The following is a 107794-nucleotide window of genomic DNA, read 5'->3' as shown; positions in this document are numbered from 1 at the left end:
ATGTGTTTCGTTTTTATTAGTTCGTTCATCTCTTTTCTTTGTCCTCTGATCATTCTTCATATTTCTTTTTGTGTTCCGTAGAAATCGTGTTCCATCTGTTTTGAAAATCTCTGCCAGTGTTCCCTTTTTATTTGTCTAACTAAAGTATTCATTTCATTTCTGATTCGTTTATAGTGGTTGTATGCCTGTTGTGATTGTTGTGTTCTATATTGTAAAAGGGCTTTCTTATTTTCTTTACATTTTGTCTTTACTTCCTCTCTAAACCATGGTGTTTTCTTTTTTGAAAAATAAGAATAATCCTGAAATAATTCCCACCCAAGAGAGCGGGGCCAACACAAACAAAAATCAAAGTCGAAGGACTCAATACGGAATCCACGGAATACTTATACAGGAAAAGAATATCAGAGAAGATCGCTGGGAATAAAATATTAGATTTCATCGAGGAAAGCTGGGAAAAACTCAAAAATAACATAATTAACGCAGCAACAGATGCACTTGGAGAGAGGAAAGTAACGAAGACTAACATATCAAAAAAGAAAATAATATTATTTATGTAGATTATAATTAACCACAAATATCTGGTTTTTTAACCTTCTCCATTCAATTGAAATCATCTCATTCCTAGTTATTATGACCTAAACACTTGAATATAGCATTTTTATGAAAAAAAGTATCATTGTATCAACTTCCTAATCGCGTAATTTTTAATAATCGACGATTACTCCCGTAATACCATTGATTTTCATGTAACGGTCTACCGCCCTGCCTACCGCTTCTTCTTAATCTTGGTATAAAATAATTCTTCGCGTTTTCTAAACGAAACAACACCGTACGACGTGTTGCTGTAAACATGTTTAAGAACAATTATTTGTTTATACGATGCATTATTTTTCTGTGGGCGACGGTGTGTGTAGTGGTTGCTGAACATCAGAAAAGGGACGTCCACAGAATCATACTCCAGGAAAGGGTGCCTAGAAGCCACAAGGTAAGAAAAACGAGATATTTTACACGTAATTTGAATCTGCTTACTTTTTTTTATTTCTGTTTATTTTTTAAAACTTATTTCGCCAATTTGATCATGTTATTATACATTTAATAGTAGTAAACTTAAAATTGTATTATCAGTATTTTTGAGATATGTCTTGTGACTTTATTTGAGTATACGTCATTTGATTTCATTATATTATTTTATATATACTGGGTGAGTTTTTAGTGCGACATCTTATAGTATTGGGTTTTGCATTACTATACAGAGTATTTAACAAGTTATGACCATTTTTACTTCGAAATTCCTATGAAATCAACACCATGTATATAAAGAAATAATCTATAAACAATTTATTTATTTTATATCATAAAGTAAACAATATATTGTAGTTTTTCAATTAAGTTTAATTGAAATCATTAACTAAAATTTGTGTACAGGGGAACTACAAAACGAAATTACTATTTTATCAATTTTCTTAAATGAATAACCCTGTATTTTATTTATTTTTTAATACATATTATATTTATGATACTCTTTCATTTTTATATAGCATTTCCATTTTTATATATACATAAACTCATTATTTTCCGGGATATTTTTATTTTTCCTCAAATTTCGGCAATACATTCAATTTTTAAGTAGAAATAAGTAGTAGAAATAAGTGATAATATAACAAAATTATTTTTATTCAATAAGTAACTAACAAAAAATAGAAACCATAATAATATGTAATGAATGTAACAATTATTGTGATTTTAAAGAAATAAGTCTAAAGTGAATGTTCACAATGTCCACCTTCAATCTAGGTGTACAAGTTTGTAACCGATATTTAAATGACCGAGCCACATTTGTAAGTCAATTTTATTAAAAGCTTCTCTTATTCTATTTTTTATATCATCTAGCGTTGTTGGAGGCTTCTAGTATACAATGTCTTTTATATAGCCCCACACGAAAAAATTAATTTTGGAGAATTCCGGTGATCGCGGTGGCCAAACAGTTGGTCCTCTTCTGCCTATCTTTTTTTTTTATTTCGTCTTTATATAGGGGGGGTCTGGAATCTTCAAAAGACATCTCAGTCCAGGACGCCGCCTGACTAACTTTAGTGCAGGATTCGTTCTTCGTACTCCCGGCGATAGTTCCCGAGGTACTTTAAAATGCCCTCTCGTCGCCGAGTCTACACCGAACGCCTACCTGCTAAACCAGACCCTCCTCAGTCATCCAGTCATCCAGCGATCCGGAAGCGGAATGGCCGCTGTAAGGCCGGCATCACTTCCGAATCACTACCTTTATTCATTCATTCTCCATTCATACACATCCACACTCTATTCATCAGCAAGGAGGTTCCCTGTCTCATTCCAGGTAGCGCGTAGAAGACACTCATCGCTCCTAGTTCGGCATTATTTCCAGATGGGCATTTGCTCCATCCCCACAGTCTGACTCACGCATTCCAACTTATACAGTGTGCCCACTTTTCTAGCTTCACCTTTCAGCATAATTCACTCTTACCTTTAGCGTTGGTTTAGCAGTCTTTCTTCCTCTTCCTTTTTCTTGATCACTGCACGGATATAGCTGTGTATGTTAGTCCAAACTAATTTATTTTCAATCATTCTCTCAATCATTTCTCTCACTGTAACAAAATTCACACCTGTCTCTCTCTCCATTCTGTTCCTTTCCACTATCCATCTGCTGCAATCTAACATCGTATGTGTCACAGTGTCCGAGTATCCACAGTATAGGCATTCATCTACCTCTCAGGAAAGTTATTATGTAGTTGATTGTGAATAGAAGCAGAGTGGTGAACTGGAACACCGTTGTGTGAAAACCACCTTCGTTGTCGAATATTAAACGGTACATTTTGCAGTACTATTGGCAAATGATTATTTAGAAAATGCAGATATATGCCATCACACGACCGTCAAAAAAATTGGGCCAATCACAGAATCGCCAACAATACCACTCCAAACAGACCACCTAGTTTGACTATGAGTGTTAACTAAATAGGGATTCCTTAATGCATAGTAATGAAAATTATGCCGATTCACCGTTCCATTTTTGTGAAATGTAGCCTCATCTCCAAAAAGCACATAATCGAAAAAAAATCGGTCTCTTTGCACTTGCTACTGAGACCATTGACAAAAAGCTAATCTGCGTTGATAATCATCGACTGTCAATTTTTTATGTAACTGTATGTGGTAAGGAAGCAGTTTATGTTTACGAAGGATTTTTGCCGCCAAAGTTTGACTAATATCATGTTGACATGAAATTTCACGAGTGCTGATGTGGGGATCTTCAGTAGTAGCTATCAGTACATCATATTTCTTTTCTTCACTTGGAACAGTTTTGGTTCTATCATTTTTTTCATATACAATTGATCCAGTGCGAACAAAACGATCCATTAATTTTTCAAAAGCTCTTGCGTTTTTCTCGCAATTTCTCGCACTATCTCCTAATACCCAGATCATATCTGTTAACTCTTCTACAGAAAAATTCATTTTTAACAATAAAGACAAGCCACACAGACCGATTAAAAAGGTAATAATATGAAAACTGTCATTTTCAAAGTCTACCGTTTACGGTTTTATAATTATGAAAATTGTCATTTTTTCAAAGCCTACTATTTTATTTTGTAACTGACGCAAATGGCCTTTTACTTATTAATACAATCACATTTATTGATACATTCATTGCATATTGTTATGGTTTATATTTTTTGTTAGTTACTTATTGAATAAAAATATTTTAGTTATAGTATCACTCAATACTCAATACTTATTTCTACTTTAAAAAATTGAATGTATTTTCGAAATTTGAGGAAAACTAAAAAAAAATCTCGAAAAGTAATAATTTTAGGTATAGGGAATGCTATATAAAAATGAAAGAGTATCATAAACGCAATATTTTTAAAAAATAAAATATAGGGAGATCTATTTAAAAAAATTGAGAAAATTGTAATTTTGTTTTGTAGTTCACCCTGTATACAAATTTTTGTCAACGATTTCAATTAAACTTAAATTAAAAACTACAATATATTGTTTACTTTATTGTATAAAATAAATAATTGTTTATGCATCACTTCTTTATATACATGGTGTTGATTTCATAGGGATTTCAAAATAAAAATGGTCATAACTTGTTAAATACTCTGTGTAGTAATGCAAAATCAATACTAAAAGAACAAGAATTATGAGAGGAATACAAATTTGAAAAAATATACAGTGTGTCCCATTTAAAAAATTGTATGTTTGCTATACTACTTAGTTATTAATCACAATGTAAAATTCCACATATTTTCCAAGTATGGTATTTTCCTACATTTTCTCTAAATAAGTTTTTTGCATATTCTATACCATAATGGTCATATTACCCTATGTCATATATATTATATTACCATATACCGTAATATATATATATATATATATATATATATATATATATATATATATATATATATAGAGAGAGAGAGAGAGAGAGAGAGAGAGAGGGGGGGGGGAGGAAGACTGGCTTAGATCGACATTGATACCTATACCCAAGAAAAATAAAGCAAATAGATGCTCACAGTTCAGTAGCCTGATGAGCGATTTTCTGAAAATTTTACTCAAAATTGGGCATCAACGTGTACCTATACAGAGAATGCGAAAGAAATCTGAGCGACAATCAATTTGGATTTCGCATGGAGCTTGGTACTAGGGAGGCATTATTTGGCCTCCAGATATTACTACAAAAATGCCTTCATCAACGAAAAGACGTGTTTCTCTGTTTTATCGACTATGAAAAAGCGTTTGATCAAGTAAAACACATAGAAACCCTAACACAACATGGTATAGACCATAATATGGTGGCCCTTATTAAAAACCTATATTGGGATCAAATGGCGTAGATTAAAATAAACAATCGTATGACAGCAGAAATGTCAATAAAAAGAGGAGTTTGCCAGAGCTGTGTACTTTCTCCACTATTGTTTAATATATATTCCGAAAAGATCTTCCAAAATGCCCTCGAAAATATTGAAAAAGGAATAAAAATCAACGGAGAATATGTAAACAACTTAAGATACGCAGACGACACCGTCATTGCTGGATAACAAACGATCTCGACTACGAAGTTGAAATACGTGTTCGTATAGAGTGTGCTAGGTCCGCTTTTCAAAGAATGAAAAAATTCCTAATAAACTCTACCTTATCGTTGGATATCCGATACCAATTTGTAAAAAGATTAATTTATTTCATATTGCTATACGGAGTGGAAACATGGACTCTCGGAATCACAAGTATGAGACGTGTAGAAGCCTTTGAGATGTGGATTTTTCGAAACATGCTGAAGATCTCTTGGACAGAGCACGTGACCAAAAACGAGGTGCTGAGAAGAAGGAGACTGAGAGGGAACTCCTAAATATTGTAAAACCCAGAAAAAAGAGTTATCTAGGACATATTTACAGAGGAGAAAAATAAACTTCCTACGACTGATAATGAAAGGGAAAGTGGAAGGAAGAAGAGGTCCAGAAAGAAGAAAATGCTCCTGGTTGAAAAATGTAAGAGACTGGACAGGCATGGACACACATTCGATACTAAGAACAGCTCAAGATAGAGAGCAATTTGCTGTAGTTATAGCCAACCTTCAGTAATGGAGAGGACACCTTAAAATGTAGAAGAAGATATATAATATCATTAATCTCTATAATTCGAACATTCCGCTTTATCTCCTTTTTTATAAGCAGGACATAGTACTGCTTTCTTCCATTCTATTGGTAGTTTTTTTTCCAATGTGTTTTGTAGTAGTTTGTGTATTTTATCCGTCAGCTGCACTCATCTATATTTTAACATTTCCGCTGTTATAAAATCATTTCTAGGACATTTGTTGTTTTTTAGATTCTTAATAATGATTTCAAATTCATTTATGGAAGGCACTAGATCTTTTGTACAGTAATTTTTTCATTGACATCTCCAAAAACTATTTTGAAATCATAATTGGAGATGCTTGCCAAGATTTTTCATTCCAAAATTCCAAGTAATAATTCAAACTACCTATCTCGCTTTCTATAAACTCGTTTTCTTTTTCTGGTCTCTCTGTTAGTTTGAAATTGTAAATATTATCTTCGTTAATACACCATCAAGAAAACAGAACCTACTAAAATTAAAAGCTATGACACTTTTTAAGGGTCACAGTCATCAAAATCACAGCCGAGGAAAGAGGAAAGGTCAAGGTCATCACAAAAAAGGAAAGAGGAATAGCGATGAATCATATTCCCTTAGCGTTGAAGATAATCAAAGTTTTGAAGACATTTTCAAAAGTCATAAGGTAAGTTTAATTTTAAATTCCTGTATTTTAGTTGGCTGTATAATATGTATCACAAAAATTTTATTTAAAAAATTCCTTTATAAAAGGTATATAATACTGTTATATAATAAGGCTCTATTATGTAAATAATACTGCTAATGTAAGAGTTAATAATGTGGTTTCGAAAAACTTCAAATTAAAATTTGGAGTTCGACAGGAATCCACTATCCTATTCAATATATATAGTGAACATATTATGTGTCAAATTTTTGAGGAATGGCAAGGTAGAGCAACGATAGGAGGAAGACAAATCAAAAACCTACGTTATGGTGATGACACTGTTATATTGGCGTCATCACCAGAAGAACTGGAACAAATTATAAATAGGCTAGACACGGTGAGTACGGAATATAGTTTGAAAATAAATATGAAGAAAACCAAAGTGATGATCATCGATAGAATCAGAAACAACCAGGCAGAGATAAGAATCATGGCAGGTCCAGACAATTTAATTACTTAGGCTCGGTTATTACTAACAGTGGAGGATACGAAGACGAGATCCATCGACGCATCACAATGGCCAGATTTGCAACAGCCAAACTCACAAATATTTGGAAGAACACTGACATCACAAAAAACACAACATTACGTCTTGTCCGAGCATTGTTATTTCCTATCGCCACCTATGCTTCAGAAACTTGGACAATAAAAATAGCCGATTCAAAGCGTATAATGGCATTTGAAATGTGGGTCTACCGTAGAATGTTGCGCATACCATGGACCGCCCATCGCACAAATAACTTAATTCTAGCAAAACTTAACATAAAAACTAGACTCATCACAACTATCAACCAAAATATACTGAGATATTTTGGACATATAACTAGAAGAAGAGAAATCATGGAGCGAATGATAGTTGAAGGTAACGTATAGGGTAAAAGATCCAGAGGAAGATCTCCAGTACGATGGTCGGACCAAATAAAGGAGATGACTGGTTACTCATTCTCAGAAGCAAAACAACACTCACAGGAGAGAGATAATTGGACAGAAATAGTAAAAACAATTTAGATGACGCCACTACATCCTTACCAAGGAGAAAAGATTGAGGAGGAGGATAAAAGGTATAATAATAAAAACCCTATCGGGCTATATCACAGAACGTTTTCTAAAATTATATACTATGACGTTAAAGTTACAACAAGAATTGATTAGATAGCAACGTAAAACTCCACTGGACGTTGCTAGTCCTTAGACGAAGTGCCTGTTAGAATTTGTTGGTAGCAACTGTCAGTATTATTACATTTTTAATCGGTCTGTGTGGCTTATCTTTATTGTTAAAAATGATTTTTTCTGTAGAAGAGTTAACAGTCATGATCTGGGGATTAAGAGAAAGTTCGAGAAATTGCTTACTTACATCCAGAATATATCACGAGCGATATCCTGAACGGAGGTAGCCAAACGCAAGAGCTTTTGAAATATTAATGGATCGTTTTGTTCGCACTGGGTCAGTTGTATATGAGAAAAATCAGAGAACCAAAATTGTTATAAGTGAAGAAATGGAATATGATGTTAAACGGCATACTTTTGGTAACACTCATGGTCAAACTGGTGGTCTGTTTGGAGTGGTATTGTTGGCGATTATGTGATTGGCCCACATTTTTTTTTTTTGACGGTCGTGTGAATGGTGCCATATATCTGGATTTTCTATATAATCATTTGCCAATACTACTGCAAAATATACTGCTTAATAGTCGACAACGAATGTGGTTTCTACACGACGGTGCTTCAGTTCACCACACTGCTCCTGTTCGGCCACCGCGATCACCGGAATTCTCCAAAATTGATTTTTTGCCTTGTATACCAGAAGCCTCCAACAACGCCAGATGATATAAAAAATAGAATAAGAAAAGCTTTTAATAAAATTGACTTACAAATATTAAGAAATGTGACTCGGTCATTTGAATATCGGTTACAAACTTATATACCTAGACGTTGAAGGTAGACATTTTAAACATTTACTTTAGACTTATTTCCTTAATATCACATTAATTGTTACATTAATTACATATTATTATGGTTTATATATTTTTTAGTTACTTATTGAATAAAAATAATTTTGTTATATTATCACTCAATACTCGATACTTATTTCTACTTACAAAAATTGAATATATTCCCGAAATTTAAACAAAAGTAAAAATATCTCAGAAAATAATGAGTTTAGGTATAGGGAATGATATATAAAAAAACGGGTGTGGCAGTCCAGTGGGACTGCCGGTGGAAGTTACACTTCTATACACGCATTCGCCGTTACAAATTTATTTGGGAGTCAATCTGCACAATCATTACATATGTAATTCTATAGGTAAGACATAGCAGAAAGAGAAACAGAATTAATAACAACTTACTAACAATGAAGGATTTAATCAATATTTTGATGAAAATGTATATTTTAATTTTCATATATGTATGAAAGGAGTTGAATGCAAAATTTTTTTACACATACTCTGCAGTAAAATTCATTGTTTATTTTGTTATTAATGTAATAATACAATATAAATTAAACTGCAATATTCATAAGTATTTAAAAATGACAATAATATACATAAAAAAAATACACTACAATACATTGCAACATAATTCCATATATAATAATACAATACAAATTAAAATGCAATATCCATAAGTATTTAAAACTGACAATAATGTAATAATATTAATAAAAAAGTCCTCCCCGACTGGGAATTGAACCCCGGTCTCCCGCGTGACAGGCGGGGATACTGACTACTACACTACCGAGGACATGCCACAAATGTATTTCAAAATTGACAGTTCTGGATCATACAGTGATTTATTGAGATTATTATTTTGAAATACATGAGAATAATATAATTATGAACATTTAATAAATAATACAAAACATATCACATAAATAATAATATTAATAAATATTTTATTATATGTATAATATTATGTGTATATATATCTTTATATAATACAGTAGACTCCCTCTATAACGAGAACTGAAATGACAGACTAATTACCTCGTTATAAGCCGATCTCGTTATATCAGACAATAATAATACTGTGCATACATATGAATCTGTAGTTTTCTAAACCATTAACTTCCTATAGTGAAGTCATTCGGAGCAATATAAGATGCTAATAAATATTGTTTGAATGGCGTTTTTGAAAAAAAAGTTATTTACTTTTATTGTCAATGAAATATATTAAAACATAAAAGAGTTGTTTACTTTTATTATCAATGATATACGTTAAGACAAAAAATCTGTACTTATATTTTTTTCCAACTACATAATGTATAAACCGTATTTTCAAGGATAACAAACTATTGCTTCTGCAATTTTAAGAACTCTGTCATTTTTAACTGCTTTAAATGGTCCAGTATCATTCTATCATATTTTCTAAAGATGTGAAACAGTTGTATTTATTCATTGTAAAGAAGTTTATTACGGGCTGCAGTTAAGTTTATTGAGGGTCTGTTTGAAAAGGTATTTATTTATAGCCACGACCCGACCAAAAACGTAAAAAACAGGTTTTTGGATCTTATTTTCTCTCGTTATAACCAAATTTGCCTCGCTATAGACGGTTATAGTTCAATAGAAATTTCACGGGACATCTAATGTATCTCGTTATAAGCGAAACCTCGTAATAACCGTGTTCGTTATAGAGGGAGTATACTGTATATATAATATTAAATTATATATACAAAAGGAACATTTTTATATTCGAGAGAGGAAGAGAGAGAAAATATATCTTCTGTCTCTCTCTTACTCATTATCTTACATATGTAATGATTTCACAGATTCACTCCCATACAAATTTCCAACGTGGAGGCGCGTATAGAAGTATAACTTCAAAAATGAAAAAGCATCATAAATACAATATTTCTAAAAAATAAAATACAGGGTGATTCATGTTAAAAAATTGAGAAAATCGTAATTTTGTTTTGTATTTCACCCTGTATACAAATCTTTGTCAAGGATTTCAATTAAACTTAATTTAAAAACTACAATATATTGTTTACTTTATTATATAAAATAAATAATTGTTAATGGATTACTTCTTTATATATATGCTGTTGATTTCTTAGGGATTTCGAAATAAAAATGGTCATAACTTGTTAAATACTCTGTATAGTAATGCAAAACCCAATACTATAAGAGCAATAATTATGAGAAGAATCGAAATTTTAAAGAATATATAGGGTGTCCCATTTAACAAATTGTATTGTATATACATAGCTCATCCAAAACCATAAAATGTAAAAGTACCGAACAATATCGCTGATAAGTCAAGCTGCAAAGATGTCTCAGCGAATAACTTTTAATCAAATTAACAGATATGAATAATATCTAAGGCTCAGTACGGTTTCAGAAAAGGCAATCTTAAGAGGCAATTTCAGGATTAATTCTAATGGCAGTAAGATGTCTAGAGAGATCCAAGGTCAAATATGAGAAGAAAAATAAGGAGTTCGTCAGGAATGCATTTTGTCTTCCATACTATATAAAGTTGTGTCGAACAAAGTTATATTTTCTCCTACATAATACATTATTACTTTGTTTTTTGGAAATTATCTAATGCTGCTTTTTAACCAAAATTATATTTTTTAGAATCACCACCAACACCACAAGGATTCATTATTTAATAATCCCCAGTTCGGATCAAACTTGGATCTCCAAGAATCCAGGCATCATCCTTTCAAAGAACTCCAACCTTTCTACGGCAGCGATTGGATTCCCGTTAACTTTGATAACCACCATTCCAATGCACATTCCCATGAGTCCCACCACAGAGAAAAAGACAGAAGAACTAAGAGAAGGCCTAAGAAACCTAACTATAAAAATTCTCACAACCATTATGGCAGCTATGCTAATTCCCCTAGTAAAGTATTAGGTAAACCATTTATAGAGTTGGGAAATTCCGAAAATTTGGGACCAATTCATCACGCAGGTCCTTCTAGCAATCTTCCACCGACATTTCCATCGTCAGTCGAATCGTCCACTTTATACCCTCCCATAGATGTTTTGTCGACGTTTTCGGCATTAAATAAACAACTGCTTGAAACTAACCCTCCTATGCTAGCTGAGAATGAAGATAGTGAGCCTAAAGAAGACCCCGATCGATTAAAAAACCATAAAAGCAGCTACGACGTTCAAGAAAGCGAGGCTTCTGATCTCGGAACGATAATTTATATGCCAGATAGTACACCTGCAGAGTTCAGCCCTTCCGAGTTCCCCCAACGGGCAAAATTTGAAGCTAGGCCCAATATGAGACACAGAGGAAGTAAAAAATTTAACAGTAAATTCTCATAGGTTTGCAAATAATTAGTAATTTATAATTGTACAATACTTATAGGAGAAATCAACGAGATCTATTGCGTCCATTTTCCTCTTCTAATGAATGTTTTGTGATTATAATACCATGTGTAGCTCTACTTATTTCAGAAAGTATAAGATATTGAGTTGGATTTTATAAAGGCTTTATCATCAATTATAAGCTTTGTATACTTTCAGGGGCAACCTTTAAGAGTATGTTCAGTAGTTTCAAACTAGACAACTATCCAACCCTTTAAAATAGATAAAATATCAGAAGAAAAGAGTAACTAAGATGTAGACTTAAATCTATGAAAATTAGACAATTATTAAATGGACCAAGACCTGTGTGAAACCCACAGATTAAAGTTTTGGTGAATCTTTTCCTCATTATATGTTCAAGACACCAGTTTTTGTTCTTTTTCGTTGTAATCAAACATTTTTAAACAATTTTTATAACATAAGTGATATTGGAGAAAAATCATGATTTTAATAACATTCGGAATAGTTACTGACATGTGTACCTACCTATAATCTTGTGTAAGTTTAGTTCGAGGTCATTAAAAGGAGGCTTAGTTGTACAGAAAGATATTTATTGTTTTCATATTTATGTAATTGTTGAATGTTATCTTTGTTATATATTTTTTGGTAATAAAAATGATCAAAAAATCTTTTATTTTAATTTTTCGTTATCAAAAGTAAATAAAATACATTTTAAATGACCTCTGTCTTCCAGAAAGAATTTCTGTAACTCAACTTATAGAAAGTAACATATCATGGACCAGAAGACATGAATACCTGTCTCTTTCCTTAAAATATTTTTAGTGTTGGAAAATTCTCGAGAATGAAAAATCGGAGAATATTCTCGATATGGAGAATTTTCTGAGAATGAACCATATGACGAGCTTAGGGCAGCGCCGGTTTAACCAGGGGTCTTTTTGTGGCTGTAGCACCGGGCGGTTGAAGGTTCCCGGGCTGTATAGGGTTATGGTAAAATAAAATTTGCATACAAATCAACATGATATAATAATAATAAAATGTTTTGTGTTTTATCATTAACTTTGAAACTTAACAATTTAGAGATAAATTATTATTATTAACCTATATGGTTTATGCACGGTGTTGAGTTTAGTGTTGCCCAAAATCGGTCTTGGTCTTGCAGTCTTGGTCTTGTTCTTGCGTTTTCGCAAGACCAAGACCAAGACCGTCTAATTTTAGTAAGACCAAGACCAAGACCGTCTAATTTTAGTAAGACCAAGACCAAGACCGTCTAATTTTAGTAAGACCAAGACCAAGACTGACCGTGCAAGATTTACGCAAGAACAAGACTAAGCCTGCGAGACTCTTGCGTCTTGCAGTTAGGACGGAGTGTCGTTTTAGCGAGTATTGTAGTTCGGGTATATGCTTAAATACTCTATGAGACGCAAAAAAATATGTAATAAAAATTTAAAAAACTGGACTTATGCGCATTACGAACAATACCATAAACATACATCAAAATCATCAATCAAAATATTCATTAAAAACAACACATTTGACACGTGCTCAGAGATTATAATTACAATGTAAAAATAAAATATTTTGTACATTCTTTTCCAGCATACGACTTCTTCGCTCTGAAATTAATTGTCCAGATTTATAGAGATTGCAGGCTGCAGGGTACGCGCCAACAAGGGATGAACTTTGCCGAATGGCTTTCAACCTACAAATGGGCCGAGTTTCCTACGGCCATTTCAATGTAGAGAAACGCAAAGCAGGAAGGGGATGGCTTTACGCATTTCTCAAACGGAAGCCATCATTGGCAATTCGAAAGGCCCAAGGAGTGTCTATGGTCTATGTCTAAAGGAAGAAGTGAATGATTATTTCAATTTGTTAAAAAAGACGTTAGAATCGTTAAACCCCTTGAACAAACCCGGAAATATTTACAATGTAGATGAGTTAGGTTTGCAAATGAACAACCCTCCGCAAGAAGTTATAGCGGCCAAAGGCAGCAAGGCAGTTCAAGTGCGGCAATCAAAAGAACAAGGAGAGACAGTGACAGTTGTTGCCTATTGTAATGCAGAGGGAAGTTTTTTACCTCCCTACGTAGTGTTCAAAGGTGTATACGAACAACAAGTGTGGCTCGATACTATGCCTAACGGTTCTGAAGTGGTAATGGGTGGAAAATCAGCCTACATAAATGAAGACCTCTTTAAAAATTGGCTGGAAAACCACTTTATTCGAGGGAAGTCAGCTGTTACATGTCTATTACTGCTCGACCGACACAGATCTCACACTAACTCGATGTACATATTAGAGATAGCGCTGGAAAATGATGTCCACTTTCTTTGCCTTCCCAGCCACACGACTCATTACTTACAGCCTCTCGACCGATCGTTTTTCAAACCGTTGAAGGTCTATTACCGAAGTGCAGCTATCTAATGGGGAAATACAAATCCTAGAAAGAAGATAGAACGCAGGCACTTCGGCCAACTGCTACAGAAAGCATGCTCACAAACTGCAACAATGTCTACGGGTTCAGCAGGCTTCCGGGCCTGCGGGGTGTTTCCATTCGCGCCCTCCTCTATTCCTGATTACGCTTACCTACAAAAAACCTTGGAGTCCAACCCTATGGACAAGGACGACGAAAGTGTTAGCTCAGCCTTGGATCCTCAACACAGCACATCTGGTTCATCATCATCATCATCAGTGGCGTTACAGCTCTTTATGAGCCAAAGCCTTCTTCAGAACAATCCTCCATTCGCCCCTGTCTCTGGCAACTCTTCTCCATGCTCTAATTCCGATAGACTTCAAATCATTTTCTAGGTTGTCTTGGTACCTTAGTCTCGGTCTTCCTCTTCTTCGTTGTCCGATCGGCCCTCTTCGATCAAAAACTTTTCTGACTATGGCATCTTCCTCTCGTCTGATTACATGACCTATCCATCTAAGGCGTGCTACCTTAATGAATTTTACAACGTCAGGTTCTCCAAATCTTCTATACAACTCAAAATTGTAACACCTGCGCCACAAACCTTGTTCTTTTATGCCTCCATATATTCGTCTTAGTATTTTTCGCTCAAAATGTTTGAGCAATTCTTGGTCATTCTGTGTTAGTGTCCAAGTTTCTGAACCATAATATGTTAGCACTGGTCTTATTAGTGTTTTGTATACAGTCAGTTTAATTTTTCTAGGCATTTTTGAGGCCATCTGTCTTCTTAAGCCATAGTAACACTTATTGGCGAGCACTATTCTTATTTTGATTTCTTCACTGACGTTATCTTTGGTTAGCAGCGACCCTAAGTATATGAAGGTGTCAACACCTTCCAGTTCTAGGTCACTCTCACTGAATACTCCAAAGAAGAAGCCTACTGACCCACATTTTCATAAAACCACAAAAGCAACTCCTACGAAACTTCTACAAATTGTGTCACCAGTACCAAAACGTGATGCTTCTGCCGTAGCGAAAAAGAAACAGCATCCTCAACTTTTGACAACGCTTGAAAATATAGAAGCTAAGAAGGCCAAACGAGCAATCAGAATTGCAAAGCAGGAGAAGACATTCAAGCTGGTAGAATTAAACTGATATTTGTTCAACAAATTAGGATGGCGATATTGCTACCATTTAGAGTGTACTAAGTCTTGTAATTACTTCCAATTCGAAGGTGCACCCACTGGCGTGGGAAATAAGAACACAAGCAGTTCAAACAATACGTAATTTAATAATTGAATGTTACTACAACTAAGTTAATATCTAGCCAAAGTTTTAGCGCAAGTTCTTTATTGAAATAGCCCCGATCACTGTCTATACACTGGTCCACGACACACTACAAACACAAGCACTGATACAGATTAAATATTACTACTAACTATCACTTCAACTAAGGACGTTTTCTTATATAGGAATAAACTTGATAACTAATGAGCGTTCAGCTTTTAACTCTAAGCTATGTAACGATAACTACAATGCGCGAGATAAAACTCTAAAAACAAGAAGCGATCAGCTCAGCTGGGATACAATTTGATACTGATTACGCGATAGTCTAAAAACTCTTAAAACAAAAAATGCGTCGAATTATATCGAATTCGAAACTAAAAACTAACTAATATGCGAGCGACCAGCTAAGCTGAGCTACAATATTATACTGACTTAAAATTCCGATTTTAAATACCTGACTATTGCAAGGGATTTTCGAGCGGCGGGGGACAACTTCGATAGTTCTATACAGAGGTAGGTAAAAACCGACCTTTTGAATTCTTGTCTAACAGAGAAATTTTTGGAATTGGTCGAAGAAAGTTAATCTACGGGTAAACATATCTTTTAAATACATTTTCGACTATCATGAGAATTTACCTAGGTAGAAGTTAAGAATTGTAAGTTAATTGCTACCAGTGGCGTAGCAACACTTGGATACATTTCTTACAGAAATTTATCCACAAGCTTCGAAAGCCAGCAAAAAAGAAGATCTTACTAGAAGAAGAATTGCCATCATCATCTGGAGGCGAGTGGGACGAAAAATCATCCGATGATGAAATTGTAGATGAAGAAGATTTCCTCCAATGTGTAGAAAGTGTTAACGTCAACGACTACATATTGGTTGAGTTTCCAGGAAAGAGCAAGCCATTATATTATGTGGGCGTAGTCATTAGAACCAATAATGATGTCGCCTAATAATGGATTGATCTACGTTTAACAATTTTTAATTGTGAGCAATAAAATTTACCTTACCAGCCCGTTCAGCAGTAAGCCGGTTTCTTTTAGAGGAGTGGATAACACCATAAGTACTGAAACTTTTAGTCAAGGACCCTAGAAAGGAAAACAATTCCAGCACATATTGAGCACAATTTGATATTTTTGTTGTATTTAAAGAAACATTTTAACAAACAACAAAATAAATAGTTTAATTACCAAACATTCGTGAGTCTTGTAAAAAAATATTTGTATAGGTTAAGGATATAAATAAAACACTTTTCAACTTAATCTTAAGAAATAAAATTTATTTAGGTAATTTGTAATAACCATTTGAGTAAATTAAAAAATGCTCCCGACATTTTCGATCTAAAAAAGCTTTAAGTTCTTGCATGGTACACTCTATAGTCGGTCCTTGGAAGGCGAACATCTTCAACATTTGATGGATTCGTTCTATAGGTAGAGTATCAAGGTTCATTAACATGCCCACGATGTAAGACCAGAACGTCTGTAAAAATAGTTATATTATAATTAAGAATCGCTATTGGAATTTCATGTAAAATTTGTTATAGTAATTGTTAATGCCCAGTAATCCATAAAATAATTAGTTCATATACTGCCACAGTCTTCAACGCTTATACTCATAAATATATAACTGAAAAATGTCTTCCATCTTTCCCTCTTTGCTTCTCTCTCTTTTTTTTTTAAGAAAAGACAGTTAAGATTTGATTTCATGTATGGTGCCTCTGTCTATGAGAAGCGTTATTTGCTTTTAATGTGTTAGCTCAAAGATGAAAAAGCATGGATATGAATGTTGATGTGAATGTTTGTTACGTTGATTTTGAAAAAGCATTTGACAAAGTAAGACATGAAAAATTAGTCCAAATTTTAAAGACAAAAAACATAGACCATAGGGACTTACGAATAATAACAAACCTCTACTGGAATCAAAGAGCACAAATCGTAATAGATAACGAACCCAGTCCAGAAATTGAAATCAGGAGAGGAGTTAGGCAGGGATGTATTATGTCCCCATTACTATTTAATGTATATAGTGAAGCCATTTTTGAAGAAGCATTACTATCTCAAAGTGAAGGAATAATAATTAACGGAAGATCTATTAACAACATAAGATATGCAGATGACACCGTGATTATGGCAAGCTCTGCTAAAAAACTCCAATTACTGCTAAACAAAACAAACAGTTTCTGTGAAAAATATGGACTAAAAATGAATATAAAAAAGACCAAATACATGATAATAACAAATAAAACAAATATACCAACAAACATACGGGAAAATGTACCGATAGAAAGGGTTGATAAATACAAATACCTAGGAACATGGATTTCAGACAATAATGATCAAATAACCGAAATAAGAGCTAGGATAGAAATAGCAAGAAATGGGTTTGTAAAAATGAAAACAATTCTCTGCAACAAAGACCTTAAATTAGAACTGAGAGTAAGAGCACTGAGATGCTACGTGTTTTCGATACTGCAATATGGACTTGAAAGCTGGAGATTAAAGCAAAAACACATAAATAAGTTACAGACCTTTGAAATGTGGTGTTACAGGAGGATGCTTAGAATAGCATGGACACAGAAGAAAACTAACACGGAAGTATTGCGAGAAATGGGCAAGGAATGCGAAATAATAAACACAATAAAATAAGAAAGTTACAATATCTGGGACACGTAATGAGGGGACAGCGATATGAACTGTTAAGGCTGATAATACAGGGAAAGATAAGAGAAGGAAGGAGTATACGAAGAAGGAGAGTGTCATGGTTGAAGAATTTAAGGGACTGGTTTAAATGCAGTTCTATAGAACTCTTCAGAGCAGCAGTAGATAGAGTAACGATAGTGATGATGATATCCAACCTCCGATCGGGAGACGGCACTTAAAGAAGAAGAAGCCTCTGTCTATGCACTTATACGTATTTCATCCTACCACGATTCATCAGCGCGACTGGTACAGAAGCTCTAAAAGTGAAAGCAAATATTTTCCGTCAAAATAAGTTATAATAAAACAACTTCAATAAAGACGCTATAGCGACATCTGAGAAGAAACCAGAAAGTAGAAATCCAAGAAGATTTCTTTGTTGGCGAAACTAAACTTCAGATTTTTGCTAAATATGTGCCTTCTATAAATTACAACAAGGCAAAACAGGCGATTAAAGGACCAACATGGGGTATCTAAAATTGCATTCCACAACATATATATTCATCTAAGCAAAAACCTTTGGTGAACTAGTTTCTTGTACTCAAAAGTTTCGTTTCGACAAATAAGACAAATCTTGGGATTTCTACTTTCTGGTCTTTTTTTTTGAGCGTTGAGATATAGAATTCTATCAGTGTCCTCCATTCGAGCCAATAATTTCTACATAAATGTTACTGTCTTTTTAAAATCGTCACGGTGCCACTTAGTTGCCTCGTGATCTTTTCAATTTGCGATCCAGCCATTCCTATTTTCTCGTTCGAACTGTCATTCTCGAGGCAGTGTATCCAGTCCACTTCCAATTCAATATAACCACTGTGAGGATTACCTTCTTCTTGACTTCTCCAGATTTATTTAGTGAATTTCTTTCCATGTCTAATCTGGGTGTGTAATGTCAAAGAGAATACAAGAATTGAATAATTCGATTCGGAGTGTTAAGTCTTATACGTATGTATAAAAAGTTCTGGGAAGATTGATCATCCTGTTTGAAATCTTCCACTTACTTCTATAGTCTGCTTTCTCGTTTAGCTTATAAAATAAATACAAAATTTTAGAAGGTAACTAAGATGGCAGATGACACTATAGTTTTTGCCGATAATCTGAATGACTTACAGATATTAACAAATCGCATAACAGAAGTCAGCAACAGATACGGACTAGCTCTTAACATAAAGAAAACCAAATTTATGACAATTAGTAAAAAACCAATACTAAACGCTCAACTTACAATCAACCAACAGAATATCGAAAGAGTCGAGCAATATACATATCTAGGCACCAATTTAAATAGCCAATGGGACCACTCAACAGAAATTAAACAGCGAATAATAAAAGCAAAAGCAGCATTCGTTAGAATGAGAACCATTTTCAACAGTCGAGACGTATCATTAAAAACAAAATGCCGTCTATTGAACTGCTACATATTCACAGTTCTGCTCTACGGAATAGAAGCGTGGACACTGACTGTTGCATCTATGAATCGGCTCGAAGCTTTCGAAATGTGGTGTTATAGGCGCATCTTACGTATATATTGGGTTGACAGAGTTACTAATGTGGAGGTCCTGCGTAGAATGGGGAAAGAATGTGAAATTCTCATGACCGTCAAAACTAAAAAGTTGGAATATCTAGGACATGTAATGAGAAATCAAGAACGTTACGGCCTTCTCCAGCTGATTCTCCAAGGGAAGGTAAATGGTAAGAGAGGACCGGGAAGAAGACGCATTTCCTGGCTTCAAAATTTACGAAAGTGGTATAACACGACTACCACTGAACTGTTCCGCGCTGCAGTAAACAAAGTAAAGATAGCCGTGATGATCGCCAACATCCGGAACGGATAGGCACTTTAAGAAGAAGAAGAACTAAAGAGTGTATTTTTTAGATGTATAGAAATGAAAGTTGGTAACACTTTGTTAATGTTAAGTTGGGTTTGGCATTTCAGCATAAATAGTGGTTTCAAAATTTATTTTGAAAATTGTGGTTTGGAACATGGAATGTTTTTGCGCCACGTTTACTCTACTGATAATATGGATCCACAGGCACGTCATACAGTGCGTACAGAAGAACTTGTTGCTGCTGTAGAGAGTAGCATACAGAAAGACGCGAATTTTCATAAGCGAATTTTGTTTAGCGATGAAGCTCGCTTTTGGTTGAATGGCTACGTCAACAAACAAAACTGCCCTATTTGGAGTTAAGATAATCCTCAAATGTATGTTGAGAAACCATTACATCGAGAAAAACTGACTGTTTGGTGTACTTTATGGTCTGGTGAAATCATTGGACCGTACTTCTTCAAAAACGATGCTGGCCAGAATGTTAGTCAATGGTGGCCGCTATAGAGTCATGATTACTGCTTTTTTCGTTCCCCAATGGCAGCTATGTACGCCGTCGCTCCCACTTGGCGGCGCTAGTGTAGTTGAAGGTCAACGTCATATAATATTATTTATCTATGGTCAACGTTATGACAGTTCGTGAAGTTTGTATATGGTGTTTTTGTTTACGATTTAATAAATAATAAATTATGGCAGAAAAATACGGATCTTGGACTGTTTGTGCGTTAAAAAACGAATTAAGGGGAAGGAATGCCAAAGTTACTGGAAAAAAGGAAGCCCTTATCGAAAGTTAAACTATATTAATCATCTTCTTAATGTTTTATTTCTATAGCTCAGACCAAAATAAAAATATTTATGTTCATCTGAGTTTTATAGTGAAGTATTTGTATTTGGGTTTGAGCTAATACAGTCATGTAACGTAACAGTGGTGACTTCTTTTGTATGTTAGTATATTAAATTATTTTAATATAAAAACATACAACAGAAGTCTTTACTTCATTTTAATGTGTTATACCTATGGCATACAGCCAACTACAGGGTTTTCCCTGTTAAATTCTTAGTAAATATGGCTGCAACTAAATATTCCAGAAAAACAAATACGTGCATTTATTGTCGGCACATATTTATCCCTTCTTATTGCTAGAATCCACTTTTTTCTCATCAGAATATCTTTGGGAAACCCGTGCCCTGATGTTCTCGATGAGCACAAAGGCACAACACAACATTGAGGCATTTTATTTTCTCAAATTAAATTCACACAGCCAAATAAACGCAATATTTACTTACAAGTAAATTGATTTGAAGAGTTGGCGTGACCTCCAACTACATAAGCGCCACCTACGTTGAGCTTTTCAGATTAGCTGCCATTGAACAACCATGGTGTGCAGGAGCTGTCGTTTCAATAAGACGGTGCAACATCAGTCACACAGCTCGTTCCACAATTGATTTATTGAAGGAAACGTTTGGTAACTGCATAGTTTCACGTTTCGGACCGTGAATTGGCCTCCAATATCGTGCGATTTAGCACTGCTAGACTATTTTGTGTGGGGATATGTGAGGGTGCTAGTCTAAGCCGATAAGCATGAAAAGATTGACTACTTGGAGGACAACATTCGCCACGTTATTGCGGATATACGGCGACAAATATTGGAAAAAGTGATCGAAAATTGGATCTCCAGATTAGACTACGTCAGAGCTACGTCATATGACGGTCATATGAAAAAAATAATGTTTAAATTATAACGCCAAAAGATTATATTTCGAATAAAGTTAATTTCATCTCAATTTAAAAAATCGTCTTTGTTTTATTCCATTTCAAAATTCCATACCTCTAAAAAAACACCCTTGATAAATACCTACCTATTTATGACTGATTAATCTTTATCACTAGAGTACGGTCAAGTTAAAACAGTTAAAATTAACTTGCGAAAGGATATACATGGTTATTTTTCACCTTCTGATTACAAATTATGTTCTGTTCCCTTTAATATTAATCAATTAATGTTACATAAACAAAGAAATACCTGTAGCTCTTCTTCTCTCTGATCTTGTGCGCTTGCCATAGCTGATTCAGTCTCGTAGTCTTCGACGAACAGATCTTCTTGCACGCTAGCTGGTTTTTGGTCTAGTTCGTCCTGTATAGAAAAGACGTCTTGGGTCGTTTCGGCGATAATCCCGTGACATTGCCAAAAGCTAATTTTTCGTCGCAAAAAAGTTGCAGGACATTGCATCACTTTGCTTAGTTCTTCTAACTCCCAACTTCCTGAAACGATAATTTACGTTTGAAAAGCGATATTTAACGCTAACGATTAAGTAGAAGAAATATCGGAAAATCAGTTTGGTTATATGCAGGGAAGATCATTTCAAGGCAAGGATCAGGGCAAGGATATTTAATGCAACTTTCATTATGAGGCAATTAATAGATTATGGGAAGGTAAGTTATAGTAACATTGCAAAATGTTTTTATTGTAAAAAAAAAACCTTAATTGGGGCGAAGTCTTCGACGAACATCCCTGAAAGTAAACATCATCAATGTCGAGGATTGATTAAAGAAATAGGTGGATTTCTGTACCGATCACAGGTTGGACAACGATTGTCGGAACGAGATAGGCGTCGCAAGGTGGATAATGGGCACGCTTTTTGGCCATGATGAACGAGGATTCAGATTCAGACCCACTAAATTATTTGTGAGTAAGAATTTGGTGTAGTGTCACAAAAAGTGTACTAGGACTGTATTTTATTGAAAATGATTATGGTACACCTCTTACGATTACCCAGAAACGTTATGGGAACATTGTGGTCCATTTATTCAGGATCTAAGAAGGTTTTGTTGTGTCAGAAACGTTCTAATAGATAGATAGTGGGTCCAACCAGACCAACGACACCGCAAGACAGTCTGTGACTATGCTGCAAGAAACCTTTTCAGAACAAATCAATTCCCGTGGGACTGATTTCACCTATTGTCATCTAGGGAATGTCAAAGGAAAATATTTTCAGTTGTCCATATCCAGCCAAAAGTGCCTGAATTACGCCAAACAATCGTCTCGTTTTGCAGGACTCTGAAGCCCCATATCGTCCAGAAATTGTTACAAAATATACGTGATCTGTATGAACACCGTCTATGGCACAATGGAGCACATTTTGGACATTTACATTGTCATCGCACACTTTCCTGTACTGTATATTCTGGCGCATACTATAATAACAAATAGGAATAGCCAACTTGTGTTTATATGTACTACATTTGTTGGTAGTCTTGTAGCATAAAAATTATAACTATCGAATATTTAATGTATAAAAAATTATTTGATACGCCCCTGGCTGGTACATAATAATACTCTGAAGTTTTGTTTACCCCGGTATTTGGGCGAGACATCTAAGAAATATTAACTGCGTAGATAATATTTGCGTTTTAATTAAATAAATTCCTACAATTTTGAAAGCTCAGCACTCTTAAGGTCCATTATCGAATCAAAAGCGTAATTAAAAAGAGTACCGATTGGCTGGTAGTTTGAAGCTGGCCGAGGAGACAGAGAGAGAGCTAGAGCGAAAGATCGAAAGAATCAAGAAGCAGATTGACTTCAGAACGGTAGAGTTGGTTCTCGGCAGATGGTTTCAAGACAAATCGGCAATATTTTTGTTTAATTTCATGAGTTAGGAGGTGAATTTGCACTGGAATCATATGTCCACTGCACAAAAAGGGAGATTTGTTGGAATGTAAAAATTATAGGGGTATAACTCTTCTGAATACAATGTACAAAATATTCTCCAACACCCTGTGCAGCCGTTTAAGTACGTACGTGGAAGAAATAATTGGTGAGTATCAAAGCGGTTTTAGGCCAGGTAGGTCAACAATTGACCAGATTTTTGTGCTACGTCAAATCTTAGAAAAAACCAATGAATTTAATATTGACACGTTCCATCTCTTTGTGGACTTTAAGTCAGCGTATGATAGCGTCCTAAGAGGTAAATTATACGAAGCCATGAATGAACTTAACATTCCCCATAAATTAATAAGGCTCGTAAAAACAACTATGAGTAAAGTGAACTGCAGAGTGCAAATACAAGGCGATATGTCACAAGCGTTTGAAACATATGCAGGGTTAAGGCAGGGAGACGCGCTGGCGTGCCTTCTCTTTAATATAGCGTTAGAAAAGACTATAAGAGATGCCGAGTTACACAATAGGGGAACAATCTTTAATAAATCAACGCAGATTATGGCTTACGCTGACGATCTGGATTTGATCGCACGTACTACACGAGGACTTAAAGAGATGACTTCCACCTTCTTGACAGCCGCACAAAATATGGGCCTTAAAATAAACGAGGAAAAAACCAAAATGTTAGCATCTATTCCAAATAACAGAGATAGAGCTAGAAACGCCGAAGAAAACTTCAGTATAGACCAATATAATTTTGAGGTAGTAAATAAGTTTACATATTTGTTTTCTCTCATAACAAACGATAATGACACATCTGAAAAAGTAAAACGGAGGGTACTGCTAGCAAACAAATGTTATTTTGGACTAAGCAAGCAGCTAAAAAACAGAAATTTAAGCCAGAAAACCAAACTAATAATATATAGAACACTCATCCTACCAGTGCTGACATATGGGTCAGAAACATGGACCATCTCCAAAACAGACGCAAATCTTCTGCTCGTCTTCGAAAGGAAGATACTAAGAAGAATAATGGGCGCATTCTGTGAGAATGGTATTTGGAGAAGGCGATATAATTTCGAATTGTACGAGAAGTATAAAAAAATAGTAAATGGTAGAGATGTAATATCCTTCATAAAAATAGGTAGGCTTAGATGGGCTGGACATGTGTCAAGAGCAAATGAAAATTACCCACCCAGACGAACTCTATTATCGGTCCCAGTGGGAAATAGGAGTAGAGGCAGACCACGACTGAGATGGAGGGACGGTGTGGACGAGGACGCAAGGAAAATCGGCGCGGCAAATTGGCAACGGTTGGCGATGAACAGAAACGACTGGCGAAATAGACTGGGGAAGGTCAAGGCTCAACTAGAGCTGTAGCACCACTGATGATGATGATGAGGAGGTGAATTTAATCTCAAAATGCTATTTGGCAATCTTTGTAAAGAGAGATAATCACCGGTCTGTTGCTGTGTTACGTGCCACGGGGTTTGAAAAACAGCGTTTCCAAGGAGTGAGTTTAGAATACATTTTGTTATCATCAGGATATCCTAAAGTCCAATTCAATGTTTGACCTCCCCAAGATTTGCCCATTTTGTGTCTCCATGGGTCAATCCAGATCATTTGAAGTTTGTGTGGGACAGTGTCTTTGATGTGTATCCAATTCCAAGGAAGGAAAAGCCTTTCTTTCTAACCAACAAGAGGATTTTGTTAAACGGCGTCCAATTTAAATAGTTTAGAAATCTTCTTGTGTATTGTTACCCAGGAAATCTCTGTAAGTATTTTTTTATTTCTTTTTTTTTTTGTAGTTAGCCCTCCCAGTCCCTCAAATAAAGAAACCTTTATCCACAACCCAGCTCTCCAACCAAAACACGAGTAGCCGTTCGCAAACGTTTCAGTTTATTTGCTTACTCTATCTCCAGCCGAGTACTTGTTCAGTTCCCTCTTTCAACCCCCTATAACCAATTATATATTGTTACAAGTGACACCCAACGTGGTAGGCAAATTAAATTGCTTCAGTCTACAAATTTTCCCGATCTCCTGACGCGTCTGCAGTCAAAATTCTTCCTTCATCGCCGATTCAGCGCCTATTTGATACAGGTACAGCAGGTTCCATACATCCAGTTCATCCAATATGGGGATGGATACTACCCCAATTGTCCAATTGAATTTCCAGTTTTTATCTTGCACTGTATATTTTCTTTTCGAATCAGAAGAATCTCATTCGAGAGGAGGTGTTGAGGTAGGTGGCGGCGTGAGACCTAAAATAACGACTGATCCGCAAATTGAATCTGAATTCTACTTTGATTGAAAATAGAACGCTTTTAAATACGAGTCTAAAAGATCCGTTTCCACTAAAAATAGCACGAATTAAACACAAATAAGTTTGGAAATTATTATAATATCACGTTCTTGGTATTGACCTATTTTCAAGGGTTTGTTTCCCCTATGCTATAATCACCTTGATACAGAGTCATCAAATCTAGTAGAAATGTGTAATTAATCAAAAATCGTTCAATTACCTTTATCTTGAAAATGCATCAGAATTGTAGCGTGCACGGGAGAAACTGCCAAATTAAGAGTCCTGTCTGCCAATTCAACTTCTATATCCACGAAACCCAAATGGGTCTTCCAACACAAAGTTCTACTACCCTTTAGAGTTTCAAACGCAGCTATGAACTTGGCTATTTGGTTTTGAACCTTCGGATGCAGATCGAGCTTTTCCTCTTTGAAAGCGGGCCAAAACTGGGCGGAAACGATCATCGCCGATACAGGTATTTCTTCTTCTACGTAATCGCCTTCTTGCTTGATGTGTTGGGTTATCCTTTTTGAGTCGGCTACGTCCTTCAACATTACCTAAAATAAATAAGATTGAATTCGAGTCTAATTAGTGGTCACCTCTCTGTGGTTTGAAGGACTTGTATTTATCGTGTAGCTAAAAACATTGTTAATTTGCAATATGGAATTATTACATTAGAATCATAGTTACTTCTGAGACTAAAAAATTATGAAAACTAGTGGGAGGAGCTTACAATGTTATTGAGATACTAAATTTTCCCATGCTCAAGTGCCCGATACTCTGCTACATATAAAGAAGATTTGAAAGACTAAAAAAAGATTTGATGGCTCCGGAAAGGAAGAAGAATTGAAGACGACGACTAGCGGATAATAGTTGAACTATGAATAACAGTCAGTAATGTAGATTTCTTCGACGTAATCAGTGACGTCAGAGTGGGAGGAGCTTACAATGCTATTGAGATACAAAATTTTCCCATGCGCAAGTGCCCCATACTCTGCTGTAAAGTAAAGTTGGTACGAAATACTGCATTAAAAACTAAAGATAGTCTTGCCCGTCTGTCTTATCTTTAAAAAAATAGGTTCCAATTATTTTAATTTTTTACAATTTCAGTCCATCCGTGAACTTTTTGAACGTAGTCTGTATGATGGTCACGCATACATTTGGGTTACTCACGCAAATCTAACGGTTACCTCACCATGTAAACTAAATGTGGCTTCATTGGAGCAAATAATATAATTATAATAAGAGTGTGGGTTTCGGTGGCAGTCATTCATTGTTGTTTCATAAAGTTCTTTTCTTATCAAGGAAAAGACAGTTAAGATTTTATTTCACGTATAGGGAGCTTGCGCATCCGTTTATACGTATTTCAGCCCAATAGGCATCATCAGAACGGCTTTCGCAAGCGCTCTGAACGTGAAATAAATCTTTTCTGCCTTAGGAAGCAACTATAACATGGCTTCGTATAGACGCAATGTAGCGACATCTGATAATAAAATCGTAGACTAATTTTCGAAACCAAATTCAAGAATTCCGCTTTTATCTGTGCCTTCTAAGAATTGCAAGGCAAAAACAGACGTTGATAAAGGTGTTAAGAGAGACATGGGGAATCTAAAAATTGCATTCCATAACATATCTCCTCAACTAAGCAAAATTCTTAGCGAATTGGTTTCTAGTACTCGTACAGAGTATATCGAAATAACAAGGAAAAGACAGTTAAGATTTTATTTCACGTATAGGGAGCTTGCGCATCCGTTTATACGTATTTCAGCCCAATAGGCATCATCAGAACGGCTTTCGCAAGCGCTCTGAACGTGAAATAAATCTTTTCTGCCTTAGGAAGCAACTATAACATGGCTTCGTATAGACGCAATGTAGCGACATCTGATAATAAAATCGTAGACTAATTTTCGAAACCAAATTCAAGAATTCCGCTTTTATCTGTGCCTTCTAAGAATTGCAAGGCAAAAACAGACGTTGATAAAGGTGTTGAGAGAGACATGGGGAATCTAAAAATTGCATTCCACAACATATCTCCTCAACTAAGCAAAATTCTTAGCGAATTGGTTTCTAGTACTCGTACAGAGTATATCGAAATAACAAGGAAAAGACAGTTAAGATTTTATTTCACGTATAGGGAGCTTGCGCATCCGTTTATACTTATTTCAGCCCAATAGGCATCATCAGAACGGCTTTCGCAAGCGCTCTGAACGTGAAATAAATCTTTTCTGCCTTAGGAAGCAACTATAACATGGCTTCGTATAGACGCAATGTAGCGACATCTGATAATAAAATCGTAGACTAATTTTCGAAACCAAATTCAAGAATTCCTCTTTTATCTGTGCCTTCTAAGAATTGCAAGGCAAAAACAGACGTTGATAAAGGTGTTAAGAGAGACATGGGAATCTAAAAATTGCATTCCACAACATATCTCCTCAACTAAGCAAAATTCTTAGCGAATTGGTTTCTAGTACTCGTACAGAGTATATCGAAATAACAAGGAAAAGACAGTTAAGATTTTATTTCACGTATAGGGAGCTTGCGCATCCGTTTATACGTATTTCAGCCCAATAGGCATCATCAGAACGGCTTTCGCAAGCGCTCTGAACGTGAAATAAATCTTTTCTGCCTTAGGAAGCAACTATAACATGGCTTCGTATAGACGCAATGTAGCGACATTTGATAATAAAATCGTAGACTAATTTTCGAAACCAAATTCAAGAATTCCGCTTTTATCTGTGCCTTCTAAGAATTGCAAGGCAAAAACAGATGTTGATAAAGGTGTTAAGAGAGACATGGGGAATCTAAAAATTGCATTCTACAACATATCTCCTCAACTAAGCAAAATTCTTAGCGAATTGGTTTCTAGTACTCGTACAGAGTATATCGAAATAACAAGGAAAAGACAGTTAAGATTTTATTTCACGTATAGGGAGCTTGCGCATCCGTTTATACGTATTTCAGCCCAATAGGCATCATCAGAACGGCTTTCGCAAGCGCTCTGAACGTGAAATAAATCTTTTCTGCCTTAGGAAGCAACTATAACATGGCTTCGTATAGACGCAATGTAGCGACATCTGATAATAAAATCGTAGACTAATTTTCGAAACCAAATTCAAGAATTCCGCTTTTATCTGTGCCTTCTAAGAATTGCAAGGCAAAAACAGACGTTGATAAAGGTGTTAAGAGAGACATGGGGAATCTAAAAATTGCATTCCACAACATATCTCCTCAACTAAGCAAAATTCTTAGCGAATTGGTTTCTAGTACTCGTACAGAGTATATCGAAATAACAAGGAAAAGACAGTTAAGATTTTATTTCACGTATAGGGAGCTTGCGCATCCGTTTATACGTATTTCAGCCCAATAGGCATCATCAGAACGGCTTTCGCAAGCGCTCTGAACGTGAAATAAATCTTTTCTGCCTTAGGAAGCAACTATAACATGGCTTCGTATAGACGCAATGTAGCGACATCTGATAATAAAATCGTAGACTAATTTTCGAAACCAAATTCAAGAATTCCGCTTTTATCTGTGCCTTCTAAGAATTGCAAGGCAAAAACAGACGTTGATAAAGGTGTTAAGAGAGACATGGGAATCTAAAAATTGCATTCCACAACATATCTCCTCAACTAAGCAAAATGCTTAGCGAATTGGTTTCTAGTACTCGTACAGAGTATATCGAAATAACAAGGAAAAGACAGTTAAGATTTTATTTCACGTATAGGGAGCTTGAGCATCCGTTTATACGTATTTCAGCCCAATAGGCATCATCAGAACGGCTTTCGCAAGCGCTCTGAACGTGAAATAAATATTTTCTGCCTTAGGAAGCAACTATAACATGGCTTCGTATAGACGCAATGTAGCGACATTTGATAATAAAATCGTAGACTAATTTTCGAAACCAAATTCAAGAATTCCGCTTTTATCTGTGCCTTCTAAGAATTGCAAGGCAAAAACAGACGTTGATAAAGGTGTTAAGAGAGACATGGGGAATCTAAAAATTGCATTCCACAACATATCTCCTCAACTAAGCAAAATTCTTAGCGAATTGGTTTCTAGTACTCGTACAGAGTATATCGAAATAACAAGGAAAAGACAGTTAAGATTTTATTTCACGTATAGGGAGCTTGCGCATCCGTTTATACGTATTTCAGCCCAATAGGCATCATCAGAACGGCTTTCGCAAGCGCTCTGAACGTGAAATAAATCTTTTCTGCCTTAGGAAGCAACTATAACATGGCTTCGTATAGACGCAATGTAGCGACATCTGATAATAAAATCGTAGACTAATTTTCGAAACCAAATTCAAGAATTCCGCTTTTATCTGTGCCTTCTAAGAATTGCAAGGCAAAAACAGACGTTGATAAAGGTGTTAAGAGAGACATGGGGAATATAAAAATTGATGATGCCTATTGGGCTGAAATACGTATAAACGGATGCGCAAGCTCCCTATACGTGAAATAAAATCTTAACTGTCTTTTACTTGTTATTTCGATATACTCTGTACGAGTACTAGAAACCAATTCGCTAAGAATTTTGCTTAGTTGAGGAGATATGTTGTGGAATGCAATTTTTAGATTCCCATGTCTCTCTTAACACCTTTATCAACGTCTGTTTTTGCCTTTCAATTCTTAGAAGGCACAGATAAAAGCGGAATTCTTGAATTTGGTTTCGAAAATTAGTCTACGATTTTATTATCAGATGTCGCTACATTGCGTCTATACGAAGCCATGTTATAGTTGCTTCCTAAGGCAGAAAAGATTTATTTCACGTTCAGAGCGCTTGCGAAAGCCGTTCTGATGATGCCTATTGGGCTGAAATACGTATAAACGGATGCGCAAGCTCCCTATACGTGAAATAAAATCTTAACTGTCTTTTCCTTGTTATTTTGATATACTCTGTACGAGTACTAGAAACCAATTCGCTAAGAATTTTGCTTAGTTGAGGAGATATGTTGTGGAATGCAATTTTTAGATTCCCCATGTCTCTCTTAACACCTTTATCAACACTCTGTTTTTGACTTGCAATTCTTAGAAGCCACAGATAAAAGCGGAATTCTTGAATTTGGTTTCGAAAATTAGTCTTCTTTTCTTATATTTGAATCGTGATCGTTTATTTCTTGTACATGCTTAATTTTAAGAGCATAGGCGCAAAATTTCGAGCCAATGCTTTTTAAATGCATTCATTTTTTTCGAATCCTGAGAAAACTAATAATTATATTTGAAAAATTTAAACGCAGAATGAAAGACTACATTATTACCGAGGGCCGAGAGTCCCTTAGAATAAACAAAAAGACACGAAAACGACAAAGAAGATGTTACAGTGGAAGTCGGTAGGAGCTCGGAAAAAAGAAAGGGCCCAGAACGAGATGGTTGGATGACGTAGAAGACAACCTGAAAACCATGAATATAAAACAATGGAGGAGAAGGGCCCAAGAGAGATCTGAATGGAAGGACATAGCCAGACAGGCAAAGACCTATCCAGGGTTATGATGCCAAAAGAAGAAGAAAGACATCAAAAAAGTTAACACCAAAAGTTACATTGGTTTAACAGGAAGTAAGGAAAATGTTTAAAAAAATTCAACTTTAAGGTAATGAATGCAAGAGGGAATCATGAATATTCAGCTACAAAAACCTTGTTACAAAAAAACAATTTTACAGAAATAGTTCAAAAAGAAACTTAATCATACAAAAATAAATAAAAATTATTTCTAAAGTATAAAATATTACCTCACAATAGTGTAGCTGGGAGTCACCAAATCGAAGCTTCAGCAATTCCAAATAACGAATCTCTTTTTCGGTATCAAAAGTACTTTGAGTCAAAAGTCGATTGGCTAGCAGAGTTCTGTACTCATTAACAAACAGTTCTTTGCTACCATAAACGTTAACCAACATTGATATTATGTCTGAAGTTCTTCTAGAAGTTACAATTCTATCTAAAAAGGTATGACACAGTTATATGATTATACTGATAAAAATTCTGGGAAAAAAATCAACATACTTGGTACTGTATCGACGGGATCTGGCACCCAACTTTCCCAGTCTTCGTTATCTTCGTCCAACGGTGTATTTTCATCGACTTGAACAGCCTCTCCCCTCACCAACTCCTCTGCCAGATCATTAGGACCATCCTCAGTTAAACTTGTGACTACACACCTAAATTAGACCAATTTTTAGCTTATTTACACTATAACCAGTAACTTATTTATGATCTTACCTTACTGTGTCTTCCCTACTCCTTAAATATTCATGAACCGGTTGCGTGACAGTTTCGAGCAGTAGTCCTGTGGGATCGAGCACCCTTAAAGATCTAATGGCAGCAATGTAAGCTGTTAAAACATCAGGTGTACTGACGCCAGGGTGTAGTAGTCGGGTTTCCATTGCTTTTTGTAATTTCTTAGTTAGCATAGGTTTTAGATCTGTTCTAGGAAGACATATTCGTAGGTCTTCTAAAGCCGGTAGAGATTCTGGGTATTCTTGAAATCGAAAACTTTTATGAGATCCACTCTCGCAAACGTACAGGAAGCTTGCATAAAGGTATGTATACAAGCCCCTTCCCATATCAGTTAGCCCAACGTTAAAATTAATAAGAAAATTAAATTTTAGAGAACAAAAATAAAAGAGCAGCGTAAATTTTAGAAGTTTTAATGCATCAAACAACATTTTTGAATTTCCTAATTATAGAAAATATTTTATAATGTAATGAAAACTAATGATTAAACAGAATAATAATAAATTTAAAAAAACAAATATATGTAATATTATATTGCCACAAACGGCAAAAAACTTTACAATACTACAAAATACATTTGACATTAACTGACAATATTTTTGTTTTGATATCATTTTTCCATAGCTACCTCCGGATTTAACGTAATTATGAAAAAATCAACGTATGTTGACATAAGTGAATGCATAGCCAGGGTTTAGTGAAATTTTTTTTATTGTTGAAAATAAATAAAAAACCATAAGGGTAATGTTTTTAATAAATATTAATAAAAATGCCATATTAATTATGGGAACTTATAAAAACATGCAGAGTATAATTTGTTTATGGTAATCGACTTAAACTGCAAATTCCATAGGTGGGCCAACTGATATGGGAAAGAGTTCATAGTAGACACGGAATTTCGTTGAAAAATCTAGAGCGGGAATTGAGACTAACATAGTAGCAATGGCTATAGCGGGATAAGATTATAAAATCTGCACTCAGTTGGATTCTTATTTGAGATTAAGCGGTCAAAAGTACATATTTAGAAATCCCTTTAGCCAAATTTTAAGCTCCCTAGGTGGCCCCAGGAATCCCCTATCGCAAAAAATGTGTTTTTTTCGAAAAAAATTTCCTGAGATATACTTTCCTTTAAAAATGTATGACCATACATTTTAATGCCCAAAAACCCTCTGATTTTTTTAATATTTTTTGGATCGAAATTGAGCTCAGAAAAAAAAATTTGAATTTTTCAAAAAAACTTTAAGGTACATATGTAGGTAATTTTTGGCAAACTTCTAAATAATTGTTTTTTATATATTTTTTGCCGTTCCGTTGGATTTGCGATTTTCACTCCGGAAAATCCTCAAAATTTGAAAAAACACATTGTTTGTGTTTTCCCTATGTTTTTAGCACATAAAATGAATGTGGCAGATAAAGAACATTAGACAAAAATTTTCCTTACCTATAATTATATTAAACAGTTGATCTATCCTCATTTTAGTATATATAGTATAGAGAAAATTAATCAACTTCTTTTCAAAAGTCTCCACAGTTTGTTTAAGAGGAACTGATTGATCGTAACAATATATCTTAGTCAGCCACTTCAGTATTACTTTATACAGCCACTACAAAAAATTTTAATATGAAAAATCTGATAGAAAATTGTAGAAGGATGTACAATTATTCTATATTCTATATATCTATAGCATACTATACCATTTCTAGAACGTCAACAAATGATGAATCAAAACTATCTTTACACACTTTGTGTATATAAGAATGAATGGTTTCATGTACAAGACTCGTTAAAGTTTGGCCAACTAATGGCTCGAGAAGGGTCATTTCTCCAAGTTTTCTGAAACAAAAAATAGAAAATGACAATACAATGATACAACATCCAGAAAATAACATTATAATCATTAATATACAGGGTGATCAACTTATATGAACAGGTCAACATTGAACTTATTATAAAAGTTACAATATATTATAAGATGACAACTTTGTATTGTTTGTAAGTTTATCAAACAATTTACATATAACAGGAACAGAGCTCGTCTTAATATCAATCTCTACTTGAGGAAATAAAGCACCAAACAGGCATTACCATCTATTTTCTGTAAAGTAAGATGGATTTCAATGCAGTTTTGAATGCTTTGTGGTGTGATTATGGAGAAATAAAAAACTGCATTTAGTTAAATGCAATTTAAAAAGGCATATTTAAGTATTCAAAGTTAAATAATGTTACTCGGCATTTTGAGGTCACTGAATGTGAATATGACACTGGGAAGAGCCTCTGAAGTACCTGGTGCTCCAAGAGCTCTGAAAACTTCCTGAGTAACAAGTTTTGGCTAATTATATAAAGAATTTTCACAAAACACCAGAGCACAGCGTTGATAACACCCTTACCAAGCACCATATACTCCATTGGCTTTTTTCGGTGTCATATTTGTGTACAGAAACCTAAAAAAAGCCTGTGTAACAAATTTTGGCTAATTACATAACGAATTTTCACAAAACTCTAGAAGCAAGAGTTGATAACACCCTTATCAGGTACCAGATACTTTGGAGGCTCCTGTCAATATCATATTCATATTTAGCAATCTCAAAAGCCGTCAAGTAACAAAATTGAACTAATTTTTTATCAATATTCATCAAGTTATAAATTTTTTCACTTTGAACATTTTTCTGCTGTACAAATGCAGTTTTTCATTTCTTCATGATTAGATATTTAGAATTTATTGCGAAGGAAAAAGGGGTCCTGGTAGACAACAAATATCTTGGCTGAAAAAAATTCACGACTGGACCGGGTTAAACACACAGACGCTCTTAAGAAAAGCAGAAGATAGAGACGAATTTGCAATGGTTATAGCCAACGTTCATTAGTGAAGACGGCACAAGAAGAAGAAAAATAATAACTATATCAATTAAAGATTATTTTATATTGATATTGTTTATTTTTTAACCTTGTGATCCCTGCTAATAACAATGAACTGAAAGTGGTTGCTGCTAAAAAAGAAGTACTACTCTGTCTGTTCTAAAGACATAAAGCTTTTAATTGTAAATGAATACCACTGCAACGATTTAGACTGACACAGAAATTTATTATTATAAACCATGTCAGGTTATGGCAATGAAAAAAATGTTGAAACATTTAGAATAACCTACCTAGAATTTTGAAAAAAGTTACACAGTTAATGCAAGATTGATATGAGTGGTTAGTTCTTTTTGGGCTTTTCTGATTCACCTGTTACTGGGAATCAATCTGAATTGATATTGCTTAGTTCTACAGTTGGTTATGTGACTTAGCTTACACCACATCTTCATTAGTGTCTCCATATTTCCATCCCTATCTTCTCACTTTAAATTCCCGAGTATTGTCCATCTTATTTTCAATCTGACCATTTGTCTAAAAATCGTGGTGTTATAATTTGGTTATTTTTCACATAAATTATTCCAGGTCACTCCTTTCTGGATGTCTTATCTGGCAAAGGTATCTAATAATGTCTTATCATTTTATAATGCTTCTCTTCAGTGATTTACCTATCCTTTTCAGAATTCACCATTACCTAACTTTGTCTTTTATTATTGTGTCTTGCATATTATAAATTTTAATTCATTAGTCTCATAAAATGTACATCAAAAGTGCTCTAATTCAAGTAAAAGTGTTAGAAAGAAAACATATTGTTTGTTTCCCTATATATACATATAAACAACATACATACCCATTTGTTTCTGTAAACAAGTCCATACAATTACATTCTAAACGGTCCTGTGAACAAATTATACATTGTCCATCACTAACTTCATCCAAATCTTCCATCTTCAATGCAGCAGAATAAAAATTCATAACAACTGTCTGGTAGTCTAATTGCAACTGTGACAACAAAGTAGCTTTGAATACGTGTTTGTAAGCATCATGTACACTTTCTTCACCATAAACTGGCTCGCTAACTAATGTGGCATTTCTGAACCACTCCAAAACATTTACATTCTGTTCTAAGTCTATATAATTATCATGCAAACATTTTACGGCATTGTAGAATTGTTTAAAGCCTCTACTTTCATGTTCGTTGACTTTGAAGTACAACCAAAACGCTGGAGCTACCTCATTCCTTAGTCTTTGTTCTAGTTTACTTATTACTAATCGCTGAATTAATAAAGAAAGGTCTGGATTCTTCCTAAACCTTACCAATTTAGATAAATCATATCGTTTTGAACAAACATAGTCAACATCTGTGAGGAGTACTGTATCATCTAAGATGGGAAAAATTTCCTTTGCAATCTCCCAAGATTCAGCATAATCGACTTCGTGGGTCTGGTCTTCTAACTCTGTATAGTGAAAGGAAAACATTTTGATTTTAATGATTATATCGAGCAAAAAACCACACTTATTAACGAGTCTTATTCATTTCGTATTTAAATATCTCAAACTTCAGTTAAAACTTTTTGTGACTTATAGGTTGAGGTTATGTTTTGTTTTTAAAAAAATATGTCAAAGCACCATTTAACACGTTCGCTGCCACATTATTTTTGAATAACATGTTCTTCCACCAAAATTTTGTTATAATGTTTAACCCTTAACTGGTATGGTGATTTAAAATTACACTTAAAGTATGGCGGGGTCAGATTTGACCCTGTGCCTTTTTTTGCATGCAGCAAATAGAAAACAGAAAAATTTTCATTCAGATCGAATATAAATCCTTTTTATTATAAATAATAATGTTTACATATACTTTTTAATAATATCTGGCCTACTTCTGGCTAAACTTATAAAAATTAACATGGCTTTTCTTATCTGTAAAAAAAAATAGAGAAAAAATTAAAAATAATTTTAAACGGAATTGTTTTAATCAAAACAAACCTAAACCTAGGGAAAAATACTTAAAAACATGAAAAAACATAATAAACAAAAATTCTGACAACTACATTTTGCGCAGTATTTTATTGTTCGGAGCAATTTGTACACATGTTGGACGTTTTGCAATGGTCTTTGCAAATATGCCTGCTACACTCGTCACATACAATTGGATGTTTGTTGTCACTGTAAGGGCATAAGAAGCATCTGGCACGCTTAGGTTGTCGACGTTGAGGGTTATCTATGCTTCGTGGGGCCTCATCTGGGATATTGCTGATTCGCCTTATGGTTACCTTCAATTCCCGAGGAATGTTTTTCATTTGACTTCTTCGAACTAAGTGTTCGTTGATCATTTCTCTCCCTAAATCAATAAGGAAACGGTTACGAACCATCTCATTATTTGGATTAGCAGCATTATAAATTATGCCTGCATTTGCGGCGGAGATGTCCATCATTCGGTACCACAAAGTTAGAGGCCAACGCCGAGTACGTCTTCCTACTTTGTAATTGGCACAAATTTGGTCCAGTACATCAACGCCAACTTTCGTTAGGTTATAAAAGGAGATGATGTCTGGTAATTTCTTTGCTCCTTCTTCGACCATGTTATTATGGTGCATTGTAGACATCATGCAAACTGAGCGAGGAAAGTGGTTCACGTTGCTTACTAGCTAGGAACTCTTTAGGTAACTCCCTTTTATTCCGTCTAATAGTACCTACGTATGTCAAGTTTTGGCGTTGCAATTCTTCAACCAGCTCTAGTGACGTGAACCAATTGTCCCCTGTAATATTACGTTTCGAATTTGCTATTGGTTCAATCAAAGTTAGCACAGTTTGGGTTGGAATAGATAGCTTCTTTGGATTTGCCCTATTTTCATCTTTGCCCGTATATACAAAAGCATTGATCAAATAATGTGTACGAGCGTCACACAAACACAATATTTTTAGTCCGTATTTCACAGGCTTGCTTTTTATAAACATACGGAACCTACACTTTCCCCGAAATCCAACCAACATTTCGTCCACGGTTACGTATTCCCCACAAGAATAGTTTATCTTACAGTTTCCAATAAATCTGTAAAACAAATTTGAAATTGCAGCAAGTTTATCTCCGTCTTCAATACGTTGTCGTCTAGTGGCTGGATTGTCAAATCTTAAGGCTGTTAGCAGGAAACTGAATCTCTTTAGAGTCATTGTTGCACGAAAAATGTCACGACCTGTTCCATCTGTTGCAAAAAGCGAATTTATGTCCTCGTGACTCGACTTGAACACTCCAGCTAGATAGAGAAGACCGAGAAATGCTCGCATTTCTACTTCATCGACATGATTAATAAACTGACATGACAAGGCCTGATCGCCATAGGTTGCCTGCAGTTCAGTTATTTTCTCATTCGTTCTTGCGATAACTTCATTTATAATGTATCCATCGAGAAAAAAACTGAGCGCCTGCAAGGGTGTAGTTGGCTTATTGGTCCGACATGGTCCCGAAAGGCCAGGAATATGCGACACTATGTTGGTGACGCGAGTACGGCTAGACGCAGGTGGCGTTTTCGCCCACTTTTTTCTATTTTTTCCGTAGAAATAGCCACTTTCATCCCCAACAATTTCACTTTCAACAGATAAGCTAACTTCTTCGACAGAGTGCCTATCACTGCCATCAACAGCTTCATCTTCACTCTCACTATCAGCATTGTAGTCACTATCCGTATCGTGATCACTAACAATCGTCTCTGCATCGGAAAGGTCGTTGTCGGTATCCCATAAAGTTTCAGCAATATGTTCAATTTCCTTTTGTGTCAAAGGCGCCCTTTTGTCACGCACGTTCGACATATTATACTTCGATCACAACTCTAAATTGAAAGAACAAACAAAATTGTATTTTTTTCTGGAAAAATAACAGTATTGTGCTTCTTACCCGAAAACGAGAAATTATCCTTTAACGGTATGGCAGGGTCAAATCTGACCCAATTCACAATATTCACGTGGAGCCACTAATTGCTTGCGGGCGACTGATAGCGGAACTGAAGCAGTTGCACGCCTTGAAAGAATACCTCAAATGGTATGTTGCCATATCGCCTAGTTTTTCCGAAAATTACAAAAGAATTTCCAATAGGGTCAAATTTGACCCTGCCATACCAGTTAAGGGTTAAAAGTATGTTTTGGTACAATAAACAAAATAAAAATAGGAAGTGCTTAAAACCACGATTTGGAAACATAGGTACATATATATAATGAGCAAAGAAAGAATAGAGATACACCCCTGATATAAACGAATAATAAAAAGAAAAATAAAACTAAATTGTTCTAAAAACTGTCCGATATATTAAAGAGCAAAAAATATCCCCAATACCTAAAGGCAAGAAAAGTATTCAATTAATGTATATTCTTTGTCCTAAAAGATGGAGCTCAAACCTGGACGTTTACAAAGAAAAGCATGAAAAGTAGCAGAAACAGAAAAATCCATGAAATGACACGACAGAGACGTCAAACTAATAGACAGGAAAAGAAATGATTGGATTCGCAACTAAAGAAAAGTAGCAAGTAGCAACATTGTTGTGCACTATACTGTATAATAGCTGGACATACCCTAAAGTATGCAAAAACCTAAAGATGGAATAAGATTTGGAGGTACTGGAGACTGTGGAGCCACAAACAGAAAAGAGGAAGACTGTAAATGAGATGGCCAGATGATCTGAAAAAAAACGTTGGCGCAAAGTGTCTGCAAACTCCTTAAAATTGAGAGCCATGGAACAAGAAAAAGAAGGCATATACCCAAAAATAGATGTTTGGGACTTTACTTCTGTTTCTTGAAGTAAAATTCCTAATCCTGAAACTTGGCACTTCTGGTCCCAGAACCCTATTGAATTTGGGATCAATAGGTCACTAAAGTTATAGATAATTCAAAATACAGAGGATGTAGAAAACTTCAATGCAATGTTCAAGAATTATGTGGATTATTTGATACTTCTTTGTATCAGTTTATTATCTTTAGTGGGATTAACTGAATAAAAAACAAAGTATTATATTTGAATTCTATAATCAATAAAGCATTAATTAAATAATTTTTTACACACAGCACAACTAAGTTCATCAAGTAACATCTGGCGTTGTATCTTCTTGACTGTAGTCTTTACACACGTACCGTTCTACTTCTGGTTTATAATTGAGTTCTTCTAAACACAAATTGTCACTGTCATGATACGTCCTTCTATGGTGCCCCATAAATTTGGAACTAAAGCAAGCATAATCACAAAGCTTACATTTTAGTGCTTTCTTCCTTTGTCTATATGTTACCACAATATCACTAGGCACAGCTCTTCGTTTTAATTGATAACCTCTAGCATTGGCCAAGTTTTTCTTTTCCGATGCTTCTTCCACCACTCTAGGAATGTGATATTTCCTCTGGTGTTGCAAAAGATACCGTTTAGTCATGAATCTGGAGTCACATACTCTGCATTTGAATGGCTTTACCAACAGACATTTGGACCTAAAACAATTCAGTTTTATATCTAACTAGAAAAAACACATGTAATTTACATTGGAATAGGACAAAAAATAGTGAATCATATAGGTACTTTATTCTGTATTGTAAATTTTGTTATTGTATAATTTTTACGTAAAGAAAATTTCAATTTTTCATTTAAAAATAATGAATGTGTAGTGTCTTAAGAAATATAGATAGAATTAGATGTTAGCTTGGCTTCTTATGTAGAAGCTTAGATCAGTCAGTTCTGTATTTTACAATTTAATAATACAGTGCCAAACGCTAATTTAGAACCTATCTATTTAGAGCTCCTCGGTCGCCCAACACAGCGAATTTGACGATAGTTAATGCGGGGAATATTTCAGCCTTAGCAGGCTTTAAGCAGGGCGATGATTTCGAAGTGTTCGAAGAAAGATTGGAGCAGTGTTTGTTGGCAAATTTAATTGAAGCTGATAGAAAGGTAGCCTTATTGTTGACTCTCTTATCTATACAATTTTGAAAAATTTATGTTCACCGGCTAAGCCAAAAGATAAAAGCTACGATGAAATAATTAGATTACTGGCTAGTCAATTTAAACCCAGAGTTTCTATATATAGACGAAGAATAAAATTCGATTCATCGAAAGAAGGTCAGGAGTCAAGTTAATTGGTTTATTAAAGTTAAAAATGTGGCAGCAGAGTTCGACTTTGGCACAAATCTATTATATAGAGTCCAGGAAAAGTTTGTTGTAAGGATGAGACAAGGCCCAATTTTAGATCGTTTGTATGAATAAGACCCCAATAGGAAGGAGTTGAAAGAGCTACTTGAAATTACTATGTCAAAAGAAGCTTCTATGATGGAAGCTAGAGAGGTTGATATCAACTATGGGGAGAATAATGCAAGTGTACGAAGGCAGACTGAAGTGAAGCAAGGACATTTTAAGACAAGTTCAGAGTATAATAGAAAGACAAATATGAAGGTAAATTCTAATAATGTAATATGTTTTCATTGTAATAAAGCCAATCACGATTTTAAAAGTTATACATGTAAGAACGGTAAAAGAAAGGGTATATTATTAAGGCTTGCAAAACAAAAATGGACAAAAATTTTAGTATTCAGGCAAACAAAGAGCCAGAGATCCAGACATTGGATTTTTTTAATGTTGATATTTTTAGTTTAGAAAATGATTTGGTATGGCCAATTAAAATGCAGATATTACTTAATGATATACCCATAACGTTTGAGGTTAATACGGGGGCAGGACTGTCTTGTTTACCATATAATATATATAAAGAAAAGTTTCTTCAGGTCAATATAGAACCAACTACCATTATGTTAAAAGTTTATCATGGCTCGGTAGTTACTCCAAAAGGACAAATTAGATTACTAGAATGCATTTTTTTTATTGTCGAGGGAATGTTTATTAGGCCGTGATATTTGGTATGATATTTTAGAAGATATTACAGAAAATATTATAAATCAGTTAACAAATTTATTTAAGAATGAGTTAGGGACATTTAAATATGAAAAGTTTAAATTAGAAATTGAAGAAGGAACTACACCTATTTTTCGGAAACCAGTTCCAATACCGTTTGCATTTAGGGAAAAAGTGGTTAATGAGATTGAGAAATTAAAAGAAAGTAAAGTGATAGTGCAAGTGTCTAATGCAAACTGGGGAACACCGTTAGTACCAGTGTACAAGGCTAATGAAATAGATGTCAGGATTTGTGCTAACTACAAAGTTACAATCAATAAATATTTGCAAAATATGAACCACCCCATTCCCAGAATTGAAGATCTATTTGCAGCGTTGCAAATAGTAGTAAATGTAGTTTTTTTTTCAAAGTAGTACCAAATGTTTAAGGCATATCATATCAGCAGAAGGGTTAAAAAAAATTGAAGAGAAAATGAAAGCAATAGTAAAGATTCCATTACCTAAAAATATTGCAGAGGTAAGAGCTTTTGCAGAAACGACAAATTATTATTCGAGGTTTATTTCAAATTTGTCACAAATTTTAAAACTTTATATGAATTAACCAAAAAGGATACAAAATTTAAGTGGACAAAGGAATGAAATGAGCCATTCGAGGCTGCAAAGGGACATTCAGTGTTTGATTGAATTCTAATTCACTATAACCCATTTAAAAAATTAAGGCTAGTGTGTGATAGCAGTGAATATGGATTAGGTGCAGTGCTTTTGCACGTGATATCTGATGGTAGTGAAAGACCAATTAGTTATATTTCAAGGCTACTAACGAAAACAGAGTTGGGTTATAGTATGGTACAGAAAGAAGCATTATGCATTTACTGGGCTGCTCACAAGTTATATGAATATTTAGTAGGAAGACATTTTGAAATTTTAACGGACCACAAACCGTTAATTACAGTATTTGGAGAGTTTAAAAGTTTGCCAAATATGGCAGCAGCACGTTTGCAAAGATGGTGTATCTTTTTATCTAGTTTTGATTATACTATAAAGTATATTAAGGGAAAGGATAATGTAAAAGTAGATGCATTAAGCCGTTTACCAGTGGAAGAGGAAGAAATGTCTATGGATGAACAAAGCGAGTATATTGGTTATTTTAAAAATTTGAATTTTTTAGAACATGTTACACCTATTGACTCACTAAGTTTGAGAGCAGAAACACGGAGAGATCCGGTATTGGGTAAAGTAGTGAATTTAATTCGGATAGGGTTCTATGAAAAGTGTTCTGAGGAATTGTTAAAGCCTTTTTTTTAACCGTAGGAATGAATTCACAGTGGATCAGGGGATAGTGATGCTGGGCTATCGAGTAGTGGTTCCTATAAAATTAAGAATGCAATTGTTTAATGAGTTACACAGTACTCATGAGGGAATTTTAAAAATGAAGTCAAACGCTCGAGCATATTTTTGGTGGCCATCGTTAGATAGGGACATTGAGAAAATTATTAATAATTGCAGTTTGTTGTGCTTCAAGAGCAGAACCTATTCAAGCAACAATTATACCATGTGGCAAGGGGAATAATTTCTTTGAAAGGGTTAATGCTGATTTTTTGGGTCTACTTAGAGGGAAAATGATATTAATCATTATAGATTCTTATTCAAAATGGTCAGAAGCATTCATAATGAATGTAACAGACTCCTTGGCAACAATAAGTAAATTTCGGGAAGTATTTGCTAGGTTTGATCTACCAAAGATAGTTTGTACAGATAACAGACCTCAATTCACTTCGGTTGAATTTTCACAATATTTGTCTAATAATTTAATCAAACAAATAACTTCCCCACCTTATCACCCCCAAACAAATTTTTTCTGCTGAAAATACAGTTAAGACATTTAAGAATATTGTTACAAAGATTATTAAGGAGGACACTGGGGATAACATGTCATTGGAGATTGCATTACAAAGATATTTATTTCACTATAGAAACTCAATACATGTTTCCACAGGTGTTACACCTTCAGATGTTATTTTTAAACGTAAGATTAAAAACCGTTTTGATTTGTTATTGGAAAATGAAGCTCAGAAATTTTTACATGTAAAAATGAAATGGGAAGAAAAATTTGTAAACGGGGATAGAGTGTTAGTAAGAGATTATAGGTATCCTAATAAAAGGAAATGGGTAGAAAAAGTTATAAATGAAGTTTTAGGAGATAGGCAATATATTTTTGAAATTTTTAATGAAAATATATTTTGGAAGCGTCATGTCGTTCATATATTGAAAGAAAAATTCAATGAGTAAGGAGATTTAAACCAAACTGTTGAAAATAAATAAAGTTTAGATGAGTATGAAGGATCTGATCCTATGATCACTCTTTATGATAATAAGACACCTGAATTAATCGTATCTGATTGTATTGGCGATATTAGATCATCAATGATTAACGTAGGAGGTAAGTGTGAGTAATGAGGAACCAGATAGTGGTGATAAGTTAGTGAAAGTGTCGAAGAAGAAACTTTAGATGAAATACTTCGTGTAAACTTAGCTTTAAGAAATATGACAGAAGGAGAAGGAATGGTTCCCGCCAAGCGATAGAATTAAAGGTTAGCTTGGCTCCTTATGTAGAAGCTTAGATCGTAGTCAGTTTTGTAAGTGCCAAATGCTAACTTAGAGCCTATTGGTTTTTACTCATCGGTCACAACAGAATGATACAGGTACTTTATTCTATATTGCAAATTTTGTTATTGTATAGGGTTTACTTTATTATTTTTTTATTAAAATATTTGTACGTTTGGTGTACAATTGTAAAGTAGAAACGATATGAATTGAGAAAGAACAATTTTTGGGGTCCGGTCAGTAATTCTACGGCGAACATAGAAATAAAGATAAATCTTTGTAATTTTGTAATTATTGATTACTCCTGGTATTAGTCCACATGGATATTGGCGTGGCTTATTACTTTTTAACGTATCTTATTGGGTAATACTGAAATGTAATTGGTCAAATTTTTCGGAAGGGCATACACTGAAACCAAATCTGGCTTTGCCGTTATCTGGCAAAAATGTTTCAAAGGCGGCAAGCATATAATAAACACAATAACAGTGTCGTCGTGATAAACTTATAATTATTTTATTTTTATAGTAAAATTGTAGTCTCATTTTTTAGTTCTCAAATTAATAAGCACATTACATTTCATTTGCATTATGTATGTATATACTTTTAAGCATCAATTTTAAATTTCAATAAAAGTTAAGGAATTTTTCGGGTCCAGTCCCGAATAATTCAGAAATATAAACATTATTTGTAATTGATCACTAACGGTATTGTCCACATTGCAGCTGTGGCTTATTATTTTCTACGTATCTTATCGGGCACTACTGAAGTGTAATTAGTCAAATTCTTCGGAAGTTATTACGCTCAAACTTTATCGTTATCTGGTCAAAAATGCCTTCTCAGGTTTCTCATACTAAACAATATATTCAGTATCGTCGTGTACGACAGCAAGTTCACGTATATTTTTAATATTTTTGTGCAAACAGTAGTGTTGTGTTTTAGTTAAGTTTGAGTTAAGACAGTACAAATAAGTTGTAAATACATTAAAGATGGCTTTTTGGCGACCATTTGAATGTGATACCAACGAGAATACTAGCGACAATCCAACGGACGATTTAGGTGTGTAAATTCTTATTTAAAACAAGTTTAATAATTAGTTGTATACGGATGCTTGGTCATAATATTTACTCTTAATCTACTTTTTTTAACAATTAAAAGTAAAAATATTTCTTTTAGATCCAACACCAATGAATTGGGAATTTGTAAATATTTGGAAATTTGGAAATTTGTAAAATTTCAAGCGCAAAGGATTATTCTAAATATATATTCCTGTTTAAGAGGCGAAAATAGTACACTTTCGGAAAATAATATTGTGTTAAGGATATGTGAACTTACCAAACTTGCGTGTACGACAGTTTTACGTGTTATTGCAGCTGGGGATGTAAGTGATCATTCTGTTAAACGTCAAAGAGTTGGACAAAACCTTAAAAAGATTGATAAGGCCACTAAAGACGTTATTTGTCGCTATGTCTACGAATTTTATCAGGACAACAAAGTTCCAACGTTCGAAATGCTTCAGGACAAGTTGAAAATATATCCCGATTATGCATATAAATCCCTTGATACATTGAGGCGTGTTTAAATAGAATGCGGATTTAGTTATAAAAAATTAGACAAGAGAATGGTAATTATGGAATCTACAAGGATTGTGATACAGAGGCAACATTATTTACGTAAAATAAAGGAATATCGAGATGACAATAGAGAAATTGTGTATCTTAATGAAACGTGGTTTGACACCCATGATGTAGTTCAATATGGCTGGATGGATGATAGCAAAAAGTGCTGCTTGAGTACTCCTTGTTCAAGAGGAAAAATAATTATAATTCTACATGCTGGAACTAAGAGCGGGTTTGTACCTAATGCCTTGTTATTATCGGCCAAAAACATTAAACAGTCATCAGCTGATTATCATGAGGATATGACGGCTGAACTTTTCGAAAAATGGGCAACGGAACAGCTTTTACCGAATATTAAAACAAATTCCGTGATAGTAATGGACAATGCGTCATACCATTCTAGACTCTACACCAAAATTCCAAATACTAGCTCCAAAAAGGGAGATATCATAGAATTTATGGAGAACAAAGGCATGGCAACACCTAGTAAATGTACCAAAAAGGAATTGTTGCAATTAATTAAGCAACAAAATTTTCAAAAAGAATAGGTAATAGATAAACTCTTTGAACGCCACGGGCATACGGTTTTACGGCTCCCTCCATATCATTGTGTTTTCAACCCAATTGAAATGATATGGGCCGATGTAAAAAAGGAATTGCGGAAAATGAATCAATCTCCCCAATTAAGTGACGTTGTTGTCCAAAATATAAGAACAGTGATCGAAAAACTTAACAAAACTGACATTTGGAAAAATTGTGTAGCTCATGTTCAAGTAAAAGAAAAAGAATATCCTACTTTACCACCAATTGAACCGGTAGTTATAAACACAAACGACGACTCAAGTTCTGCACACACGGATAGTGATAGTGTTTAATTGTGTGAATATTTCCACAAAGACTTCCACAACTTGTCAAAAATATGTTCTGTGTACCGTAGTAAATGTGATCTCTCCATTAATCTATAACCTAAGAGACAATTCGACTGGAAGACGAATTGGCCGATTTCATGTAAGTATCTTTCAAAAATAAGCTCTTTAAACCGATGAAACTTACAGATCATATTCATGATTATTTTTTACCAAAAAAAGGGATCAACTTTGTTTTTAGCGTAACTTGCTTACATTTGATGCTAGAAACTTTTTTAAAAATCAAAAATAAAAATTTCTTTAAACAATTTAAAAAAAAAGTAAAAAAATATTTTTTTGATTATTTCACGTTGAATTATTCGATATGGAATTTGACGAATAGGTAAGAATCTATTTTTCATTAGCTATAACTCTGCTTCTGCTGGGTATACAGACTTCGTACATATACCATTGTTTTCACTTTTTTATAAACTGTATTTTTGCTAAGAACATTTTTTCCGTAAAATATTTACCTTTTGAGTTATTTGCGAGAAACCGTCCAAAAATGTGGAGTTTTTGTTGAAAAATGAATATATTCACTCGCAAATAACTCGAAAAGTATTGATTTAGTAAAAACCTCTATAGAACAAAAGTTGCCTAGAATTAGTCAGTTTATCCACTTCCGGACTTATTTTGGATGTATATCTTTTCACCCCCGAGAAGGGGCGGTACCCACCCCAGGGCAAAAATACACATCGGCACAATATCACTTTTTTTCTTTGACACGTTAGCTATATGTGTATGCCAAATTTCATGTCAATCCCAGTGGTTCTTTAAAATTTAGAGGTTTTTACAATATTTTACCGTTGGTGAATGAACTATGTGTATTAACTTTTAATCATCTTTGGTGTCAAGTTCATAAAGAAATGTGAATAATTAACAATATTATTACTGTTTAACAAAATATTAGACCTTAATTTAAAAATAAAAGTTTATTATTTAATTTCTATTGCGCCGCCTATGTTTTACAGAAGGCGCCGACACTTGAGTGTCGAATTTTGTTTTTATACTTGACCAACTGACATCGTAGAAACTTGCTATGTAACTGTGTTATTAAAAGCAATAAAGTAAATAAAATAAATAAAAATAAATTACCTGTGTTCGCTGAGTGAACTTTCATATTTAAATGGTTTTCCACAATGGCATTTATACAGGATCTTCCACCTCTTCGGTGGTTTTTGATTGGGTCCTTTAGCAACCTTAATCGTAACCCAATCAGCTTCATTTTCGTGATATTTAAAACAGTGACGTCTCATCACAGCCATCGAAGCTCCCAAAAATCCACACAAATTACACTTATGATGTATCCTTCGAACAAGAATAGTCCTCACATGACAAACATGTCTGCGTTGCATTCTAAACATAGTCAAGAAACATCTCTTGCACTGATATAGTTTTTTACTGCCAATTTCTAGAACGTTCAAATTTTCAGTGTAGCTCGCAGTTATGATGTGTGGCGAATGTTGTAGAATCATATGAGTTTCATAACTTCTCTTTAAAGTATAATATCTGTTACATAGATGGCAGTAATGTGACGGCCTGCAGATGTGCCCTTTCAGGTTTGCTTCACTTTTATAGCTTTTTCGACAGCTGTTACATGCGTATGGTTTGATTGTTTTCTTCCGATGTCTTTCTAAATGTGCATTGTAAATAGCTATGCCATATAAAACGTCATCACAATAATCACATTCAAACACACATTCTGGGTGATACTTCCTAACATGGTCATCTAATTTGATGATATCCATTTGTTCCTTACAGCTAGGACATTTCTTAATTGAAAAATGCGCTTTTTGAATATGAGCACCTCTTTCTGCAATTGACGTTAACTTCTCAGGACACATGGTGCAAAAAATAAATTGTGTATTTTTATGAATGTTTTTATTATGAGCATCTATATCAGTTACAAACTTACCGCACAGCGAACATTTTTGTACTTTACCTTTTCTGTGAGCTTCTAAATGTTTTTCCATCGATTTTATTTTGTGTATTCCACAAAGTTTACATCGAGCAGTCGTATGTTTCACTAGATGCCTCGTAAGTGATAAGGCTGAACCAAATGTTTTATTGCAAATCTCACAAAAGGAAATAACCTTTTTAATATCATGTGAACGCATATGTTTCTCAATAACTCTTTTATGAAAAAGTTTGCCACAACGTGTACATGTTTCAGTTTTGAAATGATGCCGAAATACATGTAATTTGAAATGTTGAAGTTTCTTAAATTGTTTACCGCATGATTTGCACGTATTTGATTCAAAATGTTCTGTATAATGCAACTCCAATTCTTTTTTGTTTGTAAACTGTTTAGAGCAGACATCACAATCATATGCTTTTGCTAAAATTGTCTTAGGTGGTTTTGGATTATTGGGATTATGCATATTTCTGACATGTTTATTAAGGCTTGAAGAAGTTGTAAAAGTTCCGTTACATTGCTAAAAATGAAATAGATGAATTTATGAAAAATACAGTTCTGCTCTGTATCTGTAGGAAATAAGTAGGGAAGACCGGGGTTAGTTGTTACACGAGGCAGGTTATTACATTTAATTTTAATCAACGTAATGAGATGGCAGCACCTTTAACTCGACGTAGCCAATGCAGTGCATACCTCACATTTGATGGGTGTAAAATCAAAGTCGGCAATCTCCCATTTCCATAATTTTGGGAAACCACGAAAAACTGTAGAAACTAACAAACTTAAATTAAAACAATAAAACTGATGATGAATCATATAAAATTTGGTTTGTGGTTTTTTTTTAATATTTTAGTTTGGAGATTGCCATTTTTGTTTGCAATGCTTGGAGATTGACGGATATGAAAATGATCTAGGTATAAGGATATTGCCAGTTTTGAAACTAATAAAACGTCATTGTGCGAGTTAGATAATAAAAATATATTTTCATATTGAAAAATAATACAATATGTAAAAGTAATGTATATGCATATCACTTAAACTAAAATATCCGAAAGTTCAGGTATACAGGTATGGAAATAATTTTTCGGAACATACGAATATCAATACAATAAGTAGATTTCTTGATTTGCAATTAACCAGTGTAAATTTCAAGATAACGTCGCGATGTGCCGTGTCTAATTCAATTGTTCGACTGGATATGCTGTACCCACTGAGTTCTCTGATTTGTAATTAACCAGTGTAAATTAAAATATAACGTCGCGATGTTTTAAAATTAATTCATTTGTTCCATTGTAATCCTTATTACAAGTCGATTATAGTCGAACAAATAAATTCATTTTAAAACATCCCGACTTGATATTTGAAATTTACACTGGTTAATTGCAAATCAGAGAACTCAGTGGGTACAGCATATCCAGTCGAACAATTGAATTAGACACGGCACATCGCGACGTTATCTTGAAATTTACACTGGTTAATTGCAAATCAAGAAATCTACTTATTGCATTGGTATTCCTATGTTCCGAAAAATTATTTCCATACCTGTATATTCACAGGTTTCGACAGACTCTAACTCTGAAACAGGATTCTCCAAGTTCTCGTTTCCTTCTTGTTCATAACGTTGAAAAAGCTCTTTATAATAGTTAAGCTGATCAAGTTGGGTCCAGTCTAAACCAAAATGTTTGGTCAAAAGATTTCGCACATCATGCAGTTTTAAATTATTTACTTTGTGAGCATCGGAGATAACTGTTTCTGTAAACATGTCCTCAGTCCAACAGTATTAAAATACATTTTCCTTTGAAAGTGGAAACTTTGAAGAACCTTCAACAACAGTAAAGTTATAAAATAAAGCTGCCTCGAATAATAAGCACTCTACTTTGGGGAGGTCCAAATTTTTTTGGCAGTCAAACGACAAAGTAACTAGGTCTTCTATGTTTTCTTGAAGAAATTGGAAAAATGCTTTGGCTCGAAGTTTGTGAAGCCGTTTTTCAGTCATGAGTTTAATTTTAGATTGCTCATTTTTCTCGTATTTAATGCGTTCACTTAGCTCTAAACACTTTGAACAAACATCTGTTCTTGGGGTTTTAAAGCTCAAATTGTATTTTCTGTTAAATATATAACGAAAATACGATCTCTTCCAGTCTCCGATGGAATTGTCTGAGCATTGTACATTGAATACAATTTAGAGATGCTCAGTTCAGATGGAAGGTACATTCTTTTCCTCACTGGACGGCAATAATGGGATTCAGTACATTTTAATTGGTTTATAAACTTTTGCACTCCTTCCAGCTTGTCCTGATATTTCGCAGATTTTCGATCACCACCTCTGCGTTCAATCGGTATTTGGCTTGCTTCGGTAAATCGTTTTGTCACGTAGGAAAGCCTGTGTTTTTTTATCCCTAGCACGTTCAAAAAAGCTGATTGGCACACTGGCATTTTCTCCTTGGATAAAAAATGACGGATGAAACATTTTACCTGGTGCTTCTTTGGAGAATGCTTTTCATTTTTCGGCCGACGCCGGACAGTACGATTCGCAGAGCAGTATTTCAAAATAAGGGCATATTGAGTTGCTTTATCTTTGGTCTCATAGAATAGGCTATGAAATTTCTGTATATTGTTCATTTTCAGCAAGCAGCACATATAGGTTTTCGAATTGTGCCCATATTTTGGGTATTCTGGCATATTCTTCGCAGAATATCTACAACAAAAAATAGTTATGAACATAAGTACTGAAGTGGGTTGAAATTTTTAAGAAAAATGAAAAAAAAACAAAATTCACAACGGCTTGGAAATGGAATCATAACATTCACAAAAGTAATCACCTTAGACGTTTTGCAACATTTTTCTTCCATTTTTCAGGTTGTCTTATCCGCTTCCCTGCCTTTGTTGGTGTGACAGGAGATGCATTAACTTCCATGATAAAAAATTAATACTTTTTTTGTATGTAAAACTAATTTCTTAGACACAATATAGTTTAGGAAAAGCACAAAAACAATGTAACGTCTCCCAAAACTAAAACAAACTATAATATCACGAGCACGATATTACGGCAAATCTAACCATGTGTTGATCACGTGCGAGCGCTACGTGGTTCTTATTGGCCGAAGCGGAGATTGCCGTGTTTGGTACGCACTCAGCTATAGAGATTACCACTTTTGATCCCAACACGAATTTTTCACTGCGATTTGTATAAAGATAACACCGCTTTTGGTTCTTACAATAGTTTTACCTAACAGGTAATAAAAAAACGCAACAGATGGCGTCCCTAACTCAAAACAAGAAAAAGTGGAGATTGCCGCCTTTGATTTTACACCCCTCATTTTTTGTTTTTAGTAGCACTCAGTAATTTTTCCGACATTGTAAATTTTTGCTGGTTCTATTTTTACAAGATAAGGTAACTTATTGTTTTCACAGCATGTTTTATTGACTGTTAGCTTTATTATTGTCTATACGTACAAGATTGAATATTTGGGATTGATGAATAATTACAATTTATTTTTAATATGGCGTCCTGAGGCAGGTTGTTACTATTTTCAAGGGACAAGTTGTTACTGTAACAACCTGCCCCATCTCAAAAAATTTGTGTGTAAGTTTATTAGTACCTAGATTTTGTTGTAAATAAACACGTAAACTTTTAATAGATCAAAATGAGAACCTATAAAAAAACTAAGCATGGTAAAACGCCACAGGAAATCATTATTGCTGCAGCAAAGAAGGCGATAAAAAATGAAAGACCTCTTAGACCAGTAGCGGATGAATACGGGATTCATTTTATGTAAATTCTTTTTCTATCAACACATGTATAGCACATGCCTCGTTAAAATTTGTTTTTTTTTTTTAGATGCTAATATTATGCCCACAGGAATTGGGCATAGTATTAGCATCTATATTTAGTACTTATTTTTAAAAAATCGGTAAAAAGATCTCTGATCTACAAGAAAATGAATTAGCTTCTTATGTTACTGAATGTTCAAAGATGTATTATAGTCTTTCCCCAAAAAATCTTAAACAGCTTGCTTTTCAATTTGCTTGAAAAAATAACGTAACTCTTCCTGATAACTGGACCAAATTTGAGACTGCATCTACTGACTGGCTAACAAATTTTTTAAAACGCCACAATGAGTTATCCATCCGTAACCCTCAGGCTACGAGCTTAGGGCGAGACACAAGCTTTAATAGGCACAATGTAAATTTATTCTTTGACAAACTCTCCAATGTATTAAATAGGCACAACCTTGGAGCAAACGATATTTACAACTTAGATGAAAACAGGGTAACTACAGTTCAAAAACATGCAAAAATAATAGCATCAAAAGGTGTGAAGCAAGTGGGGGCTGTCACTTCGGGGGAACGAGGAACATTGGTGACAGTGTGTCTGGCAGTGACTGCCAGTGGAAACTCAGTGCCGCCAATGTTTATTTTTCCACAGAAAAATTATCGAGAACATTTTGTTTCCAGTGGACCACCAGGATGATGAAAGTGGATTTCTTAGTTTATGTGAAATATTTTCATAAGAATATTAAATGTTCTGAGGAAAGTCCAGTATTATTAATACTGGACAATCACGATTCCCATTTGTCGGTTGAGGCAATAGATTATTGCAAGGAAAATGGCATTGTTCTCACGACCTTGACTCCGCATTGCTCTCATCGATTGCAACCTGTGAACAGATCGGTGTTTGGACCATTAAAAAAATTTATTAGCAGTCAGATGGATGGCTGGATGAAAACTCATCCAGGAGTTACAATGACAATTTATAACATTCCATCAATTGTTGGAAATGCTTTGCCGTTAGCTGTAACTACAAAAAATATACAGTCAGATTTTCGTGTAACTGGCATTTTCCCGTTTAATAGGGACTTTTAACTGATAAAGATTTTCTGCCATCATCAATTAGTCACTCAAAATATACGAACACCACCAAGTACGCCACCACAAGTTATCAACAAAGAACCAGACCAAGAACCACCAGAAGGACTTATTAGTCCTAAAGATATTCGTCCTATACCTAAAGCTCAACCCAGAAAAAATACTGCACAAAATAGGAAACGATGACATACGGCTATTTTAAAGGACACGCCTGAAAAGCAAGCATTATTACAGCAAGAGCAACTGAGAAACTTAAAAGCTAAGAAAAAGGAAAACAAAAAGTTAAAAAGACAATTGTTTTAAAAGAAAGTGATGAAGAAAATAAAGAATGTTTCTGCATTATATGTTGTGATTCGTACACTAACTCAAAATCAAAAGAGAAATGGGTGCAATGTGTAGACTGTAAGGGGTGGGCACATGAATTTGCAGTGACGGTTCTCCAATTTTTTATGCATATATTGCCGGTCTGATTAGTCTAATAACTGATTTAATTTTTTTTTTTAAATGTCGCACAATAGTTTGTATTTTAATAAAAAATAAATAAATAAAGTTCATTTAAAGTTTTTCATTAAGAAAATTAAAATACTCTTTGAAAAGTATGAAAGTTGCTAGTGTAACAATTTGCCCCTGCCATGTAACAACTTACCCAATTAGGGAGTAATTTGATACAATTTGCAAGACTAAACAAATATATATATTTTTTTTCCTAAAAGTGGCAAGTTTCTTGTAAATCTACTATTTAAAATAATTATATCGAAGTGAGTGCTTCTTACACCATCTTTTATGAGGTGCCTATTTTACATATTAAATGCACAAAAAAATAAAATCTAAAATTTGTAACAACTAACCCCGGTCTACCCTACATCCCGAAATTACCAGTTAAAATTGTGATAGTAACAAACAGTACACAAATTGTCTTAAAACAAACAATAGTAACCAATAGTCATGTCCTTAAATAAATTATTTTCTCCTAGGAGTGACGTCACAAAAAAATTTACTATATTGCTACCAATGTTCAGTAAGATTTATCCCACATAGAAAAAGTCCCTTGGAGAAAAAGGAGAAGTATTAAATTCCATAATCTGGCAAATAATAAGTGAAATTAATCATTCAAAATATTTAAAAAATGACAAAAAACTTGCCCACAAAACTACAGAGGAATAACCCTCTTAAATACAACGATGAAACTTTTCACGAGTATTCTTAAGGACAAATTGGAAAGGCAAATCACTAATGCTGAAGAACAACAAGGTTTTACAAGAGGGCGGTCTGTAACAGATGCAGTATTCATAATAAAACAAATAAAAGAAAAAGCTATAGAGTTCGGCATGCCAGCGTATATTTGCTTCATTGATCTGACGAAGGCATTTGACAGGGTTCGCCTGGGAGACATTCTAAATATATTAATAGAAAATAAAACACCGACCAACATAACAAAGATAGTTCATAACTTAAATAACAACAATGTAACCAAAATTAGAGCAGGAGACCAATTCACTGAAAATATTCCAACATCGGGAGGAATTAGACAAGGCGACAGTTTAAGCCCCTTCTTGTTTAACCTACTCATGGGCAAAATTATAAACAAAGTAACATCTCTCAATCTCGGATACAGAATGGGCAACAAAAAAATCGGTATGGTGTATTACGCAGATGATGCAGCAATTATTGCCGAATCAGAAGATGATCTTCAGAGACAGCTCTTTCAGTTCTTGCAAATAAGCCGCCAACCAAATATGACCATTTCTACCAACAAAACTAAATGTATGACAATAGCAAAAGATCCGCTCAGATGTAAGTTAGTGGTTGAGAACAACCCCATAGAACAGGTGATGCAATTCAGATATCTGGGCATAGATATATCAAGCACACACGACCCAGTAAAGGACCTAAGGAGTCAGATCAACAAAGCATCCGCATTGTCGGGATGTCTGCGGGAGATAGTCTGGTCAAATCCACAGACGTCAAATCCATATATGCGCACAGACAGTAAAATTAGAATCTACAAGACTTGCGTAGGACCGATCATGACATATGGCATAGAAGTGCGCGAAGATACCAACAAAACGAAACAGATGCTAAGGGTTGCCGAAATGAAAACCCTAAGAACAATAGTGGGCAAAACAAGAAGAGACATATAAATCGAATACAGGATAAGCTGAAATACAAATTCAATATTTGCTCAGTATTTTTAAATGCATCAGCCTATATTACCATCATAAATTAAAGTAGTATGAGATTTATTTAATTTATCCAAAGTATTTCCTTTGCCTGTACTTAAATATTCGGAGATATTTTAAATTGGGGTGAAAAATGGGGTATTTCATGAATTAAAGATTTGATTCGTAACGATTGTCACAATTTAATATAAGTCATAAATGTCATCCGATTAATAACAACATTGAATCATCTGTTCAAATGGTTATATTAATTCTCGTTTTAAAACAATTTAAATTTAAAATTTAAAACAAACAATTATTATTTTTAAACATATTACTGCGTTTATATAATAATTAAATTTACTATCAAATGATATTTATTTATATTTTCATAATTTCATATAAATACAATGTTGAATTTTTGCAATGATCAGTTCGACTATTATATTAAAGTGCGATAAAAAGAGTTATTAGGTATACAAAATGTCAAAACTGACCATAATTTGTTATTTTGATTTTTGAAATGTTTCATATGTTTTTGTAAAGGAAACATAAAAAAGATCTTACTAACGAATGCGATAAAGCATGTAAAAAGTATGATGTATCTTTTAGAGCTTATGCTGCTTCTATTTATGTTATATACTGTACACCCTACTGATAGCTCCAGTAGGGTGTACAGCCTTAATGTAAGGATTAAAAGAGTACATCAAGGTAAGTCAAGATTGATTTATTAAGTAATCGTAATAGCAAGTATAGTATATCTAGTAGTAAGAACTTTTGTCCAATGATGATACAGAGGAACAGTAATGTACTGGAAAATATTTTGGCTAAAAGCGTTCTCATTTATAGTGACACAATCTTGAAACGAAGAACCATGAATATCCTACTAATTGTGTTGTGCCCCACTTCTGCTACCGTTATCTGGACTCTGTAACGGTGTACATGTAGACAAACGTCGTTTCCTGTACAGTTCCATGTCACAATCATACAGAATTTGCGTTATTTTCATTTCAGCCTGACTACGGGTGTAATCGTCATATTTACGTAATTTGTTTGCTATATGCTCTCCAAAACTAGCATATTCATTTTTAGTGTCTTTACCAAAATTACTTGGAATATTTTGAGCATTTTCTAAAATTGAAGACCGCAAAGAGTCTGTTATTTCTGAATCTACTTCTTCTTGGTCAGGACTTATATTGGTGTCTAAGGTATCCGTCTCCTAAAATGCAAAAAAAGTAATAAAAAGAAAAATATTTTTGACGAGAAGTTAATTTAAAACTGTCTTTCAGATGTTATCAGGAGTGACAAAGTGGAAAGAAATCCGCGAAAGATATCAAGGATTATTGGAATTTTCATAACTGTTTGGGTCCAACGCGAGGCAACTGGCTTTGTTCTCACTGGCGTGGTGTCACACCTGCCCACTTGCTACACCCAGCGACACATCAAAGGATGGCACTTTTTCCCACCGTAGGCCAAATTTTCCAAGGCCCAATCACCACAATACCTGCTGGGTGGGGCGCGTGACTTCGTTTTAATTGTTCGGTGGACAAGCGTCAGAGGACGGGGCTCCGTTTCATTGATCGGTGGGCGGGGCACGTGGCGTCATACCTACCCACCTGCTACACCTGGCGGCACATAAAACGATGCCGCTTTTTTCCACGGCCAGCAAAATTTTCCCAGACCCAACCGCCCAAAATACAGTACAGTATTGTACTGTCGATACATAAATTGTACAGTCGATCGTCCTCTACGCGGCAGCAGCCTGGAGCGACACGGTAGAGATAACCGCCTATAGGAGGCTCATGACACAAGTGGACAGAACAAGTCTGTTGCGAGTGGCTTGCGCCTACAGGACTGTGTCTGCGGCAGCCTTATGGACCTTCACTGGATGTGTTCCGTTGCATGTTTTGGCGGTGGAAAGAGCTCTATGAGAGAAGAGGCCTAAACCTCACAATGACCGAGAGAAGACAGAAAAGGAAAAGGTCAATTGAAAGATGGCAAGAAGAATGGAACAACAAGGAGGGTGTGGCACAGTGGACGAAAATTCTGATCCCGAACATAGAGATTGGGTGGACTGTGGCCACAGGCAACTGGATTATTTCCTGACGCAGGTGCTCACAGGACACGGATGTTTTAGGGCCTACCTCTCTAGGTTCCGAAAGGCTGACACAGATGAATGCCTATACTGTGGACACTCGGACACTGTAACACATACGACGTTAGATTGCAACACATGGATAGTAGAAAGGAACAGAATGGAAAGAGAGACAGGTGTAAATTATGTTACAGTGAGAGAAATGATTGAGAGAATGATTGAAAATAAATCAGGTTGGACTAACATACACAACTATTTCCGTGCAGTGATCAAGAAAAAAGAAGAGGAAGAAAGACAGCTGGACCAACAGCAAAGGTAGTGAAAGATGCTGGAAGTTGAAGCTAGAAATGTGGCTCAGACTGTATGAGTTAGAATACGTGAGTCAGACTGTGGCGAAGGAGGAAATGCCCGTCTGGGAATGATACCGTACTAGGAGCGATGAGTGTGGATGTGGATGAATGGAGAATGAGAGAATGAAGGTAGTGCTTCGGAAGTGATGCCGGTCTTACAGCGGCCATTCCGCTTCCGGATCGCTGGTTAACAGAGGAGGGTCTGGTTTCGCAGGTAGGCGTTCGGCGTAGACTCGGCGACGAGAGGGCATTTTAAAGTACCTCGGGAACTATCGCCGGGAGTACGAAGAACGAATCCTGTACTAGGGTCAGTCAGGCGGCGTCTTGGACTGAGATGTCTTTTGAAGGCCTCATTCCAGATCTCCCTCTACAAAAGACGAAAAAAAACCGCCCAAAATACCTACTTTAAACTGCTGCATTAAAATGTTTTTCAGATGCTATCAGGAGTGACAAAGTGAAAAGAAATCGCGAAAAATTTCGAGGATCGTTGGAATTGTTCTCACTGTATAAGTGAGACACGTGGCTTCGTTCTCATTGGTCGGTGCACGTGGCTTCATTCTCATTGATTGGCGGGTGTGGCATGTGGCTTCGTTCTCATTGGTCGATGGGTGGGACTTGAGGCGCCAGAGGGCGGGGCTTCGTTTTCGTTGGCCGGTGGGCGGGGCACGACGTGACGTCACACCTGCCCACCTGCTGCACCTGCCGGCATATTAAAGGATGCCGCTTTTTCCCACAGTCAGCAAATTTTCACAGACATAATCGCCCCAATATCTGCTGGGTGGGGCACGTGGCATCGTTCTCGTTGTTCGGTGGAGCATCAGAGGCCGTCAGAGGGCGGGGCTTCGTTCTTATTACCGGTGGGCGGGGCACGTGGCGTCACACCTGGCAGGACATCAATACAGGAGGCCGCTTTTTCCCACGGTCGGCGAAATTTTCCCAGGCGAAACCACCCCAATACCTGCTGGTGTGTGAATGACGAATGTCCTTCTCATCGTGACGCACTAATCCGAGGTAAATTGAATGAACAATTTCCTAACAGATAGATAGAAAGAGAAGAAGCAATTTATTGACTAGCCAGATACCCAGAATTTAAGTAAAATCGACTTCTTGTTCTGGGGCTATATTAAAGAACTAGTGTACTGTGAACCTCCAATAACAATTAATGACATGAAGCTCAGAATTAGAAACGCATTTTATAATGTTATACCACAAATGCTCACAAACGTAGATCATTTGACAACCGTATTATTTTATAATAACATCACACATTTAAGTGTTTTAAAATATTAAAAATCTTAATTTCTTTCTTTACAAATTTTGTTAATGATTTTAGTTATTTTCAAAAGTTGTAAGTATAATATAGAATTTATTCATCATTTACATTTTTGTTATTATCTTGTATTTATGTTTATTTACTTCATTTTGATTATCATCATATTTCATTATAATGGATTTAAAACAAAAACAAAAAAAAACAAAAAACAGGATGTGGCACTCTGGGAGAGACCAGGGAGAGGAACCATAACTTTAATATCGTCTACACTGGAAGCGATGGTTTTTAATTTTTTTTTATTCGATTCATCATACTGAGAGATAGTATTCACTTCAATAAATTTAATTCAAGAAATAGCCCTTTTTCACTACAATTTAAAATATCCCCAAAAGTATTAAATAAAGGCATAGAAAACACTGAAAACAAATAAAACTACATTGACTTTAGTCAATAATAGTCAAAATACTGAGCAAATAAATTATTTTTTAATTATATCATAATATGGCTACACCAGGCCATTGCTTTTATACCTCATACAGGATATTGAATATACTTTTATCTTTATAACTATTTAAATGCCTTGTGTAACACAAAATAACTTTGTATTCTTGTAACGAAAAAGATCCTGTATATTTGTAACTAATTATAAAATTTGAAGCTTACAGTTACCTACTATTTTTGTAAATAACTTTTTTTTGGTATCTCTTATAATAACAGATAGCAAACTTTGTCAGAAAAGTTGATCACACTGAATGTGCACTGACAGGAAGTTTAATTACACATCTACGCAGGGTTTGAAATCAGAGGAAATAAAATGAAATAGAAACAATGATAACTGGCTGAGTGCACACACAAAGATACTGGATCATACCACTTGGAATAAACTCTGCCCTCAGATTTTATCTTCATATACTTTTCGCACAGGGTACACTGTTGTACTTTTCCCTCTATGTGAGCTTATTATTATCTGTTATACTGTTAATATTATCCTCAAATGGAAAACATTATTTGACATTATTTATGGGACACATGACCTTATTTCGCAACAAACACCAAGCCAGGTGGGGTTGCGGGGGAAGAAAACAAAAAGAGCTGTGGAAAAGCATTTGATAAATATAAAACTAAATGATAAGAAGACAAATAAATACATTAGAGAGAAAACTAAAAGAAAAGTAGACCAAGAAATAGCAAAACTAAAATGGTGATTTGTAGATCACAATACATAATAGAAAGATAAGAAATTGCACAATGGGGGCCTTACGAGAATAGTAAAATAGAAGAAAGACCACAAATACAATGGGCAGACAAACTCAAAAAAAATGTAGGCCATTGGTGAATGAATGTACCAAGAAAAAAAAGAATTGAAAAAGCTATATAGCTTTTTCAATTATTCAATTCAATTCAACAGCTATATAGTTAGTTAGGCTGATATCCATCATTGCATAAACGAAGCTAAAATAGGTAAAACCATGGAGGTTTCTCTACTTTTACATTGTAATAACTTGTATATAAAGTTTCCTTACTCAGTTATTAAGTGACAATATTCCTGTTCATTTTTTGGTTACTTGTAAGTACAGTAATAGACAAATATTATAATTAACAAGTAGACAAATAAAGTCCAAAAAAATTCGCATTTTTAGTAAACAAATTACATACTTAATAATACAAATTTAAATCAGGTTGAAACCTACCTTGCAGGCAAATGGTTTAAGTCCTTCATGGTAGGATCGCATATGGGAATACAAACTGCCCCTTTGCCTAAACATTTTATCACACTTATCACATTTCAAATATTTTAAATTTCCAGTATGAAGTTCCATATGACTAGCTAAGCTTCTTTTATGATTAAAATTTTTTAAACAAACATTGCATTGGTTAAAGTGCTGGTCCATAACATGTTCTTTAAAATTATTGTGAATTGTACATTTGCAAATAAAACAGTATTGAGTTTTGTCATGGATCATTTGGTGAACTTTAAGAAGGAATTCGCAATTGAAATCTTCAAGACATTCAGAACAGGTGTGTATTTCATGTTTTAGGGCAACTTGTTCGTCAGACAATAATTCAGGATCTATCAGGTCGGGAAGATCAACTTCCTCATGTTCAATTTTAACTTTCACATCCATTTTTGCGATTTATAATTGTACATTTATGTTCGTTCGCAATGAACCTTCTTTTTGAACATGAATCTGAATTTTCTTTCCAAAATCAATGTAATTCTATAATGTCAGCTTTGTATGGATTTTACTCCAATCAAATAATTTCTAAATTCCTTACTCTTTTTTCCCTGATACTTTTTATTTTACTGAAGTTATTATAGCACGGTACAATATTACCAAAGAATATAGAAGCGTCTATATTCTTTGATATTATAATAATGAACAACTATATATTCTTTATCTATGATAATGAATTACCATGTATGTAGTATAGGATATAGGTTATGTTATGGTTGCTCAGTTGTTCGTGCTCTTCTTATTCTTCTTTCTTTTTCTTTTCTGTTGGCTCGCATAAAGTATATTGTTTACATTCAACAGCATGTTGTGTATTTTTAGGACGATTTTCACATTTGGTCCCATTGAAGATAGCTACAAAGGAGCTGTGAATTAAATTCACAAAACAAATTTTTGACGTTTGACTGTGTTGTCATGTCTTTATAATGTATATGTTGTAGGCTTCAATTACAAATACAGAAGCTTTCAAAAATACATGTTTATTATATTATTATATGAATTATGCAATTTTTTAATTTTTTTATTTACAACACGAACGAATAAATACTCGTTTCTTCTCATATAAATTGCAGTTATTATTACAACATTTTTTTGGCATTTGCCTTTGATAATAAACTAATAGATTTGGCAATCCTCAAACCGCTAGTTGCCAGATTGTTACAGATGGTCACCAGATATCTGTGGAAAGTACCTGAATACTATTCTTATTATTTTTTGAAAGAATTTCTTCTTTACTGTTAGTTTATTAACGTTCTATTGGATTTTTATTAATTATAAATCACATGCTATTTCCCGATTTATTAAAAAAACATGGCAACACAGTCAAGAACCAACATTTCGTTCTATGAACTTTAATTGACAGCTCAATTATAGCTATCTTCAATGGGACCAAATGTGAAAATCGTCCTTTTTATTAACCCTTTTCGGGCAAGTGGTTCCACAGCGGAACCACAAATTCATAAATTTCTAAAACCTTTCCCAGTAAACGCTTGCCGGAACCACGTTCAGACCGGTGTCCCCTACCATTTTGTGTTTTAGATCGCTAATGCGGCGACTTTCTCGGTGGCTTCAGTTTGTTTCAAGGAGCGGTAGATGTATGTTACCTTTTTACTTTTTGTCACGCATAACGAATTTTTTTATTTCAACTACGCAAATAAAAGATATGTCAGGTAAGTGGATCATAAATATATACATATTGATGTTATTTTAGAGTTGTTACAAAAAAGTTCTTATATTTTTTCATAAATATGTTGTTTTTTGCTTTCAAAATATGTGGTTCCATGTGTACCCACAAAGCCTATTATTAGCATAATATAAATATTTGTTTTTATTGTTTCAGGAAACCGTTTCTTTAGAGAGCTTGAAGCTCTCGAAGCTGATGAGGTATTTCAACTTATTGAAGAGATACCATCCGGAGAAGAATCAGAAGCTTCCGAAATAGATTCAGATGATGATGGACGAGAGGATGAACCTCCCGATGATACCAATGATGAATCATTTGTTATTGAAGATGATCTTCAAGAAATACAAAATACTGCGGAAAATGAAGACACTGGTACGGACATTGAAATAGAATCAAGTAATCAAGAATCAAGTGAAGACGAAACTGGAGTCAATAGGAAAAGAAAACTAACAAAAAAAATACAAGACACAAATACACAAAACAAAGGTAAAAAAAAACCTAAGAATGAAGAAAAGGTAGTTGTTTGGTCCGATGATTCAAAAAAATTTGGTAAGAGTCCTTCAGTTTTTGTAAGTGATGTAGGTCCTAATGTGCCCGAAGAGATAGAAGAGCCGCTGGATATATTTATGCTTCTTTTTTTCAGAGGAGCTTTTGGATACATTAGTATTTCAGACCAACTTGTATGCAACCCAAAAAAATACACAATATATTCCAACAACAAAAGAAGAAATGAAATGTTTCTTAGGAATCAATATTCTTATGGGTATAAAAAAAGATCCAAGCTACAGAGATTATTGGTCTGCAAGAACTGATTTACGGGACACCTATATATCATCTGCTATGTCTCGAAATCGGTTTGATTGGTTTTTGGGTAACATGCACCTAAATGACAACTTTATTGCTCCTAAAAAAGGTTCTAATGATTATGACAAATTGTATAAAATAAGACCAATGATAGATAGATTGACGGAAACATTTGATAAGTATTATAATCCCAGTAAATGCCAGTCAGTTGACGAAGGAATGATTAAGTTCAAGGGGCGAAGCTCACTACGACAATACATGCCGAAAAAACCGACAAAAAGGGGTTATAAAGTATGGGTGCGAGCAAATGAATCTGGTTTTGTTTCGCAATTCCAGATTTATACAGGTAAAACAGGTGATCTTGCAGAAAAAAGGTTAGGGGCTAGAGTGGTCAAAGATTTAACAAGTAGTCTTGCTGGTAAGTGTCATGAAGTGTATATGGACAATTTTTTTACTTCTTATCTACTCTTAAAAGAACTACGGGCACAATATATATATGCTTGTGGAACAGCAAAGCTGAATACTAAATTTTTTCCCAAAGATTTCTCTAACGATAAATCAATGAAACGTGGTGACACATGTTGGAAAATTAGTAATGGGGGCATATTGGCAACAAAATGGATGGATAACAAATCTGTTCATTTCTTGAGCAATTTTCATAACCCTGAAGATATGCAGGAAATCTCAAGAAAGCAAAAAGATGGCTCCGAAAAAACTTTCACTGGTCTTACAGTAGTGACAGATTATAATAAACATATGGGTTACGTAGACAAATCAGATATGTACAAGGCTTGCTATGCAATAGATCGTAAATCTAAAAAATGGTGGCATCGAATTTTCTGGCATTTTATTGATCTAACAATTGTAAACGCATATATATATCATATTCAAAGAAAGATCTCAAACACCATCAGTTACTCTCAAAGTTTTTCGTTTAGCAGTATCTGCAGGTTTGATAGGTGCTGATCCTTCCACTCCCCAAAGAGGAAGACCAAGTTCAAAAGCAGAAGTGCCGAATAAATTTAAAATTCAGGTTCCCATTGAAATACGCACCGACAAAGCTGCTCATATGCCCATTCATGGCAATAAAGTTCGATGTGCTCACTGTAGCACTAGAAACCAACCTCATAGAACTAGATGGCACTGTTCCTCATGTAAAGTTGGGCTTTGTCTCACGGATAAATCTAATTGCTTTTCAAGTTTTCATAAAAAATAAAAATAACTTTTTTGAATTCATACTTATTTTCCTGTGGTTGTAATTGTTTTTGTAGTTTTCATGCGAAATAAATAACTTTTTTTAATTCATACTTATTTCCCTGTGGTTCCACCATGGAACCACCTCCAAACTCCAAAAAGTTGTCATAAAAAAATATTATTTCCAATTTTTGGTGTTAAATTTTACGATAAATAACACAATTTTTGTTGAGAAATACATTTTAATGCAAATAGCATAATTCGGGCTGCAAAGGGTTAATATTTATCAATATTTTTATTAGGCGTGTTGGTTTATTTAACAATTTTGTACCGTATGGATAAATGTTACTCATTTTTAAAGGACTAAGGACTAAGAACAGCTTGATAACATAAAATACTCTATACTACAATACTCCAATACTACAATACTCCTTTATATCAGTTTATTACATTTCGTAGGATCAGTGGGATTAAATTAATAAAAAGCAAAGTATTATCCGACTTATATAATTAATAAAGCATATTTTGAATAAATGTTTAAAACATAGCACAACTAATTCATCAAGTGGCATCCGGGGTTGTATTTTCTTGATTTTGGTCTTCACACACATAACTTTCAACTTCTGGTTTATAATTGAGTTCTTCTAGACACAAATTGTCAATGTCATGATTTGTTCTTTTATGGTGCCCCATATATTTGGAACTAAAGCAAACATAATTACAAAGCTTACATTTTAGTGCTTTCTTCCTTTGTCTATACGTTATCACAGTGGCACCAGGTACAGCTCTTCGTCTCAATTGATGATTTTTTACTTTGTTCATGTTTTTCTTATCCGATGGTTCTGCCACCACTCCGGGAACGTGAATTCTCCTCTTGTGTCTTAAAAGATTACGCTTAGTGAAAAATCCGGAGTCGCATATGTTGCATTTTAATGGTTTTTTCAACAGACATTTAGACCTAAAACAATTATTTATTCAGCTTTATATACCACTATAGTAAACTATAGTAAAAAGTATCACTTTATACAGCTGTGAGGTATGGCCACTGAAAGAAAGAATACTGTTAACGCTGAAAGCGACGGAAATGGATTTTTGGAGAAGAGCCGCAGGAAGATCTAGAAGAGAAAGGATTACCAACGAACGCATTAGAGAAATAATGGGAATCAAACGAACAATCACAGATGACCTAACAACAAAACAACTTATCTGGTTCGGACACTTACAAAGAATGGACGAACAACGAATGCCAAAAGAAATACTAAAGTGGCAACCAGAAGGAAAGAGAAAACGAGGTAGACCGAGAAAAAGTTGGAGCGAAGGAATAAATAAAGAACTGAGAGAGAGGGCCATAGAAGAAGATCTATGGAACAACCGGTCTAAGTGGCGATTGGAAGTCGGAAAACGGCGGAGAACGTTATAAACCGACAAGTAGTAGTAGTAGTATACCACTAGAAAAAAAAACATATAATGAATAGGAACATGGATCGAGAGTAAAGGTATAGTGAAGGATCTCTACTGAAATAATCTCTACTGGAAACCTGGTTTACTAGTAAAAAAATTGAGGAAAATCTGACCCCAGATGATAAAAAAACTTTATCTATTCATTCAAAACTTCTTAAAAGACACAATGCAGAGCAAATGGCTGTAGTAGTAGTTATCATAGACGTATTATATTAACATAATGTTAATATATATGTCTATGGTAGTTATTGGTTAAGAAAAACAAAATGTGTCAAATATTTGATTATAATGGACAACCACAGACGTATAGAACCATATATTATATAGGAATAACTTTTCTTAGTTTAAAATATTCTAAAAATATATATTATACGACTCTGCGCTATTTGTAATAGTTTACAAAATAGACACTGTGGCGAATTAAACAAACAATGAACAATTACGAGAATTATTAATAATTAAATTAATATCAACAATATTTTCTTCGATAGCCCTGGCGAGATGAATGAACTTTAACTCATAGGTGCAAATAATTATCAAAATTTAAATGGTTACAATAAACAATAAAAAACAATTTATAGGTTCAGGTAAAACTAGGTAAAACTTACCGCTAATTACCATGGTTTACTCTACTTTACGAAACAGCGAACAAAACGAATTCAATATGAGTGGATTGGTTCACTATCGAGTTGCGTCTGTGCCTCTTAATGACTCACGCTCTTGTGGTTAGCAAGATGCATTCCCTGCGCGGTACTATAGGGATCGTAGGAATACAGGCAGGACAAATGTATCGATTAATTTACACAACCGTATTTGAATTTAAACAGACACTTAAAAAAAAGTACTGTAAATTCGGACCCCTCTTTTTTGCCCGTATTTCGTACCCCCTAGAAATCTAACGGATTATGACTGGTGTAGAAATAATTCACAGTTAAATAAATATATAAATTTATTTTATTTTTAAATTAGGTTGATTAACAAACTGTGTACAAATCTGACTTTTAAGTGACCTAAATACAAAAATATCAAAATAAATTAGCTTTTCCATAAAAGGCATAGGCCTATGATTGTTTTAAGTTTGAATCTGGTTTAATGACACAAGTCGCATATGTAATCATCTTTTTCCGCACTGGTACAATCAACATGTGCCCAACATTGACAAATTAGGCATTTGATCCGCTGTTTACCCGCCACTGACTTGGACCATTTTTCGCTGCAGAACATGCACGTCACATCTGAATCATCCGATGTTTGTCCTGGTCCTACAACGAATCCGAATAAATAGACTGATTTCAGAGACAAATGATCTTCTTCCTCAGATGAAGATCCCTTGTATATGTCAAAATCTAATTGTCTCTTGACCTGAGAGCTACGTTTATGTTTTTACATTCTTTCTGTAAGTTTTCTTTATTTTCAGCCTCTAACATCTTTTTTGTTCCAGTCTTCTTCCATTTTCCTTTATGTGTTTGATCTTTTCTTCCTGACAGAACCTTTTTAGCAATATTTGCCTCTAAGTCTGCTTTATAAGGAGACGAAGTGATTATGGCCGACTTTCGGAGCTTGCGGCCTCTTCCAAATGATTTTTTTATCAGTTTGGGCACAAGCAAGATTTGAAAGGAGCTTGTGTAAACTGGAGAAGGATTTGAAAGAGAACTTGATGAGGGGAATGGTAGAGGTAGGGGAGGAGGACCAACTGAGTTGAGGTGGATGCTTGTTCGTGTGCAACCCATGAAGGAGAATGTGTCATCAGGTGAGAAGATTCAGGATTATCCTCATCAAGTGTGTTGTTTGAAGAAGTTTCAACAGGATCATCAGATGTACAGCCGTTATCATCTAGATCAATAGGCTTCTCTTTTTGGGCTTCTGCAATGAACTCGGCATCAAAAAAATTGTTTCTATCCAGTGGAAAAATTCCAGTTGTCTTGAACCCATTGATGGCTATTTCTGCCGTTTGACACTTTATGTAGGCCTTGCCAAATAGCTTCATTACGTCAAATGCTGTTAGAGGGCGTTGGTTTATTAACAACCATTGTCTAATCTCCTGACTATAATAAGCCTTTAAAGGAGACAAAAAAGACTTATATAAGGGTTGCAACTTAGAGTTAAATGAGGCTGTAAGGAGATGATTGTAACATGGTTCTGTCAAGCCTTCTCGATAATATCAATATTTCTGGTGTGGCTTAAATGCCCATCAAAGACTAGGAGAACAGGCGATTCAGTTGTAGGTTTTGTAGTGCTCAAAAAATGGTTGAACCATAGTTCTGTTGTAATCCATCCTGATGGCTGCACGTGAAAGACAGCACCTGAAGGAGCTCCTTTCTGCAATTGAGCATTCATGTATTTCCGAGGAAATATCACCATGGGTGGAACATAGTCACCACCAGCACTCATACAGACTACAATTGTTATCAAGGTACCTCTTCCTGCTGATGTAAGAGAGCCTACCTGCTTTTTCCTCGGAGACCAATAACTGGTTCTACTTTACTCTGAACTACTGTAAGGCCACTTTCCATCAACGTTAAAAATTCTGTTTGCTGGATAGCTGTATTTTTCAAACGCATATTCAATGTTGTCAAAAAACAGTGACACATTTTCGGCCCTTATGCCTTTTCATAAAAGGTCTAGCGACGCTTTACCTGTCATGTTGTATTTAACAAAAGGGTGCGTTATGTCATTCCTTTCAGTCAACTGATAGGCCATCCGCCGAAGGTCTTGTCTAGTCAAACCAAAAAATGTAGATTCCATGACCAAACAGTGCTTTTGCTGGATATTTTTCCATTGATAAACGCATCAGCGTGGTCTTAGGTACTTCAAAAGTCTTAGCAGCCTTCTTCCATCCCATTATTTTCGCCCTAGTGGCTTCTATAGCCTTTGTCATATTTTCCTCCGATCACAACGTCTTCTTCTTTTTTTTGGTAGTCTTCGGCATGGGTTTTTAATCTGCAAATATAACATTCGGAATTAGTTTTTAATAATAGAACGTTTTTACTTGGGGACCTGAAAAACTTAGCGGTAGAATTGTTTTTCCATCACTTTAAACACTACACTAACCTATTTACTACAAACTACGTTAGTATTAAATTCTTACCTTCACGATAAGTATCGTAGGAAATGATAAACAGGAACACTGTAAATATTCCAGGAGTCACAAAAATAAAAAAAAAACGGGTGTGGCAGTCCAGTGGGACTGTCAGTGGAAGTTACACTTCTATACACGCATTCGCCGTTACAAATTTATTTGGGAGTCAATCTGCACAATCATTACATATGTAATTCTATAGGTAAGACATAGCAGAAAGAGAAACAGAATTAATAACAACTTACTAACAATGAAGGATTGAATCAATATTTTGATGAAAATGTATATTTTTATTTTCATATATGTATGAAAGGAGTTGAATGCAAAATTTTTTTACACATACTCTGCCGTAAAATTCATTGTTTATTTTGTTATTAATATAATAATACAATACAAATTAAACTGCAATATTCATAAGTATTTAAAAATGACAATAATATACATAAAAAAATACATTACAATACAGTGCAACATAGTTCCATATATAATAATACAATACAAATTAAAATGCAATATCCATAAGTATTTAAAAATGACAATAATGTAATAATATTAATAAAAAAGGTCCCCGACTGGGAATCGAACCCCGGTCTCCCGCGTGACGGGCGGGGATACTGACTACTACACTACCGAGGACATAATACAAATGTATTTCAAAATTGACAGTTCTGGATCATACAGTGATTTATTGAGATTATTATTTTGAAATACAAAAGAATAATATAATTATGAACATTTAATAAATAATACAAAACATATCACATAAATAATAATATTAATAAATATTTTATTATATGTATATCTATCTTTATATATTATATATAATATTAAATTATATATACAAAAGGAACATTTTTATATTCGAGAGAGGAAGAGAGAGAAAATATATCTTCTGTCTCTCTCTTACTCATTATCTTACATATGTAATGGTTTCACAGATTCACTCCCATACAAATTTCCAACGTGGAGCGCGCGTATAGAAGTATAACTTCAAAAACAGTCGTCACTGTCTGAACTCAGTCACTAACTGAACAGCGGTAGAGGTTTACGTTGTTTTCCCATTGGCAGCAGCACCTCCGTACGAAACTGCACTAGGGGTCCGAATTATCAGCAGAGGTCCAAATTTACCGCGGTTCCTCTATATTAACATAGACTGGGCAGTCTGTAGAGTTAAGTGATGACACCATCTTTTTTTCATTGTACGATCTGTCCCATTCTTACAAATACTAAAGCTATGACAGTATCTTTTAAGTGGGGAGAAGTAAGAGACAGAACGAACAAGCGCAAGAAAGAGATCTTGTGGTCAGCACGCGCGGCAGGTTTGCTCGGTCTATGTTAATTAATACACTTATACGTATATGAGGACAACACAGAGAGAGGAGTGTAAATATTTAAACAAATTAGTTGATTACCTGTGTTCGCTGAGTGAACTTTCGTAGTGAAATCGCCTTCCACAATGACATGTATGTACAAAGGCCCTCCTGATAGATGGTTTTCTAATACATCGCTTAGCAATCTGAATTGTAACCCAATCATTTTCGTTTTCGTGATATTTAAAAGAATGACGTCGCATCACGTTAAAGGTAGCTCCCAAAAATCCACACAAATTACACTTATGAAAAATTTTTCTAACGAGGATAGCTCCCACCTTACAAATATGTCTACGAGTACTGTTCACTTTAAACATTGTCATGAAACATCTCTTGCATTGGTATAGTTTTTTACTGCCAACTTCTATAACGTTCATATTTTCAGTATAGCTTGCAGTTATAATGTGCGGTGAGTGTTGTTGAATCATATGAGTTTCATAAGTTCTCTTAAAATTATATAATTTGTTACACAGATGGCAGTAATGCAAAGCAGTACAGGTATGCATTTTCAGACCTGCTTCATTTTTATAGCTCCTTAGGCACATATTACACATGTATGGTTTGAAAACTTTTTTATGTGTTTCTAAATGAGCATTGTAAGTAGCTACGTTATACACAACTTGATCACAATAGTCACATTCGTACACACATTCTGGGTGATAATTTCTAACATGATCATCCAATTTGATGTTATCCATATGTTCCTTACAGCTAGGACATTTCTTAATTGAAAAATGCGCTTTTTGAATATGAGCACCTCTTTCTGCAATTGACGTGAACTTCTCAGGACACATGGTGCAAAAAATAAACTGTGTATTTTTATGAATGTTTGTATTATGCGCGTCTATATCGTTTACAAACCTATCGCACAAGGTACACTGTTGTACTTTTCCCTCTCTGTGAGCTTCTAAATGTTTTTCCATTGATTTTACGGTATACATTCCACACAGTTTACATCGAGCAGTGACGTGTTTCGCTAAATGATTTTTGAGTATTGCGGCTGAACCGAATGGTTTATTGCACAGCTCACAAAAAGGAATAGCCTTTTTATTATCATGCGAACGCATATGTTCCTCAATAGTTTTTTTGTGAAAAAGTTTGCCGCAATATGTACATGTTTCAGTTTTGAAATGGTTCCGAAGTATGTGTAATTTAAGTTTTTGAAATTTCCGAAATTGTTTACTGCATAATTTGCATGTATTCGATTCAAAATGCTCTTTATTATGCAACCCCAGTTCTATTTTGTTTGTAAACTGTTTAGAGCACACAATGCAGTCATATTCTTGTTTTAAATATTTGTTGGGTGGTCTTGGATTGTTGGGATTGTGCACACGTCTGACATGTTTTGTGAGGCTTGAAGAAGTTGTAAAGGTTCCATCACATTCCTAAAAATGTAATAAACTTAGACCTTTAATTTCGCGCGCTGGTGTATTTTGTACAACTCGCAAATAAGACGATGTAAATCCATTAAGTTGGTAATAGCCCCAACTGGCAGCAATATAACCCTTAATTGTAGTGTTCAGAACATAGGAGAGGAACGAGACTTCTTTCCTTGTCTAAGGTTCAGAAAAATTAATAACGGTGCACATAGAAAAAGAAAGAAAGGTCTCAATATTTTCAACAAACAAAGCTAAGAGAACCGGACGGTGTACAAAATGCACCAAGCGCATTAAATATTTTATGTTGTTACAAATTTAATTTTGTTTTATTATTTTAAAGTCCGTTTTACAGCCTGCAATTATACCTGCAAGACGCAAGCAATAATGTGTAGCAATAATAATTAGCACGTGTAGGACTGCATTTACGATTATATTTTCGTTTGGCCAGAAGTATTATCTTGTGAAATACGAAATTTATATTTTAATTTTGCAATAATGCCAGAAAAAGAAACGGATTGTTTTTAGTTGATATCCGACAATAGGAAGCATTTATACAGGACGAAAAAAAAAACAAGAAATTATATTTTTATGTCAAAAACGGCCAAAAAATTTTATATACAGGGTGTTCTCAAAAAATGTAAGTTTTATTTATAATTTTTGTTATAGTTGTTTTTACGATTCCAAAAAGTTTAAATATTGCAAAACGGTTAGTTTTTTTGAATAAAAATACAAAGTGATTCACAATTCGTTTGAGTTCGGCGTGAATATAAGGCAGACATCGAGATCTCAGCTACTTGTAAACATTATTCTGATGAGTTGGATAATATGTCACTATAATCAACATTTATAACAAGTGGTTTAATATGTGTTTCCATTATATTTTTAAGCCGCCACATTTACTTTTCTACTTTTTCTTGAATATATATAAATGATATAATTGAAATATAAAATAGATTTATGGCATCTGAAAATTTGAAGGTGGTGTTTTTTACTGCACCATCATTTTTAATATTTGCCCAGATGAGTTATATGGGGTTTAACCCACAATGATACAGAGTTTTTTACAGTTTTTTTTGGTACGGCATATTTTTTTACGATTGAAAGAAACTGTACTTTATATTGTTCTGAAGCTATTTTCTTGTGGCATTTTAAATTAATTACTATTTAAATGGGAATAAGCCACAATTAAAGGTTAAAGTTTTAAAACTATAATTCTAAATTGATTCATCTCATTTTAAGTCCCTGTCTATTTCATTGTAAATATGGCCTCGTGTACGTCATGTGGTCCTCTATTACAGACAAACTCATATTCACCATGTCCACCCCCGAATATTGTGGGACCAAGTAAATGCTGCAATGTCTGTTACCAAGTTAATATTTCGGGAACTCCACCAATAAAAAAAGTGCCAAAAAGATGCAAGTATATTCAACCACCAAGACCAAAATCTTATGCGCCTCTAAGAAAATTTATACCACCTGAACTCAAAATGGAAGATAACACAATTTACAGAAAATCATTTATTCCAGTCGAAGTGCACGTGCAGTTGCACGTGCGGGAAGTGGTCCGGAAGGCTGCGAATAGTACGGCTGCGTTGGGGAGGGTGATGCCGAACATTTAGGACCCAAATCCGAAAGGAGGAGGGTCTTACACGGTGTCGTACAGTCGATTGTCCTCTATGCGGCACCAGTCTGGAGCGAGGCGGTAGAGATAACTGCCTGTAGGAGTCTCATGACACGAGTAGACAGAACAAGTCTGTTGCGAGTGGCATGCGCCTACAGGACTGTGTCTGCGGCAGCCTTATGGACCATCACTGGATGTGTTCCGTTGCATGTTTTGGCGGTGGAAAGAAAAGAGCTTTATGACAGAAGAGGTCCAAACCTTGCTGTGGCCGAGAAAAGACAGGAAAGGGAAAGGTCAGTTGAAAGATGGCAAGAAGAATGGAACAACACGGAAGATGTGGCACAGTGGACGAAAATGCTGATCCCTAACATAAGAGATTGGGTGGACTGTGGCCACAGGCGACTGGATTATTTCCTGACGCAGGTGCTCACAGGGCACGGGTGTTTTAGGGCCTACCTCTATAGGATTGGAAAGGCTGATACAGATGAATGCCTATACTGTGGATACTCGGACACTGTGACACATACGATGTTAGATTGCAGCAGATGGATAGTGGAAAGGACCAGAATGGAGAGACAGGTGTGAATTTTGTTACAGTGAGAGAAATGATTGAGAGAATGATTGAAAATAAATTAGTTTGGACTAACATACACAGCTATATCCGTGCAGTGATCAAGAAAAAGGAAGAGGAAGAAAGACTGCTAAACCAACGCTAAAGGTAAGAGTGAATGATGCTGAAAGGTGAAGCTAGAAAAGTGGGTCACACTGTATGAGTTGGAATGCGTGAGTCAGACTGTGGGGAAGGAGGAAATGCCCATCTGGAAATAATGCCGAACTAGGAGCGATGAGTGTCTTCTACGCGCTACCTGGAACGAGACAGGGAACCTCCTTGCTGATGAATAGAGTGTGGATGTGTATGAATGGAGAATGAATGAATGAATGAATAAAGGTAGTGATTCGGAAGTGATGCCGGCCTTACAGCGGCCATTCCGCTTCCGGATCGCTGGATGACAGAGGAGGGTCTGGTTTAGCAGGTAGGCGTTCGGCGTAGACTCGGCGACGAGAGGGCATTTTAAAGTACCTCGGGAACTATCGCCGGGAGTACGAAGAACGAATCCGGCTCTAAAGTTAGTCAGGCGGCGTCCTGGACTGAGATGTCTTTTGAAGATTCCAGACCCCCCCTCTATAAAGACGAAAAAAAAAAAATCATAATTATTCGCTGTTACTGATTCAGAGAGGGTATTTAGTTTTGTATAATAACTAATATATTAGTTTTGTGTTAATAACACCACACATTCTATACAATTTAAAAAATCTTAATTTTTTTCTTTAAAAATTTTGTGATGATGATAATGATTTAAGTAATTTTCAAAATTTGTTAAATATAATATAGAATTTATTCATCATTTACATGTTCATTATTATCTTGTATTTATGTTTAATTAAATAAATCTACAAGAAAGTACCTAAATTCGGATCCCTTTCGCAAAGCGGGCCCTCAGCCTTCCTGATTCTTCAATGTGCTCTGTTGGGAAAGCCACTAAACATTAGTTTATGCTTGCGTCACTTGGTCAAACTGTCACACAACAAACGTTTTGAGAGTCATCAAACAATTAAGACTGACATAATTTTTGATTGTTACTAACGGGATGCTGGAATGGAAGTGATAATTTTTGGAAAAGCTTTCAGAGTACAATTGCATATATTAAATATAGATACTGGAATGGAGAGAATAAAAGACCTCTTCACTTGCGCAACTTCTTTATTGTTGTGTCAAGATAGCCAACCTGATTTACGTAGTGTTTGGGGATCAGGATAGCCAACATTTCAATAATAATCTCTATGTCTGTTGTCCTAGTCTCTGTGGCCAAACGCCGCACTGTTTGTCCAGTTCGTGTCGGAGGTCCAGGAAATCTGCGACGAAATTCACGCTGTGCCACCACAACCGACGAATTTTTGCGCAAAAAATGAAAATTATTCCGCGTCCTTGTGATTCATGGATTGTCCATTTGTATTCTGTGTTTCAGTACTCTCATATCTGTCGTTTCCAGTAGTCTTTGCGTTGTAGCTATGTCGGGTCTTGTTTCTGAGGCATATGTCATTATTGGTCTTACACTAGCTTTATAAATTCTTGATTTCATCTCAGTGTTAATGTGTCTGTTTCGCCATATAGTATTATTAAGGCATCCTGCCAGTCTATTTGCTTTTTGTACTTGATCTCCCACTTCTTTGTTACTTGTTCAATACTGATGCCATCAATTTCTATTTTACATCTGGTTGGTTCTTTGCTGACTAATATTGTTATAGTTTTCTGAGATGAGATTGTCATACTAAATTCTTTTGCTCTTATGTTAAATCTGTGGACCAGCTTTGCAGACTATCTTCATCTTGGGCTATTAATATTGCGTCGTCTGCGTAACAGAGTATTTTGATTTCTTTGGTTCCCATTCTGTACCCTCTTCCTTTGATAACGATTTTGATGATTTTATCCATAATCAAATTGAAGAGCATGGGGCTCAATGAATACCCTTGTCTTATTCCGCTGCCTATTTCTATAAGTTCTGTAAGTTGTCCATTTATTCTGACTTCCATTTTGTTGTTTTGGTAGATGTTTTCGATAGTTTTTATAGTATTTAGGGGACCTTCTTTATTATACTGAAGATGGATTACATCTTTGAGTCTTACTCTGTCAAACGCTTTCTTTAGGTCAATCAGACACAGAAATGCTGCTCTATTATACTCTAGTGATTTCTCAGTAATTTGCTTTATAACGAATATTGCATCTGTACACGATCTTCCACTACGAAAACCCTGTTGGTCATCTGCTACACTGATCCTCTGATTTATTAGCACTTGTAAAATTTTAAGTGTAAGTTTTAGCGTAGTACTTATCAAGTTTATACGTCTGTAGTTTTCTGGCTGTTTTTTATCTCCTTTTTTGAATAGTAGAATTAGTTCGCTCGTTCTCCATTCTTCCGGTATTTTATTGTGTTTTATAATTTTATTAATTAATGATGTTAATTGTTCTGTCATTGCTGCTCCACAATATTTCTAACTCGTTCGGTATTTCGTCTTTACCTGCTGCTTTTCTGTTCTTCAGGTTTTCAAGTATTTTTCGAACTTCCTGTACATTTATATTAAGTTCTTCATTTCTGGTAATTTCTGGTGTTTCCGGTTCTAACCTCGTTTGTTCTTCCTCTGTATAGAGCTTTTTCAGGTAGTCAATCCACGTATCCTTTTCTATGTGTTTTGGTTCTATTAGTTCCTTTAACTCCTTTCTTTGACCTCTTATGATGCGCCATATTTGCTTTTGCAGACCGTAAAAAATCATGCAGCAATATTTTGAATTTCATTCTCATCACGTGGGGTTTCTTCTCAGCATAATTCACGACAAATCTGAATTATTTTCGCTATATCTATGTTTGATTCAAATTCTTTTCGATTTTGTAGTATTCTGTCTTCATTACCTTCGTATACTGTAATAAATTTCATTTCTGATAAAACTTCCGACTCTTCGTGACGAAATGGAATGTGCAATGTGACCATTTCCCTTCGATAGTCATCGAAATCATTTGCCATGTCATAATTCCTATAACGTATAATTCTTGGCTCACTTCGCTTGACATATTCTCCTTTGAGGGTCTTATAATAATTTGATACAAATTGTGCCAAAGTAATATCTTCCAAATAACTTGGTCTTTTTTCATACTTGTCAAACCAATTTTCCTTCCAAATATCTGTGCAATCATCTTCCAAATCACTCAATTCTTTCATTTTCAATTTGATTCTTTGCCGTTCAATGGGCCGTACCGTAGGAATGTATACAATTTCAGTCGAAGTTTTTGACATTGGTTCACGCAGTAAGTACCATGCAGCTTCTTGGCTTGTCATTTCACCTTTGACACCAATATTTTTAGTTATTTCAGCTATATCAAACTCTTGATTTTGGTTCATAGTTTCAATAATTTTTCTTTGTAAATCGCTTGCACCTCTATTTGTTTTATTGATATATTCAACGACATACGCGGCGCATGAATACTCCTCAGTAATAAATTGGAAATTGGAAGTTGATTTCACTACATTTAATAAAAAAGGATTGAATGGATTATGCCACTTTTCGCATGGTTCACGCTTTAAAAAAACTCTTGATAGACTAATACCTGCACTTATAATTTTGTTATATTCTTCATCTGTCAAGATACCATTTTTTTGGTAAAAATCATTCATATCATTATAATCTGTATCCTCCAAGTTTTTTTTTATTTCAAAATATTTTTTTTTATAATTTTCAAATCCATTTTCACTCTCTTTCATTGGTGTTAAAATAATGGTCTTTTTTGAAGGCATGAAAGGGGCATCAAATCTACATTTTTGAGCTTTGTTTGAAGAACACGTGAAAGTATGTTGGTGAGTTTGTAATTTTATGTTACCTGAAGCTTCCGAACTTTTTACTGATATTAGTGAATCTATTAGTTCGATTGCATCGTTATAGTCTCTTTCGAGTGCATTTTGGGGAGCATTATCAAGCCAAGCTAAAATATGTGCGTGTTGGCTTCCTCTATGCTTGAATTCAATCTTTTTGAAGTAATGAAGTACTCTGAATTTTTTAAAAGGACTAAATTTTTTCGACTGCAAAATATTCAAGATTACGTTAACCAATTTATTAAAGTAAATTGCACAGGTAACTGAATCCTCATTAATTAGAGTGCTTTTAGTGATATAATGTAATTTCTCTGCATTTTCAATAGTAATATCTTCCTTATTCTTCAATTTGTATAGAACTTGTAACAAATTTAGCCATCCTATTTCGTTAGCGCTTATAGTAAAGAATACTGTTGGCTTACCAAGTTGTCTAATCATTGCGAACAGATCTTTCTCTCTTTCTTGCCAATACCACGTTGAATTTGGAATTGAACGTAAGAAAGCTAACTGACTTTCAACGCAACCTTGTAGATAATTCGGGTCCTGTAATTGCTCTTTTGTAATACCAGCATCTTTGAGTGCATCACGAACTCTGATCCTCATTATTTTCATTGCCATATATAACAAGTGATGAGGACTAACTCCTCGTCTATCAGATCGTCTAAGTTCGCTAGTTGCCATCATAAACGGTGTAACTACAATACCATCGCAAAATTTACGAAATTGTCCTAAATAAACTGCAGGAAAAGATAATTCTTCTGCATGTTCATCGAATAAAAGACTGATTGGAACATTATTTAGTAAGTACATATCTTCATTCCACATTAATGTTTTCTGTTGTGCTACTAAACTTTCTTCAACATTAATATTTTCAAAAATTTCATTTTCTTCTTCATTTATAGAATCAATACCTTCAAAAAATGTTTCATCGATAGTTATATTGTAAGCTTCATATAGAGGTGTTTTTATCAAATATGATAACCAATTTTTCAATATCCTTTTATTAACTATTTCATAAATTGAACTTGATTTATGAATTTTGGTCCTTTCAATGTTAACGTTAATGCTGTGATCTTCATCCACATTTCTTGGTAACTGATTCACCATTGTATTAACTTCTATAGGCACATTGATGACTTGTCCATATATTCCATTTTGCCCATTAATATGCCTGAGTCTCCTAATTTGCATGAATGGTATTTTTGGCGAAATAAGTCTTTCTGAAATTAAATCTAAAGGCACATTTGCCAAGCTTTCTGGAAAATCTTTATATTTGAACCCATTATACACTGATAAAATAGGAACTCTTTTCTTCCCGATTGATAGAAAACAAGATTTGCATACACTAATCACTGATATATCACTATTTGTTAGAAGTGTTCTAATAAAGTGAACATTAGTAGTTGCATCGTCGTTTATTAATATTTTCAAGTCATTTTTGAACCACAATCTATCACAGATATCACAAGCATGACCAAAGTTATTGTCAAAGAATTTCTTTTTCATCTCTAAATGTGCGCTGGAATGTGTATTATACAAGGAGTATCGCGGACGAGAATTAGAATCTTGTGACTGATGAGCTCTAGTTTCTTCAGGAACGTGTGAAATAATGTTTGGTGGATCCGCTTGAGCAATGTTATTATCTGAATTACCAAAATTAATGTTTTTTGGTTGTTGATGTTTTTGCAAATTAACAAAACTTAGGGAATTTGAATAAAAATCTGATGTTGGAACATCTAACCAGGATGGCCCTGCTATTTGAGGCTCGTGTATCTTGGGCTGATTTTGAACACGTAACTGATTGTTCACGGTTGATTGTTCTGAGATTACTGCGTTGCTGTCAGTATTGAGCAATTCTAGTCTTTTTTTATCCCTATATTTCTGCGAAGTTTTCTTTGATAATTCTCTTCTATGATCTGTAGATAACTTGTTTAATCCAGCTTCTTTTGCCTTTTTCATTCGTGCTCGATACTTTATATTACGTAATCTACGTAATTCTTTTTTTCTATTTTGTTTTGCTTGTTCAGTGTTCTCCTCTTCATTCAAATCTACTTTTTTTCTTTTATTTATAAAAAATTCAACCTCACTATCTGAATTTCCATTTTCATTGTCGCTATTTCTTTTATTCTTCTCTGTTGAGGCGATTCTCTATAAAAAAAAAAGAAATGGTAAGTTTTTTTAATTCATAAATAATTATTAACATATATTTTTTACAAGCACACACACACACATTCTAAATTTATTCTTCTTTATTTACCTCCATTTTTATTGTTTTATTGATAACAAATTCAGCCTCACTATTTTCTAAATTTACAGATTCATTGCCTCTGTTACTTGGTTGTGAAGAAACAGAAAAATTTTCTTCATTTTCCTCCATTAGAGTGATTTTCTTAAAAAAATGTAAAAACGTTTTTTAAACACATCAATTATGATTAAATTATTATATTAGATTATACATATACATATATTATATATATATATATATATATATATATATATATATATATATATATATATGCAATGGTTGAATAGCAGAGGTTTTATCGGTCAATAATTGACAAATAAAATTCGTCAACTACTTTATTGATTTATTCGAATACGTTTCGCTTTTATTTTTAAAAGCATCATCAGTTTACTACAAATAAAAATGATTTTATAATATAAGTAAACAACCAACAGGGTTCAAATCTGTAGGGTACTTACAAAAACAATCTGTAGGGTTTTTTAGATGTTATAAAAACTCTACGATAACTTAACATTAAAGATTAACAACTAAACGAGAGAAACGAAACAAAAAATACAAGAAAAACTGTAAGAACACTAGTGTGGGGTATTAACAAACAAATGTACTATTACAAATTAATAGTACTTAATTAACAGAACTATTCCTTCGGTAACTCTGGCGAGAAAATGGACTTTTCCTCATTGGTGCAAATAATTATTAAAATTTAAATGGTTGCAATAAACAATCAAAAACAATTTATAGGTTTAGGTAAAACTAGGTAAAAACTTACCGCTGGGTCTAATTACCAGGGTTTGCACTACAAAACAACGAACGAAATCAATTTAATATGCGTGCATGGGTTCCCGTGCCGGGTTGCGTCTTTTCTTTTCAACGACTCGTGCTCTTCTCTTTCAAAGGGACGCATTCCACGAGCCCGATGGCGGTACTTATAGGGATCGTAGGAATACAGGGAGGACAAATGTATTGATTAATTTATACAACCATATTTGAATTTAAACATTCTCCCCCCTTTAAAGGCCATAAGGTCTTTAAAAAACAAAACGAATTCCAAATACTATCATTACTTAAACAACTAAAACGATAATTAATACAAACAATTATACAAATCTTACACAAATATTCAAAACTTAAACTACAATAAAAAAAATTAAAATTAAAATGGTGGTTTCGTCGCGGTTATATTGACAAAAGCCGAACAAAACAAAATTAATAAAAACGTTGTAAAGCAGCCAAAAAAGCTTCCGAGGTCAAATCACTAGCTACTTCAAGATTTAAAGCCTTTGTAGCGCAACATACAAATAGACACAAATAGGGCTTTTGAGTTCTAACTCCCCTGTAACGAGACATGGTTATCGAAAACGGTCCACCATAATCTAATCCACAAATCGAAAATGGTTTAATGGCACCGAGACGAAATTTAGGCAAATTACCCATAGGGGGTTGTAAGTTTTTAGGAGATTGTTTCCAACATCTAATACATTTGGACAATACCGAATTAACGGCTTGTTTAGAAGACATTATCCAAAACCTTTGACTAACCAAAAACTGAGTACTCTTAAATCCAGCATGTAAATACTTCTCATGATAATGACGAACTAGAAGAGTAGTAAGACGAGATTTTTTTGGTAACAAAAACGGGTGTTTTGCTTCATACGATAACGAAGACTGAGATAGACGACCACCTACTCTTAAACACTGAGTACTATCATCTAAAAATACTCCCAACTTACGAAATGGTTTTGGAAAAGAATTTGATTGAAGATGTTCTTCAAAATACTTTTCTTGTGTAAATCTGACAAGAATAATCAACGAGTCTTCTAATTCTACGAAAGTCAAGGGTCCTGACCGTTTCGACCTTTTATAACGAGAGTTGTGCGCGAATCGCAACATAAAAGCCAAAATTCTTTGGATCAAGGTAAAAGACGATTTATTTTTTAACAAACAAGACAAAAAATGTTCCTCACGAGTGGAAACAAACACTAAAGCTTTCTTTATCTCTTCCAAAGAGGATTTTTCCTGCAATGAGGGAGGAACCTCTGGAAAAATTAATAGAATATTATACAAAAACGAAGGACCTGTTAACCAGTCTAATTTTGATAGAAAAGCAGCCGGTAGCATGCCTCGCGAAGGCGCATCAGCTGCATTATTTCGAGATTCGATATAATGCCAAGAATAATTTTGACTATGGGACTGGATATACGAAATGCGATTTGCGACGAAAGTTTTAAATCTCGAGGAGGAACTTTTAATCCAGTGCAATACGATTTGAGAATCTAACCAAGCATACACATTTTGAAATATTATTTGCTTCCACGACTCTAACACAAACGACATAAGTTTTACCAAATGAACAGCAGCTAACAATTCTAATCGAGGTATAGTAATCTGTTTTATAGGAGCTACTTTCGATTTGGCACACAGTAAATTAACTTGAACTAGGTTACGAGTATCAATACTACGAATATAAACGACACAAGCATATCCCTTTTCACTGGCATCGGCAAATCCATGAAGCTCTAAGATGGGACATGAGGAAATATTCAAAAAACGAGGAATTTTGAACTGTGAAATAAGAGATAGTTCGCTCTTATATTGTTCCCATACCCGAATTATTTCCGAAGGAGGACGATCATCCCATTTAAGACCGGTTGCCCAAAGTTGTTGGATTAAATGTTTAATAAAAAAGGTAATAGGTGTTAAGTAACCACAAGGATCATAAATTCGAGCTAATTCGGACAAAAACGATCTTTTGGTACAAGGGACGTCTTGCAATTTGACTGAAAATTGAAAGACGTCGGACTGTGCAATCCACTTCAAACCAAGGATTTTTAATGAAGGACCATTTGCTTCTGGATCAAAATTAATGGAGTGAGGATTAATATGGGATTCAGGAAACTGCGACAACAATTTGGGTTCATTCGAACACCATTTCCGTAACTCAAAGCCTCCTAACTTTAACAAAGCGACTAATTCGTCAACTAAAGTTTGTGCTTCTTCGAGAGTCGAAGCACCAAAAACAAAATCATCAATATACGAAGCATGACGAATAAGCGAGACGGCTTTAGGAAAACGAGAGCCTTCGTCTAATGCTAATTGTTGGAGAGTTCTTAAAGCGAGATACGGCGAAGATACTATTCCAAAAGTAACGGTTAATAAACGATATTCCTGAATTTTCTCAGCGCTAGAAAATCTCCATAACACGCGTTGATAATCCGTGTGTTCAGGAGCGACTAAAATATTACGATACATCTGACGAATGTCCGCACACAGCGCAAAACGATTAAGTCTAAAATTCAACAACAGCGAGACTATGTTCTGTTGCAGCTTAGGACCGACCAGTAAATAGTCGTTCAAAGATTTACCGCGACTGGGACTTTTCTGAGACGCATTATATACAACTCGAATTTTACTTGAAACACTATCTGGTTTCACAACGCAATGATGTGGAATATAATACTTTCCCCTTTTCTTTTCGGCATTAGGGACTAACTGCATATGACCTAAATCAAGATACTCCTGCATATAAAAAGAATATTCTTTTTTCAAACTTGGTTGACGAGATAAGCGTCGTTCTAATGATAGCAATCTATTTAAAGCAATATCATAGCTATCTTGCAAACAAGGTGGCGATTCACGAAAAGGCAAAGACACTACATATTTACCCGAGACGTCTCGATTATGCGTTTCCAGATAAATGTTCTCACACAGAACGTCTTCTGGTTCTGAAACTGGCTTTTCCGGTACGTTTTCCAGTTCCCAAAATTTCGTTAACGAAGAATTTAGTGGGTCTTCAATATTTGAAAGACAAACAAGCGAAGTCGACGAAAGGTTAGGTGTGCTAGTAGGTCCTAACAAAATATAACCAAAAACGGTATTTAGGGCATCTGGTTGTCCCGCTTTACCTTCAATTTTACCTTCTAACAACACCTTCGAAAATATGCTACAACCAATTAACAAATCTATAAATTGACTACAGTTAAATTCGGGATCGGCTAACTTCAAATTTTTAATATAATTCCACGTCGATATGTCAATTTTGGTGCTCGGCAAATCCGAGCAAACCCGATCTGTAATAATAGCCTCCAAGTGAAACACCGGTGACTCCTGATGACGAGGTTGGATAGAAAAACTTATTTGACCTTGATTCAGTTTCGTTTGCATCGAATTGAGTCCGTTAACTTCAAATGAACAAGGAGTTTTAGGCCAACCTAATCTACTGGCAGCTTTACGACTAATGAACGAACTCATTGAACCTGAATCTAGCAGACATCTCAAGGGCTGTTTACACCCCTTACTATCAATCGCGTGAACTAAAACGGTACCGAGCAAAATTTCCTTTTTTGTCTCGTTTTTCTTCCCTATAAAACTAGCAGCACAATGTGATATTTCAGGCGAATTTTGTTCGACTCCCGATGCCCCTGGATTATTAGTATTTTCTATGGACGACTGACTATTGGAACGATTTCTATCAAAGTGCAATAAACTATTATGAAGGTGACTGTTACATTTACTACATTTAAAGGCCTTTGGACACGACTTGACAGAATGATTAGCCTGATTAAGACACCTAAAACACGAGGAAGATTCTTTACAAAATTGGTATCTTTCTTTTGGAGATTTTTTCAAAAACAACGAGCAATGGTTAAGAAAATGACTTTGTTTACATAAAGCACAACATATTGACGACGAATTTGTAACAAAGGATGAACTACTATTATGCCTTGACTCATTGGAATGTTTATAATTACACTTTGGCTCCGTATAGGTTGGAGCCCTCGACGATTTCTTAGATTCACTTAAGCTACTATTCAAATTATCGTAAGCAATGTACTGAGTTTCAATAAACTCTACCAATTTTTGAAATGACGGGATTTTATTCGATTTATTTTCTAACTCAAATAACTTTACTGAATCCGCGTCTAATTTCGACAAAAGTAAATTAAACATAATAAAATCCCAATGTTCTGTCGGAAGACCTAATGTTTTCAATGCGGCTAAATTTTCTAAAAACGTATCTACTAATTTAGCCAGATTTTTCGAATTAACTACCGATATTTTCTGTACGCCCAAGATCGCATCCCAATGCGCGGTCGCACAACGACGAACATTTGTGTAGCGTTTAACAATTAGATCGTAAGCAATTTGATAATTATCGCTATTTATTGACAAATTACGAATCAAACTAAGTGGAGTCCCTTCTAAACATCCTTTCAAATACTTAAACTTTTCTACGTCTGCTAGGCCTGCGTTGTTATGTACAACCGAATTATATAAATCTAAAAATGAACTAAACTCCTTAAAATCACCCTTAAATTTAGGCAGCTCTATTTTAGGCAAGCGAATATTTGATTGTGGAACTACTACCGATCTAAATGGTTCTGGAGTTTCAAATTGTGGCTCAGATAATTCCGCACTAAAGAGCTTTATTTTATAAAATTGTTCCAAAAATAATTCCCGAACATTTTCTTCAACCCTCGTATCCGCGTCTGGTACAGAAAGAATATTACTAATAATATTAGTGTGATGTTTTAAGAACTCTTCGCGAATCGAATCTAAATCCTCTAGTCTAATTTTAAATAAAGGGCGAATAGAAACGTCTGAAAGGGCCTTAAAACCTAAATCAAAAATTAACTGAATATCATTTAAAGCAGTTTTTCTTAAAAATTTGAGCTTCCTATTCTTTTCTTCAAGTTTTTCCATTTTAAATTTTTAACAAGTTCCAATAATATTATACAAACGAAAGTGTACAAAAATGTGGTCTAAAACCCCGAAATTACCGATTTGTTATTCGATACTTTATTAAAACGACGATAATCCCCTTTTAAAAGTCCCATATGGTCGACTTTACAAAAAGGTCATAAATTATTCTCGAGCCACGACAAGAGACGCAAACTTAAGATAAGAACCCTCAAAACGATAAAAAATACGACGAGACGAAACCAACCATTCAAATTTAAATATAACAAAAAATATTTTTTCAATAAATGAGTTCAAATTCGGCTAGATAGGCCAATGTGGGGTATTAACAAACAAATGTACTATTACAAATTAATAGTACTTAATTAACAGAACTATTCCTTCGGTAACTCTGGCGAGAAAATGGACTTTTCCTCATTGGTGCAAATAATTATTAAAATTTAAATGGTTGCAATAAACAATCAAAAACAATTTATAGGTTTAGGTAAAACTAGGTAAAAACTTACCGCTGGGTCTAATTACCAGGGTTTGCACTACAAAACAACGAACGAAATCAATTTAATATGCGTGCATGGGTTCCCGTGCCGGGTTGCGTCTTTTCTTTTCAACGACTCGTGCTCTTCTCTTTCAAAGGGACGCATTCCACGAGCCCGATGGCGGTACTTATAGGGATCGTAGGAATACAGGGAGGACAAATGTATTGATTAATTTATACAACCATATTTGAATTTAAACAACTAGTTCATTTGATTTTAACCGATGGCTTCATTTGAATGTTGGTTTAAGCTCTTTCGAGGGTCAAACCACACTAATCTTTTCGATTTTTTCTATCAGCTCTACGATGTCATAATTTTCACATGTGGCTTATTGTTTCCACTCACTCCTGAACAAACCACAAAATATGCTTCGCTCCCGCACTTCCCACAAATCACTAACAAGCTGAAAAAACTTTTCAAAAACTTACCTGTCAAAATAGCCTTAAAAAATACCAGAACCTTAGGTAAGTTATTTTCTAAGACAAAAACTCCATTGGCCCCTCTAGAACAAACTAATGTCGTCTATCATGTACCCTGTGCAGAGTGCAACTCCTGCTACATTGGCCAGACCAGCCGCTCTCTTCAAGGTCGACTAACGTCCCACAAAAGAGACGTTAGAATTTCTAAACCATCTTGTGCCCTTGCACAGCATGCCATTTCAACCAAACACAGTATCGACTTCACGAATACCAAAATACTGTGCAAACAAAAAAATTATCATAAGCGATCCATCCTTGAAATGTGTCAAATTCTTAAACATCCATCGTCATTAAATAAGAGAACCGACATTGACAACTTGAGCCAGATATATCACTCTCTCATCATACAAAACAAATAAAAAAACCCCTTACAAGACAGTAACTTCATTCCCATTCTTCTTTCCATTTTTTTTTGTTTGGTTTTTTTTAAAGAAAAACGAATAAATGAATCCTTTTTTAAAAAAGGTCCGTCCCTGTTCCGCCCGCTAATTCCCTCAAGAATCGGGCCAGCTTGCTACATTCCAGAGAAACACATGTACGACAATAAGCCACATGTGAAAATTATGACAACCTAGAGCTGATAGAAAAAATCGAATAGATTAGTGTGGTTTGACCCTCGAAAGAGCTTAAACCAACATTCAAATGAAGCCATCGGTTAAAATCAAATGAACTAGTGTTCTTACAGTTTTTCTTGTATTTTTTGTTTCGTTTCTCTCGTTTAGTTGTTAATCTTTAATGTTAAGTTATCGTAGAGTTTTTATAACATCTAAAAAACCCTACAAATTGTTTTTGTAAGTATGAACCCTGTTGGTTATTTACTTATATTCTAAAATCATTTTTATTTGTAGTGAACTGATGATGCTTTTAAAAATAAAAGCGAAACGTATTCGAATAAATCAATAAAGTAGTTGACGACTTTTATTTGCCAATTATTGACCGATAAAACCTCTGCTATTCAACCATTGATTATATATATATATATATATATATATATATATATATATATATATATATATATATATATATATATATATATATGCATGTATATAGGGTGCAGCAGATAAACGGCCAAATTAGAAATATCTGGAGAACTAAAGCTAACTGCATCATGAAAATTATAATGAAGGGGTTTTGAAGAGTGACCTATTTAATGAAAATATTTTCATCCATTTGCGACTTCAGGTTATACCGGAAGTTACACCGCTATTCAAAAGCGTCCCTTTGATGTCTTGGTGGTAGAGAACTGTCTTTAATACTTTTGGAACTCAACAATAACGCATCGTTCACCCATCCATGTTGTCCTCCGCAATGTCGCAATGTAATATGCAAATTCGCTTGCCTCTAGAATGGGGTACATCTATTTGGCATTTTCTTGTACCGTTTGTTCAAGCTTTATCTATCGTTTGGTGAGAATCAAACCAAGTCTCGTCCAGATAATAAATTTCTCGACACTCACTGCAGTATTGTGAAATTTTTTCGATATATTCATTCCTCCATTTTATTAGGCGGCTACTTTCCATTATAGTTTGTCTCTTATTGACAGTTTTATATTTAAAACCATTTTTGGTCAAAAATCTTCCCAAAGTCGTTGTGGAACAATCATCAACAATATGTTTTTCTTTTAATTTCCCCATGATATTGTTTAGGTTAGGCATAACTTTAGCTGCATACATATGATATATTGTCTCACTAATAGGTTACAAGAGGTGAGGTTGAATTTTTTTAGAGCTTCCCAAATCCTTTCTTGCTGTCCTCTTTTCGAACCTGTCTTTATTAAACGGTACACTGTTGCACAAGAAATTTTTGTTTAAACCGCCGTTTTCTTAACAGCTTCATATTTGGTCATTTTTTTAGAAAGTCCATCAAATACATCTAACACCATATTTTGCTCAGCTACACACAAATTCTTCCTTTGCTGAGTACTTAGCCCCGCACTTTTATCTTCATCTTCTAAATTATCCGTAGGTTCATTTTCGTCAGGTAAACGCACATCACTTTCCCATGGCCGCCACATATTTTTCTTTCATAAATACTAAATATATCACAACACTTTTTTTCGACAAACTCTGGCTGAAAGAACCACAAAATATACTGCTTAAGAATGACTAATTCCGTTATTTAAATATTGTGACAATGATCCCGCCCCATTTAATTATTCTACGAAAATGTACTTATTAAGTACTTAGCCATTACCGGAAATATAAAATTGTTTGTAAATTTGTATTTAGATCAACCGCAGGAATTTCTCTTAATTATTTTTAAATGTTATAAACAAAGACATCATATTTTTGATAACATTTCACAAAAATATTTAATGACGATGGCACAATGACGTTAGGTACATCTTAAGACAGTCTGGAAATAGGGCCAGAGTAGCTGCCACTGCCCTGAGACTTACAAGGGAACACCATATAGCATATCTAACATTTGCAAGAGAGCACGTAAACTGGAATATCGACGACTGGGGTAACATACTCTTTACGGATGAGTCAAGATTTTGTTTATACACTTCGGATCGAAGAATAATAGTTTATAGACGAACGAGATGGCGAACGTTATTTTCAATGCAACCTAAGACCGGCGACAAACTTTGGAGGAGGATCTATTATGCTCTGGGGCGGAATATCTCCTAGGGGTCAAACCGAATTATTATAGCTAGATGGAGGATCCTTAACTGCTGATATGTATATTAGAGAAATTTAGGAGATGCATGTTGTTCCTTACGCCCCATTTATTGGTAATGACTTTATTTTAATGCATCCACATGTCGCAAGAATCGTTACTGAGTACCTTAAAGAGGTAAATTTACAAGTTTTGAATTGACCAGCGCCCAGCCCGGACTTAAATCCAATAGAACATGTTTGGGACCATCTTTACAGAAGGGTGAGATCTGGTAATATGACGCCAGCTAATCTTCAGGACCTGCAATGGTTATTAACTGTAGAATGGGATAATATTAATCAATATTATCTAAGAAGATTAATTGAAAGTATGCTACAACGCTGTCTAGATGTTATAAGAGCTAGAGGAGGCAATACTTCTTACTAAATTATCATTACTTTTGATTTTTATTATTTTTCATTCAATGCTGTTTGTGCGCTTACTTCTAATTTATGAAATAAGTTAAATAAAACCTTTGTTTTTCGTACATTCTGCATTTTTCTTTTAATACTTGTTACCTACTTAAAAAACAAAAAAAAAACAACAGTAAAAAACCATGTTTTAAATTATTTTTAAAAAATTTGCAGTTTCATAGGTGATGCGATATTTTTTTGGCAGAGTATATATATATATATATATATATATATATATATATATATATATATATATATATATATATATTATTGTGATATTTAAAGTCTTGGTGCGCCAAGCAATAATTAGCTAATTAATTTTTTTGATTAATTAAAATTATTTAAATGATATGATTATTACTCTATCACAATTTTTAATTCTTTTATCTCAGGGTTAAATTCGTGCTTCAATATCTATGCTATTACATGTGAAAGGTAAGGTCCAGAGAATACCGGAATAATAAAAAACACATATGATCTAACACTATATATTGAAATAAAAAATAATGAAATAATTCACACTCAAAAGTTTTCAATAAACAAATCTCATATAAGGATTCTCAAAATTTTGTTCTCCGTACGTGAACAATCAAAATTAATGGTACAAACAATATTAATTGAAAACTCAAAATCCCAAACTATTCTAACTCTCCTAATCAAAATATTTATATCCTTTCTAAATTACGTGTAAAAATTGTGTTATCAATAAAAGAAAAAAAAAACTGCAGAAAACAAAAATATCTCTCTCTGATGATGAGTGGTCCAAATCCTTGTTCCTTGTAGACTGTATTATCTCCTCTCAACCGCTCCCTATGTAATCAGCAATCTTACAACAGATTGTTGCAAGTATATCGTCCTTAATGATCTCCTTCAAAAGCAACAATCATTCAAATTATGATAGCCTTTCTCCTCTCGATAAACTGAATCTCTCGTTGGCCCGAGTGAAAATTGACTATTGGAATATCTTCTCTTTACGATAAACTGAATCTCTCGTTGGCCTGAACAGTGACTCTTGGAATATAAGTAGAGAAATATGACTTACAATATTTTGCTGCTTCAGCTTCTGTCAGATACACTAACTCCACAAAAACTCACTAACATTCAACACTACTGCTTGCTACATTTCAGGAACCGCCAGAGAACAATCACTGTTCGTCTTACAGACTTGGAAACCAACTGATCCTCCTTTCTCTCTCCTCAATCTCGCTAAACTTTTTCCTACATACTTATCCCACCTTTTTCAATCTCCGCCAATCAAAACTCGTCACAATTCCCCCATTTTTTCATTTCGATAACAAACAAATTTTTACCTATACTTATAAATTTCCTAAAACTTATTTACAAATAATATTTTTCTATAATTCTTAAAAACTAACAAAAACCTCTTTCTATAATCCCTTCTATTGTCTTTAATCACTGCATTAATGTATTTTGAAAAACCCCGTTCAATTGTCTGTGGCTTTCACTTAAACTTATGCGGGTCACTCAAGTATAACAAAGAAATAATTTATGTATAGCTTACATTTTGTTTAGTACAGGAAATCCAAGAATTTAATAACTTTCCTTCTCCGAAATGTTTGTTGTTTATTATCCTACTTATCTGAAATATTTTAATGTTTTTGAACTTTGAAATATTTTAATCAACCCAATATTTTTCTCGATTTTACATATCATAACAAATCCCCGCCATTTGATCTGCCGAAAACTCTTTGTTAAATTTTAAAATGACAAAAGTTTTCCAGGATCAAATTATTTCACTATGTTATTAAAATCTATTCATGATATTGATAGATGTCGTGAATGTTAAAAATACCCCGTATATTTCCTGTCTTTATACGGGATTGGATATATTTTCGTTTTAAATTTTTCCAAGTATTTTCCCTTAAAAGAAAGTTCATAATTTTTAGCCACTCGGTTTACTTCATTAACAAAATCTCCATGGTTTCCTAAAATCTTCTCTATTTTCTTTCCCATGTTTTCTCCACAATTTATTTTTCTTTCATCCTCCTTTTGTTCACATGTGTTCACTGTCCATAATACTTCTTCACAAAATTCTGGATTCTCGTCCATCAGTGCCATTTTTTCTTCTGTTTTCTTTTTATCCTCTAATTCCCTTTGGTATTCCGAGCACCATGTTTCTATTCCTTTCATTTCTTGTTCTTTCATATCATTTTTAATTTCATTAATCTCTTCTATTTGTTGTATCAGTTCTTTCTTTATCCCCTCAACACATCCTCTAATTTCCTGTTCATAGTTTTCCAGACGCTGCTCTATATTGCTCATTGTTTGTTTTGTTTCCCGTTGGTTTTCTTCCATTTTTAGTGATGTTTCTTGTTGATTTCTATCCATTTTATCCATTTTCTTTGATGTTTCATTTTGGTTTTTCTCTATTGTTTGTTTTGTTTCATCCATTTTTTGTGACTGGAGTTGCATTAGTTGTAATATTTTATCTATTCCTGATAGTTCTTTTCTCTCCTCAACTATTGTCACATTTCCTTCATTATCCGATACTTCTTCCAAAATTGTTTCATCTTCTCTGTTATTCTCCTTCCTTTCCTGCATTTTACTTTGTCTCCTTGTGACAGACATGTTGTTACTTTTTGTTATTGTTTTTGTCCCCGCCAAATGTGAAATTTTACAACACTCTATATGTTTCAGAACACGACAATATTTCTCCCCAAATGTATTAAATTTTCACGACAAATATCAAATATGCAATCAGTAAAATTCAAATAATTCAAAATAAATATCAAATGTACGATTGATAAAGAAAATAAAATCAAATAATTCAATAGCAGTAAATATCCACTAACTACGATCAATCAATAAATCAAATTTATATTCCCTGGAAAAATTGTCAAAATACTTTCAAATTCAAATTCCCTCAATGTTATATGTTTTTATCTCTGGATCACCTGTACTTATTCCAGATCTCTTTCCCTTCCTTCAAATGTAAAGCTGCGATATTTTCAAGCCCCACGTTTTGGAAGCCAGTTATTGTGATATTTAAAGTCTTGGTGCGCCAAGCAATAATTAGCTAATTAATTTTTTTGATTAATTAAAATTATTTAAATGATATGATTATTACTCTATCACAATTTTTAATTCTTTTATCTCAGGGTTAAATTCGTGCTTCAATATCTATGCTATTACATGTGAAAGGTAAGGTCCAGAGAATACCGGAATAATAAAAAAACACATAAGATCTAACACTATATATTGAAATAAAAAATAATGAAATAATTCACACTCAAAAGTTTTCAATAAACAAATCTCATATAAGGATTCTCAAAATTTTGTTCTCCGTACGTGAACAATCAAAATTAATGGTACAAACAATATTAATTGAAAACTCAAAATCCCAAACTATTCTAACTCTCCTAATCAAAATATTTATATCCTTTCTAAATTATGTGTAAAAATTGTGTTATCAATAAAAGAAAAAAAAAACTGCAGAAAACAAAAATATCTCTCTCTGATGATGAGTGGTCCAAATCCTTGTTCCTTGTAGACTGTATTATCTCCTCTCAACCGCTCCCTATGTAATCAGCAATCTTACAACAGATTGTTGCAAGTATATCGTCCTTAATGATCTCCTTCAAAAGCAACAATCATTCAAATTATGATAGCCTTTCTCCTCTCGATAAACTGAATCTCTCGTTGGCCCGAGTGAAAATTGACTATTGGAATATCTTCTCTTTACGATAAACTGAATCTCTCGTTGGCCTGAACAGTGACTCTTGGAATATAAGTAGAGAAATATGACTTACAATATTTTGCTGCTTCAGCTTCTGTCAGATACACTAACTCCACAAAAACTCACTAACATTCAACACTAATGCTTGCTACATTTCAGGAACCGCCAGAGAACAATCACTGTTCGTCTTACAGACTTGGAAACCAACTGATCCTCCTTTCTCTCTCCTCAATCTCGCTAAACTTTTTCCTACATACTTATCCCACCTTTTTCAATCTCCGCCAATCAAAACTCGTCACAATTCCCCCATTTTTTCATTTCGATAACAAACAAATTTTTACCTATACTTATAAATTTCCTAAAACTTATTTACAAATAATATTTTTCTATAATTCTTAAAAACTAACAAAAACCTCTTTCTATAATCCCTTCTATTGTCTTTAATCACTGCATTAATGTATTTTGAAAAACCCCGTTCAATTGTCTGTGGCTTTCACTTAAACTTATGCGGGTCACTCAAGTATAACAAAGAAATAATTTATGTATAGCTTACATTTTGTTTAGTACAGGAAATCCAAGAATTTAATAACTTTCCTTCTCCGAAATGTTTGTTGTTTATTATCCTACTTATCTGAAATATTTTAATGTTTTTGAACTTTGAAATATTTTAATCAACCCAATATTTTTCTCGATTTTACATATCATAACAATATATATATATATATATATATATATATATATATATATATATATATATATATATATATATATATATATATATGTAATAGATTTATATATACAGTGTGCAGCATTAGTGTGAGGAAATCCAATTACTCATTTGTCCTAAGAGATACAAGAAAAATTATTTATTTTAAAGTTGGAGCACAGATGGGCCATTTTTGGACTCTTCTCAATGTTCTCATTTTTTTAATATAAGGTTTGGCAGTGTTATATGAGGTAATTTAAAAGATAATTACGTTTTTTTATTAATTTCATAGCAAAATTAACACCCTGTATGGAGATTTGATATCAAAAAATATATTTATGTTCAAGATTTTTAATATAGTATAGTATTGTCTAAAACTATTAACATAGCAAAATAATTAATTTTGATATATAGGCTGGGTCGAAGCTAGGAATAATGTACTGGAAAGTATTTTCTGAGTTTTCTTAAATGAAATACCCTGTATTTTAATATTGTAATGAAAAGATATTTTATTGAAAAAATGAGAACATCGGAAATAGTCCAAAAATGTAAAAATATACAGAGTATTCCATTAAAAAAAAAAGATAGGTTTGTTCCAGCCCATCAATACGGGCAGCCCTGTATATTTGAAAATATTTTAAGAGTATGTTTATACTCCACCTGAGTGGTGAAATTGATTCGGCCCATACAAAACATACAGGCATCCTGAGCAATAAGAAGTAGTCACTTTAACTCATATCCATTCACGCAATGGGCATGAATTATCCACATTTTTGGTAATTTAATCATTTGTATCAAGTAATAGCAGAAATTGATAAAGTGTGTAATCCATATGTACTTATATAAGTACAGTATATTTATAGGATATTGATAGAAAGTGATATATCACTGTCCATTCCTTGGTCTCACCTGTTTATAGCGTACATATTAATTTTTTATGGCTAAAATGCTCTGTACCTATAGAACTAAATAATGAACTACCATCAATTGGGGTGAATTGGGACAATTTTCAGATATTAAATAACTTTTTTTGTAAAAACGCTACGGTTTCGGATCAATGCAAAGTTGTAGATCCCTGTTAGAGCTTTCAAAAGGAATACTTAGTTCACCTGTCATATTGGCAGGTGATTTTTATTCCTAAAATGACAACTTAAAGGACACAGTAGATATGAAGATGAAAGGTAGAAAAATCTTAGGACAGAGTGGAAACCTTATGAAAATAGTAAAGGACAAGGAAGAGACTGCAAATGCAATGGGCACACAACCACAAAGCATTAGGGGATGCTTGTCCCCAATATTGGGTGAACAAAGCTGAAATAAACATATAAATTCATGGAGATTTATCTTCATTTACATTGTAATAACTTGTATATAATTATAGCTTCCTGGGTTATTAAGTGATAATATTCCTGTTCATGTTTTGCTTATTTATAAGTAAAGTAATAAAACAAATATTATAAGTAAGTAAACAAATAAAGTTCATATTTTGATTGTAAATTATTTTTAAATGCGGTATAAACCTACCTTGCATGCATATGGTTTAATTCCTTCATGGTAGGATCGCAAATGTGTAGACAAACTGCTTCTTTGCCTAAACTTTTTATCACACTTATCACATTTGATATAATTTAAATTTCTCGTATGAATCTCCATATGATGAACTAAGCTTCTTTTGTAACTAAAATTTTTGAAACAAACATTGCATTGATTGAAGTGCTTGTCCATAACATGTTCTTTAAAATTATTGTGAACTTTTCTTTTACAAATAAAACAGTATTGAGTTTTGTCATGGATCATTTTATGAATGTTAAGAAGGAATTCACAATTAAAATCTTCTAGGCATTCCGAACAGGTGTATTTTTCATGTTTTACAGTACTATATTCTTCAGATAACAATTGGGAATCTACCAGATCAGGAAGATCAATTTCTTCATGTTCAGTTTTAACCTTTACATCCATTTTTGCGATTTATAAATCGACATTTATGTTCATTCACAATGAACCTTCCTTTGGAACTTGAATTGCTCTTTACCCATAGTTCTTATTACTCGTGTCACTTCCTAATTATGGTCGTAGCTCATAGCACAGTATATAGCTAAATAATTATTTTTTTGTAAAGTAAAGACATTAAACCAATTAAACTGTGGTTATGGGTTATGGGCGCTTGACGGCTTGGCTTGGCAGACATTGACAGACATCAGCTGTAGGCTGTAGCTCGTAGCTGTGTCGCATTGTCTCGATGGTCGTTTCAGTGGTTGGATGTTTTCTTGTTTTATGATGTTGTTGGCTTTTTTTGCTATGTGGGTTCCACTCAAGGTTAGTAGATTTTAAGTAGGTTGTCTCGTAACTATGTGGGCGAAGCGAGGGGAATTCCTCTCGAAGACCTTAACTAAAACGTTTAGTAGTGAAATCGTCCTATTAGAATCTAAGTCTGTCATTGACTATGTTCGTCAGGTAGAGTGTGACGCTCGGTGGAAGGTGTTTCACGCAGTTCCTGGCAATATTGTCAGGTCCTGGTGAATTTGATCTACCGATTTGGCTAAAATTTTCGAAGGTTTGTTGATCCACAGGTGCCATGATAGGATGATCATGTGGTTCCTGTGGATCGAAGGTGGTGGCGAGTCGTCTTGTTATGTCCCTCTCAATCCTTGCACGGTAGTCGTGGTCAAATTTAGGATCATCGGGGGTGACTAGGGTGTTTTGTAAGTGAATTTTGAAGCCGTTGGCCTTCTGTTTTGAATTAATAATTTGGTTGTTCACCACAAGGTGAGAAGGGTTGTCGGTTTTCTGTTTAGTTAGGGCTTTAAGTTTGGACCAGAACGCTCCACCGTGCTCGTAGCTGCACTGTACTGTATATATATACATAATCCTTAGACAACGAAAGAGAGATTTCCCTTTAATTGTCTAAGACCTAATCTATGACTGTACCAAAGAATATAGACGAATATGCGTCTATATTCTTTGATGAAACCCTCTTCTTTTCGAATTTTATATGCAGCAAGATGCAACAATATAACAAGACTACCAAAAATGCCGTGAAGCGAGCAATATTAAAAATAATATTCAAAGCTGACGAAGGATGCCCTAACTTTTCTCGACTTTGTTATCCATCGACATTAAATTCTCAACACGGTTACAACGGGTATACTACAAGCTCAATTCCTTCATTAGGATACCACAATGCTGAACCCTATACCTCACCTAATCGCTCAGAACCATATACTTCAGGGTACGGAACAGGTCAGATTTCGACAAGTTACACTATTGTTCCATATACTTCACCTGTTCCCTCAGAATCGTCTCACACTTAATTTGAAGATGCAGAATTTGTTTCTACTAAATAATTAAAATGTTACCTTATTTTTTTCTGATGAAACTCTATATGACACTCACCTTTATGTTTTCTTTCAATGCTTCCATAATCGCTTCACAAACTTCTGGTACAATGCAAGAGATTGACTGTTTTGAAATTCTGAAACTGTATTGAAGGCTTGTATATGAATCTCCTGTTGCCAAAAATCTTAATGCTAGTGCCAGTCTATCTTGCGGTGAAATGATAAATCTCATGACAGTATCTTGTCTTGATATTTTAGATGCGATATTTGTTAATAAATATTCTAAATTAGTAGGCGATATCCGGGTAAAGTTTTTATATTGGCCACTTATTTGCTGAGATTTTAGTTCCACGAGTAAAGATGATCTTTTCTGATACATCTCAGTGGCAGACCAGAAATTGGGCCCAAATTACTTCCACGGCACAGAGTGGCTAGACTACAATTTTCCAGGGAACATTTACATTGGAATTTAGGACAATGGAGTAATGTTCTTTTTACGGATGAGTCAAGATACTGTCTTCACTCATCAGATGGGAGAGAACGAGTATGGCGTCGAACTGGAGAGAGATTTGCGGAGTGCGCTTTCAGTCCCCGCGTTAGCCATGGAGGGGGTTCGCTGATGGCATGGGCAGGAAAATCTCGAGAGGCGCACACTGAATTGGTATTTATTAAGGGTTTTTTCTATTTGGTATTTTCTATTAATGCAAGCTGATGCGCGACCCCACTCTGCAATGTGTGGCACGCAATATTTAGAGGAAGTTGGTATTAATAAAATGAACTGGCCAGCGTATTCGTCAGATCTGAACCCAATAGAGCACGTTTGGGACATGCTTGGTAGAATTATTAGAGGTCGCACCAGCCTTAATTAACGAACTTCGCTTGGCTCTAGAAGAGGAATAAAAATGAAATTGAGAATGAAATGAAAAATCAAAGAAATAGAATTGAACAAATGATGATAAGTCGAATAAGAATTTGTCATACGACATTTACTCACAAAAACTTATTGACCAAACAGCTACCATCTGAATGCTCATACTGTAGATGCCTGATAATATTCCAGCATATTTTTACAGAATGTCTACTTTACACGTATGAACGAAGCATCAATAATATTTCAGAAGAATCAAGTTGATGCGAATACGCACCATCTGATTTGGGGCAGTATAAACATCAACGCAAGAGGTTAGTTATTACTACAGTTTATTATGGAACATAATTTAGACATACTAAACATAGGAACAAACAAACAGAAGCTAAGTTCCTACAGAAATGGCACTGCACTATCTCATACAGAGGGTAGAGTACGTTCTGGAAAACCAAGAGTTGATTTTAGGTGCATTTCTCGATATTGATTGATTGAAACCAAGATTAGTGTGACGTCCACACTGTTAATGTTAAATTACACGTAATCTTACATTACATGTTACACTCGTCTGGACCTGTTCTTAGGGATATCAAACTGTGGCCTTTTTCTAAGTAGTAGTTTTAGCTGATCCCTACAGCTATTTATTGTGTCCAAAAAAAGAGAGCTAAAAGGAATTACAACGTTAAAGGGTTTGTTTCAAATGATCAATGGACCCCCAAGTATGAAAAAACCTTTGAGTGCTACCATTTAAAAAGGGGTGAATTAGTCCCTATGCAATTTGGGTGAATTCTATGCTCTTTTTGTAAGTAGATCGTTCAAAATTAAATTTCCTATCAAAATGTCATTCTTAAAGTCAAAACTATATACAAAAACCGAAGCAAAAAGACACGAAAAAAGAGCGTTTTTTTGCCCCGCAACTTTTCCACAGGGGTGTAGGTATAGACATTGTTATAAAGAAAAAAAGCTTTTATCCTTCTTCAAAATGACGTTCGGTAGAATGTTTTTTATTGTCATACCTAGACATTAGTCATTCAGTCAGTTGCAATAGATTCTCTAATCAGACAAATACACAATCCTATCGCTAATAGATACAAAATTAACGGATATTTACTAGTGGAAGGATAAAAAGGTCATTTTGAAGTTATGGGGAAAAGAAAAATCGCGTTCTTTCGTGTTTTTGCTTGGTTTTTAATATATTTTTGTCAAAAAATATTTATGACTTTAAAAGGTGAAATTTCGATAGGAAATTTAATTCTGAACTTTTCTGTAGATGTATATGTACGAAAAATGCACAGAATTCACCTAAATGTACCCTAATGCATATTTATGGACTAATTCACCCCTTTAAATGGTAGAACTCCGTGGTCTTTTCATATTTGGGAGTCCATTGAACATATTTAACAATACAATCACTTTAAAGTTGTAGTTCCTTTCCAAAGTACATAATCAATAGCCCATTAATTGTGTAGGCTCTCCACCAGTATGTGATCTATACTATTTAGTTTTCTGTTTTACCAGCTTGTTGCGTGTAACAACTTTTGTGATATACTCCCTATCTTAATTAAGCCTTCTTTCATTCACGAATTGGAAAGTGACTCTTTCCTTGGATATTTCACGTGTGCTAAAATTACCAACATCCCTTATAATCACCCAATACAATTTGCATATCACGTGTTCCTCACAAAACTGTGCCTTTACTTCTTCAGTGGGTGCATATAAAGTTATAATTGTTACAATTTAGTACCTTCCCCGTAGCTCTTGGCAAACCGTTTATTTTATTTTTGACTTTTATAAAGGAAGAAACTTGTTATTGTCGCTGGTATTAAGGAAATAAAATCTCATTTTTTTAGTGCCACTTTGTTTTGCATACAGCAAGATTTGCATGTTCTTTTTCCATCTGCATATATAAAATTGTATTTTCAAATTCCTAATAATCTTATTTGTTTTTCTCTTACCATATATTTTTCACCTATAATAGTTTGAGCATTTTCTTTTTCCTGAAGCTGTTTATAAAACAAGTTATCAGAAGAGGTAGGATACATATTGAGAAAACCAATGTTTAAGCTGAAGAAGTGGATATTACTTAAGTTTGAAAACATAAAAATTATGCACTAAAAATAATGCAAGAGAAACTGCAGAAATTACAATAAGTAGGTAAACCATGCTTTATTATAAAAGATCAAAATGAAAGCAGAAATGCGAGCAGAGGAAGAAGAGACTAATTACAATGGCAACTAAGGACACATAAATGAGGCATAAGAAGACCAAAAAGACAAACGAAAAATAAAGGGCTATGTCAAAGAGTAGACCACAAGAAGATAGAAATATTGTTTATATACTAAAAAGCCTTAGAATAAAACAATGAAATATACATATGCAAACTATCTTAATTAGATAATATATTCTTGTTCCAAAATTATTGTTTCATCCCAATTTTAAAGATTCAAAGAGAAAATTTTCAAAATACTCTATATATTTATTGTTACATTATGCATTATTTAATGTTATTAATAAATAAAAACCAAAAATACTGCAAAGATTTTATTTATTCCTTTGGTTTGACAATATTAAAGCAATGTGTAAATAAAAAATCAGCCTTTCAAAAACCACTGTCAGAAATAAACAAAATGTTTATTGATTTTAATTGCCTCCTCTCAATCGTAGTACCAAATGAAGAGTTGATTCCTTTTGGATGTTATAATCTGACAAGGTTCTTCCATCTTCTAATTGTTTACCAGCAAATATTAAACGTTGTTGATCTGGGGGGATACCTTCTTTGTCTTGGATCTTAGCTTTTACATTCTCGATAGTGTCAGATGGTTCAACTTCTAAGGTGATGGTTTTACCAGTCAATGTTTTGACGAAAATTTGCATACCTCCTCTCAATCTTAGTACCAAGTGAAGGGTGGATTCCTTCTGGATGTTATAATCAGACAAAGTTCTACCATCTTCTAGCTGTTTTCCTGCAAAGATCAATCTTTGCTGGTCTGGTGGGATACCTTCTTTATCTTGGATCTTAGCTTTCACGTTCTCGATAGTATCAGATGGTTCAACTTCGAGAGTGATGGTCTTTCCAGTTAATGTCTTCACGAAGATCTGCATACCTCCTCTCAATCTCAGTACCAAGTGAAGAGTGGACTCTTTCTGGATGTTATAATCAGACAAAGTTCTACCATCTTCCAATTGTTTACCTGCAAAGATTAATCTTTGCTGGTCTGGTGGGATACCTTCTTTATCTTGGATCTTAGCTTTCACATTCTCGATAGTATCAGATGGTTCAACTTCGAGAGTGATGGTCTTTCCAGTTAATGTCTTGACGAAGATCTGCATACCTCCTCTCAATCTTAATACCAAGTGAAGAGTGGACTCTTTCTGGATGTTATAGTCAGATAAAGTTCTACCATCTTCTAGCTGTTTTCCTGCAAAGATCAATCTTTGCTGGTCTGGTGGGATACCTTCTTTATCTTGGATCTTAGCTTTCACGTTCTCGATAGTATCAGATGGTTCAACTTCGAGAGTGATGGTCTTTCCAGTTAATGTCTTCACGAAGATCTGCATACCTCCTCTCAATCTCAGTACCAAGTGAAGAGTGGACTCTTTCTGGATGTTATAATCAGACAAAGTTCTACCATCTTCCAATTGTTTACCTGCAAAGATTAATCTTTGCTGGTCTGGTGGGATACCTTCTTTATCTTGGATCTTAGCTTTCACATTCTCAATAGTGTCAGAAGGTTCAACTTCCAAAGTGATGGTCTTTCCAGTTAGTGTCTTGACGAAGATCTGCATACCTCCTCTCAATCTTAATACCAAGTGAAGAGTGGACTCTTTCTGGATGTTATAGTCTGACAAAGTTCTACCATCTTCTAACTGTTTTCCTGCAAAGATTAATCTTTGCTGGTCTGGTGGGATACCTTCTTTATCTTGGATTTTAGCTTTCACATTCTCAATGGTATCAGAAGGTTCAACTTCCAAAGTGATGGTCTTTCCAGTTAGTGTCTTGACGAAGATCTGCATACCTCCTCTCAATCTAAGTACCAAGTGAAGAGTGGACTCTTTCTGGATGTTATAGTCAGACAAAGTTCTACCATCTTCCAATTGTTTACCTGCAAAGATTAATCTTTGCTGGTCTGGTGGGATACCTTCTTTATCTTGGATCTTAGCTTTCACATTCTCGATAGTATCAGATGGTTCAACTTCGAGAGTGATGGTCTTTCCAGTTAATGTCTTGACGAAGATCTGCATACCTCCTCTCAATCTAAGTACCAAGTGAAGAGTGGACTCTTTCTGGATGTTATAGTCAGATAAAGTTCTACCATCTTCTAGCTGTTTTCCTGCAAAGATCAATCTTTGCTGGTCTGGTGGGATACCTTCTTTATCTTGGATCTTAGCTTTCACGTTCTCGATAGTATCAGATGGTTCAACTTCGAGAGTGATGGTCTTTCCAGTTAATGTCTTCACGAAGATCTGCATACCTCCTCTCAATCTAAGTACCAAGTGAAGAGTGGACTCTTTCTGGATGTTATAGTCAGACAAAGTTCTACCATCTTCCAATTGTTTGCCTGCAAAGATCAATCTTTGCTGGTCTGGTGGGATACCTTCTTTATCTTGGATCTTAGCTTTCACATTTTCGATAGTATCAGATGGTTCAACTTCCAAAGTGATGGTCTTTCCAGTTAGTGTCTTGACGAAGATCTGCATACCTCCTCTCAATCTAAGTACCAAGTGAAGAGTGGACTCTTTCTGGATGTTATAGTCAGACAAAGTTCTACCATCTTCCAATTGTTTGCCTGCAAAGATCAATCTTTGCTGGTCTGGTGGGATACCTTCTTTATCTTGGATCTTAGCTTTCACATTTTCGATAGTATCAGATGGTTCAACTTCCAAAGTGATGGTCTTTCCAGTTAGTGTCTTGACGAAGATCTGCATACCTCCTCTCAATCTAAGTACCAAGTGAAGAGTGGACTCTTTCTGGATGTTATAGTCAGACAAAGTTCTACCATCTTCCAATTGTTTACCTGCAAAGATTAATCTTTGCTGGTCTGGTGGGATACCTTCTTTATCTTGGATCTTAGCTTTCACATTCTCGATAGTATCAGATGGTTCAACTTCGAGAGTGATGGTCTTTCCAGTTAATGTCTTGACGAAGATTTGCATACCTCCTCTCAATCTAAGTACCAAGTGAAGAGTGGACTCTTTCTGGATGTTATAGTCAGACAAAGTTCTACCATCTTCCAATTGTTTGCCTGCAAAGATCAATCTTTGCTGGTCTGGTGGGATACCTTCTTTATCTTGGATCTTAGCTTTCACATTCTCAATAGTGTCAGATGGTTCAACTTCTAAGGTGATAGTTTTACCAGTTAGTGTCTTGACGAAAATCTGCATACCTCCTCTCAATCTAAGTACCAAGTGAAGAGTGGACTCTTTCTGGATGTTATAATCGGACAAGGTTCTTCCATCTTCCAATTGTTTACCTGCAAAGATCAATCTTTGCTGATCTGGTGGGATACCCTCTTTATCTTGGATCTTAGTTTTAACATTTTCAATAGTATCAGATGGCTCAACTTCCAAAGTGATGGTCTTGCCAGTCAAGGTTTTGACGAAGATCTGCATGCCTCCTCTCAATCTAAGGACCAAATGAAGGGTGGACTCCTTCTGGATGTTGTAGTCAGAGAGAGTTCTACCATCTTCAAGTTGTTTACCAGCAAAGATCAACCTCTGTTGATCTGGTGGGATACCTTCCTTGTCTTGGATCTTAGCTTTCACATTTTCAATGGTGTCGGAAGGTTCTACTTCCAAGGTGATGGTCTTGCCAGTCAAGGTTTTGACGAAGATCTGCATGCCTCCTCTCAATCTAAGGACCAAATGAAGGGTGGACTCCTTCTGGATGTTGTAGTCAGAGAGAGTTCTACCATCTTCAAGTTGTTTACCAGCAAAGATCAACCTCTGTTGATCTGGTGGGATACCTTCCTTGTCTTGGATCTTGGCTTTCACATTTTCAATGGTGTCGGAAGGTTCTACTTCCAAGGTGATGGTTTTACCAGTCAAAGTTTTCACAAAGATCTGCATTCTGTAACAAAAAAAAGTATATAGTTAGTCAACTTATATATAGCCTAAGATAGAATATAGCTTAAGATAGCCTCAAATTAGTTGTCTAATTAAGTTTCACAGAATGAAATATTGGCATTGATAGTGTTACCATGTCCTTATAATGTATATGTTATGTTCCAAATACAAATTTTCATTTATGTATCAAATACAAGCTTTTAAAAATTACATTTTATTATTTTATGGATTCTGCAATTTTATAATTTATACAAAACACGAATGAATAAATATTTGTTTCTTTTAATACTCATTACACTTATTAGAATTTTTTTTTACAATTGCCCTTTGATAGGTTAGCAGATAGATTTGACAATAGAGTCAGAACCCTCAAACCACCAGCTGCTAGATTGCAACAGATTTCTTAACTTTTTATTTATACTGATATTTTACTATTTACTTTTTAAAAACTATTTACTTTTTATTTTTTGGTAATTCTAAACAATTAATTTTTATTCTTATTGCTTTTAATTGCATGTTTCATTTTTAATGTAAATTTCTACACTGCCAAACAGCAATATTTCATTATGTCAAACTCATTTGAGACTATCTTGATTGAGACCAAATGTGATACAAATGTTTGTGGAACACTATTTCTAGAGTGTTATTTAAAATTTTTACTTTAGTTGCATTTCAATAAAATGCAGAAAACACTATGAAGATCGTCCACTAAAGTTAGTAAACTAAAAACAATATTGGAATCAATTGAAATAAGGAAAAGTATGAAACAAAATTATATCCAACAGAATGAATCCAAAAGTAAGGTACAGCCAGATAAACAGAGATGGAACAAATAGCAAGACAACAAGAGAACAAGGTCACTAAACAGTAAACTACAAACCATGTTGGAATTAATTGAAATAAGGAACAGATGGAAACAAAATTCTAGGGAACAACAATATTGAAATCATTTTATCAAACAGAATGACTTGGAAAAATATGGTGCAAATAAATAAGGTGAAGCCTGGTAAACAGAAATTAATGGAACAAAGACCAAGGGAATAAGGTCAGTAAACCCTAAACTATAAACAATAAGTCAATAAACAGTAACCCACAAACAATGTTGGAATCCATTCATAAGGAAAAGTAAAAAACAAAATTTTACAGAACAGATTGACCCCAAAAGTAAGGTACAGCAAGGTATACAGAGAAATCAATGGAACAAAGAGCAATACAACAAAATTGTCCAAATATGAGGAACATTAAACCACAAAGAAACAATCTAATGAACAAATTGATGTTAAATATGTAAAGAAGAGATACTAAACACAAACTAAAGTTTCAGGAATCTAATGAAAAATCATGCTAAAATAATGAGAGATGACTCACTAATTTCGTTGTATGGAAAATACACATTCAGATTCCGAATCACCTGAATATCATGTACTTAATTGCGTGATAATATACAAAAAATAAAAATACAGAACAAAGACGCTGCGTCACATAGTCAGAGGTCAATCAATAACAGCTGACACAACAAAATGGCGTAGTAAATTTTATACTTTTTACATTTGAACACAAATTCAACAGAATTTTAAAGTATAAATCGCTTATAAAATCAATAAAAATGATCGTATTAAAGCTTTGCCCTCATTTAAAGCGCCCTTAATAATATAATTCAGAATTATAGTAAGCTACGCCCAATTTGTTAATGTCATAAAACATTCTAATTGTTTGTCAAAATATCAAGGAATTAATTTAAAAATATTTATTTTACTTGATAATTTAGTCTTAGTGGATGGATTAACAAAAACTACAAAAAATGCGTAGATGATCCAAATATTGTTTGTTCAGAAATATCATAAAATAAAATATCAAATATTTCCCATAATATTGATGTTGAAATTTACCAAACACAATTATTATTATTATTAATATTAAATCTTACCTATTCCTCTATATTTCACAGTACACTTTAATTAACCACTCTCGTGTATTATCTTTCTTTAAAACTTAAATCGATTTTGTTCTAAAAATGCCAAACTTCCACCGTTATATAGCTTCGGTTCCCCCACTCTTTACCTTATTGAACCTATTCTAGAACAAAAACTTTAAGTTTGTTTTGCTTAACGACCTAAAGTTTGTTTATAAAAATAGAATTTTAAGATGTAAAAACCGAAAAGTATCCTATTTCTATAAGTTTGCGTAAAATTCTTACGATAGATTTTGAAAAAATGCCAAAAATATGGTATTTCTTTATAGGGAGTTTTAAACAGTTCCGAATTTATGTTGGTTGTTCTGATAATAAGAAAATCAATATTCAAATATCTAAGTAAATTATATAAATATATTATTAAGAATAAGATAAGTATGGTTTATGGTAATTAGAATAAATTGATATACTATATATTAAAAAAATTGTGATTCTTTTGTATAATTAAATTTGTGTTTAAAATAGCGTGAAGTTAGCAACGTTTCCGAGTTTCATAGGCGGACGCACTTACTATTTGAAGGGCTGTTAAATGAATGTATAAATATAAAAACAAAATGGATTTTTACTCTATTACTAATTTCATTTAATTAAACATTTTTTTAAACAAAAACCAGTGTTATATCTAAAATTACTTAGTATTAAAAAAGTTCCATGTGTCGCAAAGTATATACCTACTTACTATTCATGGGAAAAACAAAATATTGTCGTACACGTTTTTTATAAGAAAAATTATATTACTATTCTATTCTAATAAATTGAAAATAAAAAAAAATAACGAAATTAATAATTTTTTTAAGACATTGAAATAAAACATCTATTATTAACTTATCAATGAGATGATCATTGTCTAGAAATATAC

The 107794-nt window shown here is 34.3% G+C and overlaps 8 protein-coding genes across 9 annotated transcripts; 3 read left to right on the top strand and 5 right to left on the bottom strand.

Annotated features, from left to right (window-relative positions):
• The first annotated feature begins 835 nt into the window (after nt 1-835).
• On the top strand, nt 836-12257 carry LOC140449959 (uncharacterized). The gene is made up of 3 exons (XM_072543377.1): nt 836-985; nt 6143-6283; nt 10897-12257. The coding sequence occupies exons 1-3, from the start codon at nt 851-853 to the stop codon at nt 11596-11598; spliced, it is 978 nt and encodes a 325-aa protein (XP_072399478.1). The 5' UTR covers nt 836-850; the 3' UTR covers nt 11599-12257.
• A 1105-nt stretch (nt 12258-13362) lies between these two features.
• Nucleotides 13363-14019, top strand: LOC140451297 (uncharacterized). The gene has a single exon (XM_072545044.1). It carries the CDS (start codon nt 13363-13365, stop codon nt 14017-14019), a length of 657 nt encoding a protein of 218 aa, XP_072401145.1.
• A 2532-nt stretch (nt 14020-16551) lies between these two features.
• mr (anaphase promoting complex subunit morula) lies at nt 16552-36474 on the bottom strand. The gene is made up of 9 exons (XM_072545121.1): nt 35706-36474; nt 33697-33835; nt 33443-33605; nt 31987-32245; nt 31771-31925; nt 31500-31705; nt 25994-26327; nt 21837-22075; nt 16552-16772 (listed from the first exon to the last, which is right to left on the bottom strand). Exons 1-9 carry the CDS (start codon nt 36332-36334, stop codon nt 16572-16574), a joined length of 2325 nt encoding a protein of 774 aa, XP_072401222.1. The 5' UTR covers nt 36335-36474; the 3' UTR covers nt 16552-16571.
• Nucleotides 36475-39855: 3381 nt separating this feature from the next.
• LOC140451362 (uncharacterized) lies at nt 39856-62207 on the bottom strand. The gene is made up of 3 exons (XM_072545120.1): nt 61211-62207; nt 47954-49293; nt 39856-40322 (listed from the first exon to the last, which is right to left on the bottom strand). Exons 1-3 carry the CDS (start codon nt 61643-61645, stop codon nt 39926-39928), a joined length of 2172 nt encoding a protein of 723 aa, XP_072401221.1. The 5' UTR covers nt 61646-62207; the 3' UTR covers nt 39856-39925.
• Nucleotides 62208-62667: 460 nt separating this feature from the next.
• Nucleotides 62668-65043, top strand: LOC140449958 (uncharacterized). Its single transcript, XM_072543376.1, has 2 exons — nt 62668-62922; nt 63093-65043. Exons 1-2 carry the CDS (start codon nt 62799-62801, stop codon nt 63746-63748), a joined length of 780 nt encoding a protein of 259 aa, XP_072399477.1. The 5' UTR covers nt 62668-62798; the 3' UTR covers nt 63749-65043.
• A 4204-nt stretch (nt 65044-69247) lies between these two features.
• Nucleotides 69248-71911, bottom strand: LOC140451296 (zinc finger Y-chromosomal protein-like). The gene is made up of 2 exons (XM_072545043.1): nt 70887-71911; nt 69248-69335 (listed from the first exon to the last, which is right to left on the bottom strand). The coding sequence occupies exons 1-2, from the start codon at nt 71909-71911 to the stop codon at nt 69248-69250; spliced, it is 1113 nt and encodes a 370-aa protein (XP_072401144.1).
• A 182-nt stretch (nt 71912-72093) lies between these two features.
• Nucleotides 72094-96918, bottom strand: LOC140451360 (uncharacterized). 2 transcript variants are annotated; one of them, XM_072545116.1, is made up of 4 exons: nt 96225-96918; nt 80524-80655; nt 75311-80414; nt 72094-72229 (listed from the first exon to the last, which is right to left on the bottom strand). In XM_072545116.1, exons 1-3 carry the CDS (start codon nt 96657-96659, stop codon nt 77220-77222), a joined length of 3762 nt encoding a protein of 1253 aa, XP_072401217.1. In that variant the 5' UTR covers nt 96660-96918; the 3' UTR covers nt 72094-72229; nt 75311-77219. The 2 variants fall into 2 exon arrangements, with proteins under 2 accessions (XP_072401217.1, XP_072401218.1); XM_072545117.1 differs by lacking the exon at nt 80524-80655.
• A 4510-nt stretch (nt 96919-101428) lies between these two features.
• LOC140451361 (polyubiquitin-C-like) lies at nt 101429-107050 on the bottom strand. Its single transcript, XM_072545118.1, has 2 exons — nt 106891-107050; nt 101429-104967 (listed from the first exon to the last, which is right to left on the bottom strand). Exon 2 carries the CDS (start codon nt 104964-104966, stop codon nt 101541-101543), a length of 3426 nt encoding a protein of 1141 aa, XP_072401219.1. The 5' UTR covers nt 104967; nt 106891-107050; the 3' UTR covers nt 101429-101540.
• Nucleotides 107051-107794: the final 744 nt, after the last annotated feature.

Source organism: Diabrotica undecimpunctata, chromosome 9 (genome assembly GCF_040954645.1).
Source record: "Diabrotica undecimpunctata isolate CICGRU chromosome 9, icDiaUnde3, whole genome shotgun sequence".
In the NCBI taxonomy this organism is placed as follows: domain Eukaryota; kingdom Metazoa; phylum Arthropoda; class Insecta; order Coleoptera; family Chrysomelidae; genus Diabrotica; species Diabrotica undecimpunctata.
This window is presented reverse-complemented; position numbering and strand designations above follow the sequence as displayed.

What these genes read in the sequence shown, in the direction of transcription:
- LOC140449959 (XM_072543377.1), top strand. Translation starts at nt 851, where the DNA reads ATGTTTAAGAACAATTATTTGTTTATACGATGCATTATTTTTCTGTGG. An exon ending in GGGTGCCTAGAAGCCACAAG is followed by an intron (nt 986 to 6,142) that starts GTAAGAAAAACG and finishes ACACTTTTTAAG; the next exon opens with GGTCACAGTCATCAAAATCA. An exon ending in ACATTTTCAAAAGTCATAAG is followed by an intron (nt 6,284 to 10,896) that starts GTAAGTTTAATT and finishes TATATTTTTTAG; the next exon opens with AATCACCACCAACACCACAA.
- LOC140449958 (XM_072543376.1), top strand. Translation starts at nt 62,799, where the DNA reads ATGCGGCGACTTTCTCGGTGGCTTCAGTTTGTTTCAAGGAGCGGTAGA. An exon ending in GCAAATAAAAGATATGTCAG is followed by an intron (nt 62,923 to 63,092) that starts GTAAGTGGATCA and finishes TTATTGTTTCAG; the next exon opens with GAAACCGTTTCTTTAGAGAG.
- LOC140451362 (XM_072545120.1), bottom strand. Translation starts at nt 61,645, where the DNA reads ATGGATGTGAAAGTTAAAATTGAACATGAGGAAGTTGATCTTCCCGAC. An exon ending in TTAAACCATTTGCCTGCAAG is followed by an intron (nt 49,294 to 61,210) that starts GTAGGTTTCAAC and finishes TTTCATTTTTAG; the next exon opens with CAATGTAACGGAACTTTTAC. An exon ending in AGTTCACTCAGCGAACACAG is followed by an intron (nt 40,323 to 47,953) that starts GTAATTTATTTT and finishes GAATTGTTTTAG; the next exon opens with GTCCAAATGTCTGTTGGTAA.
- LOC140451361 (XM_072545118.1), bottom strand. Translation starts at nt 104,966, where the DNA reads ATGCAGATCTTTGTGAAAACTTTGACTGGTAAAACCATCACCTTGGAA.
- mr (XM_072545121.1), bottom strand. Translation starts at nt 36,334, where the DNA reads ATGTTTTCCTTTCACTATACAGAGTTAGAAGACCAGACCCACGAAGTC. An exon ending in TCCCGTCGATACAGTACCAA is followed by an intron (nt 31,706 to 31,770) that starts GTATGTTGATTT and finishes ATACCTTTTTAG; the next exon opens with ATAGAATTGTAACTTCTAGA. An exon ending in AGAGAGAAGAAGAGCTACAG is followed by an intron (nt 16,773 to 21,836) that starts GTATTTCTTTGT and finishes CTATTTTTACAG; the next exon opens with ACGTTCTGGTCTTACATCGT.
- LOC140451360 (XM_072545116.1), bottom strand. Translation starts at nt 96,659, where the DNA reads ATGGATGTAAAGGTTAAAACTGAACATGAAGAAATTGATCTTCCTGAT. An exon ending in TTAAACCATATGCATGCAAG is followed by an intron (nt 80,656 to 96,224) that starts GTAGGTTTATAC and finishes CATTTTTTTAAG; the next exon opens with AAAATCACTCTAATGGAGGA. An exon ending in ATAAAACAATAAAAATGGAG is followed by an intron (nt 80,415 to 80,523) that starts GTAAATAAAGAA and finishes TTTTTTTTATAG; the next exon opens with AGAATCGCCTCAACAGAGAA.
- LOC140451296 (XM_072545043.1), bottom strand. Translation starts at nt 71,911, where the DNA reads ATGCGTTCGCATGATAATAAAAAGGCTATTCCTTTTTGTGAGCTGTGC. An exon ending in AGTTCACTCAGCGAACACAG is followed by an intron (nt 69,336 to 70,886) that starts GTAATCAACTAA and finishes TTATATTTGCAG; the next exon opens with ATTAAAAACCCATGCCGAAG.
- LOC140451297 (XM_072545044.1), top strand. Translation starts at nt 13,363, where the DNA reads ATGGCTTTACGCATTTCTCAAACGGAAGCCATCATTGGCAATTCGAAA.